Source organism: Microchirus variegatus (assembly GCF_963457635.1).
Source record: "Microchirus variegatus genome assembly, chromosome: 3".
Taxonomy (NCBI): domain Eukaryota; kingdom Metazoa; phylum Chordata; class Actinopteri; order Pleuronectiformes; family Soleidae; genus Microchirus; species Microchirus variegatus.
The window spans coordinates 31,061,728-31,205,906 of record NC_139804.1 but is presented as its reverse complement, the minus strand read 5'-3'; the positions used below and the strand labels follow the sequence as shown (position 1 = coordinate 31,205,906).

The following is a 144,179-nucleotide window of genomic DNA, read 5'->3' as shown; positions in this document are numbered from 1 at the left end:
GCCCTTTCACGATGACATCTGTACATGTCTGAAATAAGATATCAGCTCAAATACAGTACGCACTCACAGTACACAGTGATGTTAATACGGTCCGTCTCCATCATCCGTGTCCCTCCGGGGACAAAGTAGTTGACCTCACAGTAGAACATGGCGCCGATGTCCTCCTTCCGGACCGTCATGCTTATTTGGCTCGTCACTGAGCGCAAACCCGTGGATTCGGTGGTGGAGGAGGGGGTCACTATCACTGGAGGACGACAACGATTACAGAGCACACGAAATGAGGGATGGAAGAGAGAAAATGGGAGAAATAAAAAAACAAACAATAATTCAATCTCTTAACTATGATTTAAATAGTGGAGCAAATGTAGGAGTGAGTCTGTCTCACCGTCAGGACTATTACGTAGCGGAGTGTTTTCTCTGTACCAAGTGATGTTTGGCTTAGGATAACCATTTTTCACCCCGCACACCCCGATCTATGACAATAGAGAGTTAGAGAAGAAACATATTCATAAAAAAAAAAAACATCTGGACTTTCTACTAGTCTGGAGTTGCCCAAGGTGAGAGGCGGCGAGCTGGTGTGGGCTTGCTTATACGCCTTCGGGTGGGAGGTCGGTAGAGTACCCGGCCTTTTTGGGGTCCCTGGAAGGAGTACTGGAAAGTGCTCCTACCGGGGACTCCATAGTTCTGTTGTCAACATCACGTTTTATCTCCTTTACTTAGAGCACATGTGTCAAACTCAAGGCCCGGGGGCCAGATGTGGCCCGCCACGTCATTTTATGTGGCCCGCGAGTGATTCATTGGTCTTGAAAATCTGTGTTAAAATATGTCTATGCTACTTTTAAGGCATTCGTTGACCATAAACTACATTTCCCATAATGCATGGCGATTGCGTTACCCGCCAAGTGACAGCATCCTGCCAAAATAACATTTGTGTAAGTAATACATACACAAACTTATTAAGCAATATGTTACAGAGTAGTTACCTTTGGTTTACATTTGTTTACATTTGTTTACATTTGTTTACATTTAGTTACATTTATTCTGTATGACAGTTACATCTGGCCCTTTGAGGGGAACCATTATGCTGATGTGGCCCTCAGTGAAAATGAGTTTGACACCCCTGACTTAGAGTAAGGAGGACCACAAAAACATGAGTGAGTCATATTTTTCACACTTTGGGCGACTCATGGGGGCCTCCACAGTCCCAAATATAAGGATTTAAATGATTAAAAAGTTGATTTTGCATAATATGGGACCTTTAAAGTTTGTTTACCTTGTCTTGCTTGCCGGCTAAGAACTTCTTTTCAGCCGCTTGGATCGTTGGAGGGTTTGGTATTTCTGCACGGGAATCAAAAACTGAATCATGAGCTGAAGAGGCAGCGATGATGTGCGTGGATGTGTGTGTGTGTGTCCTGACAGTTCTGGCATGAATAATGTGTGGATGTTTGTTGACAAGCAAACAATGAAAGTCAGTCAGGTTTCAGCCGACGAGGGACAAGGAAGCAGAGGACATTTCAGGTGCAAGTGCAAGTTCTGCAAGTTGCTCCTTTGAGTAACTTCTGTTGCCTTCAAGGAACAAACAGAGCAGTGAATTATTTTCTATTATTATTAATATTTCAATGAGTATTAATGGTTTTCTCATAATTTCTCAGCAGTTTCTAGCTCTCAAACAAGCAGCTGGAAGTAGAAACAGACGTGAACTGAGCTTCTGCTGACAGAGACGATTTGCTGTAGCTCACACACACACACACACACACACACATACACACACAAGTTTGTACTGCAGGGTCTGCAAATTATGGCTCTCGGGCCGCACATGGCCTCTTCAACGCCTCTGCAGTGGCTCCCCGTAGCTTTTCTTTCAATATTTATTTCAAAGTGAAGACTTAATTTTCGGGGATCAAGGCGATAAATGAAGGTGTTTTAATATTAAAATATGCGTCACGTCCTATGTCGTCATCAAAAGCGACAAACTTGTGTTTGAAATGTGGAGAGACGTTCCCAGCACTTAAATGAAGACATTTGTACACGAAGACGCACACATTGAGTCGGTTTTATACATGACGTTATCTTGTAATCTGCTCAGTGCCTTCCCCATGGATGTATAATATGAACTGGATAGAGCACCGCCCCTTCGCTTCCGTTCATTCCTATGAAGCTGCTCACCCAGAGCATATGCCAAAAAAGTTTTTGACTTCCGCGTTTATTTCCGGGTTATGGGGCCCATAGAGCATGCGCAGTAGTGTCCCTACCATCATTCCTCTCGGCTATGTGAACGAGCCGTCCGCGTTATCGACTTGCCCGGCGCGTACATGAACAGCGAAAGGCATGATGGGAGTACGCTAATGACGTGTGCTAGTGGATTTCATGAATACCGGCGTCACGTTAACTTCGGCTTTAAACCATGGATTTGTAAATAAATGAAAAAATCAACGATAGCGAAGTGAATATAGTGAAGCTGAAAAGTACAATGACGGAGTTAAAGATTAAAACGATCAATAAAAATGGTTTATTTGGGTTAGGACCGTGACTATTACTTTATATGTGTTACAGGAATCGTGTTGTTTTTGTCTGATTTCCCTTATATACTTATATAATTATTATTAGGAACAATAACAACGTGTTAAAGTAGTTTTATAACTCCCGATTATTTCACTCAACACATTTGTATTCAACTATAATTCGCGTATTCATCACATTTAACAGTAACTTTATGAACCGATAGTGACGATAAGACAAACAGCCTCCCCATGGAAACTCCATGAATTAAAAATATAGAATATAAAGATTTATAAAAGCCCGTGTCCATGTCTCGAGGTGTCCTGTGGACACTTTTACAGGCGTCTCTTTTACTATTGCGCTCAATGGGAAAATTGCTTTTTGGGCTCCATGGGATTTTTTGTTGCAGTTCCCACAGTGGCCACCATGCAAAAATTGTCTTCAAGGCAGAGGGGGCGGTGCTCTATCCAGTTCATATTATACATCCATGGCCTTCCCTTTGTCAGTCACTGACGAAAAACACGTCACCGTGACTGTGCGTCAACTTTTTTCCTTCTCCTATTTTCAAACCAGACATCAAAGCGCCTTTGCTAAAAGTGCCACATCGTGTGTATGTGAGATTTTGACATGTGTGGGTATATCTGTTTGATCATTCAATGCAAAGCCTGAGTTGAAAAGACAAAAGAAGACAGCATATGCTGTAAGTCCAGAGCAAAAAAAAACATGACAGAATCTTACCAAACACCAACAGCTTTGTCCGTCCCTCCGCTGTCCCATCTGTCAGACTTTTGATAACACAGATAAAGTCCACCTCGTCCTCCAGCCGCACGTCATTGATCGTCAGCACCACTTCTCCGTTGGCTCCGGTTCCGTTCACGCTGATCCGGTTTGTGAACGGTGTGCCTGGCTCTGGGATCTTCATGGTGGAGTCCTGGAAGTAGATCTGCTTCCTCTCGCCCAAATGTCCCTTCTAAAGGTCAGAGGTCGAGCAAAAACATCAAACATCACTTCCGTGTCAACTTTCCAATGTCTATCTGTGCATTAGGCTTGACGACACTCACATAGAACCACATTATGATCATGCCTCCGATGCCATCGTCTGATGTAAACATGCAGGTGATCTGGGCAGTGTCTCCTCTGAACACCTCCACTCTGTCCTCCATGTTCACTTCCACCACGGCCCATGCTGAAAGACAAGAGTTTTCAGGTTAAAGCTTCTTCTGTTTGACTGTCCACTGTCAATGTCCCATAAGATGCTTCATTTAAAAAGTTTAAAGGAGTCATATTATACCCTATTTCTCCAAGTTAAACTAGTTCCCTGGTGTCCTAATGAACATGTCTGTGACACGCTTTGGTCAAAATACCTTAAGGATGAAGCACCACAGCAGTTCAATCACCCTGCCAAAACAGCCCTGTTCAGAACACTCTGTTTAGTAGTATCTCTTTAGGTCCACCTTTAAAAAAAGTAAAATGAAACTTAAGGGACAGGAAATGACATCAGCCACAGAGGCTACTGGGAGCTAACAGCAGTTAGCATTTGGAAACGTGATCATTTGCAGGCTCTAGCAGACACATTGCCGTCATATATAACATGTATCCACTGGACAGATAAATCCTCCGAGACTGGAAGTTTGTGTAGAACTCTGTGCTGCACTGTGGAGCCAAGAATAGAACTCTTCGCGGACTTCCGGTTTTCGGATACTGTTGACCTCGCTAGCACTCTCGCGTGTTTAACGGATGTTTTATCTCCTGTACTTAGACTGAGGAGGACCACAAAAACACGAGTGAGTCATCTTTTTTCACCCTTTGGCGACTGATAGGGCCTCCAGAGTTAAAAGTTGATTTTGCATAATATGGGACCTTTAAACCAACTGAACAAAACAAAAATGTGTGAAAATATTCCATTTACATTTGTTTTATGCAGTCATTTGACAAAAGTCATGATTTATTCACCAAACCAAGGCTTAAGTTGAGGATTTTTTTTTTTTCAAAACTTTCTAATTCACAAGTTAAACATACCCAACAAAATAAGGAAAAATTATTAAATACCACATAGTGCATCTCCATAGTGACACACTGGAGAAGATGTTGTGATTATTTAGCCAGTGACTCACATCTTCTAATAACGGCATGTGATATTTCATCCCTTGACCTTTTTCGCGTTCTATTAACTGCCTATGTAACTTTAAACGAAATGATGTATATAAATATGTATCGCAGTAATTACAAATGCTCTGATACAAGATATATATATATATATATCTGTCCCTGAATAGATTAAATAGATTGATTTAAAAAGCACAAAACTTATGTCTTAAAGAGTGTCTTATATAATAAGAGTCCACTGTAATACACACCCATACCTCACATACATATGTAGCACCTGTAATGAGATTATACCCATTTTTTCCACTTAATCAATTGAAGAATAAAATTTAAATAATTATGATGCTGCTGTGTTCGTTTAATTCACATTCTATTACCGTCCAATAAAAATAAAAAAAAAATTTTCAGATCTTTTACTCCACCAAAACACAGTAAAGAGCAGTGACTTTGAGGTCGACTTCTTATCAATTTAATTGGATTTTTTTTAATCCCAAAGTCCTTGGTTGTTGTTTGAATGAGACATATCTCAGATCAACTGTCTGATGATTGAATAACACATTCTTCTCTGGAAATTAGTTAAAACGAAACAAAAAACTGTCTGTTTTTATGAGTGAAGAGGCCCTTTAACAGCATTGGTCATTATCAAAATCATTTACCATGTTTCTGAAATGCTTAATACACCTGTTTGTAGAAGCTCTTTAAGCGAAATGATATTTTTAAAGCGAAAATAATAATAATTAATAGTAACAATGGACTTTTTTACAACAAAAAAAAAACTGGAAAAAAAATAGTAAAGCATATTATTATTTCTTGATTAAGATGACACATTCTAGTTATTTGAATTCCTGGTGGTTGAATGTTATGCTTGATTCATCTCTGACTTCTCAGGGAAGCAAATTTGGGTATATCAGTTTTTTATTTGTCAAATAAATCACAATAAATGTTCCTGAAAGATTTTTCTAAATGAATTGCTTTCTCGTTTTGACGACACGTGGTCTCATAGATTTGTTAAGCGCTGTCTATTTTACCTGACCGTTCAAAATCCAACGCCAATAAAGCTTCATGGCACTAAACTGACTTCCGTATGCGTCCATACATCCTGCTCATACAAAGCCAACGGGAGACACGCATGCAGACAGACGGAGCCATGTTGTGTCAAAGGGAAGAAAAAAGATGCTATGACAGGAATGAGGAGCCCACCCATGTCCACATTAATGTGCTGCATTCCAACATGTCACCCTCTCGCAGGAAGAAAGACCCAATTTACAGGCGGCATAGTAGCTCCACTGTTCCTCCATTATGTGTTTTCTGAGGAATGAGTGGTTTTCCCCCCTTCAAGGGTTTCTCACCACGACACATCCTCCCTCTAGTCTATAGGAAGGACCTCCAGTTCCATGCAGTCTTTCAAATAGACCACGGCTGTAGCTGCCAGGATTGATTTCGCTTTTCCCGAGCGTCAAGTGTTCAAATTGCTGCTGAACGCAGCTTTTCTCGTGGCAATATGATTAGAAATATCCGAGGTTTATGTCAAGTGCTGCTTGAGGAAATGTAAATGTGAGTCGCCTGTGTCCTGCGTTGACCTTTATTTACTCATTTACTCATATATTATACTCTGAAGATCCATCCATTCATCCATTGTCTACGGCTTTATCCTCCACATGAGGGTCGCAGGGCTGCTGGTGCTAATCCCAGCTGACATAGGACACCGAGATATATAGAAACAAACAAATCACACCTACAAGGCAATTTAGAGTGTCCAGTTAACCTCTGCATGCTTTTAGACTGTGGGAGGAAACCAGAGAACCAGGAGAAAACCCACCCACACACAGAGGGAGACCCGGGCACAAACCAGCAATCTTCTTAAGACATAACAGGGATGTCCCGATACCATTTTTGTGTCAGATACGATATCAAAAACTTGAGTATGTACCGATACCAATATTATTACGATACAGTGATTTGATGAACTACGAAGCTGTTGACCACACATTTGTGCTGCGTAACAAATATTGGTCTATCAAAGAGAAGAAATACACAGTCCAAACACGACTCATCGCACACATCTCTACATTTTTATCCGTCTGATATCGATCCGGTGATTTTGACCAGTATCGGATCGATACCGATTCCCAACCATAGTTTTTAATCAATCAATAATATTTTTTGGGAAGTTTCAAAACAAAATTCAAACAAAATAGACACAAAATGAACATTCACGATCAAAAGCTTTCAACTGCTAATCAACATCTAATGGTTTTCTTCAGCAAAAACACGTTTGCTCAGTTGTCATCACTGGACCTCATTAAGGTATATTAAACTGTTATCATCGCTAAAACCAAGTAAGTTTGATAACAGTGGGCAAACAAGTAAGCATTCATTGCAGTGGCTCAAGCTCCTGACCTGAAAAATGACAGAACATCTCAGGTCCAATCATGACTGTGGGTCACATAATTGATAAACACTAACAAAAATCAAATAACTCTTATCATCTTCATTATCAATCCGGTATTCAGACTTTTGTTTACGACGTACTTATTGACCCAGATTTTCACCCATGCTCTTCTGTCGTCATTTGAATTGCTATAATCAGGACACAGAGTCCAAATGGGCGAGAAGAACAGCTACACAAAGTATTTGTTATATTCTATTTACTTCTGTGCAAGTCGCAAGTTTACACAATGCACTTTTGTTTACTTTTATTCATGCAACTAGGACTCTTGTTAGTGTCCTTTCTAATCCACACCAATGAGGTTTTCTCCATTTCTGTGCAAGTCTCATTGGACAATAAAGTAAATCTGACTCTTCTATTTGAAAAATGGTGCATAAATGAATGAAGTAAGCAAAGAAAAGTGAACATCTCATTTCAGCTTTATAGATTCAGAGTGCTCCTCTTTCAGGTATAATCGGCTCTGCTTCAACCGTGACATTTTCATTTTATTCTACATTTTTATTCATCTGCACAGAGTGTTAACGACGCAGCGGCGTCTCGTTCACAACAAAAGTGTGACCTCTGTCTTTTCTCATCCCCTCCTCACTATCTCCTGCATCTCCTGCCTCTCTGCTCTGCATTGCTATTTACCACTGGCTAATGGAGCTGGACAGATGCCTTCCTGTCAAAGAAATCCAATTAGTCTCTCCAACATGCGTTTTCTGGCCATTAGCGATGGAAGGACAACGCTGACTCACTCGCACGATCCCATCCCCGCTCTATCTGCAGTGAACGTATGATTCAGAAAGGGCACAGCATTCATTTTGGCATTCAGACCAAACATTTCTCAGACTCTTCACTGTGTTGCCTAACAGCTGAAGTACTTTTGCTCCTGGGAATCTCAATCAAATCTCATTAGTAATTTGATCGGCGTTCATCTCCGCGCTGCACCGTTCAGAGACACTGGCACTCCAAGGCCTCGGATCGATCCTTCCAGATAATGATAGTGCAGAGTCCACGCTCGCTGGATAATTGTCCTAAATCAGTATGACAGAAGATATGCTGAGCATGCTCGCTGACAGCTGAGAGAACTCTCCCAGTTTTTATGAGCTGCCCTCAGTAGTATAACACTCCTTGCAGTAAGTTCACATGTCTGGCATTAGGGGGCGAACAAGAGGTATATCTAATTAATTATGCATCAAAAAAAATACATTTGACAAAAAATTCAAGTCATTCTGAGATACTTTTTGTTTTTGAGATTTAAGTCAGCTCACTGTCAAAGTGCATCAGGGCAAATGGATGATTTCATGAATTTCAAAAATTCATTAAAATTATTTCTTAAGAGGTTTGCAAATATTTTCAACGGATCCTTATTCAGGGCGATGCCGACTATTATGATGATAAATTTCAAGTAATTCTGAGATACTTTTAGTTTTTGAGAAAAAAGTCAGCTCACTGTCAAAGTGCATCAGGGCAAATGGATCATTTCCTGAATTTAAAAAAATCATCAAAATTATTCCTTAAGAGGTTTGCAAATATTTTCAATGGATCCCTGTTCAGGTGATGCTGACAATGCATTATTATTATTATCCTGAATTTCATGGATGAGTAAGCAGTGTATAACAGAGCTGCAACGACACTGATCATTTACATTGTGTCACATTTGATGTGACTCTGCAGAATATTACCCTTACAGGCTTTGTACTTTTACAATTATTTTATTTTATTTTATTTGAAACACTGCACCAGGTCAAAGACAGACCTTTTTTCAGTTTTCTTCAGCAAAAGAAAAAGAAATCTTGAGGCGACTCAAGACAAACGGCACGTCAACTTAACACAAAAGAACTCGTTCTACAAAAAGATTCCTACACCAAAGGATGAGGGAAGTCCTGCACTGTTTATGTTCCCACAGAGAAAAAGTTAAAAGGGACATTTTTTTTTTTATTCGATTAACCCTAACACACAAAGCTATTCTCAGTATATCCATTCATTTGGACAGCCAAAACAAAACATGATACCTAACCTTAACCATAACCAACTTATCCCTAAACCTAAACTTAAACCTAAACCAGTTCCTCAGCAACAAGTTTCTGCCACATTAGCACCAGGTTTAATGGTCCTGACGAGGTCAGTTTTTAAGCCAGAAAATGAAGCTTCAAAGACCTGCAGGTGAACTCTTAGTGAAGCTGTTCCCTCCTTAAATTCAACCCACAAATATCGTAATGATAAACCTCCACAACTCCCCCTCAAAGCAGAGCAGAAGCAGATAGGAAGAGACCATCTCTGTATCAAAGACATTGTGTATCCTGACAAAACGGCTTTGATTTCATCGTAGACATAACAATCAGTTTCTGTGTCTGTGGAGGGAGATGATGACAAAACTTCCTGCCAGACTCCAAAATATCTTCATCTACATACACAATAAAACAGTCCAACAGTTCTTCACGTGGACAACGGCTGTCAGGTGAAGAGCAGACGTTCTGAAAACCAGGACAACTTATTTTTAAACGTGTGTGTGAGTGTGAGTGTGAGCGCATACTTCAAACAGATGCTCGGGTCATCTCTCTCTGACAGGTACAGTAGAAAGACGAGACGTAGTGTGCGTTTGTTCAGAGGCTGGAATCTGTTCTGACTTTTTCACTGTGAGGGATTTCACTGGAGGCACAGCAGCGTTTGCCTTCTCATACCACAGATGGTCATCGCTGAAGGAGACCACGTCTACCTTCAGCACATGGACTGGCATTGAAACCAGATGAGCATCTCCTCCACATGAATCTGACTGCATGTCAGAATGGAGCCACTAAGAATGATGAAATTATAAGGGACTGATACGGTTAAAACAAGAAAAAAAAAAGGTACATATGTTGTTTCAAGCTTTAGTTAAAGGTGAAGTAAGTAGTTTATAGTGCCATCTAGAGGAGAGGCTGAAATATACAACAAAGGCCTGCTGCTCTGCTCACCCCCTCCCTTCCCTGAGCGCTACGGTATCCTCAGCCGGTCAAATGTCGTCCTCGTCGTCTTTCTCCGTGTCAGCAGATGAGGTTCGTGAGGCGAGGGAGAGGGCGAGCTACCGCGGCCGTAGCAGACGAAGCGGAGAGAGAGGAGGCGGGACTTCCGCTACAAGTAAAGAGACGCTTGATTTGTTCTCTCGCGTTTGTCCTTACAGGCTCCGGTAGAAACATGGCGTCTCGCTGCTAACAGTGGCTATGCAACCGCGGCCCGCGACCATGTTATTTTACATGACTTTTTGAAACACTACGAAAATGAAACAAAAACTATTATACAGCGACGAGACAATGCAGGAGCACATAATATGTATAAAAAAGTGGATTTTGGGTTATATAAACCCATAAATACTACATAGTGTCCCTTTAAAGGTCCCATATTGTACCCTATTTCTACAAGTTAACCTAGTTAACCTCAATAAATCCTCTGAGGCTGGAAGTTTGTGGAGGACTCTGTGCTGCACTGTGGAGCCAAGAATAGAACTTTTCGCACTTCCGGTAGACTTCTGGTTTTTCGGATGGCGAGGGCACTCTCGTGAGTAAAAAAAGATATGTTTAAAAATTTTTAAATAATTTACTATAAATAAAACTTAACCGGAAACAGTGAATGATGATGATGACAGGAAAAACAGTTCATTTGAGATTTGTGTCCCCAAAAATTAAGCCCATCCTTGTTAAGTCAGTAACTACGTAACTTTTTCTCTGAGTAAACTTTAAAGTAGTAGAGTATCTTGTTAGACTTGCTCCTTTACTTGTAATAAATTAATTTTCTTTACACTCTTTCTTTCTCCTCTGATTAAAGTAAAAAACAACTTCTGTGAATGCCTCAACAAACGTTTTTACTTGGCTGATACGTTCCCAGTAATGTGGCCCGCCATGGCTAAAGGGTGCACAAGCCGCCCCAGCGCAAAACGAGTAAAAAAAGATTTTTAAATTGTTTTTCAAAATGAAGGAAGGAATCCACTACATGCTTAAAATCACAGTAGTGTGGGTCTTAAAGCGGAACTAGACCGGAAGTTCCTATTATCGCTGTTTTTTTTGGTGTATCTGTGTCATTACCTTGTTTATGAAGCCCTGACGGTTCGAAACAAACAGTTCAGCCATTGCTGAGAACGTTGTGTTTTATTGTAATCTCGGGGCTCAACGAGATCACTGAAAATCCCGTAATAGTTACGTAAGTCGCGGTTCTTCTGAACAACCGATTGTCCGGACACATCCGGTTACGTACATTGAACCGCAGAAGAAGAATAACGTCCGTTGTGGAGGAACAGTGTCTACTGACTCTGGGTCTGACTCCGGTTTAAAGTCATAAAAGGGACTGTGGCGGGGAGTCGTGACGAAGCTATTTTTAAACATTGTTAAAACAATGTTTTGATAATGAGGAGCAGTGCATCCGCCGTTCCAGAGGGGGGCGCTGCGCTTCTGAGAACGGATGTGCTGGATAGTACTGGCCAATCACAAGACTCTGTCTTCTGGGGGTGAAAGTTCACTCTGAAATCTCGCAGCAAAGAAACACTGTCAGAAAAGAGGATTTCTATCGGCTAGTTTACAGCAACTAGGAGGTTTTTGACCATAAAAACAAGTTAATATATGTAGGTAGACCTCCATAACTAACATTTATGTGCAACAGGACCACTCTATGTGACCTTTAAAACAATAAACTTTGTATTTGAATTAGGGTTGTTTGATCGCTGTGAATCGATTCCTAGTTAGGGTGTGGGGGCGATATCACACTTGCTCAGTGACTAATTCACTCTAACACACCTCTGACTGTATCCTCGTTTCAAATCAAACCACGTCCGTTGTTGGCGAACAAAAACAAAACCTTTAAGGCCTGGCCAGCTGCCTCGAGAGAGTTTAATGTTCAATGCACCACACAATGTGAAAACACTCCACAGGATACTGAGGGGCTGAGCAACAGGAAAGGTGATTACAAAAGGGATGTATGTCCCCCTCAGCAAATTCCATAGCAGTTTGGTCATTACATTAAGACACATCCTGTGTGTAAACTTGACATCTGACCTGATGGGAAAGACTTTCTGGAAAAAAAAGAAAAAAAAGACTGAAATAAGATCACGACCCAATCTGTTGCGGTTGACTGGATTAAAAATGACCTTTTTGCGTAAAAGTGGGAAAACTACTGGTGCTAAAGGAAAGTTCACAAGGTCAAAGGTCACGCCGGGAACGTCCCCTTTAACGTCAGACGGCCCATTATCAGTTTCCTTAGGTCCTGCTGCTGGAGGAGAAGAATGATGATCTTAAATCTGAGAGAAGCTCAGATCAAAGCAGCGGCGGCAGCAGCCACTGGCAGGATGATCAAGAGGAAACAGACACCTACACATAAATAACTGACTGTCTGTCTGTCTGTCTGTGTGTCTGTCTGTGGGGCGTAAGGTGAACACACACTGTGACTACGCTGTATCCAGCTCACACATACATACCAGGGGCCCACGACTGACCTGAACTCAAGATTAACGACAACACGAAACACATTTGCAACGATCACATGATCTCTGTGTGTTTCATTCACGACTTTTAAAAAAATAAAAATAAAAAAGTACATTATATCATCTGTTTCTTCTATTACTTAGGTTAGATTTCAAGGTAGTGTATTAATATATCACCAACAGATTTAGTCACAGTGTACTTGTATGTGTTAACTCTTTACGAACATACTGTACACTGTGTAAACACCGACCTTGTCAGGACCTGTGATCCTAATGGAGGCAAAAACCTGATCCTAATGAGCAAAAGTACCTTCATTTAGGAGGAAATGTTTAAAGTTTAGGCCAAAGATTTGAATTGTGGTCAGGTTAAGTTAAGTTTAGGTTACTTAACACTTTGTTTAGGCTGTCCAAATAATAGCTGTGTGTGTGTGTACATGTCTTAAATGAAAACAAACCTATCTTTGTGAGGACATTTTGGCCGATCCATGCAACTTTAACAGGCGTTTTGATGATTAAGACCAGTTTTTAGGGGTTAGAGTTAGAATGAAATAGGTTAAAGTTTAGAGTTAGGCATTTAGTTGTAATGTTTAAAGTTGGGGTAAGGGGGCTAGGGAATGCATTATGTCTCCACAAATAATGCAAAACCAGCATGTGTGTGTGTGTGTGTGTGTGTGTGTGTGTGTGTGTGTGTGTGTGTGTGTGTGTGTGTGTGTGTGTGTGTGTGTGTGTGTGTGTGTGTGTGTGTGTGTGTGTGTGTGTGTGTGTGTGTGTGTTAGACAAATGTGGTTTTGATTGCCTGCCACTGGCTTTTTAATTTACGAATCGCCTCACAGGACGTCAGGTGATCAGCAGCGCTGAAAGAACGCTTGAAAGCGAAGGCAGCATAAAAGGGCATAAAACACGAGGGCGCGCGGTTATAATCATCTTATAAAAATAATTCCGGCCGTATTGCATTTGATTATAGAACAAAATAAAAAGACGACATACTCATATTCATACTGAACCAAACATCCTTCAATCAAACACCACTGTGGCAAAATGAAATGACAGCTCGGTTGGTGGTGTGTAGGGGGTTACGGGGGGTCACGATTCCAGACATGTCACATCTAAGAATAACAGAGGCCTATCAAGCTTGTTTGCTTACATGATACAGCAGAATTACAGTGACACTGACCCGAGTGGCAACAGAAATAGCAGCTCTTCAGGCACAGGGTGTGACAGAGAGAGAGAGAGAGGGAGCATGAGACAACACTGTGCCTTAGACAGGCTGCTCTAAGTTTTTGGATGTAAATAGGTATATAAAGAAAAATAAGGTGAATAGAATATGACCCTTGACAGTAAATGACTGAAGACAACGATGTTAGGAAGAAAAAGATGTGGATGTGTTGTGTTTATGTAGTGTTTGGGTCTCCAACACTTGCTTTGGCCTCTGACATTTATCATAATGATGGCTTAATGGTGCACTTAGGTAACATTATCAAGCTAAAGATAACCACTCTTACTGTATGTGGAGAGACGAGGAACACGGAGAAGTTCACAAGCTCCAGTTCTGCAAGGTTTATAAAAGCAACGGCACGCACACTCACAGAAATAAACAAACAAACTACTCTATTTAAAAGGACGCAGCGACTGAGACAGAGAACAGCTCTTGGATAAACGTCCAGTAAAGAGAGACATCATCATCATTATTATTATTATTATTATCATTCCAGCCACGTAAGTGTAGTTCTTTAACTGTTTAACTCTCCTGCAAACTAATAACAAAATGATCATCACAGCACGTCACAGTACTTATACATGAAACACTGTGTTTAATGTTCTTTTAAATATTCAAGTTTAACCACTGTTAATATACATTTAAAAAAGCATTTACAGCCGCCACTTTCAAGCTGCACAATCGACCTGTCTGAACCGCAACTTCAGCTTAAAGGTGCCATATGTAAGAATGTGGCCAAAAACAGTTACTACATTCAAATTCAAAACACCGAGGTCTTTTAGGTTTCGTTTTCTGACGTAACCGGCAACCCGTGGTTGCTCGGCAGCTGAGACTCTACTGACTGCAATGATTGTTAGACGGCGGTAGGTGGCGCCACATGCCAAAACATGATTTCAAAACATAAACATGATTTGCAGTCTGCAAAAGATTTTTTTTAATGCAAATATTTTGTCTGTACTGTTGTTGTTGGTGAGTTCAGTTTGTTATATGAACATTATTCCTGAGTCTCTGTGACATATTAGGAGGATTTTATGGCCAGTTGCTTTAGATTTATTACATAATGCACCTTTAAATCTCTGAAAAATCATACAGGTCAGATCACATTTCTGAGCAAGTAATATTGTATGCATTTAATTAAAACTACAAGACTTTTTTTAATCCTCAAACAAACAGAGCAGAGATGGAAATGTGTCCCATCGGTTAATTTCCAAAAAAGTAAAATGACAAAGTTTGAAAATGTCTAAATTATTTAAAGTGTTTTATATATTAGATTTAATTTTACATTTTCAGTTGTTGAGAATTGCAGTGATGCACGGCATATATATGAATTATGTTTGTTTGTTTGGTTTTTTTTTTTACTTAAAGCTTCTTAGTTGAAGATTCAGGTTTAGTTAAAAAGAATGCAGGGCCACATGCTGGAGTAGTGGCTAAAACTATTGCCTCACAACATTAAGATCAGCAATTTGAATCCTGGTTCAACCTGTGTGGAGTTTGCACGTTTCTCCGGGTAATGTGAGAGAGAACGGTTGTTCGTGTCAGGGTGTAACACGCTTTTTGGCTCCAGCTCCCTCACAGCCCCTCGTGTGGAGGATAAAGGAAAGAATGCATCAAAATATGCCCCTCTATAAGAAAATAGATGTAATGTTACCCTTTGAACTTTGTTCTCATAATTTCTCGACACAATTTCACCGCCTTCTCCAAAAGAATGTTACAGGAAGCCCTTGAAAAACACTGACACTTGAGGTTTTGTCGCTTCTTCATCAATCACATTATTCCTGTGACGCACGCTCAGGCATGTGAACAAAAAAAAAACTCTAGGATCAGACTTGACTTATTCATGAACCCTCCCCACACACACACACACAGACACAGACACAGCTCATGTCACCACAGACACACTCCACACAGCACAAATTGTAATGCCACAAATATGTCACTCAAACAACACAAAGACTGACTCGTTTTCATATGAGAACCCACTTTTTAAAGAGGGGTAAACCACTGCCAACCAAAGCTAATATGTGCGTAACATTTTTTTACAGGCATTTCTGTAGGACTTAATCGTGATAATATAGCCACAACAACTGTAAAGTTACAGTTAAATACTGCATTATAAATCACAGAATACCGTTCAAAAGTTTGGGGTCACATAGAAATGTCCTTATTTTTTGAAGGAAAAGCACTTTTTTTTCAATGAATATAACATTAAATGAGTCAGAAATACACTCTATACATTGTTAATGTGGTAAACGACTATTCTAGCTGCAAACGTCTGGTTTTTAATGGAATATGTACATAGGTGTATAGAGGCCCATTTCCAGTGTTCTAATGGTACATTGTGTTTGCTAATCGTGTTAGAAGACTATTGGATGATTAGAAAACCCTTGAAAACCCTTGTGCAATGATGTTAGCACAGCTGAAAATAGTTTTGCTGGTTCTCTGACGAAAGGGCAAAATTATTATTTGGAATAAAAATCATTATTTCTAATGTTGTCAATGTCTTGACTATATTTTCTATTCATTTTGCAAATAAAAGTGTGACTTTTAATGGAAAACAAAAAAATTGTACCCCAAACTTTTGAATGGTAGGGTATATATGGCATAACGACTGTGAACTTACTGTAAACAGCTTGTAAATTTACGAGCATGTATAGTAACTAACTGTGAAAGTTCATTATCTATGACACAGGAAGTTGCTCTAAATATACAAATACCATTGTCCTGAGCAATGCAATAGCTATAGCTGAATAAATAAATTAATAAATACATATTAATCAAGATGCATATGTTATAAAACATATACACAAATAAATCTTGAGAAGAAGGCTTTAAAAAAAGTGCACATTTATCATATGGTATACAATATTAATATTCTACAAATAGCAATTGTAAGTTTTTGCTTAATCTCGAGAGATTAATCACTGGCAATGTTGATGACAGTAATTTAATATTCTCACTTTAGACTATATTGTCCACATAATTGCTGGTTATTTTCATGTGGAGAAAAGCAGTGAGTGAGTCACTCTTCCAGGATTAATCCACTATTTTCTTTGGCGGGAAGGACCAAACCATGTGTGAGATCACGGGGGGGGGGGGGTGGTAAAACAGCTCCACAGCTGTCACAGCACGTCATCTAAAAACGTTTACGATTACTCCTTCTGCCTGTGGACAAAACTGTCATTTTTGATATGCCGTGCTATTGCGACAACCTTCTTCTCCCAGTGTATTCATCATAATTGATTTAGACGGGTAAAGCTGCACTGTGGCTACAATGTGTTTCATCATGTTTTTTTTATTGTGACCAAATGAGAGAGAAATACAGAGAAGACATAAGGAGATATAATGTGGTTACAGCTCTACGATTTGATGAGATATCACTCATTTAGCCGAGTATATGCAGTCCTGATGTGAGTGTATCTGTGGCCCAGAACAACTCTGGAAGTCTCGATTTACACTCAAACGTCTGATTAACCCTGTCCACGTATGATCAGGTTACCTAAGATAGATGTTAATACCGTAGTCAGAACGTGACCGAGACATGAACCAGTAATGTGCACTTGCATGTACTGCGTGTGCTGAATGACGCATCGTGCTGCAGCAGGAGTTGTTCCTGTTTTAAGTGTCTCGTTGCCAGGCAACCCCAGATTGTTTGGTTGGGGCCACATACATTTAGCAACCGTTCAGTTGAAAGTTAAAGACATGCATTTCAACTTCAGGCTTCAGAACGGACAAAGAAACTTCATCTGACGACACAGGGGAAATTGTCTAACAAAACATTTCATTTCTTTTTTTTGGCACATATGATATGTGACATAATGACAAGAGTCTGATCTCGGGAACAAACCAGTAAAGTTGCAGCTACAGAATGATTACCGATAATTATGATACAGCGCGGTGCGTCACACGGAGGCTTTGAGCCGTTTCAGGTGATGTTTCAACTGCTTTGTGCAGACAATGAGACGGACGGAGGCAGCTGCAGCACGCAAACTGCACATTCCCACAATGCCTCAGAGAAAGCCAGGTCAACTCGTCTCAGTGACCTTCCAGACACTTTCCCCCCAAACACAGGGAGAAAGAGAGAAAGAGTGTGTGTGTGCTGGAGCTGAACACCGGCAGTATCCTCTCAACATGCCATCGATATGAACGATTTCCAAAAAGGAATGGGAGTAGAGTATACAAAGAATGTAAATACAGTGGACAAGATCAGAGTGGACCACACAACGGGGGAGTCAGGGAGGGAGTCACGTCGCTCTCTGATTTCTCCCGGTGATTCAACGCTGTATTCCATTTCAACAGACCACCTGTCGCAGAGATCAACTCCACTTAGACCTGGCTCGATGCTCGATGCTCGCAGCTCACCAGGCTCCAGCCAATCCATCATTCTTGGGGACAGTGTTGACTCACAAACAGTTACAACAAGTACAGTAATAAAGCTCTGACTGTGTCTCCTGCAAAGGTCACTTCGAACATAAGATGGTTTCGCTTAAAAATGAATCATTACAACCCTAAAGTTACGAACAATAAAGTTTTCCAAAAGTTATCACAGCACTACAACAATTAACCCCAGACACAGTCGGACTTAATGATGTGAAATATGACAATAGGGCAAAGAATCCAAAACATATATCATCTTGTAGTGTTACTGGTGGGCCAATAGCTATAGCTCTCATACATACAATAATACTCAGTAATCACTGATGGTCAACAACAGTCAAGGCACGCATGCTTCATATGCTTTCCTCCCCCTCTAGAAACACCATGAAAGACACTACGGCCTGGTTTGGATTTCCAGGATTTGGCAATGGTGTGTTTTGTTTAGATTGTTATTTGCAGGGAAAATACCAAAAAATACACAGTTTGGCTCAATGAGTAAGAATAATAAGTCATTAGAAGAGCACAGACAAAGACCTACTTTATACCTGGTATTAAAATGCTTTTTCTGTGATTGGATTGCACCTGTACAACAGCTGACAACAGGAACATGATCATGTGTAGCTGCTAACTGACCTAAGGAGACATGTTTGTGCAGTAGTGGTCACAGAGGTTCAGAGGTCACAGAGAATGTGGTAATAAATAGCTTTATACATTTAAAGATGGACCAAAAAAACTGGTTTTAATTTGGATGATACAGTGTTAGAAATAAAAGTGCTAAGTAGAACCATCTAATGTTGTTCGGCTTGTCCTTATAGGAGAACCCTTTTTGGCTCCACCCTTTTGGAGGGGTCCACCAAAAACTTTTTCTTCAGGGAAAAGGGTTTAAAAGGTTCTCTAGATCAAAATGATTCTTACTGGAACCATTCATGTTACCAAGAACCCTTTAAAACCCTTTCTTCAGGAAATGGTTTTTCAGAAGCAAATGGTTCCAGGTAGAACCTCAGCCCTTGCAGAAGGACACTTATGGAACCCTTATTTCTAAGAGTGTAGAGCCATGGTTCCCAACTTGGGATCCATGCCAGAGATCACATCTTGAGAGGTTATTAAAATTATATTTGTGCAAATTACATTTTGAAAATCACAATCACACTTTTGGATAATCACATCTAGGCACACTCTTAGAAATAAGGGTTCCAAAAGGGTTGTTCTACATGGGCTGAGGTTCTACCTGGAACCATTTGCTTCTGAAAAAACCTTTCGCAAAGAAAGGGTTTTTCAAGGGTTCTTGGTAACACTAATGGTTCCAGTAAGAACCATTTTGATCTAGAGAACCTTTTAAACCCCTTTCCCTGAAGAAAAGGTTTTTCAAGGGTTCTTGGTGGAACACTCCAAAAGGGTTCCAGGTTCTACCTGGAGCCAAAAAGGCTTCTCCTATGAGGACAAGCCGAAGAACCGTATATGCTTCTACTTATTTCCAAGAATGTAGAGGATATGCAGCGCTGTCATCGATCAATCATGCAGGGATTATTGATCAATAATGCCAAAGAAAATCCTGCCTCCGGTTACTTTAATGAGTCAAAAACCTGTTAGGCAACAATTGCTGTGTTTTGCTATGTCCTCTCTAGAAAGTGAAGATCTATAAACCACGGAAAGACTAAAACAGAAATCATTTGAAAGCAGTTTCAGATCACAAACGATTAAAAAAAAGATCCAAGCACAGACTCTCAGTAGAGTTTTCTCTAACCTGAAGCTAACCCCTCTCTGATAAGCAGTTCTTCTGGTCCTCGCTCAGCTGCTAGATTTCAAAGACAAGTCACTCTATTCTCAAGCCTTTTTTGACAACTAGTTGGCAACAAAACTGCCCCCTCCCCTCCTCTCCCCTCCCCTCCCCTCCCGCTCAAAGTTTCCACACTCAGCTATTGTGATATGCCGACACATAGAGAGATAATAGGCATGAAACACACGATGACGTCTGACTCCGCACAGGATGCAGTCATGGTTCCCACATCCGAGCCTTTAAAAAAAGACTCTCCTCGTTTTTTAAAACAAAACATTTTTTACGCATGCATTGTGTGTGTGTATAAGTGCGTTTTATAAGTGAGTCTCTGCGGGGGCCGCCCCCTCCTTCCTCTTTCCCACGTCCACATATTATAAAATTGTCAGGCAGTCTGTGAGCAGGCAGAAGTATGGGAAAGGCCACTGGAGACATGGTCATTTTGTCAGATTGTGACCATACAGAAACACAGAGAGAGGCAGAGAGAGAGAGAGAGAGAGAGAGAGAGAGAGAGAGAGAGAGAGAGAGAGAGAGAGAGAGAGAGAGAGGTCCCATGACATGGTCTCACAAGTATGAGATGTGCATTGCTTGCTGTTGGCATATTATGGCTAAAGATAGATTGCAGATACACAGACTGAAAAGCTTTTTGCCCATTGACGCACAGGATGAGGTGCTCTGCAGCAGCTCTTTTCCTTTTTTGGTGGCAACAATGAAAAAAGAAAATACTGCTCATTCATAACAAGACGTTCATTAGTAACCTGAGTGTGCATCACGAGCAGATGAGGCTTTTGTTAAAGTGTGTGTGTGTATACTTATGAGAAACTGAGCCTTAGATTAAACTAAAATGTCATTGTTTAGGTGAAGTGGATGGATAAACGGAAAATAAACTATGTATTTTGCAGAAATGAAAAATGTCCCTCGATACTTTCCTTCCACGGCCTGATGGAGAAGGCTCTAAAAAGTCCTCTTCAGTTAAGTTAATTTTATTAAATCCATCCATTAACCCATTTCCTAGACACGTATTATTTGTGTTCAGGTGAAAACCTCATGAAACTGGTATTTAAATTTAATAGATAAACTTTGGCATTCCATGTATTTATAAATAATAATAAACGTTATTTATAGAGCACTTTTCAAAACAAAGTAACAAAGTCGGAGGCTTGTACAACGTTGAACCAGGTTTTAAAAAAACATTACAAAACTTAGGCCAGATCAAATCAGGCATTTTAAGCAATACAGACACTACAAGAGAAAAATAAAATTACAAAATAAAATAAATAAAATTATAAAGGTATCACATAATGGTTGCACATACTTGGATGTGCATTCCCTTATACACATATAAAGATATCTCTTTGTTTACTTTTTGAAAGAATGAATCAATTGAACTGAGCCAAGCATCCCATTTCTCCATGTTCTCACATGCTTTATTCATCGATATTCTTGCCTACTGAATACAAGGCTTGATTTCAAATTTCTCACATGCTGTGTGATGTGACATCCCGGGTGATTACGCAGCTACCGAGCAACGAAAACAATGACGCGCTTTGACTGCATCAGCTGTTTCTGCTCGGAAAAGGTTAATCAAAATTAATAAACTGACCCAAATCTCTCTTCTTCTTTTTTTTTTTCCTGAATATCTGCAACGTCTTGGATGGAAAGCATATTCCACTTTCATAGGGTAAGCACAGAACTAACTGTAAGATATGGGACTATAAATTAAGGCCTTGATCGTCTCGCATACAATCACAAAGTGAGAGAAGAGCAAACCATAAAAGTTAACTGCCCACCGTGATCTCGTGTAACTAAACACTGTGAAGCCACAGCAAACACAGCAGCCTGTTCTGTGGAGTCAGTGGTCATAGCGAAAAAAGGCGGAGGGCTTGCATTAGGTTAAAAGGATCCTAATGTGCATTAGATCAGCACAAAGCATTTCAGGAAAACAGCATCTATTATTAAGCAGGGTGTTGAACAACGAGAGAACAGACAGAAACCCTGACAGGACTCGAGTCTCCACTCCGGCTCCCTGAGGACAGGTTCAGATCTGAGGCTCAAACGAGGATCCGTGCTCTTCCAACTCTTTCTAGCACTCTAGCACTAAAGCTATGTTTCTGCAGAGGCTCCTAGACTTCAATGATCTGCAGCGTAAGAAGAACAAAAGGGTTCCAGGTGGATCCTTTATAAAAAAAAAAAAAAAGGTTCTACCTGGAGCCAAAAAGGGTTCTCCTATGAGGACAAGCTGAAGAGACAAGCATGTGACACGCTGGTGAATTTCGTCTGTGATTGGTCACAGGGGCTGCTGTGAAAATCTCAGCTGACATAGATAGCCAGTCCATAGTTTTTGAAGTTAGGGCAATGCCAAATCCTGTCTGCAATTATTATCTCAATACAATTTTACACTAAAGAAACACGGTCATGGGAAGTATCTTCAATGTTTTTCCAGTAAACCCTCCTAAATATATCACACTGGACCTTTAATTGAGGTGTTGCAGTCTCAGGGCTGCAGTTTTAGGTTCTTAAAACCGGGAGCTGGAGAAACTCATGTGTTTTTGTTGATAACTTGATTTGTCGTGTTCAACTGCCAATGTTCACTAAGTTTAAAGGGGTCATGTTATACCCAATTTCTCCAAGTTAACCTAGTTCCCTGGTGTCCTACTGAACATGTCTGTGACATGCTTTGGTCAAAATATCATAAGAATGAAGCACCACAGCAGTTCAATCACCCTGCCAAAACAGCCCTGTTCAGAACGCTCTGTTTAGTAGTATCTCTTTAGGTCCACCTTAAAGGTCCACCTTAAAAAAAAGTAAAAGAGGCAACTGGGAGCTAACAGCAGTTAGCATTTGGAAAAGTGATCATTTGCAGGCTCTAGCAGGCACATTGCTGTCACATATAACATGTATCCACTGGACAGATAAATCCTCTGAGGCTGGAAGTTTGTGTAGAACTCTGTGCTGCACTGTGGAGCCAAGAATAGAACTTTTCACAGACTTGGCGGACTATATCCAGAGTCCCAAATATAAGGATTTAAATGATTAAAAAGTTGATTTTGCAGAAAATGTCCCCTTTAAGGGCCAATCTTTTCTGTCTCAACTTCATCGTGCAGCTTCATTTCTGTGGAAAGTCCCCGGAGGAGGCACAGTGATACATCGCACTCCTCTGAGCCCTGTGCAGTAATTAGCTGGAGTCTCATCTTTATCACACTAAATAACAGAAGAGACAGAAGGGGAAAGGAGAGGAGAGGAGAGGCGCCTCGGCCCAGCAGTGGGTATATTTCTCACATTGACAAAACTTAGCAAAAGGGACAGAGAGGAGTCTGAGAGAGCTTGACCTCAGAGCAGGGACCCGAGGTGGAGAAGGATATAAATCACAGCATCAGAGCAAAGAAAACAGACCAGCAGGCAGTGAGCACATATTAATGTATGTAATCAATCTGCAGCCACTTATCACATATTTGTATTCACAATAACAGTTTAAAAGGGTTCTATAAATAGAAAAAAAATCTTAAAATCTTTGTTGTCCAGCAGTTAAACACCACAGCAACAAACATCAAAGGCAGCACAGAAAGTTTGAAGTTTGAAGTCCTCTTGGCTCTGGTTACAAAATAACCTTTTGTAACTCAGTTTATCATCTGAAGCATGAGGTCTGGATGCTTTTCCTCGTTAGGGCTGTGAACTGTTCTCGTGAAAACAGCAGTGTGACTGTATATCATACTGGACCAAATCAAATAACACGCTCTAACAGCCTTTCAAATGTGATTCATGCTCATGTCTGGAAACCACATCTCTTCTGGAAAATTCTGATTCGAGTCCATCTTTGCAGCCCAACGTTATCAGTACGAGATCCACAGATCCACAGGTGCCGTCTTTGTTTATCTGTACCCATATGTAGGGACTCTTAGACGACAGAGGCGTCCTTTAACATCGTCAAAGACATGACTAACATGACTAAGACATAACAAACTCAATTTGTTTTACATCTCAAAACTATAAGCTTCAATTTAAGATGTCACTTTAGTGCCTGTTTGTCCTGCAACTCTGTGCAGCTTCTGCTGTGACAGGAAAACAGATAAAGACCTGGAAATGACGCATGAAAACTAAATTTAAAAAATAAAGAAAACATCTTTTATCTGTACATTTGTCAATCCAATAAAAACGATACAAGGAAATCCATTATTGAATGAAAGACGTGCGTTTTAAGGCTCCTGGAGTTAAGAAAATGAAGAAAAGTGTCTCTGATGACTGAATATCGACTCATCTTACACTCATGTGCAGGTACTTGTGCATGATTGTCTGTGTAGCTTTTGACTGTGGAGTTAACTTAATTTAATTTGGCTCATGAAATCTCTCCACATTTTATTCCAGAAATAGTCTGAGGCAAACAGCATGAGCTCTAATGGTGTTGGTGGAGAACATCAGTGGAGCTGGTTTCAGGACGATGCATCTACTACAGATTTCTTCTTCTTCTTCTTTAAGTTTGGAAAACCCTTTTTTACAAAAGAGGTGGAAAAAATATATGTGCATTCGTTGCAACACGAGGACATAAATTATGTGTTTGTCTTGCCAATGAGGCAAAGGGGGAGTCTTAAAACGTCAGTGAAGTTGATGAAATTTGGCACAGATGCCTTTTCTATTAGTCATAAGGCCCCCATGCATCATACGCCTGACATGATGGTGTCAATTTCAACATTTTGGGCAAACTCCACACCCTTTGTAACGCCTTGTAAAGAATGTCAACCATTTCTCAATGCCTATAACGACTGAGAAGAAACCACCATTCTGACACTGGAGTCAACGCGACTGACAAGACGGAACAACTGGCCCTTCTGACTGGGGGCCACTAAACTACCTTTGGCCCAGAGTGAGAGAGAAACACATAATCCCCACATTTTCTTTAACATTTACAAGAGTAAAAAAAAGACACCAGATCCCAAATGCTTTTCCTTGTAGACTAAAAAAACGACCTAAAACCTTTTTATATAAATATAGCAAGGCAATACATTAGAGCATGGGTAGAGAAGTGGAATCTGCGTATGTCTGACTCACTGAGACAAACTGTAATCACAATCTTTCCCATAACATGAATAATCTGGCATCATTTATCGGGGCAAGTTCTATGTTGCAGTTAAATGTCCCTCACCCTTCTCTTCCCAGAGTGTTAAAGAACATATATAAGCCTTCAGCTACCATCAAATCTCCAAAAATGTTAAAGGTGCCATATGTAAGAATGTGGCCAAAAACGGTTACTACATTCAAATTCAAAATACCGAGGTCTTTTAGGTTTCGTTTTCAGACATAACTGGCAACCCGTGGTTGCTCGGTAGCTGAGACTCTACTGACTGCAATGATTGGTAGACGGCGGTAGGTGGCGCCACATGCCAAAACATGATTTCATAACATAAACATGATTTGCAGTCTGCAAAATATTTTTTTTAATGCAAATATTTTATATGTACTGTTGTTGTTGGTGAGTTCAGTTTGTTATATGAACATTATTCCTGAGTCTCTGTGACATATTAGGAGGATTTTATGGCCAGTTGCTATAGATTTATTATATAATGCACCTCATCCATAGTGAGCAACTGTAACACCATGGTGTTGACCTCTGCAGCCGATCTGGCTCATAATATAAATATAAAGATACATATTGGGGTCATTAAAAAAAAGCTAACTAATAATACACTTATATGATACAAAAAATATATATATTTTAAAACTTTACTGTCACATAAAGCAAACAACACTTATATTAACAGCAGGAAACAAGTTCTAACATCAGCACTGCTGTAAAAACTCCTTTGTGTACATGGCTGAGTCAGTGTCATCCAGAAAACAACTTTCTAATCTTTGAAACTAATTTAAAGAGTCAGGGTTCTTCACCCACAGAAGTCAGTGGATAAGATTTGGCTGATTGAGAGTTTTCTGAATTAGTTTCAATTGTTTCAAAATGTGACTAACGTTTAACTTTGCAAGTCATCCCACACAGAGGAGAGTTACACGAGGTACAGTAGCCTCGGTGAACCTCACCGAGCGGACGTCAGAAGGCAGATAAGATAAAATAATAATACATTTAATCCCACAGGAGAGAAAGCAAAACAAAACAGATTCCAGCACAGTCAGGAGGAAAAGGGGGTGAACGGTAAAAGAGCAACAGATCAGTAACTAATGTCTTATAAATTATAAGACGGGTTTATAGATGGTTAATTGTGAAAGGAGCAAAAAAAAATTTGTTATAAATAATACTTGTTGTCCGTATATGGTCAAAGCTCCACGGACCAAAACTCTGCCCTGTGTGATTCTTGTCCAGTGAGAACTAAAAACTGACGACACGCAGACGATTTCTCATTGTTTTTACACAAGGGTTCGGGTTCCAGAAATCCAGAAATAACACAGGCCCCAGAGTCGGAACGTGACGACACAAGACAGAGTAAAAAAGGAACATAGAAACTATACACGTCACGTGACACATCGGAGAAACCAATTAGCGACAGTGGTTACACTAAACAGACGCACAGGGAAGAAATCCCAGAAAGTAAAAGAGGAAATAAACAGACAAGCTACAAAAAAAGTCTGCCGTAATAGCGGCTGTGGAACACAGTGTATAATCAAATAGTTTTCATGTATTAATAATGAAACTACTTATACTGTGGCCACAGAGACATCAACTTGTTATCAAAGATAATATATTGTAACAGCTCCATCACTAATCTATGTTATTACTCAAAACTATTGCTTAAGCCAAGTGAGTCAAAGTTATAAGTGTATATTTGTCAGGAGTGGAACTGACTTCTACTCAGCAGTTAACAAAATAGTCAGAGTTTATTGTGTGTTACAATACAGTAGTAATTACTGTTTGGTCAGGAGAGGGCTCCTCCCTGTCCTTGATGGCATTTTGGCGATTTACCCACTTGAATGTAACCGACCTTTTCTCACAGCTCATTAACAACCAGTTTGTGGGCAGCTGAAAAGCGGAAGCGATGCTCCTCTGTTTTGCAGCAGTGATGCGGTTTCACTTATGATCAGTAAAGCACATGAAAGTACTAAAATAAGTGTTTTTCCACCAAGTCCAAGGGAGGGGAAAAAAAACAACAACAACAAGTTACAGAAAATGTTATATGGTGTTACTTTTTTTTGCATATTTGGTTTCTCTTTAAATTATTGTTTTTCAGCACTGTCCCAGGTTCTAAAAAAGCAAGGATTCCTACAAACAATAATAGCTGTGCGTGTTGTGGTGTGACGCTGGAAATGGAAACATCACTGGCGTGTTCTCCCAGGTTTTACACCAAATATTCTACTGGTGAGAAAAACCCATTTAAACCTGGGATACAACTACAATTCCAACATTCCTCTTTCAGAGTCAACACTGTATCAATAACCTTGCATTAAAGGGGACATATTATGCAAAATCAACTTTTTAAACATTTAAATCCTTATATTTGGGACTCGGGAGGCCCTATCAGTCGGCATAGTGTGAAAAACGATGACTCATTCATGTTTTTGTGGTCCTCCTCAGTCTAAGTACAGGACATAAAACACGCTATTTTGACTTCCGCACTCACTGGGACGTCACAATGCGCTAAATTCCTGGAATTGTCTCGCGGAGCTCCGTGCTTGCGAGGGCAACGGTATCCGAAAACCGGAAGTCCACAAAAACTTCTATTCTTGGCTCCACAGTGCAGCACAGAGTTCTACACAAACTTCCAGCCTCAGAGGATTTATCTGTCCAGTGGATACATGTTATATATGACGGCAATGTGCCTGCTAGAGCCTGCAAATGATCACTTTTCCAAATGCTAACTGCTGTTAGCTCCCAGTAGCCTCTGTGGCTGATGTCATTTCTTGTCCCTTAAGTTTCGTTTTACTTTTTTTTAAGGTGGACCTAAAGAGATGCTACTAAACAGAGCGTTCTGAACAGGGCTGTTTTGGCAGGGTGATTGAACTGCTGTGGTGCTTCATCCTTATGGTATTTTGACCAAAGCATGTCACAGACATGTACATTAGGACACCAGGGAACTAGGTTAACTTGGAGAAATAGGGTATAATATGTCTCCTTTAAAGATACAGTGTGAAGGATGCAGCTGAAAATCCCTCACCTCATCCTTCCCTTTCAGGCATGTGGGCGAACCTATGGACGCCTTCATTTATCATTAAAACCCTGCTGTTAATAAGTCTTCAGTTTGTCCATTGTATGCTATACTGCAAAACTATAGTGGTCCAACATAGTGACCTCTGGAGGTAAGTAAATCTAAAATTCTGGAGCAACAAAAACAACTCTTCATACACTACATGCAAACGATTGCACACATCCGCATAATTACTTTATAATCAAATTCTGCCAAATGGAAACAATTTCACATAATACGTGACTCTCACTGTCCTGTATAATCTTATAACTTGACACAGTTGTTGTTTCTGTCCCCCATTTTTCCTTTCATCCCAATCGGTCGAGGCAGATGGCCGCACATCTTTGAGTCTGGTTCTGTCAGAGATTTGTTCTTCTGTTAAAACAGAGTTTTCCCTAACACACACAGGGACAAAAGGTCGCCCTGCTCCGAGCAGGTGGCCATGTTTGTGTTTACATCACGTGTCAATGAGTCTGGGGGTTCGTGCCTACATGGCAGTGTGTTGTCACTCAGGACTGTGGGGGGGGGGGGGGGGGGGGGGGGGGGAACTAATAAGTGCACTCAGCTGCCCATCTGATCAGGCAACTTCAAAGTGTGTTGGAGCAACAGTGAGTGGAAACAGTCAGAGGGGAGTTGCTGTTGTAGCTACAATTGATCTCTAAACCCCCGTGATACAAGTGGATTTCCCCCCTGCAGCCAAATATAAAACAGCACATCACCAAACACTGGATTTGTCTGGCGTTGTGTTTCCATTATGTTTCACAGGTGACATCCACAACAAGCACGAGGCTGATACTATGTGATATAACAGTGTATATGACTGATGGGGGGTTTTATACTATGAAAATCAAGCTGTAGCAAAGGATGTTGCAAGAAAATGTGAAGTTTTCTCTTTGAAGAAACATTTTAATCTGTTCTGATACACTATGAATGAAAAGCCGCGTTGCTATGACACCATTAAAACGACACCATTTCTTTGCTCGAGCTACTTCAGACAAACAATCATTTGTTGTTACTCGGGGAAAACACACAAACACAAAATGGCCCCCGATGACAACACAACACAAAGACCTGTCAGCTTTTTTCCACCAGAAACAGGCCCCGACCTTCTCCATCACTGCTTGGCTTTATTGACCCAAGTAATGGTGATAATGGATGTTATTCACATCAATAGGGAAGATCAAACAGTAAAAGGAAACCCTTTGCTTCTGCAGCGCACACGCTCCCAAGTGCACAGCTTCAACCCATTACTTGTTCCTGCAGGGAGTTGGTGTTATGGTGTTCCCATAAAAACACTCCAAAATGTGGATTTTTCTCGCTGCTTTCATGGTCCATCACTCATCTGACTAATCTGTGTGTGTGTGTGTGTGTGTGTGTGTGTGCGTGCGTGCGTGCGTGTGTGTGTGTGTGTGTTGTCATTTGGCTCACGCGGTGTATGCAGGGATACGCTAATATGCTACTCAGTGGAAAGAAAATCAGTGGATCTGATGTGATCTGTAAACACTAAATGTGACATAAAAGCTTCACTTTAGCAAAACAACACGCCATAAAGGAAGGTGGCGACAGACAAGAGTGAGTGCTTATATTGCGTATTTCAAATGCCTGGTTCAAGCTAGCTGGTAAAGGGGTCGTAACCTATGTTCCCCGGGTCCTATGTTCCCCGTTTTTCCCAAAAAAGGTCCACTTTGTATGTGACAGGGGAACATAGGACCCTTTTTTTGAAAAAGGTTAGGGTTAGGGTTAGAGAAAGGGTCCTATGTTCCCCTGTCACATACAAAGCGGGGAACATAGGACCCGGGGAACATAGATACGGTCCCCTGGTAAACAGCTGAATAGTTTAGTATATTGGAGTGATGTTGGTATTAGCAGATATTCAAGGTCGGAAGGCTGTCCTTCACCTGAGAGAAGCAGAGTCAAGTTTCACGTGCTCTTCCTTGACTCTCACCCATCCATCCATCCTTCCCTCCACAATGTTCTATGAGAATCTGCGCCGTAGTTTTTCCGTAATCCTACAAACCAACAGACAAAGCAGCAGATAGAAAACAACCTCCTATACAAAGGTAATGTACAAACAATAATTCCAGAAGGGGGAGCTGCGCCTCTCAGAGCTGGTGTGCTAATTATGTCACTTCCGGGTATTGGCCAATCACAAGACAGTGGTGAAGGCTCTAGGCTGGCTGGCCAATCACAACACAGTCTGTCTTCTGGGTGTGAGAGTTCAGTCTGACACCGCGGCTGAGGAGAACATCAGTAAGGAGAGATTTCTGTCGGCTCGTTTTCAGCAACTAGGAGGTTTTTCACCATAAAAATAAGTTAATGTATGTAAGTAGACCTCCATAACTCACATATATGTGCAACAGGACCACTCTATGGGAGCTTTAAGACATAAGAACTATTTCATCCTTTGCCTTTAAGGGTCATTGTACTACAACATGTAACGGCACAACACTAATGTTCACCCGGGCTTTGCATGTGTTTCCTTTCCAGGTTTCACTGGGGATCTGGATAGCGTTCCACTAATACTAACAACCGTAAATTCACCAAAACAATTTTAGACAATCTCCAGATTGATGTAGCGCTGTCACGCCAATGATCACAAACAGCGGTAGAACTGCTCCCTTTTTTCTGTGGGTCGTCCACTCGCCAGTCTGGGAACACAAACACAGAGAGTGCTTGAACAGCTCAGGGCAAAGATAAGACGCCATGTGCCCATGACAAACTTTCTCAGTAATGACCTGGTTTTAGAACACCACCATCTATGTTTCTATCGCCTGGTTATTAAAGGTCACATAGAGTGGTCCTGTTGCACATAAATGTTAGTTATGGAGGTCTACTTACATATATTAACTTGTTTTTATGTTCAAAAACCCCCTATTTGCTGTAAACTAGCTGATAGAAATCCTCTTTTCTGACAGTGTTTTTCTGCTGCGAGATTTCAGAGTGAACTTTCACCCCCAGAAGACAGAGTCTTGTGATTGGCCAGTACTATCCAGCACATCCGTTCTCAGAAGCGCAGCGCCCCCCTCTGGAACGGCGGATGCACTGCTCCTCATTATCAAAACATTGTTTTAACAGTGTTTAAAAATAGCTTCGTTACGACTCCCCGCCACAGTCCCTTTTATGACTTTAAACCGGAGTCAGACCCAGAGTCAGAAGACACTGTTGCTCGTGAAACACCTCCACAACGGACGTTATTCTTCTTCTGCGGTTCAATGTACGTAACCGGATGAAGGAGCAGGACGATCGGTTGTTCAGGAGAACCGCTGCTTACGTAAATTTTACGGGATTTTCAGTGATCTCGTTGAGCCCCGAGATTACAATAAACACAACGTTCTCAGCAGTGGCTGAACTGTTTGTTTCGAACCGTCAGGGTTTCGTAAACAAGGTAATGACGCAGATACACACCAAAAAAACAGCGATAATAGGAACTTCCGGTCTAGTTCCGCTTTAAAGCACTGAGGAATATGTGGCAAACATTTGTGGATATGTTCTGTACGAATAGCTTTTGTGAGAGCAGAAAACAGCCAAACACACGAAAGGCCTCCTCACTACACCCTATTTTACAAAGTCCAACAGCTGTTCATGGACATGGAAATGAAAGAGTCACAGTCTCTCTCTCTCAGGGCCTGCTCTGCTCTACTGATCCTCTCCCAGATTGCTGGGCCTCAATTTTCTATGCTGTGGCCCGAGACATAACAAGGACGCGTATTGTCTGTGACCAGCTCGCTTCTTCTGAAGAGCACCAGTTGATGAAACTAAGTCTCAGAGATCCTCAGCTGCGGCCGACAGTGGTGACCTTTAAATGGAGCGAGGTCTAATGCGGGCCGCTCTTTGGCTCGGCTTGATTAGCTGATGTCACAGAAAATGAATAGTATCCTTATGGAGGGTCAGTGGTGCGGCCCAGCAGCAAGTCCCTCTCTCCTTTCATATGCCATCACAGTCTGGAGACAGAGGGTTGGCAGCGACACAGTCGCCCTCATACTTGCACATACATGTGTATAAGTGTTCAGACAGAGCGTCTTTGCAGTCCCAGCAGTGGCTGAGTGGGAGTTCACCAACATCATCACATGCTTGAGATAATTTAACTTCTGAAGATTTCCAGAGCGACAAAAGCTCGCCGATTATTCAGTTCGTTGATCAAGAAAACAATAAATCTGCAGCAATTTCTAATAAAATTTCAAAACAATCAAATTCACAATTACGACAAAGTGAAATATCCAAATTTAAAGACACTGTATTTATTTGATAGAGATGAACCCTTTAACACCTAAGCCTCAAAGTGTGCAATGTTTTAGAAAAAAACACTGGATTTTATGTGTTAAATTTGAAATTTGAACAGTATGAAACATATTTAAAATAACATTTGGTTGAGTTTTTAAAAATAATCACTTTATACTGTATTGTGTAGCATTATACATGAATCAATTTACCTAGAGCTCCCATGGAGTGGTCCTATCACACATATATGTGAGTTATGGAGGTCTACTTACATACATTAACTTGTTTTTATGGTCAAAAACCTCCTAATTGCTGCAAATCTCTCCTCAATGAAGCTCTTGTCAGCTGCGCAGTTTCAGACCAAAATCTTGTGATTGGCCAATACCTGGAAGTGACGTAATTAGCACGTCAGCTCTCATAAGCGCAGCACCCCCTCTGGAACGGTGGACACACTGCTACTCATTAAACATTGTTTTAACAACACCGTAGCCCCTTTTTTTCACGCCTTTGACCCGGAACCGGACACAGAGTTAGAAGACGCGCGCGTGAAACACCTCCACAACAGATGTTATTCTTCTTCTGCGGTTCAATGTACGCAACCGGATGGTGCAGATACACACCAAAAAACTGCATTAATTGGAACTTCCGTTCTATGGGAGCTTTAAACTCCTTCACCAAACATATAAAAAACCCAGCACAGTGGAAACAGCCTTATATAGAAGAACTGCTGTCTAATCTCTTGATATGTTCCAACAGTGCGGTGTAACACAATGAAAGGCAAGGTCAAACTTGCGAACGCAAGAAAGCCACATAAGTCCAGGAAGTGGACTTGATTGAGGGCAGAGAGCCGGAGGAGATCACGGACAATAGTGGGGCTGAACTTTAAACAGGAGATCGACACAATACACCGACGTAAGGAAGCGAAGTGGTCAGTGGCAAACAGGAATAAGGAAAGGAGAAGACCTGGGGAGAGTGGTGGGGTGTGAAGAGGAGGGAAGTCAAGCTCACGGGGAGAGGAAAAAGGTGGGGGAGTGACACACACTGACCTGAGTGAGGAAGCAAATCAACACCAGAGAACTTGTTTAGAAAAAAAAGAAGCAGGAGAGCAGAGGCAGAGTGTGTGTGCCCTGCTCACCCACATAACACCTCATACATAAAAGTACGCTCACACGTCACCTGAGCATAAACATGCCCTACATCTGCATCGGAGAGGGAGAACTTTTGTCATCTCGTTAAACACGAGGTCTCGCGTTAACATTTGTACACCTTTAATACAAATATCTCAGTGTGGTCCTGTGCAGTCATGAGCTCTGTATATGTCACTGAGATGATGTGTTTGACTGTGTGTGTGCGTGCGTGCGTGCGTGCGTGCGTGCGTGTGTGTGCGTGTGTGTGTGGACAGAAACATGAAGCTGCATTTATAGAGCTGACCTCCATTCATGTCAGGAGCTACAAATACAAACACAGAACTATATTCAAACTAAAAGGAAAAAAAAGATAACTTCAAAGTGTAAAAGTTAACTTTGACTATGACACGGCGGATGCTGTTCATATCTACAGTAAGTCGCTCATTATTCTTGTGAGGTCTGAGTAACATGGAGTGTGGCATCGTGTTATTTCAATCAGAAAAGTCTCACACTTTCACACTTCAGGCCCATCATAAAGTTTTCGATAGTAATTCTACCTTTGAGCGTGTACATGTACGTCTACTGTATATATGCAGCCCTGCGTGTGACTGCAGTCGCCAGCCTCTGTTGGTTTTAAGAGAATCTTAATGTAAGCAAAGAGGAGATGGTCTGCGTAACATCACATCTATGCAGTTTTTAGCAGCTGCTCCAACTCACAACTCTAAACACTCCACAAATACATCACTAACTGTTACAACTGTTCAGATGGGAGGGGGTAAAAAAAATCTGCACTGCACATCATTCACTCCATCACCCAGAAGAGAAGATGATGGTGTTAATAATAATCAGGTACTCACCTCCCCAGGTGTGAACGAGGAGCAGGAGACCGAGGAGCAGGGATGCAGAGTTGCGCACAGCCATGGATGGTTGTTGTTGGACGGTTTAGCAGCTGTCTGTGCTCCGGTGTGTGTGTGTGTGTGTGTGTGAGAGAGAGACAGTGTGAGAGTGTGTGTGAGTGTGTGTGAGCGTGTGTGAGGGAGTCTGTCAGGGACTACTCCTGCTGGAGGGAGAGAGAGAGAGAGAGAGAGAGATAGGCGGTGAGGCAGGGAGGCAAATGAAGAGCCTGGAGGTCTCCACTGTAAAAAGTGTCTGCGCGCACTTGTCATTAAAGGCATAGTTTAGCTGCTCTCTGTAGGACTGACACTCACTGTGTGTTTACATGCGTGTTAAAAGTCCGATTTCAGTCGGACTAAGACAATAACTGGGTTTTCTTAATGTCACGTGGACACATTAGTGCAGTCCTTCTCAAATAGTGGGGCGGGGCCCCCCTGGGGGGGCAAGTGTGTGAGCCCCAGGGAACATGCCATTATTGTTGCACATCTACATCCACAAATTAATGCACTTTTCTGTTACAGACTAAAAAGCAATGTTAATAAAGTTATTCTTTGTTGTAAGTTGATCTGTATTTTGTTTTCTTTAATGTTAATAAGCATACAGTGTTATGCAGAGGTGCACTTATAACAATTTTATAGACATGTTTTCTTCATCCTAAGGGGGACATAACAGAAAATAATTGAGAAGCACTGCATTAGTGTGACTAAAATCGAGCTAGACTTAGTCAGACTAACATACCTGGATAATGGGATTCATGGTGTAATAACTCCTCCATGTATACGCTTAGTCGGACTGAAGTCAGACTGGAGTCGGACTCCCCGGTCTTTGACCCTGAAGTAGAAGGAGACGACATATACAGCAAACACAAGAGCAATGCTCCATCTAATTTATATCATGACTAATATGTACAGCAGGTAACGAAACATACAGAAGGCACAGCACAATCCATCTCGCAGTTTGTTTTTCTGTGGCATAAAGGTCAACAGGAAACTGTTTCAATATGTGCTAGCTTACAGCGAGATACAGCGCCACCTACGGAGGCGGAGACACACAGATAAATCGATTTTCTCCTCCCCATGTATACTCGGACTCGGCAAGTTTCCCCAATTGCCTGTCTTAGTCAGACTATGGCCTTAGCTTGATTAAACTGTGCATGTAAACGTACTGAGTGATGACTTCATTGTGAGTCACTCACTTCGTTAGCCACTTGACAAAATGCTCAACTAACAAACAATAAATAAAATGCAAACTTAAGCCATATAAGTTGTATATAATATATATATAATAATATTATCGGATTTAGCTATATTTATTAACCGTTTTGAAGCAGCAGCTCCTGTGTCCCTGTAAGCTGAAAAAAACATTGATTTTCTCTTTAGACTTTGGTGCAGGAGAGTTTGTGCTTTAAAGTCAGTTAAGAACAACACATGACTTATTTTTGCGACACAAACATCGCTTGAGGAGTTCACAGAAGTCCGAGTTGGAGGCGGATATTTTTTGCAGTGTGCAGAAAAGGAGGAACCCCAGTGAGAGCCGGAGGGCGGAGGTCTGCAGCGAGATACACAAGTTAGGATTTACAGCCGCTTTGTTGATGCCAACACTGTAATAGAGCGAGTTTCCTCACGATGAGTGCAATAACTTATGTTTTCTCAACAGGACACCGTCACTGTGCGGTTAAAGAGCAATTCGTGGCGTGGTTTTAGGAAGCGAAGGGTGTGGTTTTGCTGTTTTGCATAACGGGACTCGGGATTATTTAAATCTGTCAGCTGAGCGTTATTATGAGTTACAGTGACTTCTGTTAAAAAAATAAAAATTACTTCACCATGACGTCACGGTTTGTGTTTGCAGCGCTGCGTTGGGGGAAGCAGCGGATGTGGGCAGGACCAACACAATCTCATTATTATTGTCCATCAGTGACTCTCAGTCCACATTAATGTATACAGATAATGTAAATACAGTGCAAGTGTTGGTGTGTTTGAGGCTAGAACCAACAATAACATGCACCACGTGACACATGCGTGGAGGAAATGTAAAATGCATCACTGCAAGTTAAAGTACTGCATTAAAAAACACCTTCATGTACAGGTTTGGTCCATGTGACTGATATTTTATTATTATATACAGTATATTAGATCACTGGTACTGGTGCATGTTACTACACAAATTAAAAACTCACACGGCAAATGCAAAAGTCACAACGCAAATGCAAAATTCACAACAGAAATGCAAACGTCACACCGCAAATGCAAAAGTCCCAGCACTAATGCAAAAGTCACAGCGCAAATGCAAAAGTCACAACGTAAAAGTCACAAGGCAAATGCAAAACTCATAACACAAATGCAAACGTCACAACGCAAATGCAAAAGTCACAGCACTAATGCAAAAGTCACAACGCAAATGCAAAAGTCACAGCACTAATGCAAAAGTCACAACGCAAATGCAAAAGTCACAACGCAAATGCAAAAGTCACAACGCAAATGCAAAAGTCACAAGGCAAATGCAAAAGTCACAACGTAAAAGTCACAAGGCAAATGCAAAAGTCACAACACAAATGCAAACGTCACAACGCAAATGCAAAAGTCACAGCACTAATGCAAAAGTCACAACGCAAATGCAAAAGTCACAACGTACAAGTCACAAGGCAAATGCAAAAGTCACAACACAAATGCAAAAGTCACAACACAAATGCAAAAGTCACAACACAAATGCAAAAGTCACAACACAAATGCTGAAGTCACAACACAAATTAAAAAGTCAAAACACAAATGCAAAAGTCACAAAGCAAATGCATGAGTCATAACGGGAATGCAAAAGTCTCAACGCAAATGCAAAAGTCACAGCTCTCGTGTTGAGTCTTCAGGGCCACCGTAGCATGATCGATGGAAGAGGGAAGTGATATCACATGAAGTTTAACATTGAACTGAGCCACTGAGTGGACAGTGAGACAACTTTAACTGATAAAACATATTGAAAGATTTATTTTCACATTCCTATTTATTTGAATAGTTCATATTTAGGTATGAAAAAGAGCAGAGACACTCTTGTTTACAGCGGAATAACTGTAAAAATAGACAGACATTCAACTTTCTCCATCAAAGGAAGTCATATCTGTCTCATGAAATAAAACTGATAAAAGATTTCAAAACTTCCACTTCATGGGTCAAGAACTGGCTGAAAACAAAACAAGATAGAAGATGAATAGGTCTTATGTATATTGTTGTGTATACCGTCTTATATTGTTGTTGTTGTTGTTATATACAACTCTGTAACAGGAGTTGCAAACTCTAGCAAACTGCTACATACTCTTTGTGCAGTACATCAGATGCACTTTATGTCCACTATGTCTCACTGCATTGTAAAGATCGATTGATTATTGAATGACTCATCATTTCACCAACCCAAAATACAAATAGAGAAAGTGTGGGGGGTATACAAATGGAAAACAAGTCAGATAAATTGCATGAACTTAAAGGTATTAAAAGTTTAAACTAAAGGTGAATCTAGCAATTACAAACATTTTATACTGGCATCTTAAAAATGTGATGAAGGTGGTTGAAATACAAACTTTCAAACCTCTGGATAACGTTCTCTAAACAGTTTGGTTCTAACTAACCTTAGGAGATCCATGGGCTAACAGTTCTGTGAACAAAAAAAAAAACAAAGCAGGAATAAAAGAAGTAGTGTAGCATAGAGGTAGCAGGTGGCACCAGGAAACAAAGTGCCCTGTGTCTTGTGGTTTTGGTTTACAGAAATCAATAGCACCTGCAGGAGGGGGGAGTTTCAGAAAAAGCCCCTTTTTTTTTCCTGGCACACGGCAAAGTGGAAGAGAATTGGGCTTGTGAGAACGGTGACTGAGGTGTGAAACGGGCTCAGCAGCTCCTGTGGCAGACCATACTTCTGAATTATGTCCTCTGCTTGGCTGGATGGAGTTGATGTTGTAAGAGAAGGATCTGTGATGGAGCTGGAGGCAGATACACAGAGAGGAATGAGGACTAAACATAACTCGGACTTAAATCCTGTGCACTCCGTGGTGAACGGATGCAGCTGCAGAGTAGCTTCAGTCTCCAACTCAGTGCCGTGCCATTACCATCGAGCTGGAACACTTAACCCTCTGTTTTTGTTTTGCTGTTGTTATTCATCATGAAATATAAATTTTCATAATGGGACATAAACATTAGCTTCAAAAAGCTTTTCACGTTCAAAAACACACATGAAAAGATACACAGACAATTATATTTGCACTGTTTCCTTCCCTGTCCTACAGGAGCTCCACTGGCTCCTTTCAAAGCCATCCACACCTTTCAGAGCTCCGTCACATTTCCACTCGCACCCTCGGATCCTCCTCCTCCACACACCTCCCTGTCCCTCCTGCCCGTATTGTCATCATGGGCAGCAGAGCATTCAGCCGCTCTCTGCTCCCCTGCTCTGGAATTCCCTCCCTCCTGACCTCGGCATCACTTACTACTTCAAGTTCAAGTAGATTCAAGTAGATTTCTTTTTTTTATGAACTTTATGAAGCTAAATTTTGCTCTCTATCAACAACAATCGTAAAAAAGAGCGAAAACATGATCTCTGTGTGGTGCTTTCAAAGCATATTATGGACCTAATAGAGGAGCAGATATGGAGTGACTCCCTAAACTTCAACATGTAAAAGAAATCTTATCACTTACATGACACCTCTACGGAGCCCCTAAAGGAGGAAAAAATAAAACCTTCTGGTGCTCACGAGATAAGAAAGTATTGCAAAAACACCCAAAATCCAAAGCTAAACTTATGCTTTTAGGGTTAGGGTTAGCTATACTTACAGTAGCTGTTGCTCAGGAGGTAGAGCGGTTCGTCCAACCGGAAGGTTGGTGGTTCTAATCCCAACTCCTCCAGTCTGTGTCATCATATCGTTGTGTCCTTAGGCAAGACACTGAACCCATTGCTTACTTACCCCCCAATGGGTGTCTCGTTGGGTGTATGAATATAATCTTGATAAAGTCATACAATATTGTGACATGATCCCTTTTTGCAGTTTCAAAATTAATTTTTTTGAATCGTCACATCTTATATAGGCATGTAGGATAATCCAGTCCAGATTTGAGAAGTCTAGGTACAGTGGTTTTTGATCTGGACCTGGTCCAAAGTGGTCTATATGCTGAAAAAAGCACTTTAAGTTAATTTCCCCTTAACTTTCTCCTTTAGTGCCGAACAGGAAGCTGGCGAATCGGAGGCTAACTTCAGCGTCGTAAACAACAACAACAACAACAACAACAACCTAAATGCAGTGGATGGCCTCCCAGATATCATGCCCACATGCATTACTTTCTTATCTCATGAGCACCAGAAAGTATCTTGTGTGCACAAGATACTTTCTGGTGGGCAAACTGTAAGAAAACACCCTGATATTACTGGGTGTAATGTAGGCATAGTGCAACGGGGAGCTGGAGGAAAAATGGCAGGAAATAATGTGCACTTAACCAGATAACAGGTTGTGCCCGATCCATGTCTGCATCATTTATAGATTTAGTCTACATTGTCACAGACTGGACAGAGTTTAGATGTGTAGACGGTGAGTCTGGTAAGAGTGAAAGCCAGACCAGAACTGACAGACAGCGTCAAATTTACATAAAAGAACCGGACTTTGTGGATGTTTTGAGTGAAGTTTGCTGATCAAATGCGTGTTTGTGGCCGTTTGTTGTTACGTCGTTACGGCAGATAAACCCTGGTGTTTGACCTCGGTTACAAACAACACAGTTCCACTTCCTTGCTCTCTGCACAGATGGCAATAAAACTTCAAACTGTCTCTCCAGTCATTTAATCTGGGTATTATTTGATCCAGTGTGACCTCTGACAGTCTGTGCAGCTGGACTCAGATCAAAGACGGGGCAGAGCATGCCGTTTACACTATGAGACCTTCAGCGCTGGAAAACATCGCCGCGTCTCCACCTTCTGTCTGTGCCAAGTGGGCAGAGTCGGGAGGAGCAGGCGGCGATAGACGAACATCTGCAGCCTCAAGGAACTCAGAGGAAAAGACAGATCTCCAGATGCGTGGAGCAGCTGTGTTTTATTTTAAGGTTTCCCCACACCTTTAATGTTTTGATATGACTGGTAAAGAGGAAGCAAGGACAATGCCATGCTTTTTTGAAATCTGATCATCGGGTGCACGGCCAGGCTTGGAAACTTGAAGCTCATAACGCGTAAAAACAATTCCGTTTCCCACAGTTAAATGCAAATTAATTAGAAATTGCTGCAAGTGACATCCATGTTCTAATCTAAATCTGTGGGAAAGCAAATAAACATAAATATAACCTTCTTAATTGGTGTCACACTCGTGGTCTCTCTGCCAGGGTCGTTTCAAGAGTCTAAGAGGCTACAACGACTGAACCTTTGCCTGGGCCTAGTTATGGGTTCTAATCATGGTGTCATTGCAATCTCCTTACTTAGCCAATATCAACATTTAAGGGGGTTTTTCACAAAATGGTTGTTGCTGTAGTCTGACATAATCTGCTGTTCTCACCAGACGGTTTCCTGCTTTGCCTCTACCCTGTTTCAACTCGCCGCGCTCTGTGCGAGCCTATACTCTTAGAGGTCTGCAGTTTTTAAAAGTTCAAAGCAGGTGGACAGAGCAGAAGTAAAACAGAAGCCATCGAGAAAAATAATGTGTGCTTACAGAGCGGGCTGATATCATTTTATGTTCCGCAGATATCGCCATTGTTCTGTTTACTCGCCTTCCTAAAGCTATCGAGACAGGATCTGCTGTCGGAGATACGAGCACTGTCAGTGTGTTTTGATGGAAATATGAGGCCAATACTGATAACACATCCTAACATCTGCCCCCCCCCCCTTTTTTTCTATCGCTGACCTGCTGCGATGTTGTGTTAATTGGGTCTTGTGTTGCGGGTGAAACCAACACAACATCCTCTCTTGGTTGCTGTTTTGCTGCTACTGTGGGGAAACAATCACAATAGTTTGACCTCGCGCGATTGTCCTTTACAGACACAGACGCTTTGTGATGTGCAGTGAAGTTCGTGTGAAATGTGCACCGCCACCAAGTTTCTCCTGTTGATGACACTGTTTAAGTAAAAAAAGTGTCAGACAGAGAACAGCTGTCAGAAGTGAATGGTCAAGGGTCTACACCGTCACCTATGACAAACAAAAAGGCGTAAAACCACTGTTGATGCTTTCACTTCCTTTAAGGTGAAGCACAGCACTTATGGTTTCCATTGATAGCAACAAACTAACTGTTCTCAAAACAACTACATTGTTCAGCCACTCAAGGTCAGTAAATCATGGCGGAATCATAAGAGGTGCAAAGAGAATGGGTACAGTATATATATATATATATATATATATATATATATATATAAACCTATGGAGAGAAAAAAGTTGGGGGCGTGGGTGGGTGTTTTTTTCCAGTAGCCCTCTTAAAATTCCTGGAGGACAAATTGCAAGAATGTGCCCTTCGTGGCCCTTTATTTAATATGATACATCCTGGACAGGGCGTTTGGGAATATTATGGTGCAGTGGGTTTGGGAATGAGACTCAATGAGGAAAATAGAAGCAGGAAAAGCCCCATACCCTCCCCCACACAGTTCCCAGGGACTGCACTGCCCTGCAACGTGCTCAGAGACCATGTCTCACAACCTGCTGACGGGGAGAAACCTTATTCAGATTTAACTGACAAGTCTTTAACTTAATTTCCAATAAGGGTTATATTAAATTAGGAGCTGTGAACATGTGCTGTGTGAAAACAAGCACGCATTTCACTGTATGATACTGATCTATCAGATGACCAACCTTGGCTGTGTTGTGCATGTGAAGATTAAATTACCCATGATGCTTTGCAAATTCAGCGAGCCTGCTGATTTTTTTCAACAAAGATGGAAGCCACAAATGCAGAGGGACAATTTTGTTGTAAGTATATTTTCGCAAATAAGCACATTACAATGTCGAAATGTGTTGGAATATTTTGGTTTCATGTACATCCAAAGGACCGTTGAGCTTTGAACACAAATTTGATTGAATATGAAAATAACTGACAATTTATGAACGCAGCTAGCTAACTAGCTTGCTCCACCGGTAGAATTGTCAACATGTGACGTAGGTTAGCACGTTTGTTACGTTCACTACACTAATTTGCATATAGTGGTGTCCCAATTCCATAGGGAAGCCACTTCCCTCAACAAGGGGAATTTACGGTTGAGGGCACTCAAACCCAAGTGGAAATTTTAAGGGGGAAAAATGGGAACGGGGCCTTAGTGTAATGTAAACCAACACTTTCCGCCCCAGAAAATAGCAATGTTTTCATAGCTAGGTAGCGATACCTTTGCTAGCAATTTAATTTTAACAGTTAGCATTAGCTTTAAAAAATACTCGCTGATAAAGCTAACACTTCCTCGTGGCGAGCAACAAATAAAAGTAGAGTAACTTCAAGAACACATCCATCCATCCATTTTCAACCGCTTTCTAAGTCGCAGGGGTGCTGTGCCAATCTCTATGCAGAAAGGCCCCTGGCCCTCTTAGCATGTGTTAGCATGCTAACCCCATTATGTTGGGGATCAACACCCTTGAACCCGGGTCTACAGTTTATGTAATTATGTTTTATATTGGACTATTTAAAATGAGTCCAATATAAAACAATATTTGGTCACTTTTACATTTGAAGGTGATTTTGTTTCCTTTCAATTGCTTCACCAGTCTTGACCGTAGAGATTGTGATCTTTTCATCTCGCTCTCTTCTTTTCTTTAATAGAAAATAGAATGATTATCTCACAAACGCGTCATTTAAAGATAAACACCTTTGTCCCAACTGCGACGTTTTACCTGACTGCATTAATATTTCCGTCACCGATGCACTGATGCGAGCGTCCTCGCCCTGTTCCCCAGCATGTGTGCGCCACCCCACAGTGATTTATCTCACCAGCACTTACAGCGCAATGCTCATGTCCTGATGGAAGGAAACGGGAGGAAAAGAAGTCATTCTTTCCAACCCAGTGAAGCCAGACTCAAGAGCAAGTCATTTTGGGGGTAGACTGCCCGGTATGAGAGGCAGCTATTGTCCAAGTTGCTCCAGAGGATGGGGGCTTTTCATCATATACTGGTATGGCGAGGGGGCTGTGGGGATGAGTGGGAGAGAAATTTGAATTAATGCTCAACTCCATCACAACAACGGAGACGGTGACAAAGAGACACTGTGATAACTGCATGAGCCAAGATGTGAACATTGCATCTCCATGGTGACTATATGTAATGGGGGCATTAATCACAATAAATCCACCCACTGACGTCTCAGCCTGGGAAGATTTTGGAATGTGAAAGATGAAGGTTTTTTTTTCCCTGTGAGTTTGATTATTACGTCTGCTTTGGGCAATTACAGCTGAACCTGAAGCTTGACCTTTGGTGTTTTAGAATTAACAATTGTGCTTATTTCATATAGATAAAGTAGAGCCAGAAAACCTTCTTATGTGTTAGAAGAAGGAATGGAGCCAGATTTCCCAAAATTCAGAAGAGGAAAAAAGGTCCACGCCCTTGGTTCTATATCAGCAAGATATAGAAAACACTTAAAATAATTGAAAATAATAAATATTTGTCCCTTTTACCAATTAACATATCATCGCAAACACTTTGGTCATAATTGAGAAGGTCTCTGTAATTCCTGAAAATTCCTAATCCCACCACTTAAGAAATAATTCCATTTATTCTACAGCAACAGTTTGTGTCACTGGTCTGTCAGATACAACACTTTCTAAAACCTTAACACAAACAGTTTTCTGTTATCTTCATTCATTTTTGCAGATTCCTAAGTGATGGAAAAGCTTATCAGTTACTGCCCCGTACTAATTAAACACAAGATCTGTTTGTGGCATGAAAGCAGAGTAATGAGTCATGAAACAGGAAGCTGCTACTGCATCCTGCAAACTCATGGACATCCTTTGCAGATGCAAAGACAAGGTCCTGAGAAGACGACTCAAAGAAGAGGAATGTCACGCTGAGGGACCTCAACAGTCTGAGTCATCCCATTCATATCGCTTTGAGGCACGCCAGTAAAATCACCATTAACTCCTTTGTGCAATGATTCCTCTTGTCCTGCCCAGTTTGCCCTCTCTATCGCCCCCTCCAGTGCACTGCAGCGGCAGCAGCAGGCTTGAGGCGGAGGGTTACTGTGGAATTCTGGGTCTTGACCAGTCTGCACTCCAGTGCATTTCTACTGTTTGGAGTTGATGTTTTCCCAGAGAAGCTTCTAGTTTGCCGCCTACTCCCCCCTTGTCCTCTTTCTAAAACACACACAAACACATATTCTGGATTTATGTAAGACCAGTGTGCTGGCCGAGAGCCAAAGACATCACTGTATCAAAGGTCTGAACTCCCAAAAATAAAGCACATAAAATGTGGGAACACAACATTAGACCCCTCCCAGATCCACAGGATTGTGGGGACACTGGTTTAACATGGGTAACAAGACAGAGAATGAACAGTCTTCAAACCATTCTGCTGTTGGTTTGTTTTGTATTGCAGAATAAAAACTAACTTACTAACTAACTATGGCCCGTGTATTGAGCATTTATGTGATCCACTGACCCCAAACCAGTTCCAAACTGTATTATTACACTACACAAATAAGAGACACATATCTTTTTGTATTGTGCTTTTTATTTATTTTTTATTATTATTTTTTTTTAATCCTTATTTTTCATGTCATGTGTTCCAATGAAAACAAAATAATGTCAGATTGTATCACTTCCCTCCACAATCCTGTCCCAGTATTGAGGGCATAAATAAAAAACCATGTGACCACATCCATGCACAAGCCCCAGAGAATACATTTTTAGGAAAATGATTATTCAAAGTAGAATGTAGCATTAATTACAAAATATTTCTATAATTTAAAAAAAAAAAAATCCTTGGGTAGAAATTAGCTTGCCATTGGTTTGGAGTCAGTGGGTCACATGAAAGCTACTAGAAGAGGACTTTAGGGGAATACTTGGAATAGTGATATTCAGAATGTGTGTGCTGAACTTATGTTATTATCCCTTTATTTATTGAGAGTTGGATTAGAAGATCAATATCTTCTAGTGCAGCACAATGGTTTGAATGAAAGGAAACAGCGAGCTTTTTACAATTTCCTTTAACAAACAAGAAAAAAAAAGAATCAGATGGGGAGGATGAAGTTCAGGGCAAGGAAGGAAATGCTGTTGATATTGTTCAGCATTATAAAGAAACGTTTTTGTGTTTCATTGTGACTGAAGCAGCTGAGGTTATGATACAGAAGAATTGAACTGTAAATTGTGTAAGTTGGAGAAATGGAAGAATGAAGTGGAATGAGGAATAAAAAAATAATGTTTACACAAACACACACACACATACCTGTTGTCGTCATGTGTTACTTTTGATGGAGTTGTTCTTCTGCTGGTGTTTGCTGACAAAAAGTGGAAACCTGAAAGTGTTGTAGAAAAAAAAGCATTTTATCTTAACATCAACAACACAGTATGTGCTCAGGTGTCATTTTCATTTTCCTCCACCAGGGATTTTATGATTTGGGGTGTGATTGTGATTTGTGAGGAGACAGAACTTAAAAAATAAGGAATAGATTTAGTGACATTTTCCTGTGGGTGAAAAACAGAAAGATCCAGCATGATATAGATTTGTATAACCTTGTGAGATAGGGGATTATATTATGTAATGTTATATTATATTACATTACATTAAATTATGGTCTATGATTATGCTGCATTAATTTAATAATAAATGGTTAACTAATAGTCAATTTGATACATTATAAACACAGTAATGGGTTTTTTTTGGGGGGGGGGGGGTTTCCCAAATACTGCACCAACAATATTTTATAGTAATTTGTTTTATCTATTTGTTTATTTATTTACATTATTCACTTTTAATATGCTTTATTATTGTAAGAACAAATAGAGAGAAATAAAATACATTTATAAAAATATGAAATAAATAAATAAAAATACACCAAAAATAATAGATATGAAAAATAGAGGAAAATGACAGACAATTTAATAAAAATGTTCTCGGTGACAAAAGTTATTGGTTATTTTGGATACTTCAAAGTAAGAATCAAAGTATCAAAGTAAGGATATTTTAGCTCAGTTAAGAATCTCTAAAATGTGTTTTTGATCATTTGGATTTGTGAATATGAAATTGTCCTGAATATAAAGAGGTTTTGAATGTTAAATATGTTATTATTTTGAAAAAGACAAACACACGTGTGTTATCCGAGGTATTATCCTTATTTATTTGTATTCATTCCTGTCCTTTATGTCTTGCGACGCATCCTTTTATTTTGTAAACACTCACCGGAAGTACATGGTGAGGTCAGCTGACGCGTTCCATGGTTCAAAACAAACATGGCGGCTGAGGTAACGACAAACCACAATCATCGTTGAGTAACGGTTAAATGTTTTTCTTCGTCTTTCTCGATTTCGCCTTCCGTTTTCACTTAATGATACTAAAGCGCAAATAATAATTAAAAACAATTCTGGGTAATTTTTCTGAACCGAGCGAGAAAAAAAACTACAAACAGACAAACGGAAGTGTTTGCCTCTCGTTTGAAACCAAACATCCGCTTCTTTAACGCATGTGTTTGTGGTGTTTAGCTCGCCGTTTTAGCCCAGAAGAGATGGATTAAAATGAAAAACGAATCGGTTTGTGATGATACGAGACGAGGAATGGCTTTCGGCATCGGCTAACGCACCGTATAGAGAAAATGTAACGTGTACGTGCGTCGTGCTGAGTGAGAAAAACATGGACTTTGCCTCGGAGACACCCTGAGAGTGAAGATCGATACGCTGCAGAATCATCACAATGGGACTGGTGAACTTTGTCATCTCCACACTAGTAAAATGTCTGGACGTGGCGTGCTTTCTCCTGGACCTGAATTTCGTCCTCGTCCACAGTGTGGTACAGACTGTGGTGGCTGTCCTCACCTTCATCACCAACCTGCCCACCCTCCTCCTCACCTCACTGCTGGAGCTGGCAAACTTCCTGGTCTTTTGCCTGATATCCACAGCGGAGGCGACTTCAAACGTGGCCCAGAACACTGTCACCATGCTGGGCAGTGTGGTTTTGGCTCTGGAGGGGCTGCTGGAGAGCCTGAAGATGGTGGGTTATCTGTCCATGCACGTCCTCCTGCGGGGGAAGGAGCACCTGTGTCGAGGTCTGCTGTGGCTGCTGGAGGGCTGCGGCATCGCCGTCAGTCTGGTGGTCTATTTTACGAACACTGTGGTTAACTTCGTGCTCATTGCCACTCAGAATGTTTATCTGGCTGTGGTCGGGTTGTGGCACACAGTGTCCAGCCCGCTGCAGAAAGTGCTGGAGCTGACCCTGACCTCGCTCACCTTTCTCTACAGTAGCCTGGTGGGAACATCTGCTGTCCTGTGGTCGCCCTGCAAGCTCGTTCTGGACTTTCTGGTTTCTCTGGCGCACATGTTCATCAGTATCTTCATACTGAATATCTATGGTTTCATACTGACTGTCTCTATCGCTCTAACCACCACAGCTTACCTGAACCCAGAGTTGACGCAACAGGCTGCTGCACAGATCCTCAACTACATGAACTCATTCCCTGCTCTGCGCAGACTCCATCTCGCCGTCCGCCGACTTGTTTCGGCCTTGCGTCGCTTGCCACACATGGTGCGTGTGAACATACAGCGCCTGCAAAGGATGCTCTATCACCTCAACGTACTGGAGAGACGGCTTTGGCGACGGCTGTCGAGGCACAGCAGCGAGCTGGGCCTGGCGCTGCGGACGCACCTCAACAGGAACAACATCAACAGAGTGCGAGGGGATGGAGATACTGCGGAAGAGCGGCGTGGTCCACCAGACGGAAGAGCAGGCGATGGAGCCCACCGAGAGCTGCGGGACCTCCCCTCCTCGAGCACAGACAGACCTCTAAAGAAGCTGCCGTCTTCAGGTGAAGGCAGTAAGCGTCCGCCTGCCGAGGATCTGCTGACTCTACTGAAGGAGCAGGAGGAGAGAAAGAAGTGTGTCATCTGTCAGGACTGCACCAAGACGGTGGTGCTGCTGCCGTGCAGACACCTCTGCCTGTGTCGAGACTGTACCAACATACTGCTGAGGCAACCGATCTACCAGCAGAACTGCCCACTGTGTCGACACATGATCCTCAACACTATGGATGTTTATCTATGAGGAGCCAGTGGATCTACAGGCTTCTGGAATCAGGGAGCCCAATAACCAATCAGTGTCTATACATCAAGTTTTACCTTTGACTGCAGAAATTATTTTGTACATGATGTGTTTTTCCAGGTTGTGTTAGAGGATAAGTCTGGTGATATTGTGTATTTGTCGTGCCATTGACAAATTGTACGTTAATACCATGAATAACAAAGAACTTCTCTTCCCTGACTGTGACACTCAATCCTGTTTATCTCCAGTAAAGTAGGTATATAATTTTATTCTTTTTTTTAAATTAAAAAAAACGAATAAAACAAAAGTAGTTTTTATCGAAGTGTACTCAATTACACACAGTTTGATCAAATACATATATATATATATATCACCAGACTTTAACCTCTAACATGCACATACTGTTTTACATGTACACAGAAACGATGCGTGACAGAAGACGACATTACGAAACCACCAACGAATAAGAAGTCCCGGGTTACAGAAAAAAATGTTCATGATCGAAATATCTTCCAGCTAATTGCGTAAATCTACCATGTGGAAAGTGAGTGAAAATGAGGAAAATCTTACCACTTAAGTCCTATTATTTTATGTAACCGACAATGTAAAAAAAAAAATGCAAAAAGGGCTAATTAATGACTTAAATACGGTATATGCAGAGTGAGTGAGTGACATTTAAAAAAAAGACTTGTTTTTTTTTTGCTTTTCAAATGTGAATAGACTATCTCTGTCACTGTGATGCACATGTTCCAATGGTCCTGCATTGCCATGTTGAGTCTCAGGTCTTGTCGCCACGGTAACCAGTCAGTGCCCCCCCCCCTCCCCCTCCCCCTCCCCCTCCTCCTCCTCCATCTCTGATGCTGGAATGTTTACCACTGCTAATGTCTTAAAACGTCGTGCTTTTAACGGACCAAGCTGTGAACAACGAACATTGCATGAGTCTATTCCACACACGTCTGTAATGTATATCAAAACTATACCACAGCTCTTTTTTTATATATATACTTCTGTACACGTTCGTGCTGCACAGAGCCATGTAAAAAAGTTCTGTATAATATTCCAGGCAGTAATGGTAAAGTATGGCTTTATTACATTTATTAATTCTAAGGGTGGGGCCAATTCCTGTCTTGGATTAGGTTACAGTCACCACCTAAGGCATCATCCATAAAAGGTTTTCCATTTCCTTTGCCATTGTAATAAAACAGATTTATATAAAAGGACCATAAGCTGATAAGGCCTCGCAATTTAATTTGCATTTGTTTTTCCTTTGTAGCCGCTGAAGCCGAAGTGTTGATATGAATCTGTGTTTAAAAAGTATAAAGGGAAACATTTAGATTCCATTTAAACTGTATAATATCATTGCGGATATGTGCGGGGAAAAAATGCTATCTCTTGTTTTTGTTTATATAATTTGCATGATTTGAAAAAAAACAAAAAAAAACAGTTGATTTCTGCTTTGTTTTTGAGCTTTGTGACAGTGCCAGTGCATTACACAGATGTCACGCGTCACGCCAGTTTTTCTTAAGGTTTAAAATGTTTCTCGAGACCAGACGAACAAGTCCTTTCAGAGTAAAACGTCTCTCAGGTATCTGCTAACATGCCACTGTGTATAGCAGAAGTGAACTCTGCTCTCATCATGACATGTCATCTGTTGCTGCCTGCAGTATGTGCGACACCGTTTGAAGACATGAATGTAAATTGTGTTAAATTGCTCCGGCTGCCATATAATGGCAGGTCTTCTGTTCATAATAAAAACACAAGAAAGAAGTTTCTTTTGACGTAATTCGCCACTAAAACACAGCATTTTTAATAGACTATATATTATATACTTGATGTGAAGTTAAATATAAAGTGAAGATTGGCTTTTCTGTATGTTTCTAATAAGCTGGGTGCACTGCCAGATAGTGAGAAGCTGTTTAACAATAAAAGGCCAAATATAGACCTGATATTAGCAGCACAAATGCTGCTAACTTACCAACAGAACTGGAGGAGGATTTCACACCGGCCAGCAGGTCAGGTCACTCTTACAGAAACACAAATACAATAGTATTATATTTAAAGGGTTGTGATTTTAAAAATAATAGTCAGGAAACAGAGTAAAAACAAAAGTTCACGGTGACAAATTCAAATGTATTTTTGTTCCAGCAATCGTGCAGAACATCTGAGCACTGATTCATCGAAAGCTGAAATGTTTTTATTAGAACTGGAACAATTAATTGTCAACTATTTTGATAATCGATTAATCATTTTGAAGCTTATTACAAAAATAATCGTTAGCTGGAGCTCTAGTTTTTATTCTAATAACGTCAAATTAATACAACGATATCCCAGCCAGCACAGGAGCTTCATGTGTACATCACTGAGACCTTCCTGAGTTCAATTCAAAGACAATAAAATAACCTTACTGTACTCTGTTAAACCATCAAATTAGCAAATACAAATGTATGTTGAAGGGTCGATTTCAGAGACAGCTGAGTCATTCACACCTCACCTCTGCAGCAGAACACAGGGCTCTACGGTAGCAAAGCTCCAGTGACGACAGGAGACACTTGGACCACTTCCTCTAACACCAGAGCTCTGTGGTTTGTAGAGCAGCTGAGGTTCATTCCTGTCCCACACTGAACATCTGTTGAGATAAAACAATGCAGTTTAATGTTATTATTATTAACCCTTTAAGGTACGCACCAAGAAAAAAGCAAAGGAAAATTACTTATTTTCATTTTTTATTATCTATTTTATTTCCTTATGATAACCATAACCATGACAATCAATATATGTATGTTTTGTTTTTGTTTTATGTTTTTAAATTAGACCCTACAGTATTTCAGATACAGGCCTCTACCAAACGGTTGAGACGTCTGTTCATAATAAACCTGGTTTGCGTAATTCATAAAGTACAACATTCACAAGTCACATTAAGTTTTAGTGAGTTCAACTTGATGCAATTTTCAATGAGATATTGGGCCAATTCCAATTCCTATCTTAACCCTCAAGCTCAACCCTTAATCTTAACTGGCCCTGAAAACCAAGTGTTGAGGGTTATTTTGTCACTTAGAAATGGGACACCCCTTAAATGCAGGTACGTCTTCAGACTGTGGGGGGCAGAATAACGCTAAAGCTGCGTCCAGTCTGTCAACTCCAAAAAAGAAGAAGAAGAACACATTTACGTCACGATTATTTATTACGATCCGTTTGTCAGTCAAGTTATTAGGTTGTCAGTTAGTTATAAGATGATACTCATACAAATACCACAACCACGGACATATTCAGCTGACAGTTACCACACACCACGGCTTATTGAAGGGTAAACGCCGGTGCGGCCGACAAAGTATCGTAAAATAAAAATAAATGTTACGCAACAATGACGTCAGTAATCCATAATATGGGCCTAAACTAAGATAATACAATGGTTTTCATATATTTTTATATATAAAATAATATATATATTATATATTATCTCTATTAACGAAGAAAATACTTAATTTGTAGCATACTCGTTTCGCTGCTTTCGACGCCATCTTTGTTATGGCAAAACACGCAATGCATTCTGGGTAGCCCTTGCTCCCAAGGGTGGTCTCGGAAAATCTCAATATTGAGGGCGATACAGCCCTTAAACTCGCCCCTCAACTTAATTTTTCCGAGAATTGGGACAGCACTTTTGAGATTGAGGGTTAAGCAAGGAATTGGAATTCACCCATAGTGACTTAAAGTGTGGTCGACCAAATGGTTGAGTAGTACCTTAAAGGGACAATGTGTAGTATTTATGGGTTTATATAACCCAAAATCCACTTTTTTATTATGTGCTCCTGCATTGTCTAGTCGCTGTATAATAGTTTTTGTTTCATTTTCGTAGTGTTTCAAAAAGTCATGTAAAATAACATGACCGCGGGCCGCGGTTGCATAGCCACTGTTAGCAGCGAGACGCCATGTTTCTACCGGAGCCTGTAAGGACAAACGCGAGAGAACAAATCAAGCATCTCTTTACTTGTAGCAGAAGTCCCGCCTCCTCTCTCTCCGCTTCGTCTGCTACGGCCGCTGTAGCTCGCCCTCTCCCTCGCCTCACGAACCTCATCTGCTGACACGGAGAAAGACGACGAGGACGACATTTGACCAGCTGAGGATACCGTAGCGCTCAGGGAAGGGAGGGGGTGAGCAGAGAAGCAGGTCTTTGTTGTAAATGTCAGCCTCTCCTCTAGATGGCACTATAAACTACTTATTTCCCCTTTAAATGGTTAATGACACAACATGACATCAGCATCTTTTACTCATCGTTCAATCCTCTCCCGACGTAAAAAAAATGTGAGATTTCTCGAGATTTAGTCCAGAAATGCTAAACATGCTGTTAAGAGGGATGAGAAAACAAACTCTGAGGTGTTTATTATGGGTTATTTATATATGATGTAGATTGGTGTTAACAGAGGGAGAGGAAGTCTACTGTCAGAGGGAAGAGCAAACCACGCGGAGTTTTACACTCTGGGGGTTTGACCTCTTTGGCTTTGACCCTGGTCATCCTGGTTGGGAGCAGTGTGGGAAAATGCCTCACTCCAGGCTCTCTAATCTTTTATTTTTTTTTCTCTGTTTACGCTCACTCTCTGCGTTGTTTACTCTGCGCCGTGATTTCCGCATCACATCAGCATTATCTTTACGTGTGGGAAACGGCTCATAAAAAAGCAGATCTGAGTCATCAGAACAGCGAAGCTTCTGGTGCCCCTAATATGTCAGAGATGATGGATCTCTACCCCGGCAACACCCTCTGACCCCCATGACCCTGTGGGGCGTCTCTGAAACAATGAACTTCCCTGGAAAGATAAACTTACACGTGAGCTTTAGTTAACGTTTCTATTTCTGATATTGACAAGCGTGACGTGACAGAACCCTCATCGTCGCCACCAAAGGGGGAAAACAATTGTTGGATATTAATGTAAATGAGGTAAAGGTGAAGTTCTGGCCTTCTACGGTGGGTGTTTGTCGTATTTAGCCCAGCCGTGCACATTTCCACAGCTGATAACCCTCATCCTTCCATTCTTTCAAGAAAGTGCCAGTGCCGAGATGAAAGCTGCTGATGGGAGGGGGGGGGGGGGTCGGCGAGCTGATAAGTGGTCGAACTTTAACCCTTTGAGACGGAGAGAGATAAGAGTTAGCCGCTAATGAAATGTTCCACTGTTTTCACACAAAAAGAAAGCTAAGCTACAAACGAGTCAAACAGACACTGATGGAAGAACATATTGTTTCACCAGATTGAGTCTACGGTGATTTAATGAGGTTCTTCAGACTTTGATCAAAGTGAAACCGCATCTTTGAAAAGAAAAAAAAAAAAAATCTACAAAAGTACCAAACTTTGACCACTTTAACTTGATTAAACTTGGCTCCAGACCACGCTCTTAGAAAAAACGGTTCCAAAAGTGTTCTTCTACAAGGGCTGAGGTTCTACCTGGAACCATTTGCATTTGGAACCCTCTCCTTCGGGAAAGGGTTTTTCAAGGGTTCTTGGTAACACTAATGGTTCCAGTAAGAATCATTTTGATCCAGGTATGACAAGCCGAAGAACCTTATCTGGTTCTACTCAGCACTTTTCTTTCTAAGAGTGTATGTTATGCTTCCTGACGTAAATACCCCCTTTCTGTATTTCCTATGTGGACAATCATCAACCTCTCCTTTCTCCCTGAGGTTCTCACCTCAATCCCTCAGATCCACTAAACCACTCGCATACCAGCAACTGTTCAAATAAAACCCCTTTATGTCTTGGTGCACTCTTAGAAATAAAAGTGCTAAGTAGAACCAGATAAGGTTCTTCAGCGTGTCCTCATAGGAGAACCCTTTTTGGTTCCAGGTAGAGCCTTTTTATAAAGGTTCCACTTTCCACCTTTTACCCTTTATTCAGGAAAGGGTCTTTCAGAAGCAAATGGTTCCAGGTAGAACCTCAGGCCTTGTGGAAGAACCCTTTTGGAACCCTTATTTCTAAGAGTGTATGGAAGTCGCTTGAGCAGGCAGGAGAGTTATCTGCAGTAAGAGGTTCAAACGTGGTTGGCAGATCAGGAGCACAGGAGTAGCCTTGTACTTCCAGGACTCGAGGAATTAACTAGGAGGCACAAGGTTAAACTGGTAAGTAAAAATAACAAACCAATTAATTACCACGCTGGAGAGGTAGAACATCTGGCAAAGACTGGTTGTTCCCGCAGTTCCTTGTCTGTGTGTCAGCAGGGAGCAGGAACCAGAACCAGAATCCAGGGTGTAGCCCAACTTTGGCCCTATGTCAGCTGGGATTGGCATAGATGGATGGATGGATGGATGGAGATCACCTTGTATTGTCCAATTAGAACGCAACAGAAAGGTTTACAGTGAAAGTGTTTGGTATCTGCTTGGACAGTGGACAAAGAAAAGGCCGGTGTTGTAAAGGTGTTGTAAAGACTGACCTTTACATTTCAAATGACCATAAATGAAGCCAGCGATTCAAAGATTGTGCGACAGCAGCAAAACGGACTCTTTGTTCTTCGCAGTGTTTCCTTTTATTTTCAGCTGCTGATCATAAATTCTAGTCCACGACACAAAATGTTCCAATTTCAGTCGAGATAACCTTACTTTCTTTTTTTATACTACCAAGTGCAGGGAATAAAGGGACGCGTTCATGAATGCCTCGTCCTGAATGTGTGATTCAAAGTCATTTGCTCCACGTTCACCAGAGGCTGCAGAGAATGATTCATATTAGACGACGATCAGATGCAGACGGTTTCAAAAGTCCATTCATTATTTACGGCTTTGCAGAGTTTACACACGTTTATGAACAGAGACGAGCACTTTGAGGTCGACTTATCGATCTGTCTGTTGTGCATCTGAACTGCTTTTTTTTTTTAAAAACATGTGACTTCACCTCATGCAAACAACTTCCTCCTGATGAGGCGTCGATAACCTTGTTCTAATCTCGACTCTGCAGGCGGTGAAATGATGTGCTTCAGACGCAAATCCCTTCATTTTCTTCAAATTTCCTGCAGAAGTGTTGATATGATCTGACTTTGATGACTTTGATCTGATAAAAATGAATTCCTGTCTGGTGTCTTTACACAGAAGTGCACTCACCGTGAAGTCATCTCAGGACAGTTGAGGGAGTGGACCTCACCTGCAGGTTTCTTATATGCTGAACACTGATGCAGCACTGCCCCCTGCTGGGTGAAGTAGAACCAGCAGCCTGAAGGAAAAAGGAAAGGAAAAGAACCTTATCTCACTTCTGAGGACTGTGTCTTCATTTAGTTTAATTTTAACTGAGAAACCCTGCGAGTGAGGAGAGCAATTATTAATATATTGTTTCTCTTCATTTCAAAGATCACACCCTGAAGGTTCTGACGACGCTGGAATGATTTTTAATGAACAGCTTGACGGTGAAGATGGCTTCGACAGATTAATTTGACATTTAGGGAAATTAGCTCTCTTTTGCGGAGAAGATTGATCCCACTCTTGCTGAATTGATGACATAAATCTGCCTCCTGTCGTGTCAATCGAGTAATTAAACTTCACTCATTATGTTTTTCTTTTTGTCCAAACAAAAACTGAAGTTCTTTCTTTCAATTCACTGCACAGAAAAGCTCCGGGATCCAAACGTGTGACCATCTCGCTGTGAGGGCCACGATGCTAACCCATATATTAGTGGGCTTTAAAGGCGCCATATGTAAGATTGTGGCCAAAAACGGTTACTACACTCAAATTCAAAACACCGAGGTCTTTTAGGTTTCGTTTTCTCCGCCAATGTAGCTCAGACGTAACTGGCAACCCGTGGTTGCTCGGCAGCTGAGACTGCAATGATTGGCAGACGGCGGTAGGTGGCGCCACATGCTGAAACATGATTTCAAAACATAAACATGATTTGTGGTCTGCAAAATACTTTTTTTAATGCGAATATTAAGTATTTGCAGTTAAAAAAAAAAAGTATAAATGTGAGGTGATTATTGAAGAAGTTTTGATAAATGCTTTGTATTCACGCCATTCTTCTGACATAAAACTTGCGGTAACACTTTATATTAAAGAACACATATTCCCCATTAACTAGGTGCTTACTAACGTGCATATAAGTCGCATACTAGCCCTTTATTAGTAAATATTAAGCACGTATTAACACCTTATGTAGGAAAAATCTTAATTCATGTCGATATAGAGGTAGAATTAGGTTATGTAGAGTAAGGTGTTAATACTTGCTTAATGATTACTAATAAAGGGCTAGTATGCGACTTATATAATTAGTAAGCGCCTAGTTAATGGTGGATATGTGAAACTTATCTTACAAATGGATAAAAAAGGCTAAAATAATATGCATTTCAACCTTTATCCAGGGACGTAAAATACAATCCAACAAAATTCAGTGATAATACCATACGCATTAAATAAGAATTTAAAGAATTAAATAAATCGTACATTGGTGAGTTTTTACTTGTTACTACTATGATGCACATGTCGCCCTTCACTCTACTTTCGACTGTTAAAACGGCATCTTTTATGGTTTTTATGACACAAAACATATCTTCTTTTTGAATCTTGCACCTGGAAAACCTACAAACTAACTCAAACTAACACTAAAACTAAAAAAAACTAAGCATTTTCAACAAAAACAAAAAAAATTACCTTATCTAAATCTATTATCACCTGGACACACACACACACATATACTGTACCTTCTCTCTCACTAAACCCTCCCTGGATCTGAATTCTAATCCAGATGTCAAACTTCTTAGCTCACTTTCCTTCGCCCAAACACATCTTCACCCAGTGATGTCACCGTCTGTTTGGCCGTCAGCTTCACTCTTCGAGGCTGTGAACTAATGGAAATGCGTGATTAATGCCAGAGGACGACTGACGACTGATTAACGCTCTGCTTCTCTCGTTCTGCCCTTACAGACAAAAAAAAAGTTATGGGCTTATGTCTCGAGTCTAAATAGGAAAATAACATTTCCTCCTGTGTGAGGTGGCACAGAAAGCGCTCAGCTCAGTAAAGTGTGAAAATAACACGTTTTATTTAAGCTCCTGTCAAATATGGAGGAGAAGTAGGTGACGTTGACCTCAGTGTTGTTTTTAAGTGTTTGGTGGATTTGGCAGAGCAGAGGTAAACAGGGTGTGACTCCAGTGGAAAATTAATATTTTCAAGGATTTATTGATTTGGTACAGTGCTCTGCTCCTTTGGGAATGGAAACGGGGGGAAAAAGAGAGATGTTTTTTATGAATAAAAGTGGAATCTGCTTTTCAACTTGCTGCTCATTTCATTTGAAGAAAACGTACGAAGCCGTTACGCGAGTGACGAAGGAATGAAACCAACACCGAATAATGTAAGGCCTTCGTTTAACAGGAAGAGGAAGTAGAAATACAAGTGAAAGTCACTCACCTTCTTTCGCTTTATCCTCCACACGAGGGTCGTGGAGGTCGCTGGTGCCAATCCCAGCTGACCACCACAGTGTCCAATTTGTCTAATCCCCTAATCTGCATGTTTTTTGGATTGTGGGAGGAAACTGGAGAAGATTCCCTGAGGTTAGAAAAGTGAGACTTGAACACAATTACCTGAAACTTCAGTTTGCCCAATTCCAGTTACAAATTGGGGGTTGTAACCCAAAGATTGCGTGTTCAATCCCAGGACTGCCCCTGAGCAAGGCACCCAAAATGCAGAGGACAAATTCACTGTCACTAATTCGACTAATTCTATATTCTACTAAAGTCCAAGGAGAACAGAGGTGTGAGATGGACAGCAGGGTCTGTGCATGTAGTTTCAGTGAATGGAGATCATTTACACATTATTCACTGTTATGGATTTATCTTCAGACTATACCAAGTACAAAAAAAACACCAGTTGAATAAAGAAATTCTACAATACCCAATATAACAAGGGTGTCAAACTCATTTTCACTGAGGGCCACATCAGCATAATGGTTACCCTCAAATTGCCAGATGTAACTGTCATAGAGAATAAATGTAACTAAATATAATGTAAACTAAAGGTAACTACTCTGTAACATATTGATAAATAACTTTCTGTATTTATTACTTATTTCACTCTTCGCATGATGCATATACTGTGATACACTGTGATCTAGTGGCGGTGCCGTCACTTTGCGGGTAACACAATCACCATGCATTGTGGGAAATGTAGTTTATGGTCAACGCACGCCTTAAAGCAGCATAGACCTATTTTAACACAGATTTTTAAGACCAATTCAATCACTCGCGGGCCACAGAAAATGACGTGGTGGGCCACATCTGGCCCCCAAACCTTGAGTTTGACACATGTGCTCTATAACTATAATGCAATAATGTGATTTCCACCTCAACCAGTGACAAGAACTACATCGATGTGGGCTTCAGTTTGTCAGAACCAGAGAGGCTGACCTTAAAGCTGTCGAGGTTCTGGTTTAGATGACTCACCCGACTTCCTGAAACACAGACGTAAAAGTCTGAAAATGTTTTCTATTTCTGGTCCACTTCCAATTTGTATCATTTGCTTATAATTCCTTTGTGCTTTCTCCCTTAGAATCAAGAGCATTTGACATTATTTCTCCATTCCTGAAAACAGATATTGCATTATAATACAGCGGTGCATATGCAGGCACGTCTCGACAATGTGGCTTAAAAACTCCAGGATAGAAAATCAAAAAAATATGTACAGTAAGTCAAGTCTGATTTTTTTTTTTTTTTTTTTTTTAAACAAAAAAAAGAACAGTTTATTTCATGTTCAGCGAGCAGAAGTCAGTGAGACGCCAAGTGCAATAATGATGATAATAATAATAATAATAATAATAGGGCAACAGCTGTTTTCTGTGGCCTGTTGCCTGGAGCCTGCTGTTCTAACATCTGGAGAAAGATTTAACTGTCGCAAGAGTTTAAAAACTACAACTGAAGAAGAAACATTTACAGCCACTCAGTGTACGAACCTCACACCAGTGAAGTGTGTGCCATTCAAGTTACATTCACTGGTGATGTCTTTATTTAAGGGCTTTTGGAGTGGTACGACTTGGCTTTAGGGGGTTTGGGGATGGTTAAGATTAGAGTAAGAGCCAATTTACTCGTCATTATCCAGAAATTAGGAGATGTTTTTTGTTCATCACCCACGGGGAAACATCACTCGGTTTTTTTGTTTTTTTTGGGTCACGCAAACACAGCAGAGTTTTTCCAGTCAGAGTAGACCAGGAAGCCAGTGAAGGTGCTGTCTGTCTTGGTGCTGGAGTAAAAGCCGTTGTACTCCGACAGAGCCATCTGGACCCACACCTGATCCCCGGGGACGAGGTGGAGCAGGGAGCCGCCCGACAGGGACCCAGGTTTGGGCCAGTTTCCGAAAAACTGGAAATAAGACGCCGCGGCGTGTCCGTTCTTCATCAGGTCAAACTGCAGACTGGCTCTGTAAACCGTGGCGTGGACGGCAAAGTAGTAAACTCCGGGGACTTTGCAGGTGAAGCGTCCCGTCTCCGGGTTGTAGTCGCCCTGCTCGTTCAGCAGGATCTTGTTGAAGGAAAGAGCGCCGCCAGCGGTGAGTGGCAAAGTTTGGCTCTCGGAGAGTTTGGCACTGAAGGCTGATTTAGGGGCCACAGCGCACTCTCCTGCATGACCTTTCTCACCCTTTTCTCCCAGGTCGCCTTTGTCTCCAGTCAGGCCTCGCACTCCTGTCTCACCTGAGGAGGAAGAGGAGACTTTAATTCTCCAGACCTTCTCATTTTGTTTATGAGGGTTATTTATTAGTAGTAGTAGTAGGTACACTACAGTTCATAAGTTTGGTGTCACCTATACAATTCTTTTGTGTTTTCCATTAAAAGTCACACTTTTATTCATTAAAAGAGTTGCAAAATGAATAGAAAATATAGTCAAGACATTGACTAGATTAGAAATAATGCAGCAAAACTGTTTTCAGCTGTGCTAACATCATTGCACAAGGGTTTTCAAGGGTTTTCTAATCATCCAATAGCCTTCTAACGCCATTAGAAAACACAATGTACCATTAGAACACTGGAAATGGGCCTCTATACACCTATGTACATATTCCATTAAAAACCAGACGTTTGCAGCTAGAATAGTCGTTTACCACATTAACAATGTATAGAGTGTAAAGAAAAATTGACAAAAACGTCATACTATACTATGTCGTCAAAAATTTGAAAAAATCTTTGACAAAAAAATGTTGGTCCAAAATTTGACAAAAAAATTTGGTCCAAGATTTGAAAAAAAAAATTGGTTCAAAATTTGACAAAAAAAATTTGGTCCAAAATTTGACAAAAAAAATTTGGTCCAAAATTTGACAAAAAAATTTGGTCCAAAATTTGACAAAAACGTCATTCTATACTATGTCGTCCAAAATGTGATTTTTTTTGTGAAAACAAATGAAAACAAAGTGAGGACCGGCCAAATGTCCTAACTTTGTAGAATTGACCTCACTTTGTTGGTTAAAAACCCTCACTGGTCCTCAGTATGCTGCAAGTACAAGAACACACACACACACACACACACACTATTCTTCTGGGACACTGAGGCCAGTCTTTATGCCAGGAAATGACCCAAAGAGGCAACAAGTATAAGTAAACACATACACACAAACACACACACACTGTTTTGTACAGCATCCTTAGTGAAGACATAAAGCCACAACCAAATATAAACTTTCAAATTGTAAGAACCCTTATACAAGGTCAAAATGACCCACAAAGATAGATTTGAATCAAAATGTGTCCTCACAACCTACTACACACATGTACATGTACACACACACACACACACACACACACACACACACGTTCTGTACCTGGATTTCCTCCGTCCCCCTTCTGTCCCTTCTCCCCCGGAGCAGCGTCTCTCCCGTCCCTCCCGTCTCTCCCCGGCTGACCTGGATTTCCATGAACTCCAGGAGAGCCCGGGATGCCAGGCTGACCAGTGCACAGACTGGGGGGGATCTTGTTGTCCTCTAACTGGTGGGACAGGTGGACGTGTAGGACGACGAGGAGGAGGAGGGAGTGCGACAGAAAGAACAGCCTGAGCGAGCTCATTGCAGTGTCACAGCTGAGAGACAACAGAGAAAAGAAGACAGTTTTCATCTTTTAGATGCAGTTTAAAAACAGGTTAGTGGAGGAGTCACAAAAGGAGTTTAAAGCGGACCACACATACAGTAGTGATGTCGGTAAACATGTGCACAATAAACATCGAGCGGGATCAAACATTATGGGGATTGCAAACACACGGCGAGGACGTATAATTATGACTTTGATGCACGTGAACGTAAACACACGTAATTGAAGGGCTTGCATTCAAATATTCTGTATAAATTGTCTCGTTGCAGCTCTGTGGCAGAAAGACGTCCAGAAGTAATATTATATTGTCCCAAAAATGTCCTGTTGGTTTAGACAAAATCTATCTTTCTAAATCATTCAACCAAAATGTAAAAATGTTATTTATTTATTGGATTATTAATTGGTTTGGACAATGAAAAACAAAGTTAGGGTAAACACTTTGGATTAGGGAACACATACTCACCATCAACTAGGTGATAGTAGGAAGGAAAACTCTTAATTCATGTTGTAATAAAGGTAGAATAATGTTATGTAGAATAAAGTGTTAATACGTGCTTAATGATTACTAATAAAGGGCTAGTATGCAACTTATATGCATGTTAGTAAGCACCTACACTCTAAGAAATAAGGGTTCCAAAAGGTTTTTTTTACAAGGGCTGAGGTTCTACCTGGAACCATTTGGTTTTCAAGGGTTCTTGGTAACACTAATGGTTCCAGTAAGAACCATTGTGATCCAGAGAACCCTTTAAAACCCCTTTCCTGAATAAAGGCTTTTAAAAGGGTTCTTGGTGGGAAAACCTCCAAAAGGGCTCCAGGTTCTACCTTGAGCCAAAAAGGGTTCTCCTATGAGGACAAGCCGAAGAACCTTATATGGTTCTTCTTAGCACTTTTATTTCTAAGAGTGTAGTTAATGGTGAATATGTGTTCCCTAATCTAAACCGTTACCAAAGTTAGAATAAAACACATTTTCTAAACTAGGGCTGCAACGCTGACAGTAAACGTGTATTAACAACATATGCATGACACATCTGAACTGGTGATTCAGCTTCTGCAAGACTCAGCTTCTGAGAACATCATGGTCTGATTCCGGCAAGACACGTGTGGAAGGAAGTGATTAAAAAAAGGAGGGGGGAAACTCTCAAAGATGAAAGATTTTTCAGTTTCCCTTTTTTTTGCAGAGAGTTAAATCGTCCTAAAGTCCTTGCATGTTTTGTGTTTTTGTGTCTTTTTTCCTGCAGGACTTTATTTGACGTTTGTCTCAGGACAAGCATCCGTGCAGACGCACGAACTGCACCGATGAAGTGAACAGACTTAGCTTTGGTTTCCTCCTCGTGACCAACTTATTAACAAAAAAAAAAAAAAAGTAATAAGTTATCCGTCGTCTACCTGCGTCTCTCCTAATTACTGAGAGATTACCGTAGTCTGCATCCACGACAGCTGTGTGAAGAGAAGCAGAGACTAAGACACAGACAGAAGAGGAAAAGAGAGGAGGGAGGAGAGTGAAGTGCATGTCAGGATTCCTGGCAGACGAGGACGGCAGACAAGAGGACAAATACCGGAGAGACTGAACAGCTGTCTGCCTCCCTCGCCCGCGGATGATTCAAACACACGAACGCTCTCAGAAACTCTGCTGTTAGTCGACTAATTACATGTTTAATATCGTCCTCGTCTTTAATACAGAGGGATGTAGACAAGTTAAACACACTGTATTTGTTGTCTGATGAAATCCAGAATTATGAATCACGTTTCACCAAAACCACCGAAACGAAGCCTTGGATCATTTTTGGGTGTTTTTTTTGAGTGCAGTCTAAGTTGGATTCATCTGTGTTTGTGTGTTTTTTTTGTTTGTTTTCTTTCAAGGATCTGATCTCAGTGTAAGACCTTGGCAGCCATTTTGGGAAAGTTTGGCATGCGGCCTTATGAGCAGCTGGAGAGAATCAGTGTTGTTTTACATTTTACTGTAACTTGTTATCAGCTGCCGGAAAATACATTTATACGATCACGCAAAGAAGAACGAGCTACTGTGTATGGAAGAGTTTAGTTTCTCTCTATAGCTTCATAACACTTACAGGAGATTATATGTTTAATAATAATGATAAAAATTCTATTATAATGAGATTATAACATAATTAAAGGTGCCATATGTAAGAATGTGGCCAAAAACGGTTACTACATTCAAATTCAAAAATACTAAGGTCTTTTAGGCTTCGTTTTCTGGCAACCCGTGGTTGCTATGCAGCTGAGACTCTACTGACTGCAATGATTGGTAGACGGCGGTAGGTGGCGCCACATGCCAAAACATGATTTCAAAACATAAAACATGATTTGCAGTCTGCAAAATATATGTTTTAATGCAAATATTTTGTCTATACTGTTGTTGTTGGTGAGTTCAGTTTGTTATATGAACATTATTCCTGAGTCTCTGTGACATATTAGGAGGATTTTATGGCCAGTTGCTTTAGATTTATTACATAATGCACCTTTAAATATAATCATAATCTTTGTTCTTTGCCTATAAACGTTCAACACAATCAAACACAACAGTCGCCATGATGCAGTTTGTAGTAATTCAGTACAGTTGTCAAACATCAAGACAAAATCAATACAGAATATAAGATAGAATAAATAAATATGTGACTTACAAGCTTATGATGCAGTGATGTCTTGGACGATGTGCCTCTGCAACCGTCTCTGATGTTCCAGAGGAGAATCCAGTCAAAGTTTTTCCTCCAAACCAGAGAAAGAAAAACTGAAGAGAGAAAATGGTCATGAACGCCAATTAGAGTCTGGGGTGGGTGGGCTGAGAGAGAGAGGGAGAAGGAGGGAGAAAGGGAGGATACAAAGGAAAATATGTGATGATAATCAAGAAAGAGAGAGAGAGAGAGAGAGAGAGAGAGAGAGAGAGAGAGAGAGAGAGAGAGAGAGAGAGAGAGAGAGAGAGAGAGAGAGAGAGAGAGAGAGAGAGAGAGAGAGAGAGAGAGAGGGAGAGAGAGGGAAAAAAAACAACTGGAGTGACAAAATCAGAATGAAGGGAGGGGTGTGTGTGTGTGTGTGTGTGTGTGTGTGTGTGTGTGTGTGTGTGTGTGTGTGTGTTTTGGAGGGATGATAAATGGGGGAGTGTTCGGTTTGGTTGCATAACAGCGTTTGAGGAAAGTGTCCAGCACAGAACCACAGAGTTCACAGGGCTGCGGTCAAAAGAAAAGAGAGGGAGGGGGGGGGGGGTGGATGACAACACAAAGAACCGCGGCTGAGAAACGAGCCAAACTCCTCACTTTGTAAACTGTGAAGAGACGAAAAGGATGAGACAGACACTGACTGTGTGATTCGTCTCCTCTATTCTATTCTATATTATTATTAAATCCCATTCATAACATACAAGGCACTTACTTCACATGGTCAGGCCATTCTATTTTCATGATGTAATGTCTTTTATATGTCATTTTGCAGGAGAGAGGATGATGATGATGATGATGATGATGATCTGCCTCCAACATGAAGCAGTTTAAAAAAGGCTCAGCTTCCACTTTAAATAAGGCTCTAAATCCTCTTCTGATTGTTATCCTCAGAGCCAGAGTTAAGTCAGTTAAAGGCAACAGTCCTAAATCATTAAAGCATTAAGGAAACTGAGCTGAAAATGATTCAACAGCGTTACAGTATTCATTGGCCTCGTCACTGTATGCTCACGCTCTGCTGTTCCCCTCTGTCAACTCAGAGAAACTCACTTTCTTTCAAGAAGGAATCTCATCTCTATCTGCACTGACCGGGTCAGATGATGCAGGTAAATGAAACGATTTAGCACAATGGTAACTTCCATCCATTTAAAAAAAAAAAAAAAAAAAAACAGACATACAAACATAGAAACGTGCCTATTTTTCATGCGGTGTATTCTAATGTTGTCGGTTGCTATGTATTTATCCATGTTTTAAGCCGTTTCTTGAAGGATATGCAAGTGGTGCTTTCTCCAATAGCCACAGGCAGCGTATTCCAGCTCATGCATCCTTTGACTGTGATGGTATATTAAATTTCTCTGTCTCAGAGCTACAACTGCCCATCACCGTATACCTGCCCAGCACAGAATACCAGGTCCTCCTGTGTATTGTGTATTGCATATTGTGTAATTAGCTAGCATGTCTAGCCTGAACTTGCACCTTCCTGCAGCATCCGAAGTGAGTCGGCTCCCCGATACCTACAGTGGACAAAGAGGTGTGAAAACACAGCCTGGATAATATAGAATCTTTGTCTATTGGAGGAACGCAAAAAGGGCAGTTGCTCAGGTATAAATGTGGAGGGCACACTTTGCTCTGGGTCTTTCTCCAGCTAGGATCACTCCTGTGAACACTGACCTTTTCCTAAAAACTTGTCGGCCGGCAGAGGTTCTCTGTTTCATTCTTCACCAGCAACAGAGAAATTTCCACAACATGACTTAAAAAAACATTCTGTGCAAAAGTGAATTATCTTCACACTCTCCCTCACACTCTGGAGGCTGACCTGGTGTAAGTTTTGCTATTTTTGCACCCAGAGGTGGCGTCAAAGTCAAAGTTTGAACTCTCATACTCCATAGGTGGCGAGTTAATATGTGCTGAATTCAACATATGTCCTGTTTTGGCCAAACATGGCTCATAAAGCTGCACCAGGCTCCCTATTATCAGCCAATAATTAAAACACTTGAGTAATCACTTTGTCTGAATGAATGAATGAATGAATGCTTGTGAAAATAAACACTCACCCCTCCACTTCGAAAGTGAAGTATTTTGGCGTCTCACTGAGAGCAAAACAGTGAAACAGCTCCGTCTCCACAAGGTTTGTGTTTCAACAATAAAACACGGCTTTCACAGGATGTAGTGACTCGTGGACGGTGGGGTGTCGGCATGCTCTTTGAAGCAAATGGCGACTTTGTGTTGAACGGAGGGCGTTTCATCGGACTCCTGTGGAGACACAGAGCTGTAACTGAGGAGAGAGAGAGCGAGAGAGAGAGAGAGACAGCTGAGTTAAGACATGTTTTTAATGAGCAGCAACAGATTCAGCACATTCTCCGTCTGACGCTCTGTCATTTCCTGTAATAATGCATGAAGTGAAGCGAAGTGCAGAGGATTTATGGTTAATTAGGACCAGAGCAGTGTGGTGAAGTTAAAGCAAGGGGGAAAAAAAGGTACTAGATGAATAACACTGTGGATTACATATTCAATCAAAACAGATTAACCTGTGTGAACACAAGATTTTGTGCTTCTTTAAATAACTTAAGTGTGATTTCCCAGAACATCTGGTCATGGTGGGGGGAAAAATGTGTTTTGAACATTTTTACTGTGTCCAAAGATAACGGCCTCAGCTGGTGGAAAACCCCACAGCATGGATGAACTAAAGGGGTCATATTATACCCTATTTCTCCAAGTTAACCTAGTTCCCTGGTGTCCTAATGAACATGTCTGTGACATGCTTTGGTCAAAATACCTTAAAGCTGAAGCACCACAGCAGTTCAATCACCCTGCCAAAACAGCCCTGTTCAGAACGATCTGGTTAGTAGTATCTCTTTAGGTCCACCTTAAAAAAAAAAAGTAAAAACAAACTTAAGGGACAGGAAATGACATCAGCCACAGAGGCTACTGGGAGCTAACAGCAGTTAGCATTTGGAAAAGTGATCATTTGCAGGCTCTAGCAGGCACATTGCCGTCATATATAACATGTATCCACTGGACAGATAAATCCTCTGAGGCTGGAAGATTGTGTAGAACTCTGTGCTGCACTGTGGAGCCAAGAATAGAACTTTTTTGCTGACTTCCGGTTTTCGGATACCGTTGCCAGCACTCTCGTGTGTTTTGCTGACAAAGTGGAGCTCCGCGAGACAACAAATCCAGGAATTTAGTGCATTGTTACGTAGCAGTGAGCGCAGAAGTCAACATCGTGTGTTTTATTTCCTGTACTCAGACTGAGGAGGACCACAAAAACATGAGTGAGTCATCTTTTTTCACACTTTGCCGACTGATAGGGCCTCCAGAGTCCTAAATATGAGGATTTAAATGATTAAAAAGTTGATTTACAGATTTACAGATGGTGTTCAAGGTCAAAAACTTCGACTCTCAATCACACAATGATCCAGTCATGAACCATGACAGAGTAAAGGAGACATGTTTATTATTTAAACTATCACTTAAATAAAAAAAGTGCATAGAAAATAAACATGATTAGAAACTTTTCTTTTTACACGTATGTACAACTTTTGTTTCCTAATTATACATTCAACCAGGTTTGTGGTTTATTCTCACTGTGGTGTTTTGTTTTTTTTCCTTCATTTCGTTGATGTGTATTATTGAAAACACTGTTTTAAAAAAAAAAAAAAAAAAAGAAGAAAAACCCGGGAGAAAAATGTGACTGTGGAACTCATGGATACTGTTATTACAGAGAGCAGCAGAAGGAAATATTGATAAGACAAAGGTATATGCAAGGCATAAGAGAAGCAAGCCCCGCCCCCCCCCCCCCCCCACGACCACCACTCCCTCTGTTCGCACATCCTACGTCCCGCTCCCTCTATGACACCACATCCCACCATCGGCTGACGACTTCTATACACAAGAAACAAAGTACAAAAATTACAAATACATAATATTATTAAGTATTTGTATGTATGTAAAAGAACAATTCCAGGTGGATGCTGCCCAAAAATAAATAAATTAAAACGGTTTTTTTTGAACATCAGCATTATGACTTTCTATAAAAAACAGTACAACCAAAAAGCTTCGAAGGAGAGACGGTGAGAGAGAGAGAGAAAAAAAAAAGACCCCTGTTAAAAACGCACAAAGGAAAAATCTGGGGAAAAACATTCACTACAACAACCAGTTTGAAAGAGGGGGGGGGGACAAACAAATGAAAAAATGAAATAGAAAAAAAAAGCTGACCTCAATAAGTTTTTACAACCACATTAACACGGGTACATTTCTCATCACATTAAAACAAAAGAAAAGGAGGAAGAAAAAAGAAAAACTGTAACGTTCCTCTCTGGTGAAGGAACGCTCACAGACACAGCAAGAAGTTGGAACTGGATATCAATATACAAAAAGAATGATGCACATTAGTTTCATCTGATAGTACTGTAACACAAAACCTTTATAGAGTACACGGAAACATTGCTATTAACCATTTTTTTAAAATCTGCTGTTTTTGCTACTGTAACTAAGTTTGACTGTCCATTCCATATATTGTATATATACTAAAGTACAAGAAATGACTATGTATGTTTCTGTATATTATTGTTATGTATTTATACTATAATTACAGATAATGACAGAGAGAAAACGGGGGCCACTGGTGTGGCCCCGCGGTTAAAAAAACCAAGTCCAAGGATAACAACGGAGAGACAATTTTCCTTATTGTATTTGTATTTGCGTGAAAATTGAAATTGGCGGACTTATTGTTTCACGGTGGGCCTCGAGAAGTGAGTCGTAGACAGAGCCCTTGGCACCGGGGACATGTTTTTTTTATTGTTTTTTTTAATTTTTTTTATCTCCGATGCTAGTGTGAACTGTTGAGTTAACTCAGTAAGAACCGGTCAGAAATGCCACTGTTGTTTATGTGTCACTATTATTATTACTATTGTCGTTATTACCAGTGCTGAAATTAAACGGCTGTTGCCCAGTTTGAGGTCACACCTGCACATCATCCTCCCTCTGATCTACCAACGGCTGCTGACGCGAGAACTGAAAAAACAAACGCAGGGGCGACAAAGAAGTATCGTCATCATCGCAAAGTCCACAGGTGACGTGGAGGAGGAATTTTACATTCATTGTTGACCTTAGCAGCAGAACCCAGCGAGCCCAGTGTAGCTGCAGCTGCACAAGCGCCAGGCTGACGCTGATCTCAGGGTCTAAATTGAAGAAGCACCAGCCGAGGCTTGTACACGCTGCACCTTCAGGAAGGAGAGGGCTGCTGGTGTGGTCCCTGCCTTCACTTTGTTGCAAAAAAAAACAAACAAACACACAAACAAAACAAAAAATAGTCAAGTGCACTTCGCTAGAGCCACTTTCAGGAGTCACCGAGACCAAGTTTAAGTCGACTTTCGAGGGTCTAACACACACACACACACACAAACGCTGAGTTCATGGTGTGTGTTTGTGGTTCCAGCACTGGCGTTGTGTTTCCTATGTGCCTGTGTCGCAACGTAAGTGCAAACAATGTGTGGGTCTTTCTTCTTTTTCTTTTGCGTTTCAGCTTGACAAACAACAGAGGGCAGTGTGGGAGAAACTGCTGATGGCCTTCGGGCGATAAAAGTCAGTGTGAAAGGCAAGGAAAAACAATAAATTAATGGAGAAAGAAAAAAAAAAAACAGTCCAATTAAATACTCGCTCCAGCACATGAAGGCTTGTAAAAGAGAAGAGGCACACGCTCATTTTACAACTAAGGCAAACCACGAGGAGATAAACCAGGAGGACAACGGAAAAACCGATCGACAAATGCTGGTGAGCGCCGCGCGGTCACCAAATAAACAGATTGGCTCCACAGGGATATGTTTGAATGACGTTGGTAGCTGAAAATAAAAGCACCTCTTAACTACAGACCGCACAACGGGGACAAAAACACTTAAAACTGACAGGACTCTGGTTGGATTTTACACACGTGTGAATAAAAGCCAGTCGGCTCCAAGTCTGCCAAACCAGCGGTTTTATTAGCGACAAAGCTGCCTCGGTAGCAGCCCGTGAGTGGACTCTTGATTCTCGGTGTGTGGTGTGGAGACAATAAGGCTGGAGAGAGGAAATATCTGCTGTGGATCGTCATCAATCTAAACTCTCTCAAGTGCATAATAGAAGTTCCTATAACTGCCACACTGCCAGCTATGACTGGAACAATGAAAATAAACACACACACACACACACACGTTTCAGCCCTGACCAATCAGCCTGGGATGGATGAAGAGCTACTGGTGGACTGATCTAAGAGGGGACCAAGCCGCAGACAAGCGTCAGTCTTTGGAATCAAAGAAAACATTCGAGCTACAAATTAAAAAATGACAACAAAAGAAACAACTTTGAAAAGGCAGTAGAATACAAAACATAGAGACCGAGCATTAGTGTCTGTAAACCTCTATTTCCTACAAAATAGCAATAAAATAAATACGTTTCTTTTAAAAATATAAATACCATCATTAAGTGCTATTCACTAGTGAGTGCTTTTAAGTCTTTTGGTAGAAAAATATACATTATTTACATTTGTTTGTTTGTTTGTTTTTTTAAAAGCAAGCACATTACTTCCCTGCCCACAATAAAAAGACAAGATAATAGACAAAACTTGAAAAGACTTTACAAATTAAAAAAGCAATATTTTTTTTCTTCCCCCCCCCATAGTAATGTTATCACAACAGGCCAAAAAAAAGGAAACAAGTGGTGAGAATATTCAATTCAAGAGTGCGATGTTTGGTTCTCTTTGCTGCTGTAATTTTGGAACGTGATTTAAAAGTCTGAGCTTATGCGATGACCAAAAAAAAACAAGTCTGGATATAAACAACAGCATGCACAAACCTGCAACGCGTCCGTCTGCGGGTTTCTCTGAGATCCATGGCTGTTTTGTAGACGACAGCTCCGAGAAAATTCTGTTATAAATATGTCTACTAAAGCACATCAGCAGGGTTTTTTTACAGTCCCTTGGCTGTCAGTCCACCAGCATCTCTAGCTGCCTCACTCTCTCAGGCCAGAGGCTTAATCCCGTCGACATGTTTCTGTAGCTAACAAGCTGTCAGACGAACCTTAGTTTAAGTACAAAGCATGATATCAACGTCAGCTATCGCCCTTTTTACGCGTAGACCCAAAAATAACTTCTTCTTTTTTTTCCTGAACAAATTAACATTTCTATGCCCTGCATTTTTCCTTCTCCTCTCTTCCCTCCTGTGGCCACAGCTCCTCCTAGTGTTTCCATCTGTACAGCTCTAATTGGGCCCGAGCAGCTCCTATTTACAGTGTCGAATGTACATACACTACCAGCTTTGCAAATATCCCATTAAGGTAAAGGTTTCAGTAAAGTACAATGGCTCTGAGGCATCGAGGGACATCCACACAGGAATATATGTGCATCGACAACAGCTGACACTGAGGTTCAAATACAAACAAATTCAAAAGAAGTCTAATTTTTCTTTCTAGTTAACTTACTGTTCCTAGTCCCTTTAACAAATTGCACTTTGGTGTAAAATGGAACCAAGTTCTTTTTGTTTTTGTTTTTTTTCCTGCTATAATAAAATCTCAGCATTTATGGATAATCATTTCGAAAAATGAAAAGAGGATGGGCCAATGTAAAAAATAATACAGTGGGGTAATTGTATCATCCGAATGCAAATCAAATAAAATTGTAATTTAATCTTGTGAAGGTTCAAACCATTTCATACCTCACCTCTTAAAAGGTAAAACTTCCCATGCCAAATGTAATAAAAGGAGGCACAATATGTTGGAATTTCTACTCACGGCTTCGTCCGCTAAAATTGCCTTTTTCTGCATATACAGTGTGACCCACAATGCATCTGCTGTATTCTGCAGCAGCAGCATATGCACTTACAGACCTTGTGTGCTGTTGGCAGCTGTGGTCCTACATGAACCAGATTCAGGAGGCTAGAGTCACGGCAAAAGCCCCAGCAGGGGGCGTGCTTTGAACACGTGGCCCACAACAGACCTCCAGTCCCTTTTTTTTTCCAACTGTTGAAAAGCTGCAGGCGTCAGTTGAGGAACTTGCGACACTTCTTGGCGCCGCAGTTGCACGGCAGCTTGTTGGTGGCGTCCTCGATGGGGAACTTGTAGTCGTAGGTGAGTTCCTCTCCGCAGTAGATGCGGCGAGAAGCGAAGATGACGATGTGCTTCTGGCCGTCCACGGTGATGACCCGAGAGTAGCAGTTGGGCTCACAGGAGTGGTTGATGAAGCGGGCGGCGTTGCCGTGCACGGTGGCGTCGACCACCTCGTAGTCGTCGATGCGAAACATGTAGCAGCCGATGCCCTGTGAGGAGAGGAAAGACAAAAGTTTTATCTTTCAAGTTCTCAATACTTGTCTCTTGTGTATATTCTATTGGTTTTCCCGGAAAGCAAAACTCTCAGCCAAGGCTGCTTAGTTTCCCACAACGTCAAAACACTCTTTGAGAGCAACAGCGTAATTAAACTCAGGTTTAATTCAAACTACCATAGCTTAGAAGCTAACGTACTGTTTTACTAGTTGTGCAGAACTTTCCAGCAGGTATGGAGCATGTATATTTCCCTGTTTTTCATCTGTAACTGATCATCAGAAGCTGTTTGCTTTGTCGGTTTACAACCTATTAAGTTGTGTGTAGAATAAAACCTCTTAAAGACACTCGCATTGTCGGCCGTACTTGTTCTGCACGCCCTTCCCAGAGGGTAGTTTGTGGAGCTGTAGGAAGCAGCCGGTAAAAATCTGGACAAGTTGTGTTGCTAATACTTTAACCGTTCACTTTCGTAAGCATCCAGAGTCGTTTAGGACTTTAAGTTCTCCTTGGAATAAAGACTCGGAGTGTCGACCAGGTACGAGTAGATATTAGGCCACTGCAGACAGGGCCACTTTGTCTCGTTAATAATCCACTCACCGGCGCCTAAAGCATATGTGTCATCAAGCTGTATCCCATTCACCAAGGTGAATTTCCAAGCATAACGAGACAACGACTAACTTCACGACAACACTGCTACTTAAACGCCGGGTGGTGTCCATTTGCAACCGCGCTGCAGTCGACATAACCTTCTTGATTTATTGATTTTAAACTCAAACTTCATTCCCCGCCCCAAACCTCACCTTTCCATCATAATATTTCTCCCGTTTGTCAGTGAGGATAGAACGAATGACATTTCCAGAGTATTCAATCACCATCTCCCCAACATCAATAGTTTTCTTGCAGAACAGACCTCGGCCATGAATGGGAGACCTGCAGAAGGACACAATGAACAACAGTAATGTTACTCAAGTCTCTTAATATCTTCGTTCATATCAGGATAAAAGTGTACAGTATGTGAATAAAAAGAGACTGATTTGACCTGTAGACTCCAACAGTTTCCTTGGAAGTGGCTTTTAGTTGTTTGAATCTCACAGCGAGCGGTAACTCCACAGAGGCACGCCTATAACGACAGCATGAGCGAGCAATGTTGATTATGGAGCAAACTTCATCGTGACAATAATAATTTATAGCTGTCAGTTAAATGTATTTATTATTATTATTATTATTATTATTATTATGGATTTTGTGTGTGCCTTGTCTGACCTGGCAGTCCTGATCTGCCCTTCCTCGTCATCGTCTTCATGCGGCCTGTACTCAGGGGGTTGGCGGTGTTTTGAAGCCAAGAAATTGAACATGTCAAATACAGACCTCCTAGAGTGCAGACAGGTGGAAAAGACAGCGGTCATTAACTCGCACAAGGCAGGACAACACTTTTACTGTTCAAAAGTTTGGGGTCACCTATACCAATTATTTTGTTTTCCATTAAAACTCACACTTTTATTCATCAAAAGAGTTGCAAAATGAATCGAAAATATAGTCAAGACATCGACAAGATTAGAAATTATGCAGCAAAACTGTTTTCAGCTGTGCCAACATCATTGCACAAGGGTTTTCAAGGGTTTTATAATCATCCAATAGCCTTCTAACATGATTAGCAAACACAATGTACCATTAGAACACTGGAAATAGGCCTCTATGGACCTATGTACATATTCCATTAAAAACCAGACGTTTGCAGCTAGAATAGTCGTTTACCACATTAACGATTAATTTAATGTTATATTCATTTAAATTGCTTTTGATTCAAAAATAAGGACATTTCTAAGTGACCCCAAACTTTTGAACAGTGGTGTATGTTAGTCTCTTCACACTAGTATATAAAACTGACTCTGTAAACACCTGAGTCAATAAGCTCCGGTAAAACCACATGTTCTTTCAGTGTCTTGTACACGTGTGAGTCTCTCTCTTACCTGTGATGAATTTCTGCGCGAGCCGAGCCATGGGGGTTGATCGGAGGTTTGTCAGGTTCCTCTGGTTTGTGGAAGCGGAAACAGTAACTCCGACAGTGTCTGGAGCCGTACAGCTGCTCGAGCAGGAAGACTACGGCCTCGTGAACGACTCCCAGCATCCTCAGTCCATTCACACCTGGAGTGAGTGAAGGCAGACCTCGGAAATGAGTCGCTCCACAAAGAAAGGCCCTCAGTTGAACAAGCATCTGAAGTGGCGGCCTTCTCGCTGGACGGCAACAATGCTAGCCACCAACCCACAAAAACTACTCTTATTATTATTTATATAAAGGGCACAGTGATGACTCACCTTCAAACGAAAGCTCTTCAAGTCGCGCATTGGAACGAGCCTCCTGTACCTTATCAGTCAGGGATTTCCAAGCCTCTGTAGCAGGACAGGCAGATACAGGATGACAATTAAGATTGTTATATTCAGTGTATGATTCAACTCACAGCAAAATAACTAATACCTAAATAACAAAATAAAGAAACAGATAACAGATGAATATAGAAAATAACACTTACAGTATCATACATGCAATTTTTAATCATATTTATGGAAAACAAACAAACACTGATGCTATTTTTGCATTTTTCACAGAGAAAATTCCATTCATTTTGTATCTGCAGTTTAAGTTTTAAGCTTCAGCGTGTAGAAAGTTATTCCGTCTTACCTTCAATGCTCTCACAGCGAATGTGGAAGCCATCATCGCTGCAGATTTCAAAGATGATGCCCTTCTTGGGTTTGCTGTCCAGGCCACTATCCCTGCTGTTGCCGTCCTGGTCGGGCGGCGAAGCCACAAGAAGAGACCCTGCTCCTCCGACTGCAGAAGGTTTATCTTTTCCTACGATGTTCCCCGGTATAGCATGACCTTCAGATGTCTTCTTTTTCCCAAGCACACTGTCAACGATACAAGGCGAACGTTAGAACTAAACTGAATGATTCATTTGAAAATGTGTGCAATTATTAAGACTCCATACCTCTTGTTGGTCGTCTTATCTGCAGGTTTGCCAGTGTCCATGGGTTCAGGAGAGATGAGCTCTTTGGAACTGCGTGCAAGAAGATAGGAAATGTTTTAAAATGGGAACATATTTTAGATTCCCTTTACATTTAGACCAGATGGTTGCTGCATTGTGTTTAAACTAGTTTATTGGAGAAAACTATTATCATTGTAGTGCCGATCTATTACAAAGGTAATTTTGAATAAAAACACATATAAACAATTAAATGTTTTGTTTCCTACTACCCAGCTTATGATTGTCTCACCTTGGGTTTGATACCAGTCGTCCTGCAGGATTGCCGTGATGCTCTTCAGCCTTGAACTTCTTCCCGCTGCTTGTGTCTGAACACTGCCTGCTCCTCTTGGGCTTCTGTTTCACCTTTTCTGTCCCTGAGCCTGCTACCGACACGACTGTGGTGGAGTTAGGAGGCCTTTGTTCTGACGATTTGGAAACAGGAGTCATCCTGCTGCTCTGGGAGAGCGCAGAGGTCTGCGTTTGTGTGAACACACCAATGACATGGCCCTTGGTGGATGTGCTGGAGGATAAAGTAACAGTGGTGTTTGGACATGAGTCCAGGGCTTTGTTAACAGGATGCTGGAAGTGAACATTACTGCCTTCTGTTTCTCCCTGCTGGGTAACAGCCATGCTGATGGTCTGTTGGGAGGGCAGGACGCAGATGCTACTGGCTATAGATGTCTGCACTGGGGAGCTAAGCTGAGACATCAGAGGAGCTCCTGATTGAAGGACCAGTGGTTGATCCGATATCCCTAAGCCATGAGGACTTGCCTTGAATAGAAAGTTGCTAATTGGCCCTGTGATCTCAGTGGAGCTTAGTACAGGGGTGGAGAGGGAAACTGATCCTGGAGCAAGAAGCCCAGTGGCACCACTAGGGGGCATAGACACAACATTTAACACGGACTGACTGGTGTTCAGACCAGAGACCGTGCAAGGCAGGAGATGTGTGGAGGAATCATGACCCAGGATGCCAGGCTGAGCAGTACCAGGAATCCGTTGCGGAAGGAGAGTAGTGGGGTCAAAATACATAACCCCACCTGATTTTGGTCTCTTGATAATATTTGGGACCTTACTCAACTCAACCAGGCCACCAGGTTGTCCAGGGATGCTCGCTGTGATCTGAGAGGAAGACAGGTTGATGAGGGTCATGTTTGGAGGTCCCACTTCAGACGGGGCCAAAGTGGGTTGGCTACGCGAGCGAACCAACTTCTTGCTTTTTCTTGGCTGCAGGCGTGAGATAGGCCTCTTTTTGCCATGAGCAGAGGCCAGTATAGTTGGCGATGAAGTGAGTGAGGAGGGGCTGGACACTATGGCAACACTGTGACCCAACTCATGTACTCGACTGGACTCCGAGACTAGAATTTGAGGTTGGTCATGGGGCTGAGAGGGCAACCCAATGAGGAGCCCTGAGGTGGTGCTGCAGGGGATTCCGGTCTGGAAACTTGCCTGTGTTGTTCCTGTGAAGGTGTGAATGTGAGACGGGTGAGGCATTGTGCCCAGGACTTTGCCACCAGCAGGAAATATCGCCTGGCCTGCAGATAAACCAGTATTCAACCCTGTGGTCAGTGTCATGGAGCTCAGCACTGCGGAAGAGGTGGTATCCATCACTCCTGTAGCACTGATTTTTTGGGCGACACCATTAGGGACCGTCTGGAGGACATAGAGGGGCTGGAATTGCTGATTGACCACAATGAGCTTCTCAGGACCTGATTTAATCACTGCTGGGCTGGACACCTGAGTCTGGGACGGCCCTGGTCCGGGGACTGTACTAGGGCTACTCGCAGCTGATGCTGGTAGGTACTTCTGACCCTGAAGAGGCAAAGAAGGGGAACTTGGCAGACCAGCAGTACCAGAACTCCTTGGACCATCCTGGTTTCCTGGAGGATCAACCACCTGGCTAATAGCAGGGCTGGAAATAAACTGCTCAGGAGTCATGTGACCTTCAGTGACAGGCGTGTCTCTGTTTCCCAAAGTTCCATCGTGATGATTCTCCGACGGTGACACGCCTGACCCTGCCCTTTTCTTGTCCCCACTCTTTTCTCCGCTGATAGTCTCCGACTCAGAGTTCATGCCGAGCATGGTGCGGTCTGAGGTATCAGAGATGAGACCTCCAGCAGTGTGGTTCTGACTGGTGCCGACAGCTGGGCTGCGCGTGGTAAGAACAGAAAGGTCAGAGGGCAGCTCCAGTGGAAGATAAGGCTCCTCTACAGATATGGAGCTGTTCACACTGCTCTCCACTCCACCTCCACTCTCAGCACTGGGAAGTGGCTGAGAAAAGTCGTCAAACAGAATGTCTTTGCGTCGGTTGACATCCACTCCAACATATCCCTCGTCCAACAGCAGTTCTGAAGAAGACGGCTCAGACTGCTGACCAAGAGCCTGCATTGACATGGACGGTGTGTTCAAAACGAACTCCATGATGTCTGAAGGCAAGATGTTTCCACAGTCATCGCTGTTGTTGTTGTCCGAGTCTGATTTCAGCAGGTCTGTGCTGAGAGACAACTGGGCTTCAAGGGGATCCTGACTCTGTGGTTGGGACTTGACTCCAACTCCTAGCGGAAGACAATTTTCTTTCTGGTTTTTTCGTCCTTCTCGGGTGTTGCTGCTTACTGCTTCTCCACTGCTGTCAGCATCTTTGCTTGAGTCATGAGAGTCAGGTTTCTCAGTATGCCGTTCTCTGCCCCGTCTCTTGGGAGTGCTCTTGTGTGGGGTGGAAGAGGAAGTGGCTGTAGTAGTTGTGGTGCTGGTGGTGCAGATGCTGGTATCACTCTCGGAGCCATCGTCAACTCCATCGAGCTGCCCAATACGCTGCTTTCCCAATGTCCTGTTAAATACAACGAAGACGACAAAGATAGAAACATTTAGAAGAGGTCATAGAACAAAGACTTTTCATTTTAACAAAACAGTTGTCTATACTTACAAAGCACTCAGTATGTCCTCTTCAGCTTTTCCTTGAGCTCTCTGATGTTGCTGCTCCTCATCTTTTAGAAAGCGTTGAAGCTGGGAGCCCCTTCCGAGACACTGATCTATCCCTTCTATAGATGGTAAGCCCTCACCAGGGTTTATTACTGTCCGGGTGAAGTTATAGTAGTAAGGGTCTTTGCCTCTCGGTTTCATTCCACTATCTTCATCCTCTCCACTGTCCCCTGATGAGGAAGATGTGCTTATATCATCTGCTCCATCCACTTGGCCCTCAGCCGACTTCTTGCAGCCACCAGTCCTCCTTTTTACCACAGCTCCAGTTCCATCCCCACTACTGTAAAAGGCAAGGTCTTCTTCACCATATGAGCGAACCCCATAGAAAGGAGTGAGGCCAAAAAACATGTTGGATCGTGCACGGGCACTGCGACGAGGGTACCGCCTCTTGGCTGACCCCGACCCGTCACTGTCATCCTCTAGGTGTTTATCATCCATAACCCTGTCGTGATCGTCATCTGGGCCGTCGCCCTCGTCGTCGGGGCCTCGAGCGAGGAGGCTGTGGTGGTCTCTGAGCTCACTGCATGGGTGCTCCTTGTGCAGATCAACATCCTCTGTCTGAGTCTGGGTATCAGATTCAGAGCTGTCACTGCTGCTGGCAGAGGGCGAGGAGAAAAGAGCAGGGCCTGCAGATCGACAGGTCCCCAGGACAGCAGTAGTGACGGTGGAGGTAGTGGTTATGGCACAGGGAGAAGAAGAAGACGAAATGCAACTGAAAGTGCTGGTCCCGTTAGGATCCGTCTTGATGTCACTCTTTATTGGAGTTACAGTGGAAGGTTTCACTGATCGCCTCTCTCTAGAGGACCGTGACAGCTGGTTAGTCCTTTGTTTGGAGTGAGACTGAGAGCCTGTCTTTATCCCTTTCTCTGGGGCTAAACTAACCTGCTGCAGCTGCTGTAAATCCAGAGTGGAGCTATTCTTCTTTTCAGGACAAGAGTAATTGTCACTGCTCTTTGAGGATGTTCTGTCTCCTTCCTGGTTCTCGTGCTTTTCCCCCTGAACCTTCCCATGGACTTTGGTGCTGTTTGCCAGCACTGGGACTTTGCTGTTGCTACTGTTGTGGGTATTGGCATTTGACACATGTGCGTTGCAGCTGGCAGTGGCTTTAGTATTATTGTTAATAGGGGGAATTTTGTTGCTGCTGTTGCTGTTTTGGTGAGTCTTTTCCTTGTCACGGTCTTTGGACGCCTCTCTGCTGCCTGCAGTCTTAACTTTGGGGTGTTTGTCTTTGGCAGCTGAGGCCACAGCTGGGGAGACCAGGTGCGTGGAGCTTCGCTTGATGACGTCATCTTCTACCAATGTCCTCGACGGCCACAGAGGCTTCGTAACTGCTGCCGAAGCTGATGAGTAATCGTTAGATTTCCGTGAATTCGACTTTTGAGGAGGGGGCCGTGCGGAGCCGGGTTTTCCAACAACAGGGTCCTTATGGTGTGATGTTGACATTAAATTTCCAGTGCCACTGCTACTCTCCTTCCCTGAGCTGGGCTTGTCCTTAGACTGAATAGCGTTTGAGGTCGGGGATGATCGGTGACGAGGCAACAAACCCAGGTTTGAAGTGACATCCTGGTCTTTGCCTCCGTGCTTTCCTGGCCTGTCTGTCTGCTTGTTGCTGCCACATCTCGGCTGCCCTGTGAGAACAGCAGTTCCAGGAGGAGGGGAGGACTTGCCTGAACCTGCAGGTGCCAGTCTAACGCTCTTATTCTCACCTCCAGCCTGTTTGGAATGACTTGCAGGATTACTATCTTTCCCTGAGCCAGAGTCTTTGTTTCTCTCTGTACTTCTATAACTAGAATCTCTAGAGGGAGGTCTACCCTTGTCAGAGTCTCTGCTGGATGGTCTGTCTTTACTCAAGTCTTTCCCGGTTTCTCTGCTATATTGTCTATGCTTCTCCGAGTCCCTAAATGCTGAATCTCTATTGAGTGTCTTAACTTTGTCCATTTCTTTACAACTGGAATCTCTAGAGGATGATTTGCTTTTATCGGTTTCCCTAATGCCCGACTCTCTGCTTGCCTGTCTCCCCTTCTCAAAGTCTCTGTTTATGTGTCTCCCTTTTTCGGAGTCTCTTAAGGGATCTCTACTGAGTGGTCTTCCCCTCTCTGATTCTTTAAGACCTGAGTCTTTACTCAACCCTCTCCTCTTTTCAGGCTCTTTGGCTGGTAGAACAGCCTTGTCTGAGTCTTTTTGCCCAAGCTCTCTGGATGATCTGTTCCTCTCAGAATCCTTAGAAACTTGGTCTCTACTCGACAGTCTCCCCTTGTCAGGATCTCTCGCCCCATGGTCTCTGAGTGGTTGCTGCCTGTTTCTGTCTGAGGAGAACAGTCTACCTCTGTCGTCGTCTCTCGCGACTGGGCTCTTTGCCAAGTCTTTGTTGGGGTGTTTGGACTTTTCAGGATCTCTGGCAGGAGAAGGGATGAGGGGAGGGGGTGAAGTAAGGGGTCGTGACAAAATTTGGGGAGTTGGGGAGGTCACCCCTCTATGTCTGTTTGGCTGGAGGGGAGGGGGAGAGAATTGAGGGGAGCTGTGGTGATGTGAATCAACATTCCGCAGGCTGGGGTTAACCAGGGAGTCTCCTACTGTCACAGTCTCATGGCTTTGAGACTGAGAGGTACCTCCTACAAAATAACAATGAAAGCAGAAACCATTGAGAATTCAAATAATCTTACATTTATGACAACATTCTTTGAAAAAAAAATGGTATTGAATAAAAACAAAACTTTTTACCTGGAGAAGGCATAGGTCTAGGACCTAGCAAGCGTTGACAAGGTGGGTAGCTGGGATGACGGTTCCTGGTGTAAACCCTGAGCTTCGAGTTGTTGGAGGGGGAAAGTGTTTCAGAACGCCTTGGAGATTCAAATGGATCAGGAAAGTCTAAATAGGAAGTAAATAAAAAAGTTTAAGTTTAACATGTTGGGAGTCACAAATATGGTGCACACTGAAAACTGAAGTACAGTTTGTAGGTTACCTGCTATGGGAGGTGGACTGTGTGCTATTGTACGATTCTCCTCTGAAGCAATCAGGTTCTTTAGGTCCAACTCTGCCACCGTAGGGTGACAAACTAGGATCCTACAGGTGTACACGCAGCGCTTCCGAGCATCTAAAGTGCTCCAGTACACCCTTGAACACCTGGAGAGAGGAAAATTGTCACTTGTCAATTTGGATTTCCCTCAGCACCTACATGTACTGTGACTATAGAGAAGATACCAGTAATGATGGCATTTAAAATTAAATAAATGAAAACTTACTGGTATCCAACAGGGAAGAGTTTGCGTTTGCAGTCAGAGAGTTCAGTCAGTGTCCCCAAACAATCAATGGTCATGGAGCCTGAAATAATAAGTTTAAATGAGCATTCAAGAGGAACTTCGAGTAAGACAAAGAATGGTGCAACTGACAAAATCAGATGATGGCCTACCTATCATCATGTGGACATTTTCAGGCTCCAGTCCTGTAAGCCACTTCCTCCTGAGACGAATCCCCTCCAAGTCCACTAGGATCCTGCGGGTCACCTCAAACCCAGACACCACCTGCAGGGAAAATACACAGAGCAAAAAGGTAAAGGTTACTTTTCCTTAATGATGCTTGTAATTATATAGAGGAAATCATTGATTTCCTTACTTCTCCTTTGATGAGCTCCCTGTGCTTCGGACAATAGACTTTCTTGTCCTCCAGGAAGACGCAGTGGCACTGGCGGGCGCACATGAAGTGGTAGTTACTGGTGCAGGAGGTGAGGCAGCAGCTAACGGTCGCCCCTGGCTTTTGACACTTCTCACAGTGCTGTACAGAGAGTATGATGGGTTGTAAAATGTATACAATATATATATATGCAATACCGTTCAAACGTTTGGGGTCACCTTAACAATTTGTTTGTGTTTTCCATTAAACGTCACACATTCATTCATCAAAAGAGTGTCAACATAATTGCACAAAGGTTTTCAAGGGTTTTCTAATCATCCAATAGCTTTCTAACACGACTAGCAAACACAATGTACCAATCAGAATACTGGAGAGATTGTTGCCGGAAATGGGCCTCGATACACCTATGTACATATTCCATTTGCAGCTAGAATAGTCGTTTACCACATTAACAATGAAGAGTGTATTTCTGATTCATTTAATGTTATATTCATTGGGAAAAAAAGTGATTTTCCTTCAAAAATAAGGTCATTTCTATCAGTACCCCAAACTTTTGAACGGTAGTGCACATTAAAACAGACTAGGAGTTTCTGACGGACAAAGTGACCAATCTTATCTTACCAGCTGTTTTCCCCTGAGAACAGCCATGTGCACATTCTTCAATGCACCATCATCGTCCTCAAACACCTCAGCAGACCAAAGGGCACAGTTCACATGGGTCCACTCGTTTTGGCCGATGTACAACAGCCTTCCACCCTCCTAAAAAAAACAAACAGAAATATTGGAAGTGACACAGATTCCAACCTTGCGTGTGTTTAAAGTGAGCGCGAGCTGATTTCTGACTCACATTTGTGTTCTCGTCTCCATACTTGAGACACAGAACACACTGCCTGTTATCAGTGACGCCTGGCGGAGGAGGCAGCTCTGGGCTGTCTTCGCGGTCTGAGGAGGAGACACCGGGTTTAGAAATGTAAAATAAGAGAAAAAGAAACAGTTGACATGCAAGTACTTGAGCACACACAATATTTCTTGTCTTACCAGGTAGGAGTGGGGGTGGCGGGGGTAGAGAGGGGGGTAGCGGAGGAGGTGAGGCTGGAGAATCTGGTTCCCCGGGGGTCTTGGGTCGGGGAGCTGGTATGATCTTTTTCATGAGGTGGGGGAGCTCAGCGCGGGAAAGCTCCTGTCTCTCCTGCCACTGGGCATAGTTGTGATCCAAGGATGGAGGCAGGACAGCGTTGGGGAGAAGCCCACTGCTGGGAAGGAGGAGGGTGATGCAACACAGTGACAGGCACATTCTGTTAGTACCACCGTTGATGAAATGTGAAGCTGTGCTGGTTTCATTGCCAGAGCCCTGCTATAAACAACAGAACTAAAATAAAAAAAATAAAAAATAACCACAGAAGCCATTATCTGAATTTACGACCTCAGTGACACCGACGGACATGAAAGACTCCCAGAACATCATTCTGACTAACGTATTTGTGGCAGGGACCATTTTTATAATGAACATTCATTAACTGTCAGACTTCAGGTTAAAAGAAGGAAAGATGCAGTAGAATCACTGGTTAAAACGTGACTTAATCTACTTTAATGATTGTTTTTTTTAGTAACTTTTTGCATTCATGTAGGAACAAATCAAAGATTGTGAGTGTATGTTATTTTGGGTTCTTAATAAACGTGTGAGGGTGAGTTTAATCCATCAGTTCTATCATCCAAATTGAAACAATGGCAGCATTTTTATTTGTTTTAACCAACATTTGTCCTCGTAGAAAGTTTGTTTTGACACCCGCAATAAACATTAAAGGAACTTTGCTTTGTTATGTTTTTAAATTCTTTTACAGGCTGGCTAACTGATGCCATGTCAAGTCTCATACTTAAGAAGCCAAGAGAGAGAGAGAGAGCGGCATCTAAGCAGGCATTCATCCAGTGATGACCACACAATCCACTGGAGGGATCATTGGTTTTCTGGACGGAAGCACTGATGCATCACGCAAAAGAGAAAACTGACAAGTCGACCACAATTAGACCACAAGAATGTATCAGAGAGCCTTCCAGTGAAATGTGACACTATTACGGTTTGCTTCGCTCGTTGCCTCAAGGCGAGTTAGAATAAACGGTCAAGAAAAGCAGACAGTTAAATCTGAGTGAATTAGTCTAGTGAGGGGAGTGCGCCGTGATGGAGTGTCTGTAAAAACTCTGCTATTCATTTACAAAGTGAAAGGTCCACACGACCATTAACTGGTGAGCTATGACTCATTCTGTCTAATAATGCCAAATGTCAACAACTGCCGTCTCTGTGATCAATTATTCAATATGGCCATTTGATTATTAATCACTGATGTCAAGAACAATAAAACAACACAGCAGCTGTGGAGGGATTTCATTGATCAGTTACCAACTTTTTACTAGTTCTAATAATCACATTCATTCATGTTATTGTGGGTGTGTGGGCCATCCATTAACCACTTTGATTCACCACTAATCTGCTCAGTGGGTTCATTAAATCAGAGATTGTGTAATCAGTGTCACAGTCACTTTTCTGGGTTAAGGTAGAGTGGGTTACAAAACCCCCACTTCACTCATCTCTTGAGTAATCGGAGGAGTTCTGTTTCTATTGTCATGGCAGGAAACATTTTTCAGTAGTGATTCACAGAAATGAACAGCATGTAACTTGCAAAAAAAAAAAGATGACTCCAGGTTCTTAGGGGTTGCTGGTAAAGTCAGCCCACACATGTTGTAAATATTAGTTCACTGCTTTCTGGTTGCCTCCTATACAGAGATGATGGAAGCCACATCTTTCTCCTCTCTTTCAATAATTACAGACCCTGCAGTTTTTCAAATGTCAGTTCTTCTCCGAAGGTTTTTGGACAAGCTCGCATTACAGGAGCATTAAAGACAACATTTCGTCAGCGTAATTACAAACAGGACTTGCACTTAACGTTTAGAAAGCAACAGCACATCACAAACTTTGAGAACTTAAATATTTACATTCGGACTGTTCTTATTAGTGTGAGCTTCTGTTTACTTTCATGTCAAGAGCTGATTTTACAGCTTTAAAAATGACATCAACGTGTTAATCAAACTGCTACAGTAACACAACCCTGTAAAAGTAATCGAAAACCAACCGGTAACATGATCACTTACGTAACTCTAATGAGTTACTCAGAACAGTTGGATGCTGCCCACTGAAACAATTGTGTAATCGGTACAATATTTTGCATGGACTATGGTGTGACAGACACTTACTTGGCAGATACTTTTTGCCTTTCCCAGAACCTGGACTCTTTTACTTTGAACCAAGGGAAGATTCGGTCCATTTGCTGAAAAAGAAAACATGCGATGAGGTTTGTCCGTCAGCCTGCTAAAGCGCTCGCACAGTCCTACATCAGAGTCAAGAATGTGGTGAGTCATACTGTGGCTCTATAAAGAGGTTCTAGCTTAATTATGGCATACCTTTGCCTGACATGTTTAACCTATTCCTCTGTGTGATTTTTCAAAACAGCAATACGGCATGTTATAACATCATTAAAACAACATTAACAGCATAGTGTGACAAAAAAAGTGTTAAGCAAGTGTTGTTTTGGAATTGCAAGAACATGTGTGAAGTGATCAGGAATGTTAGGTTTTGCTTTTAGGTGTTGAAGTGAGGTGACTGATATGATAGTCCAGGTTCTTACCCGAATAAAGAAAGACTTGACCATGCTGTTAGCTTTCCTGCTCTCAGGCTGACCGCCGTCACCGTTGATAGCTGTCTGAATGATTCGCACGATGTCATCACTAAACTCCAGCTTGGAGAGGAAACGGTGAAGAGACACAGAAGTATCATCATCAAAGTGCTTTACAAAGATGGATACAATTTCACCATTTTAGCCCTGCCTCAAACATAATTTCTCATAGGGTTTGTGAAGACAGCGAAAGACTCTACTACTACTGTTCAAAAGTTTGGGGTTCACCTATACCACATAATAATTTTTCCCTTTCGTCAAAGAACCAGCAAAACTGTTTTCAGCTGTGCTAACATCATTGCACAAGGGTTTTCAAGGGTTTTCTAATCATCCAATCGCCTTCTAACGCCATTAGCAAACACAATGTACCATTAGAACACTGGAAATGGGCCTCCATACACCTATGAACATATTCCATTAAAAACCAAACATTTGCGTCTAGAATAGTCGTTGACCACATGAACAATGTATAGAGTGTATTTTTGATTCACTTAATGTTATATAAGCGCATTGATAAAAAAGTGATTTTCCTTCAAAAATAAGGACATTTCTATGTGACCCCAAACTTTTAAACGGTAGTGTATATAGATATTTACCAATGAATTGTAGCGGCATTGGTCCATCTTTTTTTTCACAGACTCCAGGTCTGGAGGGGAGTCACTGGGAGGTGTGGAGGCGACTTCCGTCAGCACCGGAGGATCTGGACCCTCTGGAGAGCGACGGGATGGAAGACTCTCCTCTGTCTCTGGATTCAGCTCCGGAGGCTTCACCGCCTGCCACAACACCAAATGTTACAAAACTGGGTAATATCACAATCACAGATGTCGCCTTTCTGAAAAATCAATTGCTTTCTTTGTGTTCAGGTGCTTTAGTCTGACGTCACAGAAGAGGCGTGCGTGCATCTCACCTGTCTGTAGCGCAACAGGTGTGTGGATGTGTGCGAGTTGAGCAGTGCAGTGAGGATGTGGCGAACGCAGCCCTGAAGCTCCCTCTCCAGCGTCGTCCTCCACTCGGCTGGATGGTGCTCGGTGCATTTGGTGCAAGTGTAGGTAACGCTCTCTGGCAGATTTGACAGTAGCTCATACATTTCATCTGGAAGAGAATAAAAGATGACGGGTCATTACTGTGCCCCATTACGGAGTTTATCGTCTTACAGCATCTCATCAACATGACAGCGCTCCGAAGGCAGCCAGTCAGTCTGCTTCACTGACACACAAGACAGCTGACAAGATGAATCGATTGAAGAGCAACAACTGCTGGACATGATTAAATACAGCGCTCGACTACATTAACTTGAACTTTATACTCAATATTAATATTTTACTGGCTTTAGCGTGGCCTACTAACCTGTCAAATTTTCACACTTGGCATGAACCCAATGTTTGCAACGAACACACTCCATCATCTTGCTGTCATAGTCGTCATCATCATAGCACTTATCACACAGTGGGCAGAAATTCCCTGATGAAGAAAACAGTAGAAGGTGAAGTCGGATAAAACCACTTAGTACAGTATAAAATATGATAGCTTGGATTCAAATTTACTTAATAGCTGACTCTCAAAAGCTTCCGTGTTCATTGAGGATTATTCACTCACCTTTAGCAAAGAGTTTGGCACAGTCATGACACATGGAGAAGTCATGTGACCACTGGGCATCCCAGGACTTCCCAGGTTTAGTGGCCCCGCAGCTCTTACAGCGCACACATTTGAAGCAAACCTAAAAAAACAAAGAACACATAAGTGAGGCGGCGGCCGTTTAAAGAGTAGAGATGGTGTAAAGGTGACACTATGAGACGAGTAAAATACTTTTTTAAGTATATACACAGATGTGAGAAATTGGAAAATGTGTGAACAAAAGGTGAGGATAGATAAGTGGTGCAATTGAGATAATTAGAAAACACCGAAAAAGGTGGAGAGGATGTCTGAAGGAGGACATTCATACCCAGACTCTCTTTTTCTTGGCGGGTCTGGTGGGATGGTTGGGACCCAGGCACTCCGGGTGATAACTGTTTCGGCACTTATTGCACTCCAGCAGCTGCTGCTACAGTGACAGAGACCGAATGGGAAATTAGATTATTTAAAAGATAAAAAGAGGCAATATTAAATACTCCATGACTGACAATCAACTGGGTTATAGTCAAAGTAAATCAGAATAATATGGTTTAATATTAATGTGCAGTGACATTAATAACCTTCACCAAGTTTGTTGCATTTCAAAAGATAAGATTCATTCCATATATTCTAATATGGAGTGCATTTCTTAGCGGGCTTCATAGATGAATGGACATTATTATAATCAGATTCCAAAGCAGCTACAGTGTCAGCTGTATAGAGACACTTAAGGTGATGGAGATTTTCGCTTTTTTTCCAGTGGCTTTGAGTCAACACACTTCGCTGATGTAAATGCTTTGCAACATTCAAATAATGTGCTGCAGTATCTCTCTCGCCACCCCAGTCCCATTCCCAATTGTGAGCTGTTCTGCCAATTTAAAAAAGCAGAAACGGTGACATGTCCGAGACGAGAGACCAGCTTTTTCAGCACAACTGTCGTTCTGTTACAAACAACAACCACAAAAACAAGCAGGAGAATTCAGGGAAAACAAACTACAGATTTTTCACAGACAGTCTCAGTCCGTATTGGATTTAGGAAACTTGTGAACGTGCCGTCATAAACATGTGGGTATTGTGTTGGAACAGGTGAGTGACACTCAGTAGTCACACAACACAGCCGTGACGCACACTTTCACCAGTAACCCAGCTATGTCTGAAAATCTATTATTTTAATTAAGATTTGACAATAAATACAATAAAAAATACAAAGCAAAATGTTATTAACCTTCTTGTCAAATCTCACTTCAGTTTAATTTCAGATCGATTCAATGATGAGCCTAATCGAGCTGCCTCATTCTTTCCGTTTGTGCATGACTGCGTGACATGTCCTTCAGAATATCTGATTAAAAAGAAAATCTGTAAATGGCGGGTTATTGGGCTGATGCTGGTGTATGCTCTTTCTACAAAAAACATGTGGATTTTGTGAACCATCCCACCATTTGCCACACTCTGTTGAGAAGTGAGACAGTGCCAAAGACCTGCTGCTGTTCAGTTGGTCACAGATAACTCAAATAAAAGAAAAAAAAATGTGCTTTACGCTCTTTTGACTGGGATTTGTTTCAAAGGAAGAGCTACAACAAATCAATTTTCTTTCGGAGTCACATCTTGTGCGTTGGACTTTCAATAACCAATCGACTTCATACAACAAATCAACATGCTCATCGTCAGTCATTTGATTGTGTTGTGCAGAGGAAGTATGTTAATGTACGATTCTGAAAAACCAAGCATGAAAGACTAACGCCACGATAATATCGTGGCAGCAGTTCAAGAAGCTGATTAAGTGCCTTCTGCTGGCAAAGCAAACGAGAAGCTAAAAGAAGATTCTTCAACCCTTTACACTCTGTCACTCTTAACTAAGCCTCTTTTGTGTACAACTTCAAAATGAACAGAGGAGAACTGAATGGCTTACTTTAGTTTTCTGGTGCTGGCGCCCACAGACCTGACAGAATCTGCATCTTCGACAGCACCAGTTCTCAAACTGCTCCTTCAGAGGGCGCTCTGACTCCCCCAGGCAAAAGAGATGGAACGGTTCACAGCATACCTGGCAGAAGACAAACTAACAAAACCGAAAGACAGAGAATAAAGACATAGACTGTTAGTATACAGGTTTAGTTATCGCTCTAAGTTTTTGTGTAAAATACTTTTTTTTACCTCAACATTACCACTGCTCGCACATAAGAAGCAGAGCACCCTAGGTGTGACAGGCACAGAGGTGAGCAGGCTGAGGCCACCAGCCTCCCACACCTTCTCCACGTCATGGTCCCTCTTGAAATCCACTCTGATACGATGCACTCCGTCGCAGGGCGCTCTAGACTTCACCTGGCCCCTAGTCGAGGGAGTGCTCAGCCAGTTTAAAGTACTGCTGCTGGGGGGTTTAGTGGTCAGCGGCTTCATGGGATTGATTGTGCCGGAGGAAGAGATGCAAAAGGAGCGTGAGTGACAGAAATTATAGTTGGGTCTGTGCAGCAAGTATCAACCCCTAACCCTTAAATAACAACCTACCTTGTCTTTTGGTTTCTGTTTGTGAGATTGAGGAGCAGTGCGAGAAGATGGCTTTTTCACCTGTTTCAATTCAACTACGAAACACAGATAGGACATCATGTTAAAATATGCACAATTAAGATGAACTATGTACTGTATTGTTATTCAGATGTAGTTACCCGTTTCAGAAATATTTGTAGCTGGATTCTGGTGCTGTAATGAGTGCTGCTGGGGCTTCTTCTTGGGCTCGTTCAGAGGAACCCTGGGTGGGGCATCTTTTTTTGGCGGTGCCTGACTCAAAAGAGCCTGTTGTTGTTGTTGTTGTTGTTGTTGGGGGGATGCTTGATGGGACTGCGTAGACTGGGAGGGGGAATTCTGGGCAGATGACGAGGATGAAGAGGACGAGGATGAAGACGATGAATTGGAGGAAGAGGATGATGATGATGAGGAGGAGGAGGAGGAGGAGAGGGATGTTGGTACACTTGGATGTGGCTTGTGTCCCTTCTGTCTGGACTCCGGTGTCGGAGCTGGGGACTCATCCTGGGCTGTGACTGTGCTGGAGGCCTGAGTTGGGTCTGTTGGGGCAGGAGAGAGCGCTGGAGACGATTGCTTCGATGATGGTTTTGACTTCTCCTCACCCTGCTTCAGAGGAGGAGTTTCACTCTTTCTGCGTGGAGGCTCTTCTTTTGGTGGCGCAGGAGGAGGTTTAGGACCAGACTCTGAGTTTGGTCCTTTCACCGGATTGAGACCGTCTCTCCTCTCAGACAACTTGTTCTTTTTCTTGTCCTTCTTTCCTTTGCCTTGCTTCTGAAGAAACATCTTTGAAGGCATCCACTGCAGGTTCTGACATTTCCTCATCCTACAGAAAGTGACACAAACAAGCATCAACTCTGCATTTCTTAAATATCCAACTTAAAAACTCATTTGTAATAATATCTTATGAACAGATGACAAACGGTTTATCAGATTAGACTTACTTGCAGCACTGCTTTTTAATGTTTCGTCCTCCAAACTTAGGTTTGTCGAGACAGTTCGTACAGGCACCACAGTCTTCTGGAACCTGACAGCCGGGGCATTGGCCACATCGCCGTGACCGCCGGCCCTTCTTGGGAGGAGCTTCTTGAAGTGACTTTTGCCGTGTTTCCCGTGGCTTTATGGGTGGAGACTGAGGCTCTGCCTCTTCAGAACCTGCTACCGATGACTTGTCTGAAACAAGAAATCACATCAAAGAAGACATCATTACTGACACGCCACAGCGCAGTGAAGGTGACGACATAAAAAGTCTAAGCTAAGAATTTTTCTTATCTCGACACTGTGCAAACAGGGCATGTGATTGGAGCTAAAGGAAGTGCAGGACAAGAGCTTAAAACAGAAGCATCGATCACTTGCTCTGTCTCATTCGCACTACACGTATCTGAAGCATGTTTGAGGTGGAGGGCGATGAGGGAGAACCTGCACTCTCACAGGTTCAAGTGGAAGTGGTAAGCAATAGCTTACTGTGTTTGTGAGCAAGTGAAAAGTTAAAATTAGTTAGTTGTGTTAACAATAGGGATAACATTAGGGAGTTTTAATAAAAGAAGCAGTAATCAATCCTCCCAATCAAATAAATTATTATGTAGTAGCTTAAAAACTTATGTTATAAATATTCTCAGACTGTTGTGTCAGTTGAAGTGTTATACAATGAATTTGTGACCACATCACACTCCTATAATCTATAGTCTCTGCAGAGCAGTGATGCTAACCAAACCCTCACTCAGAATAAATAAATAAAAACATTAGGCTGACAACATCGACAGAGAAGCCCAGCTCTAATAACTCATTAATAACAGCAAAATGAGAATGAACTGCCTCACCATCATTCCCCATGGAAGATAGGATCTTCTCTCTCTCCTCCCAGGGCAAGGCACTAAGTGTGGGCATATCATCAGGGAACACGGCCCTATTACGGCCAAGAGCCACAGCTGCGCGGCGACATACATGCTTGATGCGCGGACCGCGGACGGAGGTCTCCGACGAGTCACTCTCTTGACCCTGCTCACAAACACGAGACAACACAACGAGTAAAATACACATTTGAAGGAGCTCATATTAATAAGGATGCAGCCAATCACACACTACACGCATACACTACCGTTCAAACGTTTGGGGTCACATAGAAATGTCCAAAAAAGCACTTTTTTGTAGGAAAAGCACTTTTTTTCTATACATTGTTAATGTGGTAAATGACTGTTCTAGCTGCAAAAGTCTGGTTTTTAATGGAATATGTACATAGGTGTATAGAGGCCCATTTCCAGCAACCATCTCTCCAGTGTTCTAATGGTACATTGTGTTTGCTAATTACGTTAGAAGGCTATTGGATGATTAGAAAACCCTTGAAAACCCTTGTGCATTTATGTTAGCACAGCTGAAAACAGTTTTGCTGGTTCTTTGACAAAAGCAAAGTTATTATTTGGAATAAAAATCATTATTTCTAATCTTGTCAATGTCTTTGACTATATTCTCTATTAATTTTGCAACTCTTTTGATGAATAAAAGTGTGAGTTTTAATGGAAAAAACACAAAAAATGTGTATTGGTGACCCCAAACTTTTGAACGGTCGTGTAAATGTGCGGACAAAAAAAAGTCAAAATTCAGAGGTTGCTTCCATCATGAGAATGTTACACTTCATTAGATGAGAATGCTTCACTGAGCGAAACAAAACTTTAAGCGATGAACAATGTACAAATGTGCTGATGACGACAAGATAACAGAGAAGAGGGTTTGGTTGAGTTGAACTGGGACAGTTGAAAATGTGCAGTCACTGTCTAAAACCATATAACCTTTAGATTAACACAAAAAGAACAGCGTATTTTCTCTTGAGGGTATAATACTTTCAAATGAAACGCCAGTGCAATGTTCTGCATAATGTATGAAGCTAAAAGAATTCCCCTTATATAACACCCTCTGTGGGACTTTCCGATTATCGAGTTTCAGTTTGAGTACAAACACACATTTCTATTTTTAACAAATATTCATTTGAGCATGTCAAAGACACTTGCCTGTAGCTATATAATGAAAATGCGAGAAACGTTTGGTTGAAGAAACCAAGTAAATATGAAGGTGGTACATGAACAGGATAACTGACCTGGACCTTGGTCTGGTCCGCAGACTTCATCTTACTCTTCTTTATCTCGAAAAGCTGGGCTTTGGCCTTCCTCAATAGTCCAACTACCCGCTTGTCAGTCACAGACACGGGCTGGTTCTCTGCTTGTGCCAACACTGTTCCAAGAGAAGAGACAGGAAGCGGTTGTTTGCCAGGTTGACCTTGAACACTTGGCGTCTGCTGGCTAGGAGCGTTTTGTTTCTCCTTCTCCTTTTCTGGATCCTCGACCTCTGCTACTTTCTCAGAGGGTCGAACTTTCTTAGGTAAACGTCCTTTTGCAATAGACACAGGAACAGAGGCGTGCACCTCTGGAGAGGCAGTGTCAGGAACCATGTCAACTGAAGTTGATTTTTTCCTCCCTGGAACTCCCTTTTTTGGAGGAAGAGCTGAGAGAGCCGAGAGAGCATCTTCTACGTCCCTTCCATCCTTTCTCCCATCCTTCTTATTCTCCTTCTCTTTCTCACGGTTTTTTTCAGAATCCCTTTCCTTTTCCTTAGGAGCAAGTTCCTGAAGGGCTGGTAAGCTTTTTTCTTTACTTCCCTTTCCAGCTCCTCGCCCTGTGTCCTGGGCACTGGAAGGAAAAACAGGGAAAAGTGGGGAGGAAGAGGATGATGTGGTTGACAAAGGAGATGGGTTTCCAGCAGCCCCTCTCCTGCTTTCAGGTGTCACTTGTGAGGCCAGACCCAGGGATCCAGTGGAAAAGTTGCTGAAAGGAGCAGGAGTTAAGGCACTAGTGGCTAATGGACTTGCAGAGACCCCTGGTAAAGAGCTGGTGTTACTACTGGAGACAGCGCCCGTCAGCACAGACTTGTCAGAAGAGCTTTTCCCTCGGGATATCTGGCCCACAATTTGGCTGCTGCGTCTGGTCATCGAGTGAGAAGGAGACCGTGGGTGGCCACGTAGTCCTCCAGTGACAAATCGTCTCTTGCGTCTAAAGATTCTGCTGGAGCTGGAGGATGTCTGATTTGGTGAGAGAGAACCAGAGGTGCTCCTAGGGGATGACTGCAGGGTAACGGACTCAAATATCCGAGAGTGGGCCTCGCTGGGCGTAAAACGCGGGGCACGGAGCAACGGGCTGCGCTTCTGGTGTGGTGCTTCGAAACGGGACGAAGAGGGATGTTGGTGGTGGGTATGGCCATGAAGAGGGGTAAATAGACGAGATCCTGTTCCTGCTCCACTGCCTGGTGTAGGGAATGATACTGGTGTAGCTCCCCCTGCTCCACTGACACTTTGTGGCAGAAGCCCCACATCTTGAGCTGTGAGAGGAGGAGGGCGGAAGTTATCAAATACGGGCTTACGGATAAGGCCCTCCTTAGCATATTTAGCAGAGGAAAAATACTGCTGCTCGGGATGAGACAGGGATTTCCAGCGGAAGGTGGGTTCTCTCAGAATCGAGCGGTTTCGTTTATCCGCTAGGCTAGACAGTACTGATGGTCCAGGCAGAAACTGAGGGATGGAATGAGGGATCCAGGGCGACTGAGTGAGGTGATCGCCGATAGCAGCTGTATTGGAAGAAGCTGACTGGGGAGGCTGTGGAGGGGTGAGTAGAGGTGGAGGTGGAGGAGAAGAAGAGGAGGAAGCTGTGGATGAAGCTTGCTGGGAATTTGCAAGTGTAGAGGAGGACATCAACACTCCTGTCGGTGGGCTGATAATAGGCTTTTTAGGCCCAGTGCTGAGTGCCTCTCTCACCCTGCAGTTCTGACTTCTCCGCCCAACCGCTGATTCTCTCCGGCCCTGTCGACTCCTCTCTGCCAACACATGCTCAGGTTCTGGCTCCGAGGGAGGGGATGGAGGCTGTGAGCTGTGCAACATGTTGCCCTCCCTCTCTCCTTGTGAGGATGGAGAGTGATCCTCTGGATCTGACAGAGCCTGTGTGGCCTCAGAAGCCTGGGAGTCGCAGGACGAGTCGTCCAAGGTTGGGCTGCTGGACCTGGAAGACTCTGCAGAGGAGAGCTGGGAGGAATGCTGTGACACAGCACTTGAGCCACAGGATGCTGCGCTACTACTGAATCGCCCATTGGTGGCATTGTTGCTGGTGTTGGTGTTGAGCAGATTGGCAACGTTTGATGGAGCAGTGGGGGCAGGGGCAGGAGGTGGAGGAGGCGGGAGTGAGTCATTTGGCGCAGAAGTGCTTGTGCTCGTAGCAGCTGGTGTCGATGAGACCTGCACGGGAGAGGGGGAAGAGGATGTGGTGGAGGTGAGTTGGGTAGATGTAGAGACAATTGAGGGGGCTGTTTCTATCCGTGGTATCTTCATATGAGGAGGAGGGGTTCCAAAGCTACCCTCGTCTTCAATGAAGCGCTTGGGGGTTTTGATGATGCGAAGGGAAACAGTGCTGACCACGGGCATGATAAACTGTCTGATGTTCTTTAGCTGGGTCTTTCTGATGCCAGCTTCAATGACTCCTGTCCTGCTACTCTCAATGGATACAGCTTCTTTCTCCATTCTCTTCTGTGCTCCTTTCTTAGCTCGCTGCAGCAGTTGTTTAGCAATAGTAGCATCAGTGCGTTTAGAGGACGGGACAATCCTGACAGGCTTTCTGTGGCGAGGGCTTTTCCTGAGGCCCACTGTCTTTCCTGGCTTGGAGGGAGATGGGGAGGCTGGTGGAGTGGAAGAGTCCTGATCCTCAGTTCCATCAACATTCTGCAGCATGGACTGCTGAAGAGTGTGTGGTTCTGAGCCTCTGTCCCCCCCTCTGACCCTGAAAGCCTTATGTTTCCCTTCCCCACATTCAATAGAGGTAGACAGCTGTGCAGCAGCAGCAGCTGCTGCCTCAGCTTTAAGCCGCTCTGCTGAGGGCGGTCGCCCACGTCTGCGTCGAGGTACACCAGGCAAAGTCTTGAGCCGGGACTTAAGAGGGGAAAGTTTAGTTGCTCTCAGCCTCTTCAAGTTGGTAACTTTGGATTCAACCCGTCCTCCTTTGGGAAGCTTTGCCTCACTGTCATGAGGCTGATTAGAGCCCAGAGGCGTCCTCTTGGTGCCCTTTCTGTCCTTGTCCTCCTCTGTGTCCATGCCCAACTCAGACCCAACCTGCCTCCTGTCCTCCCCTGCTGCATGGCTGCCTGTACTCCAGGCTTTCTTGCTACTTGAAGATGGGGGTCGACCTCTCCTCTTTTCGCCGCTGCCAGGTGGCCTTCCAGGCAGCCTTTTCACCTTCTCAGCTGGCCTTTCTGGACCCTCAGGTTTCGTCTGTGAAGGGGTTGGTATGGGGAAGGGTAGACCTGAAGCAGCTTTCTGGGCACTTGGGGCCCGTGGTGGTCGGCCTCTGGGTTTCTTCTCCTGTATGGGTGGGTCCTCTAATATAATCAGACAAAAAAAACAGTAAGTTTACAAAGCATGGAAGCATCAGATGTAGAAACCCTGTAGGGATATCAAGACAACTATGCGTCATTGCTATGCCAATAGGTAATTACCTGACGAGGATGTTGAAGCACATTGTACTCTTTTCTGCTCAGCAACTATTCCAAATCCTCCAAATGCTTCTTCCTACAAAGAAAAAAAGGCTTAATAAATCAATGGCACTCAATACAACATTTGTGTTGCTAAAATACAGCAAAGCAGCCATGGTTGGACACATTTCCAACAGATTTCTTGCTGGATAGTTGTCAGTGAGATGAGCAACATTTGAGTCATTCTTAAACTTAGACTAAAGCTGAAAACCAAGTGTTCAATCCCACTTTCTCTGGCTGGCTCACTGCGGTGCTCTCATGTTTCTCCGGCTTTTGGGATGTCATGTATGCAGTTGGAGAATGCTCAAACCACAACAGACAGTATGAATTGCACAACCAAATCTTACTGGGTGACTAACACATCACACTGCATTCCTGCTCCCTGAAGGAGCAAGGGAAATTCTAAGGTAGTTGGTCACAGCTATACACACAGCCAGGACAAAAACGCAGAGAGAAGGTCGAGAGCAGCTCGGTGAAGGTTGTCATTAGAGAAAAGGCCACAATATTAACCAGTGATGGGTTTCCTCAGCAAACTGACCAGACTCAGCTCAACATTAGATAGTACAATTCATTTTGTCTAATAGTTTGTACGGTTTAAACTCCAATTACAGAAAGACAACTCAAAATATGGGATGGCACTGTGTGATACTGCTGAACTTTTTTCACTACTCCATTCATGACAAAGAAGACCTAATCTATTTTACAGGCACGGAGTCTTCATATACAAGGTGTATATTCCATTACACAATAATAGAATACAATGAAATACTGATTTCACCCACTGAACTTAAACATCTCTGTGTCTCTAAATTTCCATGTGAAAATGGACAGAAAAAAAATACTCTCTCCTCCCGTGCCTCAGTAGAGCATTAAGATGCAAAACATTCGCCAGAGGATGATTAACATCTCTAGGATCCTGTGTGCGCTACTACTTCTTGCAATCAGTGAGTAGTGGAGGTGAGTATGTCATTTCATCATGTTTATTTATAGCACCATGCAGGGATGCAGTTGAGGTCTCATTGGCCCAGTTTGTAGAGCAGCTGCTCACCAAGTGTGTGCACAAAATTACATGAAAACTGATTTGCACCAGCCAAGAGTTGCGCACATCACAGTGTAAATAACACACTCCAAAATGTGTTTGAATAACACACACTGTGGAATTCGATCGTAAACATCCAAATCCCAGGAATCCTTTTCATCTCTTCGACACATAAACAAACAAGAATCCTGCTATTTATACTGGTTAGAAATACTGTGGAGCATCCTTTACTCTGCACAGTGCTTCAAAGCCTCCTTTTCGTCCTTTGCATCTCTCCATTTTCACCCCGTAGCCTGCAGTAATGTTAGCATCCTCTACTCTCTGAGCAGGCTCCTCCTGCACTCGCTCTGTGTTATTGCAGAGCTGGGGAGGGGGGGCACCAAGAGACGACTCTGACTTGCTTAGAGATTGTGAGTAGTAGTCAATGACATCACAGAATGTAGACGCATGAGCACAGGACGAAGTGCGCATGTCCACGATGATGCACATGCACAGTAGAACATGTGCACATGTACCCCTCTGATGCTGTCAGCCACACAAACACCTCACACCACACGCGGACAAAAAAAAAAAAACTGCGCATGAACTGCACCGCGAGATGTAAACAAGTGGAGTACACGAGTGATATTGAGGGGGGGAGGGGAGCCCAGGCCAGACAAGCAAGGAGCAAAGAAAAGAAGGAGGGCTGTGGGAGGAGGGAGAGGAGACGTAAAAGAAAAGGGACAAGGAAGCAGCATCTTGACCACATGTACCATCAACAACAGAGCGAGAGCAGCCGTCTCCTGGGAGCAGGGGATAAAAGGGTTTTAGGGGCTTCAACATGCACAGGCAAAGGAGTGCCAAATCCCAATCTAACCAAGCCTCCCACACACGAAAAGGCACCCCCCCCTTCCCCTCTGTGCCATGCTCCTAAACAGATATGCAGTCACTCACTTGCACACTCACTTGCTTCCCACCTACTGACTGCTGAGCACCAAGTAGGCAGCATGTGAAGCACAAGGCAAACCATGAGCCCAGTAGTAATGCCTGCTCTGCCCTACACTTAGATGTAAACAAACGCTGCAGCAGAGCAGCAAGTCAGAGGTTCATTCCAACATGCAAGGGAAAACAAATGCTGCCGTTTCATTTGTCACCTCTCTATTTGATCTCTTCAGCTGAAGAACGTGCAAGAACATTTGAGAACACAACCATTTAAGTTCTTCTGTCGCTCTCACCACAATCTTTTTTTCTTTAAGGAGCCCGGGCTTCCCACTTGTCTATCACATCTCATGTAAATGACCGATACAAAAATGACTGGATGTGAAAGTAAAGAAAAGGAAACGGGAGTCATTGTGGAAGGTGCAGGGGGGACTGCCCCAGACATTTATGAGATGAATAAGAATTTCATTGAAAGATAAACCTCTCACACTGAGAGAGCTCATGGGTCTCTTTTACAGTCTTTCAAAACAGCATTTAGGAGAAACAACACTAACTCATGATGATGGGCTGCAGATTGGGGACCAGTTTCCTGGGAAGGTTTTTAATGTAGAGAAATCCTTGATTGATGAAGCAATGATTTATCCATAATCACAATTCTCCCGAACCAAAAAAGATTGCAGCTAAAGATGTAATCAGAAGTTCCATGATAGTTTACTATCCTACAAGGAATTATAGGCAATTGGAGCAATATATTTGACGTTGACTATAAGTAATACAAAAAGAAATTAGCTGCAATTCAAGTCAGGAGAGATTTACTTTTAAAGATGTTACATCTGTGGAGCAAATAATTAAGATCAAATCAAAAATCAAATCTTAAAAGTAGGGACGTAAATCTTTGGTTGGCTCACAATTTGATTCGATTCAAAATCGATTCTCGATTCAAAAATTGATACAATGCATAGTGTGTTAAGGCAAATTATGGCATCAAAACAATACACTTTGTATAAGATAATGTGATAATGCGATCAAACAAAGGTAAACTTAAGACAAAAGTTAACATTTATTCATTCAAAACAAATAAAAACTTACTTACTGTACAAAAAAATAACTTGCATAAATAAAAGCTTAGGCTAGCTGCCTTTTTCTCCCAAAAGTTACAAAAATAAACTGTACACAAATAACACAAACTGGTGTTTTCTGTGGTTTTTCAAAATAGAAACTTTAAAAAAAATCAATTTTGAAGTTTATGAATCGATTCAGAATCTTGGATGATCAGAATCGGGATTCCTAAGTGAATCGATTTTTTCCCCCACCCCTACTCCAACATGGCTCCATGACACACAAGAGCCATCGCAAGCTTAACTCAAAACTTAAAAAAAACATTCAATTGTGAGCAACTGCACCTGCTCCACTTCTGCCTTTTGTTTGTTAGCTGAGATGTCTTTGTCCTGAAAATGTGTCTTAGCTCAATGTAAAAACACAGACACAAAAGGCTCTGCCACTTTATTTATAATTCCTAGGTTATGAAGTATAGAAGAATAGCAAAAGAGCAGACCGCTGATAAAGAGGAAGACGACTGTAGCTCAACCAGCTGTGTGTTTGCGTACATAATATGACGGTAAACTGCGATTATATAAGAGAAAATGTCACTTGTTTGTTAATCAACTGGTTGGATACCAGAATATTTACATTTATATTAAGTACAAACACTGATGAACAATAATGTTTGCAGACTCTGGGTTCTACGTTAAGAAGTAGACCATAATGTGTGTGTGGCAGTTAGGAGGAGAGAACAGAACTCCCAGTAGACAAAGCAGGTTAATGTCTTCTCTACATTCTCTACATGTTTGTTGAGCAGGGAGTTTAATGCAGGTGCGTATACATTTATATTCTGCACAAAAACTGACAAACGGCTATAGGAGAGGACCAAAAGGAGTGTGCGGCGGCTACAGTTGACACACCCCCCAGCATCTCAGAGCTAATATGTAAACACTTTGGTAAGGTGGTTATTAACACATTTTAATGTGGGGAGACAAAATCGGAAGATATATTTTTTCACTTTACAGGGACTTTAAATTGTTAGGTCATGACGGTGTCAATCATCTTCAGACATTCCTCCATACTATTCTTATATAAGTAAAGAAAAAAAAACAGAACCCATGGAGCTCTGGATCTTTAGATTTACGGTACAGATGTAATGCATCATCCCTTCCTGGAAAAAGAAAAACTGGTGATGAGCTCATACGCCTATATAGCCCTCTGATGACACATCTCTCCAAAAAGGCCATAAAGGATATCTAAGAACTGTGCCAAGGACTACTATTGATTATTCAAGCAGAGAATAAGAGTAATGAATGAATGAATGTTACAGTATAAGATCCATTCTTTAGGATTACATCCTGATGGTGGTGGTACTGCTTTGTGACCCCCCACCCGACAGCCCCAAGCAAAAGGTGGACATTTGTTTTTTCAAGTGTCCAAACACTAAGTGCAACTGTTTCACATCTGCTCGACAGCAACACCAACCAAAACAAACAATTTCCGAGGAAGGATGCCCCCTCTGCCTACACCTCACACAGAAGGAGGCCCGCTTAATAACAGTCAGTGGACAAAGACAAACAGACTGATTGGCATGTGTGCATGGTGTCTCACTTACTGCTAGGATATACACAAACACACACACACACACACACTGGCAAGCACCCACAGCCACACACACACACACACACACACACACACACAAACCCCCTACCCACCCAAACAGGCAACACGGATTGAAGTCCTAATCAAAATAAAGACAAAGAAGGCATGCCTACATTCTGAGTGCAATAAGGGACATAAAGTCTGGGGGACAGGCCTTCCACAACAGACACACACACACAAAGAGTCAGAAGGATGACACAATTGCCGCCTTTCTCCCAGTCAAGCAACTCCTAAAGCAGGGGTGAAAGCTCCTTGCCCGCCTGCTGTAGCACTATAAAGCCATGGATGGGAGGGTCTGTGACTAATTCTCCTCCCAGCGATGTCCCATTGGGAGGAGGGGTGTCGCCCCCACACCCTTTGATATCCCTGCCTGTGCTCTTTCAACCGCCTGCACTTTGTGAGAACTAGAATAAAAGCAGACACAAAGCTTCCTGCTCCAATCCACACGCTGTCTCTGGGATGGGTAAGCAGGTGGGGGGGGGGGGTCGTCTTCGATATAAATAGGCCAAACACCTGCTGGACTGAAACCCCTTCTGCTCAAACACACCATTTCTCTCTCAAGCCAGTGAGGCAAAGATACTTTTAGTTAAATACAGCTATCCGGCTGCACATGTTATGATTATAAATAAAAAAAAAAACATATAGGAAAGTGATGCAAAGTGATGCCAAAGTACCTAGACAATTAAGGAGGTTGAGGATGTGGGGGTGATAAACTCACACACACTTAAAAGTGATGTTAAATTGGACTACACGCAGCAAAAAACAAGCAACGACAACATGGCCGGATCATGAAAATGAATTTCCTACACACATAAATGCCTTCATTAGGACAGCAACGGCTGACAAGCACCCTTTTGAGGCACCCCAATAGGCTTAGTAATCCATTCCAAAGTGGCAGCTGTCAGAAGAAAAGTTGCTCTGCCTCTCAGACAGCGTTGTGTGTTTGAAGTGGATTTGGGTTTTTTCTGCTTGGATGGATGGAGGAAGGAGGGGAGACCAAGTGTCAGGCTGGCTCTCTGTTCAGGGTCACCCTGTAAGCTCAGCAGGCTACAGTGAGACTGAACAATCCTGCCCCGTTCTGGCCAGACAGGCACTACACTACTTCTCTATTTAATCACCAGGCCGTGTCCACATCTTCCATAGGCATCAGGTTCCATGGGAATATAATTGTCCGATCTGTCACCACACATTTTCTAACAGTGTAATCTATTCGTTCATTCAATGGAGTGGTGGAAGACTGGATTCTTGCATAATAATTATGACACTGTTTATTAGGATGACGTTGCACATGAATACCATAAGCTTTGATTTAACACACAATTACACATCGCTATAACTATGCCACGTCAACAGTAATTTTATGATTGAAGCTGCAATGGCATTTATGATCCACTCTGCCTCTACAGACTGCAAATACTGTTTTAGCCACAACTACAATCAGTCTATCACAAAGGGGGTTGATAGAGAGCACACACAATTTAGCTTACTAGTGGATATCTTGGTCCAGGGTCGCTTTTTCGCCTTTAAATCGCGTCGAGTAAAACATTTTATGACACCATCGTAAAACATCCACCCATTGCCTACCAAACTCACCACTGATGCGATCTTACAAACAGTACCTGGCTAGGGTGTGTGTGTGTGAGCAGTGCCATGAAGCAATGTGTGCTTCTCACGAGACCTCCTGATTCTGTGGAATCCGGGTCGGCGCCCCTAATCTCGGGTAGGAGTTGAGGCAGCTACCAATCTCCTCTGCAACAAGCCATTTAACCATCACAATGACTCTGAAGCTGTCAAATTAGCGTAAAAATCCTGCTTAGTTCCACTTTAAAGGAAAGAGAAACTGTTGTCTTAAGCCTTGATCAGACTTTCAGATTCAGTTCAGATTTAGATTTTATCCAGATTGGTTTATAAACTTTTGGGTCTCAGTCCGGATGCTCTGGCTGCTCAAATTGGAAGTCTTTCGCGTTGCTCTAAGAGGGTCACACAATGACAACTACAAAGCTGGTGATGGACGTACAGAAGCTTTCACTGACTGCAAAACCAAATTCAGCCATGAGATCATCGTTGATGTTTCTGTCTCCTTCATCACTGAGTTTTTCTTGCACACCGCAATTTGACACGGCAGTGATGCACCTCCATTTTTCCTGTCTTCGTGTCTGAAAGCCAGGCTACAAACATCGTACATATGCGTCATTACCAATGCAAACCAGGCAGATATGGTGGTTATGTTTGGACACATGACCTTTGCACCTGAGATGCAGTTCTTTCCCTTGACTTGTAAGCTTCTGCTTCAAAATACAAAGGTTTGTTCGCTGTGATGGAACCATGGCAACACAAGATAAAGCAAGGCCCTTAAGTACATTTAAGAGGCTTATTCTAAAGCTACAACAACCATAACTTTGTTATTTTAAAGCCATTATATACTTAAATAAACATTACTCTGGGTAGCAGTACTGTATATTCAAAGTCTGCCTATATACCCTTCTTGTAATACACTGGACTTTTAAATATTTTCAGTATGTAGGCAAAGGCTTATTTTATTTTTGACTTGACATTAGAAAAGAGAAAGATTTGTTTTTCCTATTACAGCATTTATTTATTACCCTTCAAGTTCTATGTGAAATCAGATGCGCTGATACACATGTCAATATATATACTGTAGAATAGAGCTGAACAATTAATCAAAATGATATCGAAATCGCAATACAGCCTACTGCAACTTTCAAATCGCAGGAGGCACAATATTTGTTAAAGCCAAAAGGTGCTGTCTTGATCTATAGACATCTTATTCTAAAGACTGAAGAGAGCATCTTCATTTCTCACAGATCTGCAAATATATGTTTTTCAGATGATGATGATGATGATGATGATGATGATGAAAACAATGATGTTAACAATTAAATTACCATTCCCTCTGATATCGCTAATCATATCGCAATCGCAATTCCTGTAAAAAGATGTTCCAGACCTGGTTTGACTGAGGAGATTTTCTCATCTCTTGCATATCCTTGGCTGGTATCAGTCATTCCTAGAGACTAGATCAAAACCCACAGATGAGTCATGGGAGATTTTTGGGGGGTTGCCAAAATAAAGTTGCAGATTTGATTCTGCTGTACACCTGTGCATAAAAAAAGAACATACCCTCGCAGGCCACTTTGTACAGTACACCTGTTGAATAAGTAACTTGTATTTGCACACAGTGATTTTGAGAATGAATGGTTGTTTTTCTCTGCATGTTGGCCCTGCGATGGACTGGCGACCTGTCCAGGGTGTCCCCCGCCTTTCACAACAGTAGTGTGTAATAAGGATGGCGTTATTGCCATCTTTGGGGTTAACAGAATACGATCCAAAAAATGATCCAGTGCGCAGCTGTTCTGTGGGTTGATTTTTGGTGCCAGAGATCAGATGAGAATGGTTAAAGTGGTTCAAAATGACAGAAGGGCAACAGTAACTCAAATAACCATTAATTACAGCCAAGGTGTGCAGAGGAGCCTCTCAATCAAACCTTGAAGCAGATGGGATTCAGTGGAAGAAAACCACATGGGTGCTACTCCTGCCGCTTCATTCTGTGCCCTAATAAATAATGAAATATCAAATTGAGTAGATGGTGCCTCTTGGAAATGGCTGATTTACCCATTTAAAGGATTAGGTTTTGCAGAAATTGCAGCGTATTTCAAGTTTAAAATGAATTAGCAAAAAAAAAAAAAAAGATAGCAAAATGCCAAAGTACTATGTATGTAAAGACTGCTGTGCTTTTAAAAACAAATAAGCCCAGAGGCAAAGGAGCTGGTGGTAAACACAGTCTACTCCCACTCTGCAATGAACGCATGCTGCTCATCATGGAGAAGGAAGATGGTAGTTCGCTAAAGCGAACACACCCCCACATCACACGCTCAGTCAAGAAGGGGCTCGTTGTTATTGTAGCCAGCCCTACATGCGCTACTGTCACACTACAGAGTCTCGCTTCTCCAATAAAACCAGGCAAATTCACAAACCAAAAGCCCACAGATGTGGGTTTTTTTATCTGCATTTAGACGCAGCTGGTTCTGACGCGTGGCTGTGCACCGACCGTCATCCCCGAGCGTTATAAACGCGATATTATTTTAATACTAGCTACGTAGTGGCTGTGTAGAGAAGGGGGAAAACATGTCCACCTCCCATTTTCCTATGCATCAGCAATAGCCCCAGTGGCTAGCGTGGCGTAATGTGTAGCATGGTAGCTGCCCTAGCTTGCCACTGAAATACATTACTATTATGTATGTGCTCCACCAACTCCAGCTACATAACTTTTACCCGATATGGTGTGTGGTTGGTGGGAGGTAAACATGGTAACCTCCTGCGTAATCCTGCAACTTTAACAAGGCTCGCGTCGGGCAGGGATAATGGTGTAGTTTTAGCTGTAGACTGCTAGCATGTGAGCTAACCAATGAGCTACGTTAGCCTAGCCTCGCTGAAAGGATGACACCTCCTTGCAAACAGAAAAAGCCCTTGATCTCTTGGTGTACATACTATTTAACTCACATTTGCGGCCTAATATAACACTGGGTGCAGGCGAGGTCCGTGCTAAGCAGCCCATTTATCCTGGGAGACCCTTCAGATGCAAGCTAAGTTCAACATCGGCTAGTTACAAACCACAATTGTGTACTCTCGCCTCCTTCAAGTTGACAGACATGTCTTGTTTTCAAACACACTTACACGCTATGCTACCTTGAAGGTCCCGGGGCTGTTTCACCTACGGCAAACGCGGTTGTAACGAGCACGGGTGTGTAAACACTGCGTTACTGTAGAATAACAACACGAACACTTTTATGGGACGATAACTTCCACTGAGTGTTGATGTGACAAGCAATATTGTGGGTTCACGTTAAAGCTAATGTCAAGTAGCTACCGAGTAAGCCAGTTAGAACGGCATAGTTACACATTTAGCAACTATGAGCTAACTTTCCTGTATGTTTTCTTTCCCGTAAGCCCCAGCGTCTCGTTGCAGTGTTTTGGTCCCGTTAGCGGACTAAAATTAGCACCAGAGCATCTATACTGAGTGGATGGATGGATGGATGTAGCATGTCCCCCCAAAACACACGCCACTGAGGAGGAAACTTTCTGTTTCGAAGAGCCGCTGAAATCACAGTCCTGGTGAGCACCTGGTATTCGTGTTGTTTGTAGTGTTAAGTTAATGTATAATAGTAGGTTTCAGCAGAGTTTTAAGGCCGCACGTCCAACTCTAAGTTAACTGCTGGCAATGACAAGTTTGCTCACAGCCCCACTGAGAGGAGAAGATGGTCATGGTTTTGGGCAAAGAGTAACCGTTAGCTCTTCACCTGGGACGCGAAAGAAGCAGCTCTCCGAGTGAATCCGCTCACGAAGCGGAACAACCGAAGCTACCATCGGGCTACCCATCGTCCGGTCGTATCTTGTGCTTACCTCCCCGCTGCTCGAGTCGCTCGATTCCCCCAAAACATCCCGAAATTTCTGCAGGTTGCTCCCGATAACCGAAGAGACCTGTAGTGCAGCATCAAACCCGGGTCCGAGTCCAGCTGCGTTGGGGTGGGCTCCGGAGATACTCCACAGAGAGGCAGTAACCCTAATTCGGCCCGCTCTCCTCCCGGTACCGGAGTTGCTGCTCCCTCCGGGCCGAGCGGGGAACCGCCACCGACAGCTGTGCGCCATTTTACACTCTCTGCCTGTGTCTGTCTACCCTGCGCTCACAGATACCTCGGTGGGCGGAACCCTAACCCAGCACTCCACATAAACAACCTCCACCACAGCGCTCTGCTCTCACTGGCCGACACTTCGTTATGCATGTTTCGGGGCGGAACCGAAGAAACCCCCGACAATGCATTTTCTTAGCGGCTCCATTCAGGCACTGCATGGCTGAATCCAAATCAGGCTCAGGGGCTTTGCCCGGGAAAGGAGCTCCGCACTTGAATCGCAAGAAAACGCAGGACCGTTAGCTCACAATGGATTTTTCTATAACAATTTAGTCAGAAGGGTTTTTTTGTGAACAACTTTTTATTGCTTTTTGTTACATATAGTGCCACAAAAATCGTGTTTATTCATACACATGCATGTATGTGTGAATAAGCACACATACAGTTTGCAATATACACCTTGCAGAATGAAAAGTATGGAAAAACAAATCAATGTGTAACACTCACATAATCAGTTAATTAGTTAATTGAAGGAGGGAGGGTTTCATAAATATGATATACTACACCCTTTGGTGTGTTTATACAAGTGTATAATTGCTTTTAAATAATAAAAATGGGTTCATACATACTTTAGATGAGGGTCCTGGAGACTGCCACAACTTGTGCTGCCATGTTTCCACCATAGCCTGGAAATTGAAGATGTCGCTCATCCCCAGATACTGGACCTTTAATTAATTACATTTATTTTTTAAATATATATATATATATATATATATATATATATATATATATATATATATATATATATATATATATATATATATATGATTTAGATCGACTTTAAACGTTTATAACACATAGTTTTAACTTTCCCTGTAAGAGAGTTGATTGGATAACCCAATATGCAAAAGTTTATTTATCTTTATTCTGTGGAGCTAATAGTGGCCGACATTAGTGTCTCACAGCAAGGACACTAGTTTGGTTCCTGTGTGCATGGGTTCTCTCCAGGTACTCTGGCTTTAGTTCTAATTAAAATAAAAAAAGATTGTGATTATTTGTGATTAAATAAACAGCGAATTATAGAAGAAACCACTTCATGTGCTGCAAATCTAATAGCTGGAGTTCATTAAGAAAAACAAGGAAAGTTGAAAATCTTTTCATGGTCAAATGATGGAGAAAAGGGTCGACATCCCCAGAAAGAAATGTTAAAAAACTGTTTATGTTGTTTATGTTTACTGTTCTGCAAGTATATAATGCAAGGGAATGAAGTTTGTCACAATTCTTCAAAGGAAAATAAACGTCTTAAATAAAGCACATTAGTTTTATTCCATAATCATACTGTACATCCAAAATAAACATTTTATGATCACAATTAAAACAAAAACAAAAGAAATATTGCATTATAATTTAACTCGCATAATCCTCCAGGTGGTAGATATTCAACATAGACTACAAGGGCATGCCAACGAACACATCTTCATTTACATCTAATCACACTTTGCCATTTTAAACAACCAAATGTAATTTTGAATTAAAAAGCTACTTCAAAAGCAAGTTATCGTTTTTCTAATTTTTCCAATCTCAGTTCCAGTACAGTACACCCCCCACACAGATTGACAGAAACAGTCGTCATTACCTCGTCTCCTAAGACTAATAAACCAGTTAGTTTGCCTGACATGTACTGCAAGGCTCCTGGTTTTAGGCACCAAATCTGTTGATCAGCCGTTTGTCCACACGTGTTAATACACCAAGCATTCACTCGAGAAAAACATCATTTGTAATATGGTGATGACAATTCAAAGGAGAACAACAATCATCATCATATGCACTGCCAGTCAAAAATAATTCAACCAAATATTCTTGCATCGTTTGTTCTGATTTCATTGGACACGATCAATGGAAAAACGTTTGCATAAAAATGAGTAGATGATACATAAGAAACAAAAGATTTTTAATCTTGTTGGGGAAAAAAAAAAAGCACCATGATCCGAGTTTACAAACACTTAGATAACGTATCTGCATGTGGATACAAAATGAAGGTTTGAAGTTATTTTTCACTTCTGATTTATGTTTGAGGATTTGTGCAGTTATTCATGCTAGAACCTTCTAGGCTAAAATACCAGTTTCCCTCTCACTATTCAAGAATATGGTGTCATGTTTTGTTTTATTAAATGGATGTTAACGTCAACCTCAATGGCACATATAACAGTTGTTCAAATGTATGTCTCTCACTCAACAATCCAACATTTATATGTATTCTATCATTTTCTTAATGCAGTTTTATTAATTTTCTGTCTAACTGTTGTAGAACAGCTGAAAAATGTTCCAATCCTTATGTCCAACAATAAACATTTATTAAGACTCGATGTGTAATTAAAGGCAGGTGCTCTTAGAGATTTGAACCACCCCGTATATACATGTCAAAATACACACAAAAGTATTGTGCTGGAGGTTATGAACATGTTCAGATAAAGATTAAATCCACAGTTCACTTCAGTTGTACTTGCCTTTGTTTGAAATAATTCTATTTACAAAGCTGCTTGAGACTTTAGACTAAAGTGCTCGAATACAGGATGTTCAACCGTTTTGAAAGGCAGTGCATGATGTGATCTTTATGAAAGTGAAATGGTTAAAACAAAATGACTTCTGCCCCCAAGAGTTCCCAAAAATTCATATCTTGTAGTATAAAATCATTTTTTGGCCAGCTGGTCAGTTGGGATTTTATTCAGTACATCCAACAAGTCCTGTTGAAATGATACTGATGATGTGGCCACAGTTCTGACTGCAATAATAATCATCAATACACAGTATTCAGGGGGGAGAGGAACCAGACGTTGGATCACCCTACTAATGTCTGGAGTTGAACAGCTACTGTGCATGGGTTTTGAGATTTTGCGAGTAGCAGGTGTGCTACAACTAGTCTGGACTGTTGACACAGACGGAATCGACCGAGGACGACGGTTGCCTGAAAAGCCAAACGCAATGTTAGTCAGACCAGAGAAGAAATCCACAGATTAAAAAAAATCACGCCATGGATGAGCCCGAGAAGCAGAGGGATCACGTGAGATGTGGGCCAGGAAAGAAAAAACGAGGATGCAGTCAGTGTTGAGCCACAGCAGCGAGGGATCGTGGCTAACCACTGGGTCCCAGCTGCAGCCTCTCCTGCTTATGCTTATCCAGCCACTGTAAGATCTGCTGTTTGAGCTCCTCGTTTGGCCTGATCTGGTCCATGGTGAGAGGACTGCGGTTGAAAGGGTCTGTCTGGTCACTGCAAGGGTGACATAAATAAATGAAAGGTTACTCATTTGACTCCTGAATATTAAGCTAATATTATATTATATTATATATAATATATTTTGCTCTGGTTCAATTGTGCAATTAAGACAATTAAGATTTCATTACTTGTGTAAAAGTGTCTAGTTTTTCTACTATGACTGAATTCTAGGGCCTAGCAGTAAGTAACTTACCTGAGGAGATGCCTTGCTATAGTTGTGCGGTCGACTGTTACGTTGGAAGAGGGGAGAAGAACAGGATCCAGCATCAGCGTGGACATGATTGGGTCCAAGAACTCATCTGGTGCATCTGAATAGGTTTCCTCTTCCTGCTGCTGTCTGTCTGCATGGGACTAAAACACATAACAGTTCAGATGCCAGTACAGTTTCAAGAGACAAGTATTTGTTGACATTCAAAATCAGTTATACCTTTATTTTATCAGCAAGATTTGCAAAAGCTACAATCATGTCACCAGGTTTGTTGATCTTCTTCAGTACCCGAACTGTCTGAGAAAAAAGAGTAGGAGAGTAGGAGCGTCCATCCTTTGGGACTGTAGCACAGAAATTCTCTTCATCACTGCCAAAGACAAACACAAACATTTATTGATTTATGAAGAAATATAAACAAAAACTGCAAATTATTATTATTCTTTTTTTTTTTTTCTAGGCTGGCTTTACACGACAATGCTTTAAACGGCGACAATGTTTTTGGGGCTTAAAAACGCAAAAAAATTAACCCACCCTCCAGAGTGGAAATCTTAAATACGCTCCACCGTTGGGTTGAAAATGCAAAAGTGTGCTCTGAGCTGCTCACGCTGGCTATCCTCCCATACGCGTTTGACGTCAGATCCATGCAGTACAGCCAAACAACAACAAACATGTCGGATTATATCCATCAGTTGGACATTAAAGGTGCTTTGATGCAGCTCTGATATCTATCCAGGAGTCATTTCAGCAATTAAGCCGAGTTAATGTTTTGGTTTTAGACTGTGGGCTACTTCGCGCTACTCGAGAGAAGTAGAAGGAAGTTTCAATGCATGTGCGCGCTCCTGGTGTTGTTGTATGGCAGTGCTTCACAGTGCCACCTAGCCACCTGGCATGCATACTACATCAAATTTCACACACTTTTGCGTCACTGTGTGCATGCAGATTTCCACCCAAAGACGCTCGTCTAAACACGAAATAAAAAGTGGGAACGCGACGCCACTTTTGCTGTTTGTGTTCAGATCGTTGTCGTGTAAAGATAGCCTAACATTTCTCCAATGTATTTGTTTTGAAAAAGACGAGCATGACGACGTACCCCAGGTGCAGGTAAATGGTGCAGATATCATTAACAAGCTGCTGGGGCTTGAAGTCGAACTCACTGAAGTCCTTCACTTTGAGGGCACCCATCTTAGGACCCACCAGGTGCTGAAGAAAGTAGTTCAGCATAGAGATGATCCTCTCAGCCAGGAAGGGGTGCACAAAGATCCCCTTGATATCTGAAGCGGAAATCATTAAAAGATGAAAAGATGAGAAAAGACAATAACTCATTAATACACAGGGGTCACAAGTCTCAATCTTCTCTGGCTGACCTGAGGTGAGAAAGGCCAGTGTGCCGATGGTTTCATTAGACATGATGTTATGGAAGCGTCCCAACTGTCCAAACATCTGCAGACTAGACTCCTTCTCTCGTCGGGCATCGGGGGCCAAACCTTCCCACTCTCCTCGATCCCGCTCCAGCTGCAGAATCTTGATTTTACTCAGGTACTGTAAGAAAAAGATCATGTTTGAAAATGTTCCTAATAAAGCATATGAAACAGACAGTTTAAATCCTATAAGATAATAAAAACATACCAATTTTGGGCTAAAAACTTGATGTGAACAAAGTGCATGGTGAGCACAGTCTGTTGTGAGCTCACCTGAATAGCCTCATCCAGTAGGAAAATGGCATCATTCATCAGTAAGTTGAGAAACCTGAGGAACAGAGGGGGGTTCATGGCCTCCAGGTTCTCTGATGCATAGTCAGCCAAATGCTGAAACAAGAGCCATCAAACAAAACAAACATGCACATGTGAGATCAACGTGGTTAATAATGTAATTATACAGACATATAATCACCTGGAAGTCCCCTGTGCTTCTATTCATTCATTATTGACAAATATTTGGTTATTTAAGTGGACATAGGAATAAAATTTTATAGTCCACTGCAAGGCTATTATAGAACTGCTGTCCTTAACCTTTCCTGTCCTTAACTACTATACTCATAACTTGAAACTTGATTTTAATAATATTTTTTAACATTTAGCCAACACAAAACAAGCTCACACATAGTTTTTCTTATCCTGCCATAGTTGAAATTCTGTATAACTATTATTATAACATAGTCTTGGACATAAATGGACAAACATTTATGGAACAAATGAAAGTTTTATATATAATTTATATACACGCAGTCACAAGTTAATAACTTTTAACTAACGATGATTGCCTGTTACCTTGATACTCTCTCTATAGTTGTCTTTTCCCCACATGTATTTGAGGATTGGATACATGGGCCTTCTGTAGTTGAATTTCTGTTCAAACTGATGAGGGTCACCTGAAAAACAAAAAAAGAGAGAAATACTTGATCAAATCAAACGCTTTCTATTGGTGTTCACTTTACCCAGCTTCTCTCTTTACCTTGTTGCACACGCATGCACACAGTCCAACCTTTAATACAGTTGCAGTCACATGATGTGTTCCAAACGTATTCTTTAAATTTAAATGAGTCTTTCCTTTTTACTCATTTTGAATGTTCATACTTGAGACAGCAACGGTTGCACGGTCAAATGATTTATTTGGAGTGGAGAACACAAGGGCTTTACCTGTGAATTCAATGTCTACAAACACAGTGATGAGGGCCTCGGCCAACTGAGGTGCATATTTGTAGGAACAGAAGACTCTCTCTCTCTGAAAGACGATTGGCTGAACAGCACCAGGAGCCACCGGCTCCATGTGTGGCATCACCGCCTCCAAGACCTCTGCGAGCTTTGCTCGCAAGTACGGGTTCTTCATCCTGTTGAATATACGGGGTCAGATGGGATTAGAGCAACGTTTGGAAATTAGATTAGGAATGAAGGTTAGTAGGAGTGAGACAGAATACAGGTGGTATGGTGAATATGCAAGGAGTAGATGTAGTTAAAGTTAATGAACCATCCAAAGCAATGGACAGTGCACAAGAGAGGTAAAGAAGAGAGTGACTGCAGGGTGGAGGGGGTGACTAGGGATTGATTTAATTAAGATTTTAACGGTACAACTATTTTTTCCCCAATACTGCTCATCGATCTAGTGATCTAATGATACTTTAATCATCCTACATACATATTGTGGATTCCTGCAAGCATAACATACAGTACCTGTCAAACACTGTGCATTTTTCGGTCTGAACTTGGACTTACGCTTTGTGTTTGATGAGATTGCTTGTGTTACCACCTTTAAAAGCAAAAGCCCATATGTTTCCCATACGAGTGGTCAGGGTTGATGTATGACAGAAAGATAGGAGCAAATGTGAAAGGGAAAGCTATGATGTTACTTGGAGACAGTGGCACTGTCTAAAAGACAAGTGGCAGACCTGAGGAGGCTGAGATTTTCATTGGAAGTGACCAGGATGGACAGGATTTTTAAAAATTAGCATATTTGAGGGACAGCTCAGGTTGAACGATTTGGAAATTAAGTAAGAGAGGCAAGGTTGAGCTGGTTTGGTCACATGCAGAGGATGGATAGAGATTATATTGGAGAAAGGATGTTGAAGTCCGCGGAGCTGCTGGTTAGGAGAAAAAGAGGAATACCAGAGCGAAGGTTCATAGATGTTGTGAAGGAGGACATGAAGAAAGTTGTTTGTAACAGAAGAAGCCAAAGAAAGAAAGAAGAAGAAAAATAACTGCAATGTATAAGCCCTCAGGATTCATCCTTTAGGTAACTGATTATGTTGGTGAGTAACATACCTTTCCACGTTACCCATGAATACAGTGATGAAGTTAAGAATCTGCTCCAGATTTTCTGTCGACGTCTCTAAAGCGTCGTCTGCAAATCGTCGTAGAAAGATGAAAAAATCTCCCATGTTTTCTGCAAAAAATTCTGCCAAAAAAAAAACATACAAAGGCAATCTTTAACTATAAATATTATGTACAGGAATGTGCAACATCAGTAAATGAATGTTCTATGAATTACAGCAGCATTAAATATTTTATAGTGTTGGCTGTGTATAACCTAGTGGTTTAAATATCAAGTCCAAATACTGAAATGAAAGTATGCACTTGACACAAGTTTATGGCAATCTATAAACTAAAATATTAAAAGAACATATTTGACACCTAAAAAGGACTTGTGGAAGATGAGATTTGATTTTCTCTCAGTTGTTTTAAGGCAGAGAACAGCATATGTTAACACAACAGAATATAGGACATACTCCAATTTAGGAGGTAAAATCACAGACTTCTTTGATCCCAGTGGGTCAGTCTAAAAATCAAAGCAAATGGTTGTGTCTTTGTGGGAGGTCTGACCTACCTGGTACATAGCAGAGCATAGTGTTCTGCAGGGAGGGCAGGGGGAAACTGAGTGCTACATGTTCAGGCCCCTGGTTCCCCACACCCAGCTGAACCAACAGAGCAGCAGTGGAAGCTTGGAGGTTAAGGCAGCATTGCAGCATGGCAGGCTGTGTGGTGGCAGCTTTGGTGGACAGATACACAATCATCAGACGCTCAAACTGCTCCAGGAGCTGCTCCGACATTGGGTTGCCAGATCGCTGGGCCTCCTGCCACGTCACCTGGAGCCGGTGGAGAGACTGGTTCATCTTCACCATCTGCTCATGCAGTCTGCACACACACACACACACACACAAACGACTATGTGTTAACTCTGCCATTTGGTGCAAACACAAGAAAAAACATATTTCTTTATGTGGCTAAAAGACAAGTCTAGATATGCTCTTTTAACTTGGTAGTGGAATATGTTGGTGCATCTTTATAGGCATGTGTACCTGTGGAAGCCTAGATGGAGGGTAAGTTGTGTAAAGATGAGGTTTTCAGTCAGAAGGCTGTAGGACTGTGCAGACTCCACCAGTTGTTGAGTGGGCACGGGGATCAGACAGGTTTCCTTTTCGAGACCTGGAATTAGCAGTAAGGAGTAATTTAGCTGAGGACAAACTTTGCTACTCAAAGAAAATGCAGTGAAACTGTTACAAACCTACTTGTACAAGCAGCACAAGTATGCTCAAAGCTGTGCATATTAAAGGTGATTCATTCAAAAGGTCCAGCTTGTAAGATTTCGGAGGGTTTATTGGCAGATATTAAATGTTAACGGTCTATATTTATATAGTGCTTTCCTAGTCTTGACCTCTCAAAGCTGCTTTTTACTACAGCTTTGCCATTCACTCACATAATAGCAAATCGATGCACAGCCTAACACACCATCGATTTAACCCACACCCATTTGCTCAGGAACAACTTATGGTTAAGTGTTGCCATTTTCTTTGGGACACATCGATTATGTAGACTAGCAGAGCTGGGAATCGAACCCACAACCTTTCAGCTCAAGGAGAACACGCTCTTCCACTGAGCCACAACCCAAATACACTAAATGCTTTGGTTTTCATAGCCTTAGAATAAGCATTTTATATGTACTTTATATGTTTCTACAGTAGCCTTACAGAATAAACCAGCCAGAAGGTGTGCTTCACATTTTGAAGAAAAAGCTTATTACGCAAACAAAGAGGATTCTGCCAACAGAAACCTAATAAAATCCAACGATCAAGAAGGAAATGGCTGAGAGTGTGGAAGAGTTTAATCCTCTCAACCATAGCTCTCTGACACACTTGGTAAGGGAGAGGTGAGTAGAAGACTCCTTCGTATATATCATTATGCAGCCCCACCATTAGATGTCACTAATTCTTACAGAGTGGACCTTTAAAATGATAAAATTCTAACTTTTCATATTAACCTCTTGCATGCACGTTGCGATTGCGCCTCTCGTCTTCGCTCAGCTCTTTGAGGCCGCAGTATGTAGGGTTGAAGGTGAGCAGTTTGGGCGAATGAGGCCTGCAGAAGGGCTGGCACAGTTTCAGCAGCGTTGCCCCCAAGTTTAAAAAGAATGCGTCAGATCCGTACATCTGGAAGAAGATTTCTGGCATCTGATTGGCCCATATCTTTGCCCGGCCAGCATTTGCCTGCAGACAGTTGCCCAACCACGAGAGCAAAAGGTGACGCGTCTCACCAGATCGCTGGAGCAGGTTTTTCAAGATCTGGTGCAGCTTGTCGTGAAACTGACCCATGAACTGCAACAAAGGGATTTATAGTTTTGTATTGTATTGTATGACTTTAATTGATTTATTTAAAATGACAACTAAAAGAAGTCTGTTTACCTGATGGATGTTAGCCTCCTGAACCTTTGTCTCTTGAGCACTGGAGCGGGAGGGATTCAGGAAGTAGCCGTGTCCCTCCACCACACCTGGGGTTCTTAACAAGCAGGAGATATTCAACACTGTCCCCAATAGGCTCTTCTGGTACTGCAAACCATTGGCTGGGTCTTTGGGCTGAATGTATTCCATCAACACCTGGAAAACCAAAAAAGACAAATGTTTGGAAGACATTATAGGGAGATAATACTTCTTATACTTTTATACTGCGAATTCCCATTCAGTCAATCATTTTCTATCACTTTATGCTCAACATGAGCGTCGTGGGGAGCTGAAGCCAATCCCACCTGACATAGAGCTAAAGATGATGATGTCATATTTATGCTATCTCTGTGGCCCCTGACCTTCGCAATGTCTCTGTGATGGCTGAAATAGAGGAGTACATCCAAGTAGGTGTAGAGGAGAGGCTGGCAGAGGTCCATGTCTTTGATGCGTCCCTGGAAGATATCAAACACCGGTACCATCACCTCCTCGAAGGTACGGACTTCCTGGTCAGAAAGAATGCCAGCAATGACCTCCTCCACAAACTCAATCACCTCCTCTGGCTCTGAAAACACAAAAGTGAGAAGATGTGAAGACAAAAATAAAAGAAAGGGGGAAGATGGAACACACAAAAGGAAACTGTCAAAGCCTAAACAAGTCCAAAACTGAACCTACGTGTTCCATTGAGACCTTCCAACAGCAGGTCCAGAAGCTGCTCGTAGATGTTCTGGCTGACATAGATCTCTGGGGTGAGGAGAACTGTCCGCGTGTTTGAAACTGTAAGATTTTTACAGCGAACAGCAAAGGACAGCAACTTCTCTGGTACCTTTGTCACCTGGTACACAGAAAAAAGTCACAGAACGCTTAATATTTTAAAAGTTTACATTTAAGTGCTAAATCTACAGTGATAAATCTTTCACCTCTTCTTTAGCCCTTTGGTAACATGCAAAAAGATAAGGGATGGCACATTTCTCTCCAGCATCGCGGTCAGCAGACAGGTTTACAACGCTGCATGATGTCATGTAGATGAGGTGGTTTCCTGGCTCTAGCAGCAGCAGACGATTAAACAGGGCCTGGAGACAGAGGAGAAGATCATAAACACAAATCAGTACACAAAAAAACAACTTTCCACAAGTTACTCACATAAAGCGATAAAAACGTTGCATCTTTTTGAGATTGTGAAAAACATTCTTTACCTATTTCTTAATCAATACCTTCAACTTCCAGATAGGTCACTTTCTTACATCTGATGAGTTCTGCACTTGTTTATGCTGGAAGGTTGGTGAAACAAGACACGGCAACAAAAGAGTGGTGACATCTGACCTGCTCTATGTTGTCCATATCCAACCAGTCCTGTCCATCCAGATCTGCAGCCATCTCCTCCAGGTACACACAGCGAGGGGGCATCCCATTATCTCCTCTTAGACCGGGATCACCTAGGATTGAAAATAAAACCAGTATCATTAAAATTAGACTGCAGTGCACATAAGACCCCATGAAGCTTTGACAAAATTAAAATAATTTTAATGAACAAATCAACAGACCAATATTAGAATAAGTTTAGACAAAGGAGGATTAAATGCACAACATGTAATTCATTAAAACGGCTGTATGAAAGCAGATGTTTGTTTTTAGTTCTTCATTTCCGGAAAATTATGACTCATCCTTGAGCAGTCATCGTAGTCGAGGGATGCAGCCGAGTCTCAGTGTGACTTCAGAAGATCTTTGTTCCGTCTCAAAGGGTGGTGAGTCACTTAATACTGACTGGAAATTTCAAATTGATTTTCAAGACCAGCACCATCACACCATCACTATTGGGGTTTTTCCATTATACGGTTCTAGCACTACTCGGCTCTACTCGACTAGGTTTTTTGCTTTTCATTTAGTTAAGGTACCTGACAGGTGGCTGTAATGGTTACAGCACACAACAAAAATGATCGTACATCTAGGAGGAAGTGAGTACTAGCTCTGTGAACACATAGATACAAACAAGTCATATACTTTATGAGTTATCACCGTCTCTTATCAGGATAATAAAATGTCAGTCTCATCATTAACAACTACCAGCTCTGCTGAACAGTAACCACTGATAACTATTTACATAATCCAACCATTATGGATAGCATCCAATGCGGACGGCTTCAATAACATGTGTGTTCCATCACATCAGTGATATTGACCAATGAGAGTGCAGCACACTCTGCATGGGCACAAACGTAACGAACAGAAACAAGTGGTGAATTGAAAGAGAAATTAAGAAGTCATCTTGAGTTCTCTTCAAAGGACACAGCAAGTGTCATAACACTATGTTGTCTAGCCTGGTTCTATGGTCCACCACCCTCTTTTTCTTAACGTCATCACAGCAGTCATGACGATTCGTCAGGTCGGGCAACACAGTGCAGTCTGTCACATCTGTCACAGCCATGAATTTATGGCTCTGTGATTGCCTTAAAGACCAAAACATCATGTTGTCTGACAAATTGAGTTGCTCTAGGTTAACTACAAACTCTATAGCTACAATAAGTCAATAGAATGTTTTAAAAATGTGAGTTCAAAAAAGTGGCATTGTTCATCTCATACTTACTGTTGTCCAGAGTGATGAGAAATATCCGCTGGATCATGTGATTGACATTGAGCTGTTCACACAGCTCCTGGCGGGAGCGGAAAGAGCGGCTGATCTCTGCCACCGAGTCGTCATTTTCATCGACGCTGTCCGACACAGAGTTATCTGAGTCTGACTGGCTCTCTCCAGAGTCCTCCACTGTGACAACAACACATACAGGCATCAAACATGAAACCAGATGGACATTGAGAAGTCAGATATTAATATGACCACATTAACTAGAAATAAGATGCTAATGCTTTTAACTATACTGCATGCATGTTACGGAACAGACGACTGTGCTTACGTGGTGCTTCGGCGGACTGCCGTTGGGGTTTCTGGCCTGATGCAAACTGTTTAGCATCAGCCAGCGAGCTGAAGAGGGCGGCGAAGGGGTTGCAGGAGATGTTCTGGTTGTTGTTGCCCTGGTCAGTCATCTCACTGGGGTCAACACTTACTCCATCCAAGATCCCAGCCTACATAACAAGTCAGAGGCAACACATTAGTGGAAATAGAGCAAGACTAGAATAATCAAGATTCAAGAATAGGATTAGTGAGCATACATACTGTGGCTGACCTCCTATATGCCTATATCTATGGTCTAAACCTACAGGTCTTCCCTGTTCTCAGCTCTCAGTGGACAGTGGGCAGAGATCAGGGGAAGCATATACTTTATTTTCCTTTCAGTCACATTTATAATCTTGAAAACATTTTTATGGATTTTACTGTCCGTCTTATTGAAAGGTTTATTATCTTTAATCATTTTAACAACGATTGATCCCTGCTGCTTATCGTCTCTTTCAAGTTCTACAGCAATTGCTTTGTGACTTGTTTTGAAAAGCGCTGCATAAATAAAGGCATTATTATCATTATTTTTACTTCTTTCTTTTGTTTTGTAGTTAATCTAATCTTTAACCAACCGATCATATAACAAATCATGCAAAAACAAATTGATTGTACATACAATCAACACAACAGAACACTTAACTTTACCAACAGAAAATTCATGTTCACTGAACATTAAAAAACCAAGTATGATCATTTGGGTTTCAGTAAATTATGATGGTCCTTTTTTTCCTGACATTTAACAAACAAATGCGGTTATTTAATCCGTATAAACAAAAATAAGCAAGTGTCTTTACAAGACAGTGAACAAGAAGAGGGTGGAGGACCACTCATGGGTGTTGTTGAACATTGCCTTAAATGCCTTGCAGTTAATGGAATTATGGAGCCAAACAACATGAAATACAGCTCATTAACACACAAAGTATGGAGTTAGACATACGTTTCTATGCCCTCTGGAGTCACAAGACACACGCTAAAGTACCCTCTACGGTGGTAAAAACATAAGGAAGTGGCCTACTGACTGAAGTAAAACATACATTTACAAATTGGATTGTTTCTAAAGGAATGCCTATCTGGGTGCCCTTACAAACAAAAAGGGTGCTGTTATAAAGTTCCCTACTACCCCTAGGTGACAGTGTCCCAAAGGGTGTCCTTCCTGTACAGAAAATCTCCACCTCAGTGATAGAAAGTGATGCTGTACTGAAAAGAATGTCCCTGTACACAGGAAATGATATACTAGCGACACCAGTGCGCAGTAGGTGCCCTTTCAATGTTGCTCCCCTGCCCTTCCAAATGAGTGAGCACGCCACTGTGGAGACATCTAACATGTCTTATAATTAGTCCGCAAAAGAGAGAACACCGTATTAACACCATCATTAGAACACGCTATGATAAAACCAATAGTTGGCGCGTATAACGTTTTAATAGATGATATCAGACGGCGCTACTGAGATAAACTGTTACTCGGATGCTCAGTTTGACACAGAACTGACAGCCTGAACATGTCACCAGGCGTGTGCTCACCGAATTAGCTTCCCCTTTAAACACGCTGCTACGGGTTACCTACGAGTTCAGCACCTCACGACGACAAAATATGTCCATTTACAGGAATAGCCGGTGGTCAAAGCACCATTACTCTACTCCGCAGGTGTCACTTAATCCACAAATGCAACAGTTTAAACACAATCTTTAACCTCGTGCCGCTCGTTAGCTAGCGAGATAGCTCGCAAGCTAAGCTGTCATGGGGTCACCGCGGCGCTATTTCAGCATCGAATTTGCGAAACTGTTGCGTCCTTTTCGTGCACGGTCAGTCTAAACGATGAGTATTAACGATAGGAAGTGCTGTCGTACCTGTTTGACGGGGAGAAACGCGTGGTTTTTCGTTATAAATTGCTTCAACGAAGCTAGTGGGAGTTCCTTGGTAAACAGAAATTATTAAACGTCATAAAGCTGAGACGGAAACGCCTGCTGCTCTGCTGAGTAACTTTTAAATAAACAACAAAAACATGTTCACAGAGGACTTGAAAAAATATATATATGTGTCATAAAAACGAGAAAAACTATTAGGATATTTTCGAAATATTGTTAAAGACTAAAAATGTTATCTAACAAAGTGAATTCACATTTTAATTCCCAAATTTGAGCATAACATTCAACCGCTAAAACTACTACTCAAATTACTATAGTTTGACATCTTAATCAATAAATAATGTGCTTTACTATTTCTTCTGGGCTTTGTTTTGTTTTTTGTTTGTTCGTATGTATAATTATGTTTTGGCTGTAAAATATAATTTTGGTTAAAGGGCTTCTAATAATATACTGGTGTATTAAAAAAAAATAAAAATGTAATTGCTAATGCTGTTAATTTAGGGCAGATACCTGGCATAAACCTGACATTGGGTGCTGGTCTAATACCATGTATTACTGTATATTATCTAACTATTGTAACAGATAACATTTCATCTGCTATCTCCATTTATTACCAATGGGAGAAAACTGACAGAATACAAACTAAAAAAAAAAAGTTGGAAACAGTTTATAAAACAATTATAACTTTTTACTTTTATTAACAATTACACACATCGCACTTCTTTATTTCTTTCTTTCTTTCATTACATCACCTTTGACATGGACAGCAGAGGGCAGCAGCAGATTATCACAGACTAGATTTCCATACTTTCCTCTTTGTTCCACAAACTACACATTACATGTTAATAAAATATAGATATTTTAATATGGGAATCGATCCTAGAACATACATGTCGCACAGTTTCCATATTAGGTCACGTTAGATTAATGTTAAATTCAACTAAACAATGAAAAATGATGTTACTAGCGTCAGCTACGCCTGGTATAGTACACAGAGCGCCATCTGCTGGTATTTTGTTTATATTACAAGCAAGGGTGAAATAATCACAGTCCAAAAAGTAGTATTTTTTAAAACATTTAAATGCTTTTTTTTATTATAATTTATTTTCATTCAGCTGATGAGAAGATCACTGGGTTCAAACTAGGTGACCACATCCACTTATGAAACAGGGCCCAACATGTCATTTATTGATGCTATTTCATGCTAAATGATTGACTTTTTAAAGCTCATTTATTTCAGTCTCAGAAGTTTATGGAGCCTCGTTTATTTGAAATTTGCCAACGACTTGATGGCGAATCATCCTTGGCTCGACTCGCTAAAACGTATACTTCAATCAATATTTACGGCATTGCAGTCAAGTTGTATAAACTTGATGAAAGCCATTACTATTTTAAAAGGCATAAGTAAAATGTACCGTCTGTGATAAATTGTGTCAAATTAATTTAAGTATCTTGGCCATGACAGTAGGTTTGAAAAGCAGGAGTAGGGACTAGATGACTTATTGAATTTGTCACTGAATTAGTTATTGAATCAATTGTTTGATTGTTTTGTCGGTAAAAGTAGGTCGGCTGTTGTATATTTTTCTTATTCAACAAAGCATGAAACTTTTTCTTCATCACTGAAATCAAAGAGAGTACATACAGTACAGTACACTCATTTAAGTTACTTGAAATGCAAAGCATCAATGGCATTATTTGTTATTTCCATTCACCCGTTTTCAGTTTATCATAATATCACAAACAAACAAAAAACACAAAACCCTCGAAGAAACTTTATGTTTTTATGAAATCATCTGACAATCATTGCAGACGTGGTCAGTCGGACAGTTTAGGTCACAACACAGTTTGAACTAAGCATCGTCAATACTGTCAACACTGAGTCACAGAACATACAGTACATATACAGTCACCATGTCATCATGTAGAAAACACATTTGCTTTTTAATCAAAAATAAGAAGCGTTCTATTTTTACATGAAAACAATGTTTCTTACGTCTCTCTTCCGACTTAAGAGAAACATTCAGTTCAGTTACAAGCAAAACACTGACGTTTAATTCATCACTGCGCTTTTAAATAATTTACAGTACTATGTACAATACATCTTAATGAGGACAAAATCAGTGTAAATACAAACTAAGGCACAGTATTTACAGTCTCAGGCAAACATTTGAACGTAACTCAGTGAAAATTATAGGGCTCCATCTTGTCACATTTCAGGTTTAAATGAAGGCTCAGCCTTTCGGTAAAAATGTGTCAGTAAGTCTTTGTCCAGTACGGCTCTGTTATGTATCATTGAATAAAGTGGCTCTTATGCACCATGCAGAATTATTATTAATAATAATAATGCATTATATTTGAAGGCGCCTTTCAAGACACTCAATGTAGAATTGTGAGGAGGTTCACGTGTGATTTCACTCTGCCCCTCCGCTCCTCGTACATCCTCTTCTCAGCACTGTCCATTATTTGCCATACTGCACAGATTTTCCTCGTCTTAACCAGTCCTTCCAGGGGGACTGGGCTTTGTCCGGATTAGTTTCTGATCTCCAGGTTGAGGAGGAGGAGGACAGGCGTGACCAAGCGGGGGGCGTCTTGCGGAAGAACGACATGCCGTTGGTGGTGGCGGGCTTCTTCTGAGGCTGCTCTGACTGCTGCTGGGAAATCAGCTGCTGGTTGATGACGATCTGGATGTCATCCTGAGGAAAAAGGTGGAGGAAAAGAGGTAAATGAGGAGCGAGTACCAGAGCCAACAAACAACTCAGTCTAATCTCTCATACTGGTCACGAATAGCACGTCACAACAGCCTTTACTATCAGAATCAGAATACTTTATTCATACCATGTGTACGTACAGACAGAGATTGTATTTAAAAGCTACAGATAACAGAGTCGGCATGAAAATGTAGAGCTGCAACTAACACTACCAATCTGTTGATTATATTCTTCATATAATAATTCTATTAATCTATATATAATTAATCAAATAACTGTTTGGTCCATAAAATGTCAGAAAATGTTGATCAGTCTTTCTCAAACCTGTAAATGATGAAGTTCTCAAATGTCTTATTTGGTCCACAAACCAAAATTATTCAGTCTTAATTATTTCTTATATGGAGCAAAGAAACCAGAAAACATTCACATTTAAGAAGCTGAAAAAGCTGAAAATGTGTTTTATTTCTTTGGAAAAAAAAACCGCTTATTAATTGCTTTAAATTTGATTTCTGCACAGATATATTGAATTTTAAATGTTTTAACCATTAAATAAGGAATAGCTGCATCTGTCCCTGACCTCACACTGAGTCAAATTCCTCAAATTCAGGCTTTCAAAGCATTTGACATGCTACAAAACCCACAGTATTAAAAGGAGACCAGTGGGACAGTGTAGACCACATGATGGGTGTGACACAGATATGTGAGACCGTACCTGCCAGGCCTCCAGCTCCTGTGACAGCTCCAGTTTACGTTGAATGGCCTCCAATAACTGGTTGTTCAAAGACATCATGTCATTTCTACTTCTCACCAACTCCATCTCCATCAGGTTTTTCCTAGCAAGATGAGAAGAAACCTCTTTAGTTATTAATCTGGGGGTTTTATGGTTAGAAATGCAGAAAATGTAAAATTCTGCACGATAACTATGAGAAATAAATAGCTTCTCACTTGGCAATGGCTTCATCTCGGTCTCTGATGGCCTGATGGACGACTTCACCTTGTTCCTGCACACTCTGCAGCCTCTGTCTCAGCTCAGCGTTTTCCTGCTGCAGTTGGTCGTTCTGGAGGAGGAGAAGAACACGAGTCTCGTTAAGACTTAATACTCACTGAGTTATAGGTCTATCAGTGGCTGTATCTGGGTCTTTGAAACAGGGGAAGCTCATTTCAGGCCCAGGTATTTATACATAAATGATGTGCTGTGCTTCTACAGGAATGTAAGAGAAAATATACATATATGTGTTGCATTTGGAGTCAACTTTTAAACTTATGAGTCTCCTGCAAGTGATGCAGGATATTATTCACTCTGTTAACGCATCAGGAAATTTTACTTTATGACACAGTAGTAGTAAAAAGAAAAAAACCCCGCAGCAGGTGCAGCTCTTCCCTGACAGAAGTGTTTTGTCCCTCACTGTGTTACCTGATCTCTCAGCTCCTGTCCTGCGCTCCCGTTCCCACACTGATCGCCCGTCCCGTCGACAAAAGCCAGATTCAGGTCCTGGAACAGAGACGTTAACACAGAGGATCAGTTTCAGCGTGTTTGGCCTATTTGCATGTCGGAAAGGAGGGTGGGCAGGAATATTCCAGTTACAATGTTACCGGTTTGACGGGTTCACAATGCTATGAGACGCGACAGTTGCACATAAAAAAATGGAAGTTTAACCGAGCATGTAAGCAACTGCAATTATGAGTAGCATTCTTTGTATAAAAGGACACTGTTATAAGACTATTGTGGCGCTAAAAACCACCAGGGGGCAGATATTCGAGTAAAACTTACATAACTTGCATACTTTACATCTACCTGTCACTGTCATATTATTCCATAATATGTCCTACATTATTGACCTCCGCCAAGGAGGTATATGTTTTCGCCGTGTATCTGTCTGTTACTCGAAAAAAGTCACAGACAGATTTGGATGAAATGGCACCAGGAACAAGTGATTAAATTTTGGGCGTGATCCGTAGATGCTATCACTATTTGTATCGCTATTTTGTAAGCACTGCGCTGCCTTGGCTGAGGTCTGTGCTCTCCGAGTGCTTTTCTAGTTCCTAAAAGTGGTGCAAACTGCGACCTATGCTCAAAAGTATAGTACCTGTGCTTATTTTCATTACGTGTCCCGAAGATTTGCATTCATTTGGAGGGGGGAAAGGCACTTTGCTGCTACATCAGTTTGAAGCAATTTGCAAAAACAGCTGAATCTTAAACAAAGTTTTTAGATTAACTTTGAATAATTTAGAGTCTGTGTGAATCTGGATGTAGGCGTTTTAACTGAATCACACAGCCCAGTTTTGCTGTAGATTTGATGGTGTACATGTTGATATTTCTTGAGGATTGGATGATTTTATGAATCTTTTATGACTATTATGATATCTTAAGTCTCTGTAGACTTTACTGGTTATCTGTAACCCTGTTGAATGTGCTCACGTCTCTCTAAAAATAATAATAATAATAATAATAATAATAATAATAATAATACACGTATACTGTAGTGACATATGATAAAACAATCTACTATGTGATATTCCCGCCTCTTATTTGACGTGAAACAAGAAGAAGAATAGCCTTTCCTTTTCATTTCCTCTCCTGCTCCACTCTCACTCACCTGAGGGCTGGATCTGTGGGTCAGGGTTTGAGCCACTCCCTTCAGCCGGTACATTACGGCCCGCAGGTCGTCCTGTTGATCCAGGTAATCTGAGCTGTTCGTGTCCGGGGTCAGTGGCAGCAGCAACTGGAGAATGGACCCCATTTCTTGTATTATCTAAGTAGAAAATGAAACAAATATATATTGACATTTTAGAACAATCTGAATCGTCTGTAGGTCGAGAGTGAGTGTGAATGGATGTTTGTCTCCATGTGATGGACTGGGGACCTGACCAGGGTGTAACTTTGGCACCAGCAACTCCCGTGACCGTCATGTGGAGGATAAAGCGGTATATATAATAATATATAATAGCTGTATGGATGGATATTAACATTTAAAAGTCATCAGCAAAACCTGGGAGTTTAAGGTTTTGAGTAATGTTGCATAACAACTGATTTATCTTTAAATTTGACATTGTGAAGTTGGGAAACATAAGTGTTTCAGTCAATGCATTTGCTGTTTGTTTTGAGAAATTTTATTATTTATAGCCGCCTTGTATTGTAAACTGTACTTTTTGTACTGTACACTTCAGTATCCAGCATAACATCACATTACGTTCTGTAACACATTTGAAGTGACATCAAGTATTTACCAAGTGGGACGTGCAAGCATTACCTCATCATTTTTATTTAATTTTCATGAGTCAAACGCTGATAGTGATCTCACTAAACAACGAAACGAACACGGTGTTCTTAGGTAGGAAAGTTAAACATACTGCATAATATTTTATGATAAAGTTACACAAACAAGTGCTGAATGCTGTAAAGTGACTCGACTCCACAATGAGGCCATGACAAACAGGAAATGTAGAGAATGAAGTTACACATCACATTTTCCGGGCTGGAACAAAAACAATAACAGCAGACGCTCAGAGTGTGGGAACCAAAACTCTGCAGATATAACACACAAACTTGTGTTTTGTCTCATCAGATATTTGTCTGTCTTGTCTCGTCTTCACTTTGAAAACCAGGACGTTCACACCCTCATTTTGATTTTGCCGTGTGTGTGTGAGTTCTCGCCTCTCGCAGAGAACTGGATGTTCTGTCAGCTACTGTACGTTAACTGCAACAACACTTTCATTTAATAAAGTCCACCTTAACAGATCATGTTAATCTGGTACCGACTGTCCAAGTCTTTCAGTAGAAATATCACAGGAAGACCCTCGTTTCTCCCGAACCACACAAAAAAACCACACATACATGAGTCATTGTGGCCAGGACTACAATAGAACAAGCCCAACACTAACTTGCCGACCACAGCGTGGAGAAAAGGTGAATAGAGCAGGTCCCACAATAACCTAAACCATAGATTTGTTGTAATGTTCAGTCTAACTGGAGGTCAGTTACTAGACAATATGAGTGACTAAATTTTTCATAAACGTTACACTGGGTTATTCTAATTCTAAAGACAATATCAAGGCAAAAAAGGTTCAGACTTCCATAAAAAACAACTGGAAACAACTGGAAATTGTAACTTTTGGGGAACATTAGTCAAACCGACAGGAAATGGAGAAAACATTGAGGACTATTTTAAGCCGTGTACCTGTGTGGCTTGAATTAGTCAAAGGTTGGTGTCTATGACTCAGAGGAATAAAGCGTTGGTTACAGATAAGCTGTGACCACGTTTACTCTTTAAGGAAACACATACAGCATGATATTAATCTGCCTTATATAAATAACTACTGACTTTTTGGTGTATCAACAGTTTGGTGTTTAACAGTGAACCACTGCCGTGTGTTTACCTCTTCTTTGCTGACTCCCAGTTCTGCCGTCTCCAGGCTGCTCTCCAGCTCAGACAGCAGGGAGGCGTCTCCTTGGCTCCTGGATTCCTGAAGTGACAGTGACGCCTCCTCCTGAAGTTCCTCCACCTGGACCTGCAGCTGCTGTGAGCGACCTCGTGCCACCTCCACCTCCTGCCACGCCTCTGCCAGCTTAAAAAAAATAAAATTAAAAGGTTTGTTTTAGGTCAAGATAGAACAAAGGCAACAGCAACAAGGTGTCTCTAAAGTAAGACAACTGCAAACAGGTTGGAGTGCGACTGAAAACACAAATAAGTTTCAGAAGTGAATTCTACTGCTCCAAAAACGTTGTTCAGTAGTACATACAAACGCTCCTTCAGTCAGGTCTGATAGTATTGCTTGACAGAGAGTTTTCAGATGAAGGACACAACTGATGTTACGTCGTTTCAGATTCAAAATAACCTTTACGTTTTTGATTAATAGAAGCTGCCAACTTCACCTGTTAAGTTTTGGGGCTTGTAAATAAGATAAGATGAGATAGTACTTTATTTGTCCCGCAGTTACAGCAGCAAATACAGTAAAGATAACTCTAAAATAATAAAGATGCATTACCAAAAAAAAGTACAATATATAAAGATATTAACACAAAGACTAAATAATGATGGAACAAACAGACAGATAGATTAAGTGTGATTCAGTATAACAAATCAAATAATTTAAGATAACCATAGGAATCCTTGTAAATTATAATAATTGAGATGGATACGAATGACACTACAGTTACAGAATGCCGGGAAATTTTTCAGCACCGTCATGAGACAACGTGTAGAAACTCTGCTTGAAATCCTGGCGTACCACATTCCAGCCGCCAGCCCAGCATGAAACCAAACGAACACGAGTGGAATCCAGAATTGTGAGTAAAAGTTACAATGACGGGGGTGTGAGGTCATTGTTGCTAGGCAGGGTGCAGAAAATCCCTTTTGTTACCGACACTCTTTCACTCCTATACTTGTTCAAGTTTGGGGTCACTTAGAAAAAAATATTATATTTGAAGGAAAAGCACTTTTTTCAATAAATATAACATTAAATGAATCAGAAATACTCTCTATACATTGTTAATGTGGTAAACGACTATTCTAGCTTCAAACGTGTGGTTTTTAATGGAATATGTACATAGGTGTATAGAGGCCCATTTCCAGCAACCATCTCTCCAGTGTTCTAATGGTACATTGTGTTAATCGCGTTCGAAGGCTATTGGATGATTAGAAAACCCCTGAAAACCCTTGTGCAATGATGTTAGCACAGCTGAAAACAGTTTTGCTAGTTATCTGGACTATATTTTCTATTCATATTCTTTCTTTGACAAAATGGCAAAAGTATTATTTTTAATAAATATCATCATTTCTAATCTTGTCAATGTCTTGACTATGTTTTCTATTCATGTTGCAACTTGATTAATAAATAAAAGTGTGACTTTTAATGGAAGACACAAAAAAATTGTACCCCAAACTTTTGAAAGGTAGTGTATTACTTTAAAAAGACGATGAACCTCTTGGTGTTTGTGTGTTCCCTGTGTGTGTGTAACGTGGGTTACGTACCTGCAGACTGTGCTGCTGCTCGACTTGGTCGTGTAGAGCCAGACGTGAGTGTAAAGAGGCCAAACTCGCCCTCAGCTCAGTGTTCTCTTGACACATGCTCCTCAAACGCTCCTCCAACACCTGCTCCTTCTGGCTGAGACGCAGAACCTGGAAAAACACACGTCAAACCCACAAACACGTTAGAAACTTATTACTTCTCTGATAGGAAAAGTAAAACTCCCACTGTTTCCTGGCATCACATCTCACTAATCCACAAATATTAATATATGTGTTTGCAGAGGTGCTGGAAATATTTGGGAGGTTTATCTGACTTCTTGATAAAATTAAAAAAACAAGTATTGCCAAATAAGTATGACAGGGAGCAGTTGTGAAAACCACAGTACTAAAACAGCATCGGCATGTTTTATTGCGATTGCCCGAGGGATTAAATTTACTACAGGAGTTGTCAGACAAGATAAAGCCGTAGACAGTGAATTATTTAATCTGACATGTGAAGGACTAATTATATCCATTGTCTCCATTACAGAGGAAAGCATACACTAAAATCTGCAAATGATTGTCCATTTATATTCACATTCAGGATGCCAGTATGTTGTGTAATCCACGAGATACTGTACTGTGCAAAAATCTTGGCAATTTTAAAGTTTTAAAGTATTTAGTGAAAATGGGTCTAATACGCCAGGTTTATTCAAGACATGCTTAAGCTCTGACAAAATGACTGTTCCTTCATTATTATGCAAATAGAGAAAAACCTGAACTTATACCGGTTTCTTTAGTTATCAGTAACAAAGTTATGTTGTTATTGATAACTAAATGTTGTCATGCCCAGATTTCCTTGCCTGCCCTTCAATGTTTTTAGATGTTCTTTATTCTTTATATTTTAAAAACACATAACCAAATATTTTCCACTTTAAATGAAACTAAAGGTAAGGCCAAATGAAGGAGTGGCTTGTAATACGATCAGCAATTCAGACAGGGAGTGAAACCAGCAGACGCGCTGGAGCAGTGAGCTCTGGTAACTGTTCCCCGAACTTGATGTTCTCAAGACTAAAGACATTTTACCAGACCATTCTTTCTTCTGTACATTCACATTATGGATTTGCTTCGCTTTGTTATCAGCAGTACATGTGCAGCATGTTTGTGACCAGTCGTTACCTGCTCCCTCATGGCACTGATCAGTTCCTCGTCTTCAGGTCGGCTGTGGTTTCTTTTCTGCTGGAGCTCCTGTTTCAGAGCCTGCAGCTCACTGGACACGGCTCTCTCCACCTCCATCGCCTACAGAGAAATATACAGAGACATAATAGTTTTTCAGGCCTCTTTGTGCATATCTGACATATGGAGTGAATCACAGGAGAGATTTAAGGCCAGAAATCTCACCAGAAAGAAAAATGTGTATCACTTCTCAAAACAAAGCTTCCCTGAGGCATGAGCTTTCAGAGAATCAAGATCTCAACCTTGGCTCCGAGAATAACCAAATAATGTAGAAATTTAATTATAACCTGTATGACAAGTTTGGGATTAGTCATGTTTTTGCTGTGGGCCCTGCAGCAAAAGGAAAATGAGACACGGCATCGGCTGCTGTGTGCGTTTCTGTAAAACAGTGGCTCCTAAGCTGCTTTCAATGAGGTCCTAAAATAAAATCCAGGTGAGCAGAGTAAGGAGATTTAAGGGCTATGAAAAACTCAAATAACATTGTTGAACCACACAGATTCAGATCAGGTGCCTCACTTTTAAAAAAGGACCAGTGGGTGACACTAAGGAGGGTTTATTAAAAAAATACAGTTTGCTTAAGTAAGTTTGTAAAAGTGCATAAAGATTTTAAAATAAGAATAGTTCAATTTCCGCTGCCTTAGAATAAACTCAAGCAGCACGGAGGAATGTGTTTCACTTTTTAAAACACAGGTTTACTATGCAAATGAAGAAGAGGGTGGGAAACAGCAGAGAGAGTTGTTGTGAAAGAGTCTTTACTGTAGATTCTTAGTACTGTAGTTCATTGATATACTTGGAAAAGGGCAGGGAGGACAGAGGTTTGTGGCGATGTCTCCAGATGAGATGAAGATTAGATTCTTGCACACTAGGGGCTGAACAATTTTGGGAAAAACTCCCAACTCTGGATTTTTCTGACAGATATTCCAGCTGCACTGTGTGTGTTTCAGTATTTTCTGTTGAACAGGTTTAAAATTGATGCAGCATTGCCACGTGACACCACAACATGCTTCCAATGATAGAACCTCTGGAGTCAGTGATGAGTTAAGTTGAAAGATTTTATTGTGGACAGCTCAGAGCCGAGGAGAGAACCGAGACAAGGTCTGATATCTGAACAGTGAGGCGCCATCGCAGATTCCGGCGAGCAGCACGCCAGGTCTGATACGACTTGAGATAGTGTGTCCAGTCCAGATGCCTGGCACCTTCTCGGTATCTAGTGAGGGAACCTTGAAAGGCGCCGAGTTTGTGTCTTATCGTAAGAATATGTGAGTAATGAACCTTAAAGTTGGCCGATTCGAATTTTATCTCACAAAATGAACTCTATAAAACGTGCATAGAACAACTGAAAACGGAAGAAATAAATGGCTTTGTGATTCGCCAATTGTGTTTTGATTTCAATTTAAAGGAGACATATTATACCCTATTTCTCCAAGTTAACCTCGTTCCCGGTTTTGAGTGCCTGTCTCTTTAAATGCAAATGAGACACAGGAAACTACGTCAGTGTCACTGAGGCTCCGGCAGCTAACAGCAGTTGGCATTTGGAAATATATAAAATGTATCAAATGTATCCACTGGACACGTAAATCCTCCTGGAAGTTTGTGTATAACTCTGTGCTGCACTGTGCAGCCAAGAATAGAACACTTCACAGACTTCTGCTCTTCTGACTATTGCCCTCGCCTGCAATCTCCGCAGCAAAGAGTGCAGAAGTCAACATCGCGTGTTTTATGTCCTGTACTTAAACTGAGGCGGACCACAAAAACATGACTAAGTCATCTTTTTTCACACTTTGCCGACTCATAGGGCCTCCAAAGTATTAAAATGATTAAAAAGTTGATTTTACATAATATGTCTCCTTTAAGAACGATTAACCTTTGAACCCCATTGCACAGTGGACTTTTACCAAGTACATAACTGAACATACTTTGTACCAAAGGTGCCATCAAGCAAATGTGAGAATGAAGAATGTACAAACTCCACTCCACCATATTAACTGGAGGAGGAAAACATCAAACCACATCTCACACATAATGATAAATTCATTTCCCATCTTTTTATACGGGGTTGCCATAAAACTGTCCAATTTCACGCAAAACAATAAGATTTCAACTCATAAAAGATTCAATAGTAAAGTTCTGAGCCAAAACCCCAGAGAGCATCCCATCATCCGCTCATCAACCCCCGCCCCCCACTCCCTCCCTCCCCTGCCACTTCTTGGACCCTCGGTTCCTCTAACTCAGCGACGCAGCAGGCATCTGTCAGTCCTCATTACTGCCACATAATACAGAGATGAAAGAGCAGCCTCTGCAGCAGATGGAGCAGAGGCCATCTTCATCACATCATCATCAGACCACAGCAGAAACACCAGATAGTAAACCTGGACATCAGGCAGAGGGGACAGTTTGTGTGTACGTGTTTTTACGGGAGTGTACAGAGGAAGTGAGGACAAGTATGTGAGTGAGTGTGTCTGAGATCAACTCACGCATGACGGACCGAAACAAAACACAACGTGCAGACATACTACGAGGGGGAGGGACTTACAGTACACTACCGTTCACAAGTTTGGGGTCACTTAGAAATTTCCTTTTTCCAATGAATATAACATTAAATGAATCAGAAATACGCTCTATACATTGTTAACTTGGTAAACGACTATTCTAGCTGCAAACGTCTGGTTTTTAATAGAATATGTACATAGGTGTATAGAGGCACATTTCCAACAACCATCTCTCCAGTGTTCTAATGGTACATTGTGGTTGATAATCGCGTTCGGAGGCTATTGGACGATTAGAAAACCCCTGAAAACCCTTGTGCAATTATGTTAGCACAGCTGAAAACAGTTTTACTGGTTCTCTGGACTATATTTTCTATTCTTTCTATTCTATTCTATTTTGCAACTCTTTTGATAAATAAAAGTGTGACTTTTAATGGAAAACTTGAAAAATTCTATATGTTACCCCAAACTTTTCAACAGTAGTGTAAATTTGAATATTTGCATACACGAGTCGTCATCGGTGCTGCCTCATCTCTTCCACAATAGAGGCAGCGAACCACTGAGGATCACCAACACACGGGCTGGAGGAGGAGGAGGAGGAGGACGCTTCACTGAGGCCACTAACAGCTGACTACCACAGCTACAGCCCAGGCCCTCGGGGAGTACACAGAGAAGCCAGCCGTCCCCTGGGATGATGGGGATGCCGGGAGTACGAGGGGCAACATTAAAGCCAGCAAATGAAAGATTTATATCTCTCTGCAATGTTATACCGCTTTTCCCCCTTTTGTTTCAGAGCTGCGTGACGCTGCCAGAGGGAGCAGAGGTCACGAGGGGCTCGCCTCAATTTTGGCGTCTCCTTTTACAATAACGGAAACGCACACAGAGCACTTTGTCACACTGTGATCCGTGTTGGGAGAAGGTAATCAAGATGAGGTGAAGAGTTAACCCGACAAGGAAGGAAACCTGTTTACTCACAATTTAGCCTAAAACAAAGAGTGGATTTTATATAAATGGTGCAACTGGTGTTTCTTTGCATTAGGAGCTATTTTTAAGTAATTTAATCATTCATTATATAAATGGTTGTGTTTGAGCAATTACAGTCATTTAGATGATCAGCTGAAACTCAAATGGCAACAATTTTGACTATAGAATAAGAGAAATACCACATATTTGCTGCTTTCAGCTTCTCAGGTGTGACAATTTTAAGCCTTTTCTTTGGCAAAAGATGAGAGTAAATTGCATATTCAGATTTTGTTGTTTCTTAGGAGTGCAAGGTTCCATAGAATCCAAAAACCTAACCCGTATTTAGTTTACTATCATGCTTTTCCATGTCACATTTGACACTCAAACGCCTCAAAAATGATCCTCAAGTTGAATCAACACCAATTTGAACCTGTTGTTAAGACTATTCTTGAGTTTCACTTGATAAAAGCCCAATTTGACTTGATTCAGGTCCAAAATTATGTTCTGAATGTACCTTTCGGAATGTAATCTTTCGTTGCTTGGAAATACTACCCAATAATCAAACGTCATGCCTTATCTTCAAAAAAAATACTCCCTTCCCAGCCTGGTACTTTTTCCTCAGCACATGTTTATATCCAAACACAGATAATGTGAAAGATTTTCTTGCACAAGAGTGAAAGTAAATCAACAAAATGTCTCAATCTAATTTCAAAAACTTGGGACTCGCATCACGGCTTTTCTTGGTAAACCTTACAAGACTGCCTGGAAAATGAGTCTACAAACAAGTCAGTCATAGAATCATAGAGTCGTAGATGAAACGTTTCTAATATGATTTGTAGGAAAACACCATGACATCAGTCAGCACTTTCCCTCCTCTACCTTTGGCCACTGTTTAAACAGTCAGCATGTGATGTTTCAGTAACAATAGGATGAAAACTCCCAGTAAAGCGATCCCTTTCATGTCTGAGAGTCACCTTACTCTCTGGTTAAGATGACAAATTCTTTCGCTCTCGGGTCTCAAGTGTCTGTGCTGTGAAACTGTCGACCTCCTCCAGATTCTTGTCAGGCTCCGGTTACACTCTCACAGTTACGATATAGCGTTTCAAGCCGTTTTTTAAACCAATGTGCTTCATTGTATGTCGACTCCAATTCAACTACTGCTCGGATAATCAATCATTCCTTTGATAACAGCAAAACAAAATATCTTGGAGCTGTCGAGATTTTATTGCTGACACCTAAAGGCGTAAGCTTATTGAGGATAAATACAGATCAACTGATAAAGGGATAAATCATTAGCTGTGGCCCGTCAGGGACTCACAGAACAGAATATCATGTTCCAGTCACAACTTGAGGGAGCGCCTGTACAAACACGTACAGTAAATCACAGAAACACACAAACACCATGCACTCACCACAGCAGAGCGGGATCATTCAGCACGTCTGGCGAAAAAAAAACACACATCAGACATTCACCACCTCCTTAACCAGAGTTCTCGCTTCTTTATGACCACACGCAGTCCAGAGTTGTCCATGTCTGATGCTGAAGAACCAAATAACCCTCTTCCCTTCCCAAACTTCCGAAACGCAGACGGTTACTTTTATCTAAATTGACTTTTTCCTGAACTTCAAAAAGGAGGAGGTGGTTTCCCTCAGCACCAGTTCAGCAGCCTGGCTACAGAGCCGGAGACGCATTCTTGAGTTTCTTATTCTGTGGACCTTGACTCGAGGGAGGGGAGTAAGGATTCACTTTAAACTTAACAAGCTTAGGTCTGATGATCATTGTAAGACAACAACCAGGAACTGCTCTGCTAAGATGGCTGCTCAAGTGGAGAGAAACGCGTCATAACGACAGTGTTTGGGAGGAAAAAATAAAAGTCCCTAAACAACCCTGACTTTCTCAAGCTGGAAAAGTACTCGGAGTCATCCAGCTGTATGATCCAATCAGCTGATCCATGTAAACTGATAAAGAGGCTGTAAATTAGGTCACTACTTTGATTTTCCTCACAGTGCATTCTTGTCTTAAGGATCATAAACATCTGGCCGACATTCAGTTTGTACTGATTTAAATTTAAACCCATTTACCTCATGGAAACGGCTCAGTTAAAAGATAACTTCATGTTAATGAATAAGTGATGTGTTCATGTAGGGTGGCAGGTTAATTGCTTATTTTATCATTCAATTATTAATCTTACCTTCTTTTTTTTACCCAATTAACTGATTAACTGTTTGGTAAATTAATAATATGACATTTCTAACTAGAAAAGTACTCAGAGAGCGCAGACATCCGCCAAGGCAGGCAGTGCCTACAAAATAGCTATAAAAATTGTTATAGCATCTACGGATCACGCCCAAAATGTAATCACTTGTTCCTGGTCCCATTGCGGCCATTTACTGAAAGTTTCATCCAAATCCGTCAGAAAGACAGACAGACAGACAAACTCCGGCGAAAGAGCATAGAAGGGGGTGAATGTGTAACCAGTCATAAAGGCTTTTGATCAAAGTGTTTTAAAAAGGCAACAGTTATTGATATTTCATGATCAATTAACCAATTTATTTTCTCAATTAATCATTTGGTCTATAAAATGTAAAAAAAAAAAAAAAAGGTGTAAAATGCTGTCACAATCTCCCAGAACATACAAGAATATCTTCAAATATCACTTTTTCTGAACATTACACAAAGAGAGTTAGAAAAGAATACAAGTCATTATTGTGTATGTTGCTCCTCTCTGAAACTTTAATTAACTAAACAGTTATCAAGAAGCTCTGATTTGATGCATTATGTTTTATAATAAAACTATAAACTGAACACGAGTAAAGTGAAATCAGCCTCTGTCAGAAGCTCTCCACCCTGTGTCCTAGATCTCAAATCACATCACATCACATCATTAACCGACACTCGTCGCCTCCCTTGTTTACATATCGTTTTGCATCCTGTTGCACAGTAGCAAGGATCATTTGCCTCATGGTACAACAACTCAGAATGTGTTCTTTTATTGCTTCTTAACTATTAACCCTCTTCCACTTCTTTTGAATCTGCTCAGATAAAAAAAAATATCTTGCATAATTTTATCTGCAACGTAGATCTTTTTCCGCGGCCTTGTTCTGAGTCTATAAACGGCGTAAGAGTGTGGCCTTGCTCTAGAACAGATTAAAGATTGAGTCACACTGATATTGGAGTGGATTGTAAAGAACACTGACTTTCAGAGTGTGGATTGGGCGACAGCCAGCGTTCAGTCTCTGGAGGCCTTTAAATCCACATGAGACGTTTGTTTCTCTGAAGCTTTGTTTGTACAGAATCACAGCTCATGCAAACACTCGCGCTAAATCAAAAAGGTTACAATCCTCGTGTGGGGACTCACCGCGTTCAGCTCCTGCCTGAGCCGCTGCGCGTGCTCGCCGTGCTCCAGCTGGGCTCGACTCTTGTCCCGCTCGGCCTCGCAGAGCGCCTGTGTGAGCAGCTCGACCTGAGCTCGCAGCTCCCTCACATCTCTCTCCAGATCCCCCACCTGGCTCTCCCACTGGGACTGGCAACCCTGCAGCTTCAGCCGCAGCTCATGTCTGCCCTGCTCCAGCTCCTGAAATGAGATGGAGAGATTTTCTTGAAAACCCAGCTTCTTCTTGCTTTTTGCATGGTTGTTTTTTTATTTCTTAGGAAAATGCATACATTCTTATGCATTTTATGTTCTTTCCATATGTATTGTGCAGATGCAGATTGGGGGTTAGGTTCATGGACACTCAACTGGCTGAAGGTGTTGGCCCAGCAATGCCCTACCTGTCAACCTATATCAGCTGGGATTGTCTCCATGGCTAGAATACCCATTATTATAAATAAAAAAATAATAACATACATGACAAAACGGGTGTTAAAACGGTCGGAAATGTGGTTTTAGGCACATGTGTTTACATTGTGAATTGGGTGGGGATAGCTTTTCATCTTGTGGCTCAACATATAAAAAGTAAGGGAAAGACTGCTGTAAATCTAAAAATACCTTGATAAATTGTTAACTCTTGAACAACATCATATACCACAATAAAAACAATAAAAATAGAGAGCCTAAAAACATAAAACATTTAAAAAGTTCTATATCTTATCAAATAACTTATGTAACGTTATTGGTCCCTGGGCAGAAAATAGAACAAGGCAAATATCAGATTGTCCCACCTCAACAAGTAGAACACGTAATGATTTACCTGAAGCACTTCTCCTGCAGACTGTGAGCTATTTTAACACCCAGTCATTGAAAGATGGTCACACCTGATAAGATTAAACATCTGGGCCAGACGTCAGCATTTACCTTGAGAAAGCAATGAAGTCATCATGGAGTCTGACCTAACGCCAGGTGTGTGATTGCAGGGCAGGAGCTGCTTTAACTTCTCAAGTGATCATCTGGATTTTGAATAATAATAATAATAATAATAATAATAATAAAGAATAATTTTAAGCTGCTTAAAGTATGTGTGTGTGTCCATGTATTACTAATGTTGTGGGGGCATAAACATTGTTACACCGTCACATTATGGGGACCTGTCTTTCTTGTGGGGACAAAAAGCAAGTACAAATAACTTTAATTGCTATATTTTAAAGTGAAGACATGTTTTAAGGTTAGGTTGAGGTTAGGGTTAGGTTAGGGTCAGGCCAGGGTTAGGGTCAGGGTTAGGGTCAGGCCAGGAGTCATTATGGTTAAGGTTAGAGTAAGTCTCCAGGTAATGAATGTAAGTCAATGCAATGTCCCTGAAGTCATAGAAGGAGGTGTGTGTGTGTGTGTGTGTGTGTGTGTGTGTGTGTGTGTGTGTGTGTGTGTGTGTGTGTGTGTGTGTGTGTGTGTGTGTGTGTGTGTGTGTGTGGAGTTAACAGGTTTTAAACGTGTATGTTTATTAACCTGTGAAGACTGTGTGGACTGTATTTCAGGACATAGAAATATTTGAGCAATGCAACAGTTTGCATTGAAAGCCAGTGTTTTGCCAGTTACTTTGATTAATTATGCAAATTCCTCAATTGAACCTGTTCATATTTGATCAATTGCACAGATTTAAATACAAATATTCACAATACACACTGGACTATATTGTATTCATAGTGTTCACTTTGGTGTGGATTTGTCCTCATGCAAGTCAGTTTTCAAAGTTATAGAAACAAAACTGCTAACTAGGAATCATTATTTTATTAACTACCAGTGAATAAAAGAAAATATACACACACTGACTCAATATATAAGTGCATTGTTTTGTTTTAAGGACTTTTCGGTTTGACCACTAGTTTCCATTTTGCCGCCCACTTCAAACAGCAACACCAAACGAGACTTTTAACACCGTGTTTGTGTTTTTCCCCCAAAATGGCGGACTTTTCACTCAAACTACACAGGAGACAACACTCCGTTTGGTAGTAAAATGATACTAAAACGATAAAAAAAAGTGAAAGTATTACCTCCAGTTTGTCGGCGTACTGCTCATGAAAGGTCTCGCTGCGCTCTTTCAACTGTCGGTTTTCCAGGAGCAGAGCGTTTCCCAGCTGCGCTGCCAAAATAACCTCTTCCTCCTTTTGTTTCAGAGCCAGCACAAGTTCACCGGGGTCTTGATAGTCTGTCATTTCCTCCGCGGAGGAGAAGAAGTAGAAGTCCTCATCCAGGTCCATCTGCTTGGACTTGAAGCTCCAGCCGTTCAGTCGCTCCATAACTGCAGCTGTCAGATTTTTAAAAAGATAAATAACTTAATAAATACTCTGAGTTCTATTTTATTTTATTTTATTTTTTAGGGGTTTTTTTAGGTTGAAAATACAAAGTCGCGCTGAAACTGTGGCACACGTGTGTGGAGTGCATCCATAACACCTGCCTGTCTCTCTGTGACTGAATGAATTTGAGTGGATGAAGCTGCTGTTTAAAGTGGGCTGATCCCTCTGTCACCAGCACATGATTATCACTGGTTTGTCTGGGAGGGGAGGGGGTGTGGCCGGTTTCAGTCACCTGAGCAACTGTCCCCGCCCACTGTCAACAACCATACTGACACCTGTCCTCCTGACTCACCTGGATGACGTCACCACACCCATTAGACACTCTTTTCTGTTAATTTGTGTCCATTGCAGCCACAGTTAACTCAGATTTACTGAGACATTATAATCTTGGTGAATGTTTATGTGCCGAGTTGGGGTGATGATAACTTCTCAAGGCAGGGGTCTAGTTTGGTCACTATAGGGGGTCAAATGGGGAAAATAAAGTCAAACCTTTTGAGAAAAAGTCATGAAAATGGTTTCATGATACATCTCCAGGTGATGTCCTGGGGGGTTTTGAGCCCTACAACATCAGCCCCTCTTACCAAGGTGACCCATCTGGGCTTGATCAAGCCATCCCAGCATCACCAATCCCCAGGATCACCCTCTCTGTGGCTCCCGTCTTAACATGATAATCATATTTATGATGCTATTTCACATCATTTCAAAATTAAATCCTTGTCTTGATATGTGATGATAAATAATTCACAATATAAATGTATTTATGCTGCAAAATTCATCTATTAATTAAAAAAAAAAAATCTCATAATGATGTTTAGTTATGAGAATGATCGCATAATCGCTTTGAAATATGCATCCTTTTTCCAGTCCTTCACTCATATAGTAAAATATAAAACACGTTCAATTGGTTTCATTGATTGATTGATTCACCATCATCGATCAATCGGCTAATTCACTGATTCTGATCGATTTATTCAGCACTTTTGTTCTCTTATATAGCTATAAATAAAAGTTTACTGCACAATTAAGCTCTAATATTCTTCAGTTTTGTCTCTTGTGCACCATGAATGTGAATCATGTCTTTGTTTGTCCTCTGCCTGCATTAAAAAAACAAAACAAATTCACAGTGGAAACACACAAAACTGCAATTCAAGTGAAGAATCATCTTTCATCACCTGGAAAAACATATATTTATATTATGGTCTTCCATGTGTGTATATATATATATATATTTTGCTCTTTTAAAGCACTGAATTAAAGCTAATTGGGCAAAAAGAAGACTCTTTTACTGTCAAGGTGAAACCGCAGCTCTTCTGTGTGATCCAAATAAAGTCTAATCATTTTTACTATTCACTCTACCCAGGCCAGAATTAATTGGATGCCCCTTTTCATTCAGCCTCATCCAACAAGTGCTCAATAAATCCATATGTCCGCTTGCTTTGTCTGGCCACTTGCCAGAGGTCGCAGGTCAGCTGCCACACGGCTTAACGGAGCAGAGGGCAGAGTCGGGAGAATAAAAGAGGGAAGCATCCTGACGCACGGCGTGGCTTTTGTTGTTTCGGGAGGCCTCAGCTTCTGTACATATGGCAGCAGAAAAGCAAGCAAACGCAGAAGCACTGTACGTGGAGGCTGTGTATACGCTTCACTGCCTTTGTCCTCTTTGTTCCCGCTCTGGTTTATAGGCTTGTGGCGTAAGCGTGACGACTCACGTCTCACATACGCCTCCTGCCGTGAAGTCCACATGTGGTCAGACAGACGAAGAATATCTTATTAGAATGGTGGCAGATGCCCAGGACTCCCACACAAGATGAATAACAAGTTATTTAATCAGTTTTTATGATAAAATGTTACATTATATGTATCATGACATGACATATTGTTATTACTATCTTATATTTATGTAATATCCAGGTAATAACTATGTAGTTATGAAATAGTGTAGTAAAAGTAAACCTGCAGTAAACATATTGTGAAAATTTTACCCTGAAACCTAACATTGTATGTATGAATTTTCTAATATAAAAATGACCAGATCTGATTCTCAATTGACAGTATTTCACTAACAGATGCTTATAGTAACTCTTATTAACAAGCCGTTACCTGCATTTTACAAAAGTGAGACGGTATCGCCTCAATATTACCTTTCTAATATGTTATTATGATTAAAAACCACCTTTATCCTCTACTGATAAGTTACAGTACAATCAATCATTTACTGACATTGTATAAGACATGCAGGGAAATTCAGCTGCACCCAATGACAATAAATAGTATAATAAAGTAATAAGAATAAGAGAGAAAAAGAACACCCTGCACACTCTGCACCTACCACAGCATGTCAACATGTTTGTCTACATACTCAAAAATAAAAGGGCTAAAAGAAAAACACATTGCCAATAAATGAGTGGTAGTTGGCTAGTGTGTGTGTGTGTTCTTGTATTTGTGGCTTTGTGAGGACCAACAATCACACAAACCATACAGAGTAAGGACATTTTGGCTGGTCCTCAGATCTGTAACCCTTTAAGGTAAGCACCAAGGAAAAAAGGAAAAAGGAAAGGAAAAATGATTTATTTGCATTTTTTTATTATTTTCCCTTATGATAACAATAACGACAATCAATATTTTTATTTTATTTTTTGACCCTACAGTATTTCAGATACAGGCCTCTACCAAACGGTTGAGACGTGTGTTCATAATAAACCTAGTTTGCATATTTCATAAAGTACAACATTCACAAGTCACATTAAGTGTAAGTGAGTTCAGCTTGATGCATTTTTCAATGATGTACAGTGACTTAAAGTGTGGTCGACCAAATGGTTGAGTAGTACCTTAAGGGGTTAAAGGGCTTTTTGGGGGTTAAGGTTTAAGGTTTATGGTTTGGGTTAAGGTTATGGTTAGGCACTTAGTTGTGATGGTTAGGGTTAGGGTTAGGGGTTAGGGAATGCATTATGTCTATGTATAAGTGTGTACCTGGTATTCCTTAGGTTGTGGGGACCTAAATCTGTGTACACAGTCACATTATGGGGACTTGTCTTCCATATGGGACATAAATCAAGTCCCCATCATGTAAATTACTACCTTTTAAGGTGAAGATGTTCTAAAGGCGCCATATGTAAGAATGTGGCCCAAAATGGTTACTACACTCAAATTCAAAATACCGAGGTCTTTTAGGTTTCGTTTAATCTGCTACTGTAGCTCAAATGTAACTGGCAACCCGTGGTTGCTCGGCAGCTGAGACTCTACTGACTGCAATGATTGGTAGACGGCGATAGGTGGCGCCACATGCCAAAACATGATTTCAAAACGTAAACATGATTTGCGGTCTGCAAACTTTTTTTTTAATGCAAATATTTTGGCTGTACTGTTGTTGTTGGTGAGTTCAATTTGTTATATGAACATTATTCCTGAGTCTCTCTGACATATTAGGAGGATTTTATGGCAATTTGCTTGAATTTTGTTACATAATGCACCTTTAAAGTTAGGCTAAGTTTGGGGTCAGAGTTAAGTGCAGGGTGTAATGTGCATGTGTTTTCTACAGGCAATGAGAGGTGAAGGTGTCATCCAGGGCAGCTAGTTGTCGTTTTGTGATGTTTTGTGCTGACCCCAGACAACTTGCTTCCCAAAGTGAAATTCAGGGTTTTCTGCTAGGCGAGCCGCCACAGCTGCAGGATCTGTGCTACCCAAGCAAAACCCGCAGCCATAAATGGCCTGATCGATGTTTTAAATCAGTGCTCTCTGACAACAATAATAATAATCCATATAGCTCTGTCTTTGAGCCAGACCAACTCCACTGGCGCGCCCGCATTAGTTGCTCTGCTTGCATCAGCAAGAACAGTTTCTGGTGCTGAGAATGCTGAGTGTGACAAAAATAAAATGTGAGGAGAAGTGATTACAATACACATCAGCAGAGCCAAAACACAGTGAGTGAT

At 41.6% G+C, this 144,179-nt stretch overlaps 6 protein-coding genes across 7 annotated transcripts in view; 1 reads left to right on the top strand and 5 right to left on the bottom strand.

The window, feature by feature from the left end:
- Nucleotides 1-34,312, bottom strand: part of mcamb (melanoma cell adhesion molecule b) — a 45,641-nt gene extending 11,329 nt beyond the window's left edge. For both annotated transcript variants that reach the window (XM_083886459.1, XM_083886460.1), the window contains exons 1-6: nucleotides 34,172-34,312; nucleotides 3,561-3,685; nucleotides 3,238-3,469; nucleotides 1,274-1,338; nucleotides 386-473; nucleotides 68-244 (exon numbers count right to left, since the gene is read on the bottom strand). In XM_083886459.1, coding sequence (XP_083742585.1) covers nucleotides 68-244; nucleotides 386-473; nucleotides 1,274-1,338; nucleotides 3,238-3,469; nucleotides 3,561-3,685; nucleotides 34,172-34,235 — 751 coding nt within the window. In that variant the 5' untranslated portion in view covers nucleotides 34,236-34,312. The remainder of the gene's footprint in view (nucleotides 1-67; nucleotides 245-385; nucleotides 474-1,273; nucleotides 1,339-3,237; nucleotides 3,470-3,560; nucleotides 3,686-34,171) is intronic.
- Nucleotides 34,313-47,018: 12,706 nt separating this feature from the next.
- On the top strand, nucleotides 47,019-48,362 carry rnf26 (ring finger protein 26; the record flags this gene model as incomplete). Its single annotated transcript, XM_083887309.1, has 1 exon — nucleotides 47,019-48,362. The coding sequence occupies one exon, from the start codon at nucleotides 47,019-47,021 to the stop codon at nucleotides 48,360-48,362; it is 1,344 nt and encodes a 447-aa protein (XP_083743435.1).
- Nucleotides 48,363-59,160: 10,798 nt separating this feature from the next.
- Nucleotides 59,161-61,354, bottom strand: c1qtnf5 (C1q and TNF related 5; the record flags this gene model as incomplete). The annotated part of the gene is made up of 2 exons (XM_083886562.1): nucleotides 59,161-59,992; nucleotides 61,114-61,354. 2 exons carry the CDS (start codon nucleotides 61,352-61,354, stop codon nucleotides 59,472-59,474), a joined length of 762 nt encoding a protein of 253 aa, XP_083742688.1. The 3' UTR covers nucleotides 59,161-59,471.
- A 10,592-nt stretch (nucleotides 61,355-71,946) lies between these two features.
- On the bottom strand, nucleotides 71,947-106,780 carry kmt2a (lysine (K)-specific methyltransferase 2A; the record flags this gene model as incomplete). The annotated part of the gene is given in 36 exon segments (XM_083886769.1): nucleotides 71,947-72,335; nucleotides 73,137-73,266; nucleotides 73,376-73,456; nucleotides 73,600-73,707; nucleotides 74,307-74,481; nucleotides 74,653-74,727; nucleotides 75,017-75,243; nucleotides 75,324-75,392; nucleotides 75,610-78,183; nucleotides 78,280-80,947; nucleotides 81,057-81,203; nucleotides 81,298-81,458; nucleotides 81,578-81,656; nucleotides 81,745-81,856; nucleotides 81,948-82,106; nucleotides 82,587-82,724; nucleotides 82,813-82,907; nucleotides 83,004-83,218; nucleotides 85,212-85,285; nucleotides 85,643-85,753; nucleotides 86,287-86,463; nucleotides 86,598-86,782; nucleotides 87,038-87,151; nucleotides 87,287-87,407; nucleotides 87,633-87,731; nucleotides 89,211-89,357; nucleotides 89,453-89,689; nucleotides 89,804-89,877; nucleotides 89,962-90,641; nucleotides 90,760-90,988; nucleotides 91,636-91,813; nucleotides 92,907-96,220; nucleotides 96,338-96,410; nucleotides 106,455-106,706; nucleotides 106,708-106,738; nucleotides 106,740-106,780. Coding segments are annotated over 36 exon segments (13,626 nt in total). The 3' UTR covers nucleotides 71,947-72,059.
- A 1,239-nt stretch (nucleotides 106,781-108,019) lies between these two features.
- On the bottom strand, nucleotides 108,020-121,230 carry ube4a (ubiquitination factor E4A). The gene is made up of 20 exons (XM_083886094.1): nucleotides 121,167-121,230; nucleotides 119,278-119,446; nucleotides 118,953-119,129; nucleotides 117,692-117,804; nucleotides 117,289-117,441; nucleotides 117,044-117,203; nucleotides 116,731-116,933; nucleotides 116,333-116,524; nucleotides 115,912-116,245; nucleotides 114,953-115,079; nucleotides 114,481-114,788; nucleotides 113,919-114,051; nucleotides 112,800-112,990; nucleotides 112,431-112,531; nucleotides 111,855-111,968; nucleotides 111,528-111,702; nucleotides 111,254-111,434; nucleotides 110,383-110,530; nucleotides 110,149-110,306; nucleotides 108,020-109,949 (listed from the first exon to the last, which is right to left on the bottom strand). The coding sequence occupies exons 2-20, from the start codon at nucleotides 119,405-119,407 to the stop codon at nucleotides 109,814-109,816; spliced, it is 3,234 nt and encodes a 1,077-aa protein (XP_083742220.1). The 5' UTR covers nucleotides 119,408-119,446; nucleotides 121,167-121,230; the 3' UTR covers nucleotides 108,020-109,813.
- A 2,413-nt stretch (nucleotides 121,231-123,643) lies between these two features.
- LOC310924723 (BICD family-like cargo adapter 1) lies at nucleotides 123,644-140,196 on the bottom strand (the record flags this gene model as incomplete). Its single annotated transcript, XM_083886536.1, has 10 exons — nucleotides 123,644-123,877; nucleotides 124,605-124,725; nucleotides 124,838-124,950; nucleotides 125,307-125,384; nucleotides 126,490-126,645; nucleotides 128,270-128,458; nucleotides 129,865-130,011; nucleotides 131,020-131,139; nucleotides 137,885-138,100; nucleotides 139,951-140,196. The coding sequence occupies 10 exons, from the start codon at nucleotides 140,194-140,196 to the stop codon at nucleotides 123,644-123,646; spliced, it is 1,620 nt and encodes a 539-aa protein (XP_083742662.1).
- Nucleotides 140,197-144,179: the final 3,983 nt, after the last annotated feature.

Bases quoted from the DNA above. Each gene is read 5' to 3' on its own strand.
- ube4a (XM_083886094.1), bottom strand. From the start codon at position 119,407: ATGACTGACCAGGGCAACAACAACCAGAACATCTCCTGCAACCCCTTC. The intron at 117,442-117,691 runs GTCAGATGTCAC...CTCTGTCTCCAG, and splicing joins ATATGGACAACATAGAGCAG to GCCCTGTTTAATCGTCTGCT. The intron at 109,950-110,148 runs GTAAGTTACTTA...TCACCCTTGCAG, and splicing joins ATAGCAAGGCATCTCCTCAG to TGACCAGACAGACCCTTTCA.